This window comes from Leptosomus discolor, chromosome 3 (genome assembly GCF_034619465.1).
Source record: "Leptosomus discolor isolate bLepDis1 chromosome 3, bLepDis1.hap2, whole genome shotgun sequence".
NCBI lineage: Eukaryota > Metazoa > Chordata > Aves > Leptosomiformes > Leptosomidae > Leptosomus > Leptosomus discolor.
This window is the reverse complement of record NC_141393.1, coordinates 70,201,838-70,344,496: the sequence shown is the minus strand read 5'-3', so window position 1 is coordinate 70,344,496 and position 142,659 is coordinate 70,201,838. Positions and strand designations below refer to the sequence as shown.

General features: G+C 42.2%; 5 protein-coding genes across 7 annotated transcripts in view; 3 read left to right on the top strand and 2 right to left on the bottom strand.

Moving 5' to 3' along the window:
* The window catches only part of NTMT2 (N-terminal Xaa-Pro-Lys N-methyltransferase 2), a 17,181-nt gene extending 7,307 nt beyond the window's left edge, over positions 1–9,874 (bottom strand). The window contains exons 1-2 of the mRNA XM_009951482.2: positions 9,600–9,874; positions 1,925–2,100 (exon numbers count right to left, since the gene is read on the bottom strand). Of these exons, the coding sequence (XP_009949784.1) occupies positions 1,925–2,100; positions 9,600–9,843 (420 nt within the window). The 5' untranslated portion in view covers positions 9,844–9,874. The remainder of the gene's footprint in view (positions 1–1,924; positions 2,101–9,599) is intronic.
* Positions 9,875–26,271: 16,397 nt separating this feature from the next.
* Positions 26,272–96,490, top strand: KIFAP3 (kinesin associated protein 3). Of its 2 annotated transcripts, none has more exons than XM_086462480.1 (20): positions 26,272–26,303; positions 31,343–31,474; positions 32,111–32,265; positions 33,472–33,527; positions 34,032–34,173; positions 35,715–35,814; positions 36,568–36,692; positions 37,168–37,266; positions 37,977–38,155; positions 40,465–40,627; positions 54,428–54,528; positions 58,975–59,083; positions 60,000–60,112; positions 61,067–61,232; positions 61,409–61,534; positions 61,930–62,028; positions 63,242–63,327; positions 72,249–72,438; positions 76,780–76,879; positions 96,087–96,490. In XM_086462480.1, exons 1-20 carry the CDS (start codon positions 26,272–26,274, stop codon positions 96,193–96,195), a joined length of 2,382 nt encoding a protein of 793 aa, XP_086318606.1. In that variant the 3' UTR covers positions 96,196–96,490. The 2 variants fall into 2 exon arrangements, with proteins under 2 accessions (XP_086318606.1, XP_086318605.1); XM_086462479.1 differs by having other exon boundaries at positions 36,568–36,707; positions 37,171–37,266.
* A 9,770-nt stretch (positions 96,491–106,260) lies between these two features.
* SCYL3 (SCY1 like pseudokinase 3) lies at positions 106,261–120,316 on the top strand. 2 transcript variants are annotated; one of them, XM_009952044.2, is made up of 13 exons: positions 106,261–106,530; positions 107,048–107,233; positions 107,886–107,999; positions 108,979–109,035; positions 109,790–109,892; positions 110,471–110,582; positions 111,209–111,286; positions 113,377–113,516; positions 114,256–114,443; positions 114,982–115,153; positions 116,979–117,122; positions 117,731–118,467; positions 119,872–120,316. In XM_009952044.2, exons 1-13 carry the CDS (start codon positions 106,366–106,368, stop codon positions 119,932–119,934), a joined length of 2,259 nt encoding a protein of 752 aa, XP_009950346.2. In that variant the 5' UTR covers positions 106,261–106,365; the 3' UTR covers positions 119,935–120,316. The 2 variants fall into 2 exon arrangements, with proteins under 2 accessions (XP_009950346.2, XP_009950347.2); XM_009952045.2 differs by lacking the exon at positions 116,979–117,122 and having other exon boundaries at positions 114,982–115,162.
* Positions 120,317–121,018: 702 nt separating this feature from the next.
* Positions 121,019–139,423, bottom strand: FIRRM (FIGNL1 interacting regulator of recombination and mitosis). Its single transcript, XM_009952046.2, has 24 exons — positions 139,325–139,423; positions 138,731–138,770; positions 137,915–138,003; positions 136,590–136,694; positions 135,981–136,121; positions 134,835–134,997; positions 134,371–134,455; positions 133,669–133,807; positions 133,095–133,175; positions 131,973–132,037; positions 129,963–130,111; positions 129,255–129,363; positions 128,541–128,727; positions 127,434–127,516; positions 127,040–127,091; positions 126,618–126,707; positions 125,742–125,927; positions 124,951–125,073; positions 123,949–124,044; positions 123,400–123,513; positions 122,837–122,941; positions 122,438–122,518; positions 121,609–121,722; positions 121,019–121,315 (listed from the first exon to the last, which is right to left on the bottom strand). Exons 1-24 carry the CDS (start codon positions 139,421–139,423, stop codon positions 121,130–121,132), a joined length of 2,682 nt encoding a protein of 893 aa, XP_009950348.2. The 3' UTR covers positions 121,019–121,129.
* Positions 139,424–139,591: 168 nt separating this feature from the next.
* Positions 139,592–141,288, top strand: METTL18 (methyltransferase 18, RPL3 N3(tau)-histidine). Its single transcript, XM_086463117.1, has 2 exons — positions 139,592–139,615; positions 139,966–141,288. The coding sequence occupies exon 2, from the start codon at positions 140,173–140,175 to the stop codon at positions 141,229–141,231; it is 1,059 nt and encodes a 352-aa protein (XP_086319243.1). The 5' UTR covers positions 139,592–139,615; positions 139,966–140,172; the 3' UTR covers positions 141,232–141,288.
* Positions 141,289–142,659: the final 1,371 nt, after the last annotated feature.

The following is a 142,659-nucleotide window of genomic DNA, read 5'->3' as shown; positions in this document are numbered from 1 at the left end:
GTCACTACTAGAGAAAGCCAGTAAATATCTGTATCTGCTTGAGTAGGATTCAAATTGCAGCAGTAAGAAAGGAAAATAAACCATAACTAACATAACCAATTGGCTGTATCTCAACAGAGGACAGGCTTTAACAAACTAAATCAGAATTAGCAAAATGTGCAGATTCCTTTCTGTTTTTTTTTTTTTTTTCTTGTTTGATCTTGGCCATTCAGAGTATCCTTTCTATCTCCAGCTAATAATAGGAGTAGGAACTCTGCTCTGGAGTATTTTGTATCTGTCATCACACCTGATGCATTGGGTATGATTTCTCTTCGGCATGTGAAACTGCTACGGGCGATACTTCTTTCCTTTTTGGGTCTTGGAGTTGAGAAAGGGTAACTGTGTGACATAAGCCTGCCGTTCAGGAAACCGAATCTATATCATGTCTAGGAAGTGTGAAATCTCTCCCTGAGTACACGCTTATGCACCACTTGAATTCCACAAATGTCCTTAAAACAAGACTTCAGTAAAATTTAAGGACTATGCCTTGAGCTGGCTCTAGGCTTATAAGTTGCATTTCATTTTTTCTGAAAATGCCATTTTACCATCAGGTTCAGCTGCCTTGCTGAACTTCCTTTGTATTTTCTTATTTTGCATTTGTAGAAAGCCTGATACAGCAAGGCTTTGAAATGTCGTGAAGCTTTTTGCATTAGCATTAACACAAATGACTGTTAATAAAGAAATGTAGCTGTTCACTTATGTTTTGCTGTCTCACTGCTCCAAAAGCCTCCCTGTATCAGGTACAGCAAACTTTGCCATCAGTAGCCCTTCACTGCTATACAGGATTTCTATCTGTGTTGAGCCACACTCATTTTCCATCCCAATCCATTTAAACTGTGCCCTTTTTTATACACATCTGATTAACCAATTGAGCTTTTTTTTCCACGGTAGATCTTAAAACTTAAGATTCAAAAAAGGGCATCTTGCTTCCCCAAATTTGCGCATTTGAACAGAAAACAAAAGATCCGTGGTATCATTACAAAGAATTAGTCATTCTCTGATCAGGAGAACTTAAGGCATTTGTTTTCCTGTAGCTTCGTGGATTCTTTAGCATCTACGACTGTTGTTGAGCTAATTTAGTGGGCTTTTCCGCTGGGAAGAGGGAAGGGCAGTCAGAAAACCATCAGGCCACACTATTAAAGATTTGCACATTCCCAAAGACACATTTAGGCATCAAAAGGATTTTCAGAAACCTAAGTGCCAAAGTAATATTGCTATTGTAGGTGCTTTTAAAATCCCACTTGGCATCTCTTTGCATCTCAGGTCAAAGCAGACCTTTGAAGATGTTTACAGGCCTTTAGAACTCTGCCTGCAAAGGTCCTCAGTGACACTGGAATGTTTAAGAAAAAAGTATTTTTCCTAATGGGTAGCTTATTCTATATACTCCTAATGTTGGCAGGAGGGAGGGAGGGGTAGGGCTGGTTTTGTTGCAACATTCTCAGAAGTATCTATAAATAAACAGAAACTCAGCATTTAGTCTTAGCTACTTTCTCAAATGGACCGCAAGAATTTGCACAGACAAATCTACCACTGAAGGCAGCAAGGATTTTATCATGAGAGGTCCCAGTCCTGCACTGAGAATTAATCTCCCACACAAACACAGCTATAAGAACTCCTTGCAGAAATCCTCTTTGCAGCTTTAAAGCATAAGGAAAGGATGCAAACCAGGTAAGTAATGACATAAGGCCGGGCGAAATGTGTATTCATGATGATGCATGATCTGGCAGAATACCTTACTAGACCCAATGACAGTCAGTTATGACTTGTGACTGCATATCAAATATGACATATGGTGCCATTCAAAATATAAGTGATGGGGCACAGTGCATGTCATCTATGACACATCACCACTGTTTCTTGCAGAAGATGGGATTAAATGACTCACCCCAACAAACTTTCTGAGAAACTCCCTGGAGGATTCAATGTCTGTATTGGAGAGCTCAATGTAGTCTCCCATCATGCCCTCTTCTGTGGCTGGCACCTCCCGGTAGAAGTGTTTGGCCCTGGCGTAGAACTGCATCTCCCCATTGATAACTTGACTTGTCAAAGCGTAAAGTTTCACTGCAAGCAGATAAATCACTATTTTATTGTTAATGACAGTTATTTCTGAGTCTGTTTATTGCTCTGGAGGCATGATGGCGAAGATCTATAAACTTAAGTTGAGCCTTCAAAACACCAAAATCACTCTGTTTCTAAAGCAAATGTGGAAGGAAAGGTGTTGGATTTAATCCTGCAAGACTTTGAAGGGATACTGCCCCACTGGGGTAAATTCAGTGCCTCCCAGGCTCAGACATTGTTTTTGTCATCACACTGTGTTTTCATGTCTGTGAAAAATCATTATTTTAAAGTGAACATGCAGGCCAAAGAGAGCAAGGGGTTTGATTTGCTCCTAGAAAAGCTGTGGGCAGCATTTATTGCTATGCAGGGTAATCATTTCTGCTACCTGCTATCACAACCCTGACTGTTCTGCAGATTTCCATATACGCTTTCTAGCCATTGACAGCTGCACGGAGAGAGCACCAAGAAGAGAGTGGATGAATGAGGCACTTGCTCTGGTTTATTTTTAGTGATACTGTACAGTCTGTGGCACTGCAAGTAAGCTGAACCAAAGAGCAGATGGTAGTCTCAGGCCTAAATGAGTACACAGGCGGGGAGATGATTTAGAAGAGACAGTCCTAAATTTTCATCTGTCACAGATCAAGGAGCAAGATCATCAGTGGGTGATACACTGGAAAGTTCCTGTGTGCCAGAGGCTTAGCTGTTTCTTTTCATTGCTTGGCTATTTTGCTGGTAATATACAGCAATCATAAGTTTAAAGCTGTTTTATTAAAACCTGTGAGCTTTGCTGGGTAAAGGGCTATTTTCTCCTATTTTTTAAAAAACTGAGGTCTGTCCTTCACATCCTGGGTTTTTCTATACTCAGTGTGCAACTGCATATCAAAAGCAGTTATGTTTTGCAGCTCAAAAGTTTGGACTGAGGCAGGCCATAGACAGTTTGCTTGGAAACCAGCACCTCTGACTGTCTCATGTGCACATACAAGTGTCCCAGCATTTTCCCGTGTGTATGATAGATCTTCCCACAAAAACACAACTACAAGCCTGTCTGTGAAAGCTAAGCAATAAGAAGGGATGGAGTCACACTGGAATAAGTCTTTGTGAGCATTACCTTGCAGTGCGAGACCAGCTCTGCTGCAGATTCCCAGCGTGCTCAAGGAACTGGAAATGCTCCAGCAGCAAACACCTTTTAGGTTAGTAACAACAGAAAGGGAGAGCTCCCTGACGGCTGCATACACACAAGGACCAGGGAGAAGGGCTTTGTCACTGCATCTTTAATCTTCCATGGGAGCACTGCCCATTGCTGCTGGGAAGGGTCTGAACAGGCCATGCCTTGCTGACACTGGCTGGGGAACAGAAATTATGCCCTCCACGCAGAGGATGAGAGCTAGGCCAGAGGCCTTGAATATAAGCCTGGAATGTATTTATTGAGGGCAAGTAAGCTCAGCAGGGAATGATAAGTGTGTGCCTGACCATCCTCAGCAGGAGAATGACATTTTGGAGGCAAATGAGGGGGGGACAAAGGAAGTAGGATGGGGAATAATTACCACCAAGGACCACTCAGAGCAGAATAGTGCTATTGGGTTACACATAAGCAGCATGCCCAGCATATCCTTCATCCAACAAAAGCAGCATTACCAGCCCCTCTTGTCATCACCTGCTTAAGTCAACTGCCGAACGGATACTATTAAAGCTTTAATCCATTACACATTTATGTTATGCCTGAGAAATTTATACCACAAGAAGCACTGAGCCCAGCAAGGGTCAAACCTGGGAGTTTTACACACTCCACTGATTATATTCACATACTCAGAAGAAACCATTTAGCTGAAGAAATTAATATGAAGGGGGCAGCAGCCAACCCCCAGCACAACTTGGCCAGGGTGGCTCCCAGAGCCCTGGAAAAAGCCTCCATTGGTGGCCGTGATTCTTCCAGTAAACAGTCTCCATCTTCCCCCAGGAGTGGCACCATCTTGTTTTCTCTATGCCACTTTTTTCTCCATTTCAGATGCTAGCCTGTCTGGTGAACAGAACTGAATCCTTGCATGTTGGCTTTGCAAGATCTTCCATAGAAGAGTCCAGTGACGATTTCTAGGGTTTGTTTAATGGACCTATCAAGGGACAGTGATTTATCCCGTTTAGCTAGATTGAAGTGAAAGGCATTTACAGGCCGTCTGCTCACTAGGACAGGGTGTTGCAGGCAGCTGGCAGCACGAACAACAAATATTCAGAGTCCTTCTACTCAAAACATGAGCCTGACACGAGGCAACACATGGGGAGGATATGCTGTTCAGGATATCAGATCTGTATTGTGTGGTCTCAAATTTCTCACTCGGAACCACTATCAGGCTTGCAGAATGCCTGCTGGGACTTGCATGCATACACCAGCTGACTGTGGCTCCTCCTGGGCCAGCTGGGGCCCCAGCACCCTGCCTTACGTGCTGGCATCTGAAACCAGCTCTGGGCTTAGTGTCCATGGGGTCTTCTCTATGCATCAAACTTTGCAAAGATCTTTGAAATCTCCCACCTGAGGGCATGCAAGGACACAGGCTAAAGTAAAGGGTGTCACTGTAGCCAAAGTCTTCTCCTGCAGACCCACAGTGAAATCTCCCACCTGAGGGCATGCAAGGACACAGGCTAAAGTAAAGGGTGTCACTGTAGCCAAAGTCTTCTCCTGCAGACCCACAGTCTCACTCATGCAGTGTGTGACCTATAGAGACGATTTCCACCTCTTGCTTCCTCAGTGTTACTCCTCCCTCTCACGAATTTGCAACACTGCCAACTCTCCCAAGGCACAACCCAATTTTCCAGACACAGCCAATCAACCTCACCTCTGATCTGCCTCGCAGCTGTTTCTGGCATGCAGGCTCCAGCAGCAGGACCAGAGGGAGAGAGAGGTTTGCCAGCTTGCAGGAATCTACCCCAAGAGAAGTGTGAGGAGGCTCACGTCCTTGGTGGCAGTTAGTGTTGCAGCTCGGCTCCAGTGCACCTACCCCTCATGACAGGACCTGTCTAGCCAGAGGCATCTCCCTTTCCATGACCCATGTGGGACTATCTCGTGCATCAGGAAATGAAATATGTGTAAGGTCTGTTACAGATACACAGCCTGATTTCAATGAACTTTGTAAAGTAGGGCATAGGCAGGATAGGATGATGTAGGCTGCAAGTCTCAGACATTGGCAGGGGGCGGGGGCGCGGAGGCAGCTGTCTTTCATGCACAAGGTTTTCAGTGTTAAGGCAGGTAACTTGCAAGGTTTACTGTTAGAAACGTGTTTCTAGTAAAGTAAGAAATAACTTTTTTCATGGCACACTTGGTCTCTCAGCTGAATCTGCTGGCAAGTCTCCCAAGTGGAGATGGTAAAACAAAGCCACTGCAAAAGTAAGCTGAGAACAGGAACTGGCTCCCTAGAGGTCATTCCACAGTCATGAGACATTAATAATTTTCAGTCACTGCAAACACAGTCTGGATGCAGAGTGGTAATCTACAGTTGAATGCCAACCCCTGGACTAGACAGAGAATATCTACTTCAAGGTCTTTTGCCCTGTGCAGTCCAAAATATTATCTTTAGTATTTTCTTATGGATCAGTTCAAAATTTTGTTTCCCAGTGCATCTGATCTAAATCTCTAGAGAAATGGACCACTTAATACATAAGACCGGGTGCAATCCAAACCTGCAGTAGACTTACAGTTCTTGGTTGCAGGGTTTACTCAGCTAAATTTCCCTGGCAGAAGTAAATGTTGCAAGTAATTTTTTTGAAGTTTTTATTTGTGAACATTATTTTGTGGCTCCAACAGCTTTCTGCAAGATATTGAACTAATTCCAGTTTGGCTGAGTATTCCCTTTTAAATGTAACATCTGCTTTGTGCATCAGTTGAAAAAAAGTTATCTCAGTGTAGGGTAGAATTCACCTCTCTACTGTGGTCCAAGAACTGTTTAAATTCTGTTTTATAGAGGATGAACATCAGCCCACCCCCAAAGCAGATTTTACTTACAGACCCATGCCTCACACATGGGCCTATCTGTCTCTATGGACTGATCATCTAAGTTTTCCACTGCCGATCTCACCCTACCGGCACTGAGTCCCATAGCCCATGTAAACACATGCATAATTTCCAGCATCTGAGTAGCTCCACTAAAGTCCACTGGGCTTAAGGGCATTCACACACGTTAAAGTACATTGTTGGATCAGGGCCTAAAGTTACTTATGTCTTTTATTTATAAATGATAACCTGGTCTGTAAAAGTGACATGTTTCTCTTAACAGGCTGTGATACCAGATATGCTCAGCTCGTAAGTAAACATGCCTAAAAGTGCTCCACGACTGAACCTAGCAATGGAGTGGGAGTAGCATGGAGTTTGCATAGCTTGAAGCAAGTTTTTTACCTTGCTGACCCCGGGCAGCACTGCAAGTTTCAATGTGAGGCTTGATTTCAGTCTTATTATTGATGTTTAGGGTTAAGCACACGCTTAACTACCATGCTAGTCACAGTCTTAGTGTTGCTTTAGTCGTTTAATAATGTTTACACAGAGATATTTGGAGCTAGTCTTGAAGCTTGAGAAGTCAGTTCATTTCTGCTCTGTTCCACTCTGAAAATGTCATTCTGCAGAGATGTTCAGACCCACCACATTCTGTCCTCTCCATCACAGAAAGCACTGGATCATGGGATAATCCAAGATGGAAAAGACATAAGGACGTCTCTAGTCCAAACTTCTGCTCAAAGCAGAGACAGACATGAGGCCAGAGGAGGTTCTTCAGGACTTTATTCAGCTAGGTCTTGAAAGCCTTTAGCGATGCAGAATGGTATGACCTCCCTGGACAACCTGTTCCAATGCCTGACTGTCCTCACAGTGAAAGAGTTTTTCCTTATAGACAATCTGAACTTCTTTTGTTTCCATTTACAGCCACTGTCTCTTGTCCTCCTGCCTCACACCATGGTCCAGAGCCCAGGTCCATCTTCCTCATGATCTTCTAGGTACTGGCAGGCTGATATTTGGTCTCCCTGAAGCTGTCTCTTTTGGCTGAACATGCCCCATTCCTTTAGTCTCTCTTCACAGGGCATGTGCTCCAGTTGCCCCACCACCCTGGAGGTCATCCAACTCCGTCATTTCCTGCATTGGGAGTTCAAGAATCCACACATATGGTCTAACGACTGCTGCATAAAAAGGGATAATCACTTCCCTCGATGAACTAGCTATGCTCTTGTTAATACAGCCCAGGATACTGTTGGCTGCCTTTGCTGCCAAGGCACACTGCTGGTTCACACTCAGTTGCTGTCTACCAAAACCCTATCAGCAGGACTGCTCCCTGGCCAGCCACTGCCCAGCCTGTGGTGTTGTTGCCAAAGGTTCTTCCTTTCCAGGTACAAGATTTGTCATTTGCCTTTAAATTTCAGTGAATTTGAATTTCAGTAAGTTCCCACTGTCTCGTTCCTCCAGCCTGTTCAGATGCCTCTCGATGGCAGTCCTGACCTAGAACTTGAGGACAAGCCCTGCCAATTGGCCACAATCTGCAAAAGTGATGAGCAAGCAGTCCTTCACCTCCTCCAGGTTATTGATAGAGATATTAAACAGAATAGGTCCCAGGACAGACCCCTGCAGCACTCCACTGACCTCAAGGTTTGACCACAACTTTCTGAGCTCAATCACCCAACCACTTTTTACCCATCTGATTGTCCACCATCCAAAGCATGACAACCTAGCTTGCTGTGAAGTTTCTTGTATGTGTATTCACAGTGCATGAGCTACCCCGCAATACCTGTCCTTATGCACACTTTTACTTTATGACAAGAACCATGCAGTAGCAGACATACCGCATGTTCACACGAAGGCTGGACTCACAGTACCTTTTCCATAGAGACTCACTAATTTGGAGAGGCTGGAAATAAGCTCTTTAGTGAAGTTTTAATGATTCAGGTCATGAAAAGCCTGGGAGAGGAGATGTTTAGTCTGATAGGAACATTTTACAAAGCTTGTTGGCTGGCAATGGAAATTCAGATAAAATTCAGATAAGAAATAAAATATAGTTTTACAAGAGTGAAGCAATTAGGCCTCGAAACAGCTTAATGATGGACTGATGGATTTTCAGTCATTTGCAGCCCTTAAACCAATGTATTTTTGTCTTCATAAATACATACTGTGACCCAGTCATAAGTTACAAGCATGATGCAGGAATTTTTACATGAAATTCTAAGCTAGATGTTCATAATGGTACCTTCTAGCCTAAAAATGGTCTATTAGTACTTACACTAACAGTTAACACTGTAGGAAATCCTGCTTAGTTTCTAATACATTGCGTTTATTTTCAAAACAAATGAAAGAATAATATTTTCATAGACTTCTTGAGATTCCATTGACCTATAATTGACTTTCCTTCCTTTCCATCTTTCCTTCCTTTCCATCGCTCACAGCTACCTACCACTAGGGAAAAGAGTATTTATCTTCCATGTTTCATTTTAAATAGCTGAAGATATTTCTGCATTTGAAAAGACGCATCAAAATACTAAGATAACACAGAAATGCTTTTTCTCTTTACAGGACTCATGAATCCTAACATCTTGAGCAGAGTTCTCACTGGGGTCTGTATAGTTTCACACAATCAGGTAAGATAATCCACTTGCTTAAAGGGATCATTCAACAAGGAAGGACGCCTCAAGAATTCACTATGAAGAGTAGTATCACAGGTTGCACAGATGTATCCTTTCCATCTTAAATTCCTACAGTTCTAACATTGAGTGAAGGCTGAATAATTGTGCTTAAAAAGCTAACGTAATACAAGCTCCAACCAAGCCTACTTTTTAGCTATATTGTCCTGGGGAAATTTTGTTTCTATGCAGGGTCAAATTTTCAGAAGAAATTAACATTCATTTTCTGCATTTAAAAAAATGTCTCGGCATCTTGTAACAGAGGCTTTCACTGAAATCTGGCTATAAACAAACATTTTGGAAGCATTTTCCTCCCAGGTAATAAACAGTACGTTAGAGAGCCTGCTGCAGAGATCAGGATTACAAAGACTCTTGAAAAAAATTTGAAAAATCATTATCTTTCAAGCACTTATCCAAAACAATAGAAATGACAAGGCTAAGGACACACTGAATAACAACAAAACAGGTATCAGACAACAGAAAGTAAGGCCTGTCAGCTTTGCTAGTTTTGCATTTGTCCTTCCAAGTTCCAAATATGTCAATGCATGTTTTAATTAAATGTTAACATAAAAAAAAAAGGAACCATCAGCCAGAAACCAAACTTTATTTCACTCTTTCCCTTGCCCTGCTCTAACAATCTGTGGAGTATTTAGAAAAAACAACAGGGTTCTGAATTAGAGGGAGCTGAGAGAGAGAGAGTACTGAATGATTTAGCTAGCACAGTAATCTCTCTAGCTGGGATTCTCAAAACTAGTACTTATTGTCATTAATGTGTTCGTACTCTGCCATCTAACCTGGTATGTCTTTCTGGAGTACAGTCTCACATACACACACACAGACGCTCCTGCCCACCAGCTACTCACCCAGGGGAAGCTTTTCCAGCAGATAAAGGTAACTCTGAAAGAAGTCATTTCGGATCGCCTTATGCAAGTCGAAGGACATACTGTGCCGACAGAGTTCTTCGTCTGTCTTGTGCCAGCGCGACTTAAAGGCCAAATGTGCTGCTTTATACGCCATGATGAAGATGTTTTCTGCAAGGGTGGACAGTTGCTGTGGCTCGTGCTCTCTGGAGGACCTGTCCTTCTGAAGAGGCAGAGACAGCGTCATTTAAATTGTGGCAATGTGCTGTCATTCTATATCAGAGTGTGTGTCTAGAGCAGTGCAGTGGGCGGAGGCAGGCGAGAGAGGAGTGAGAAGTGCTGGCTGTTGGCACTGGCTCAGAGTAATCTCTGGAGTGTTGCCCTCTGAAATGAGCAGGTGCTGGAAAGTGATAAAAAACTCAACCAGGAAATTGCTTAGCCAGGGTAAAAGTATATCTACTCCAAAAATGAGTGGCTTTAATTAAATTACACTTTTTCTAATCTATTCAGCCGTCACTTCAAAGGAACTCAGATATTATCCAGGATCTCCCATCTCACTCTTTTATATCTCACAGGGTGATTTTGTTTCTCTGTCTCTCCCTCGCTATTTGTTTTTCAGTCCGGGGCACCCAAGAGGAAGGCCAGAAGACAGAACATGGACATGCTTTTATATTACTTATCAAAAGTATTTAGAGGCAAAGCCATCCATAGGTATTACTGCCTTTCTTGTTTCCCCAGCTACCATCCTGTACTACTCATTCTCACCTAACTGCATTGGCACACTGCACCCCTAGCTGTTCCAATCTACACGAACGTGCAAAGATGTTGGTGAACAGATCAGTAAATAAATCTTATTCAGAAAAATATACTTATTTTTCTTTCAAGGTGGACCAGTTCCCCAATCCAGCCCACATCTGACACAAGGGAATTTGTCATATCCAGGTGCTGGAACATCTACTTGGGGTGGCAGTGTGGAGGAGGTAGCCATACAGCCACAATACACAGTGGCCTTAACAACAATGCAGATGTCCCCACTGTGTCCTGTCAGACAGGTGTGCTGGAGGGGGTTCCACGACAGCCAAAGGTAATCTAAGTACTGGAAGATATGTTTCTATGCTTCCACCCCTCCCTGCTCATGCATTCCCATTGTTGGAGTCTCTGCTGAGCCATTTCATCTTGCTACATCAGCTGGCTTTTTCTGTCTGGTCAGCACTGTGAACCAGCTCAATGCAGAGCTTACAATTGCCAGAGAAGTACAAGAAGGGAAGCAGAAATGTGCAGCTGAGGATGGGTGGAAACAGTGGGATCATGGCAGGGGTTAGATCAGCTCTAGTGCCACTGCACCAAAGTCTAAGTCCTCCCTTTAACAGAGGGTGATGTTCTTCATGCAGGCTTAGAAATTTCAGCCATCCCTTGAAATAACTCAGTCTCAAATTTCTTCCTGGTTTTGTATCCATCAGAGAAACACCAGGCTCTCTCCAACTAATTTTGAAATAACTGGGCTCAGACACAATCCTGCTGTATGTCTTGGTTTTCTCACAAATCTGGCCCTTTCTCTTTGCTTATCAATTTTCAGACACTAGCTAGTTAGTGTGCCAGGAATGGATGCATCAAGAAAGCATGTTAATGCTTTGGGAAGATGTTGCACAAGCTCACTTTGTCACCTACAAAAGACACCCCTAGGAACTCAGAGCCCACCTGTTTCACATTTGACACCACGCTTCCCATTGGTCATGGCTGTAGTTTTGGCAATGCCCATTGTGTAGCTAAGTGACCCCTCTGCTTAGAGACAGCAGTGACTCCAAGCATGAAACCTAAGCCCTGATGTGTCCTAGTGGAGTCAAATGCTGACAGCACTGTGGAGGGTGCTGGGACCGCAGCCCCAGGGCTCCCCATAGCTTTGACACTCATGAGGTCCACAGGTGCCTGGGCTTTTATATTTGTTTTTATATATGTGAAGTGCAAAGTCAGAAAAGGGCACTGTTTCTCTGGCCCTCTGTGCACAAGTGGGGCTTAACTCTCTCTTTGGAGCCACATATTTGGGTTCCCTGGTGCCTACCAAGTACCCCAACAACTGTGACTCCAGGCAAGCTCTCTTGATTTACACCCTCTGAGAATCTGGCCAATTATGACAGTCAATACATACACATGGCTAACAGGGCATATGTCAGAGTCACTCCCTATCATTTTAATGCCTTGCTAGTGATCTTCTCATAACATACTCCAAGCCCACTTCCTTTAGGAAAAAAAGATATGTGCAATCATGTTGTGTATGTCTCTGTCTACGGCTTTTACTACCCCATCACCAAACATCTAAACCCATCTGTTTCAAACAACTCCCAGAACTACTTCAAAGCTTGCATCAAAACGGTAGATGGGGTAGAGAGACAGGTCTCATCCTGGTGTCACTCAGCAAAGTGAGTTTTGCTCTTCTGAAACACCTTAAAAATCATAAGGAAGGATGGGCACGGGTACATCTGCACATCTCTTTCCAAGGTACCAGCTCAACCATCCAACACAAATGTATCAGAAAAAACAGTTCACAGGATAAGTTTTTCAGGCTGAAGGTTGTTTATAACTTTTTGATAAATTACTGGTGGATTAGATTCACAGTAGTCCTGCCCCACACAAAGAGCAAAGATCTACAGAAGGCTGCATAAACACTAATTCTATTTACTCTGTTTTCATGTGATCATGACTAAGTCCCTGTTCCAAATAGCTCTATAATCTAAAAGTTACTGTGAACACATACTCAGTCCTCAGTTACTAGTGTAGCTAAGTAGGCAAATCACAACAGCATCAAGCCTTTTAAAGCACTTTCAAAGTACATCCTATTGTTAGGCAGAAACATAGATTTGTTTCCAAAAGTTCCTGAAAAAGGCCACAGAAATAGCGCTTGATTTCAAAGAGTGGTTGCTATATTCTCTGCCTATTTGTCAACAGCAGCATCTTAATGTCTTCTGCTAAGAACAACTCACAACTGCTTCATGCTGCCTTCTAACCCCATATTCTGAACAGGAGTAGTATCGGTCTACCTAGAAGCTGCAAACAATTCAAGCACTGTTATATACCCTACATCTCCATTAACAAGTGTGGGGCTTGAGTATGGGCACGTTGGCACCCATACTACTTGAAAGATTGCTGCTGAAATGTGAGTAAACCCACTTCTTAACTTTAGTTTCCTTTCCCAAACAGCCATTTGACTCTTTCTGAAGTTGAAGCCAGCTAGCCAGCTTTTTTATTGGTAGCAGGGACACTGTGGAATCTGGACCTCTGGATAAACTGAAGCCTTCCACTAAAATAACAGTAGACACAGCCATAATGCATGACAGTCATTGCCTCAAACAGCTTCTGGTTTAAAGTAAGAATGTGTTTGTATTTATATGGGTAAATAGTTCCTCCATGTGTCTTCTTCCTCCCTGTGAGATCAGGCAGCTCGAGGACATCAGGTTTATCACAGATTAAAATGAAGGATCAGCTAGAGTGGCTTCTTGTTAAAATACCTGTAGCTGATCTCTGCTTGAGGGTATCAGGTTTACAATAAGGTATCAGATGGCTTATGATGAGTCACTGCAAGATCCAAGGCAGATCTGTTTGTTGGAGCATCAGGGTATTTAAAGAAAACTTGGACTCTTTTATTAGTAGGTAACTACCTGTCTCTGCTGATCTGAGCTGTACACGCCACTTCTGAAACACATCAGCTGCACAGAAGAGAAAAACATGTGCACTAGCTCCACATATCATGCAGCCCACAAAGGATCAATTTTGCCTTTAAATTACTGAGTTCTGCTTACAAAACACCTGGTATGCAATCTGATTTCCACACGGACAAACCATCAGGATTGCTGTAAGATGTCTCTTTATCTTAAAAAGGCCTCTACATTAATTCTTCTTGCTCACGCTCCCACCTGGCATATGCTGTCAGGAATAGATGTGGTTAAAACAAGTAATTTTTGTTTTATCTTTGACAACAAGTTTTTAAAAGTTCCTGAAAACCACAGAATCATGTTGATAGGAGAGGTACAAGCAGAGAGCACACGTACAGTTGAGGGCAGTGAGGAACAGCTGCAGGTTGGATGGCAGGTGGTAACCTTTACAACTGACTGCTGCAGCCAGAGAAGCAACTGCCTGTATTGTTCTGACTGCAGCTTCGGTGGCTTATTCAGAGCCACAGTGTACGCCAGTGTCTGGGTGTCAAGCTGGGAAACAGTAACGGGACAATGGATGCACTAATTGTCTGACTTGTTGAAGTCCAGTACTCTTAGTCACAATCCTCACCCACCTAAACTCTGCTCATGGGTCCAATTAGACTCAGCAGTCTTCAGAAGTATTACTGTGAAAATAATTTGGGTTTGAGTTGGGTGCAGAATTGAGAAAAAATAGTGTTTTGGGTTGATGAGAAACCGAAATATTTCTCTTTTCTCATCCGAAAAAAAGTTTCTGTCAGGCCAAACAAAATGTTTTGGTTTGTTTGCGGGGCTATTTCCCTTCTTCCACTTCTTTATTTGTTTATTTGCAATTAAATTTAGGTAAATTTGGTTTCAGTGTATCATTTATAAGTGCAAACAATAATGATGTTGTTGTCACCAGCGGACTAGTCAGTCTTGCAAAATCACCCTGTGGCAAAAGGACCCACAGAAATGCAGAGTCAAAACAGGTCCCTGGGCAAAGATCCAACCTTGGGACAGGACTTCTGATCTCTCATGAGAAACTCTTGCTTTGAACCACATTTCCAAAGCAGAGTTCACTGCCTGTAGGTCAGGATGACTCACGCCCTTCAGGGCATATCCTGCACAATTCCCGTGCGCTTTCATGGGTGCAGTCACAGCAGCAATCTGTTATCATTTATACAATTGGAATTTAGCAATCTGGAATTCCATCTAAAGCAACAAAACACAGCATGTGCGCCCTATGGGTAAATACATTATAATTCATGTAAATGAAATTGGCCAGAGCTTTATCCCTATGGAGGGAGTACACAGTTCTTTCCCTCTAATACTTCTAGCTCTGGAGCCAACACTAAATTACATTTTTAAGGGAGTGAGTGAAGCCACTCTTAGGTAGGAGTGGGAGCCTGTCTCATCGTGTCTCAAGTACTTCGACAGTCACAGCGGGACCCTGATTTGGAGATCCATAAACAGTATGCTAACGTAAATAGTGATATTTGGGGAGGACTCCTGCATGCTTTAGCCGTGAGGATTTTATTTGGTTCTGGTTAGGGACTCTCAGCAGTGCAGGGGCTGAAGGGAAGGAAGGGCAGGGTTCCTGATGAAACTGCAGCAGGGGCTGCTCTGTTGTTCTTGATAAGAAGCATGACAGCTGTGCCCACAACATCTGGTTTTCATTGAACCCTAGTGAGAGTTCCTTGCTGAGTCTCTTCCACCCCATATGTGGTGGTTTAATTGATGGAGCCTGAGAAGGTTTTAGGTCCAGCGTGGAATGCTGCCTTTCACTGTGATATGTGACTCCAGATACAGTAAGGGCTGGGCTCCTTAGAGTTATCTTTTAAAAGCATTTCTTCTCAATATTGAATTTTGCATACATTGCCCTCTGTTGGCTCAAGTGCATGATAAAGCTCCTTTTCCAGGTGAATGCTAACAAAAACCTCCTTCTGGCTGAGTGGCAGGGTTTGTGGGTTTTGGAAAACGCAGGATCGAGTTAGCTGCAGCCTTGTGCATGTGTGTGCGTGCAGCTCATATCCCCCCATGGCTTGGTGCTTAAGAATGCAGGCAGAGCTCTTTAACCAAGGAGGAAGGGGGTCTGGAGACTGGCTGTCTCAGCCATTGTGGTCTGCACATAAGAAGAGTTTTAAGGAGTGACTGGAGGGGATAGTGGTTTGGTGAGCCAGGATAAAGAGGATGTTGCACACTCAGGAAACAGCACAAAAAGCAATACAGAAAAGCCTGTGGGAGAACTGGGCAAGCGGGAGATAAGTTAAGTCTTAATGTCTTTCAGCTCTGGCACACAACTGCCAGAAATGCTTTGGTAAAAAGTCTCTCAAGGCTTTATTAACAATTCCAAAGCAAAAGAAAGATGGCAACCCACACCATCAAAGCTCCTTCTGCACACAAGACTGCCAGAAAAACATGCCTTTCCACTTCCTCTCAGCTGGATCCTTCCTACCTAAGGCATATGACTGACCCATCTGCTCAGACCAAAAAGCATCTTGGCCAGTTATCTTGTGTCTGACAGCAAACGGCAGCAATGCCTAGAGAAACAGTCTAACCCCATCAGCTAGGAAATGTGCTTTGGCTGGTTCTTAGCACTTACATGCTGCTTGCACAGAGCTAGATCAGGTATTTTCCTGAACACTTAGACGGCCCAGGCACAAAGGCCCCATCCTGGGCATACCAGGCCACACACCCATGATGCAACATGACAGTGGTGATGCCAGGAGGAGACAGCCTTTCTCTGGAGTGTGACCATCATAACAAAACAGAAGCTCCAACCTGAGGAAGTAGAGAGTGCAATGGATAGCAATGGGTGTGCAGAAAGAAATGATGTGGGCAGACCATGTGTTGGAGAGATCATTTAACCTTCCGCAATATGACTCGCTTATTAGAGAGGCTGAGATGCAAAGATCTGGGCTTTCAGATCTGGGGCTCCATGGACCCCTCCCTGCTGTTGGTTAGGATGGCAAACATCAGACTGGCATTTCCCTGATTTACAGCAGCACATTTTACAGCAGTGGTGGAGAACATCCCTTGCCTGCCTGTTAGGGCAGTTAAAATTAGACTGGAAAATGTGTTGTTCTGTGAGCCACAGAGCGACATGACACTCAGCTTCTTTTAGATTTGTGTCCTACTGCTTCTACCTGAAATAAGCCCCATACCTCCTCTTACTTGCCATCTATCGTGAAAGATCCACTCTGGACAAGAACCTGCCTGTGCTGCAGCCAGTCTGGAGCTGCTCCAGGACAGCATGGCCAGCCCATTCATCTGTGCTGTCTGCCTGGCTGGCTAGTGTGCACAGAGTGACTGACCCCTCGCTGCTGCCAAAGAGCTGAACTCTGCTTAACTCTCCCTCAGTGCAGTCCCTATCATGGGTCTTTCTCATCCACCTGGCAGCCAGAGCACACAAACCTCTAGAAACTTAATTAACTTCCAAACTCTGTGCACATCTTTCAATGGTGATTGCACTTGGCCAACATGTCACGAAGTTACTAGGAAGAAGAGACCTTATGAATGCATGAATAGGTAAGGCAAGATAAAACTAATTTCCTGAGGAAGCCAAAGGAAAACAAGCTGAAAGGAAAAAAGAAAATTTGACTGTAGGGAACAAATCTGACAAGTGACCTTGAAAGGCCTCTTCCACCTTTAGCTCCTGAGAAGGAATGGACTGGCAGAAGCCGTGTGTGTGCGTGTGTGCACACCAGGAAAATGAGGGGTCAGGACCTGTAAGCAGAATTTTTAGTGGATCGGTAAAAGTATCATATGTATACTACTCCGTGCATTTCAGATATAGCGTATCTGTTATGTTGCTGGCTTGCATAGCCTTCATCTTTAACTTGTCTCGGAGTTGTGTGAGTTTCACAGTACCAGGAACTATGCAGTTAAGTCCTGTGCATGCCTTGGAACGCTAAACTCAGTTTCTGGAAAACTAAGTGATAAGTATCAAGGGGCAAGAAAACTAGATTAAGCCCAACTCCTGGACAGCATAAACACACAGGAACATGGATTGCAGAGACTATAAACACACCTCTTCTTGTGAAATACTGCTCTTACACAGAGGAATGACTCAAAATTTGCAGAAAACACCTCTGTTCAGAACTGAAAGTAGAAACGTAAATGATGAAGACTGGAAACTATTTGCTTTGCATGAACACTTGCTATCTGAACTCTCGGACTAGAACCATTCAAAAGCCAAATGTATGTGTGTTGTCCTTTGGAACCAAAAAATAATCAAGACATGAAAATTTTGAGATGGTTAAATGTTTCCTCCAGAGGCTGAGGATTAGAAGTCTGGGCAAGTAGCAGAAGAGGAAAAAAAAAAAGTAAAATAAAAGAAGAAACTCTTAAGTGACCTGACAAGGGAAACCTAAATCTTATTTTTAAGGGGTTAGGTTGTACTAAAGCTTGAAAAATTAAATCCACAGCTGTCTCCAGAGGACTATATCTCACTAAGAAAGCTTCAAGTAAGTTTATCATGTATCCAACACCTAGACATTGGACCACAGGGACCACTAGGATAATATTTCCTCTGGATTAGCAAGAAAGCTAGCAAGTGACATTTGTATAAGACTAACTTTAAGTTTAAGGGGGTTTCTTATTATAAAATGATAAATGAAGAATGAGCATACTGGGAAGGAAAGTTCTTGCAGTTTGTAAATCTAACACATCCCCACTATTTCTTGAAAAATGCACTGTTATCTACTAAATTAGTTTTATTGGGTGACACCAGTAATTTGATGGTTTTACGTCTATCATCCTCCCAGTGAGGATCAATGTGTTCTTTATAAGCAATATTTTTAATCTCATAATCCCCTTTATGAGGAATGCTTTTAATTTCAGAGACCACGAGCACTGGCATCGAGACAATATAATATATATGAAAAAAAATCAAGAACGAGACTATAGGAAATGCAGGATGGATCTGGCACAATTACAGTGTTTTCCTCCTTCTGTGATTCCTCACTACTAGCCAATAAAGCCCAGGATATGTTGGAATGCTGTTAATTAACTCACCTGGCTTTGCCTTGCCACGACAACTGATATGCCCCTGGGTTCCAGGGAAATCTTACGAATCATATGAGATGCAATACTTAGCTGGAGCTGGGTGAACTAAGGACAACTTTAATATGTTAACTTTGAAATCTGAAATCCAACAGCGAATTGAGTTTCACACAGAAGGCGCAAAATAAAAAGTCAAGCCATCTATACAAACACCAATGTTGGAATTTTGTAGGATAAAGCACTTTTTATTTATGCATTTTGAACTTTCTGTGTCTGTCTAAAATACACTGGTGTGAGGAACAGACCGCAGGTCCCCACAGCAAAATGCCTACAGTCTATGGATGGGTTAGAGTAACCTAGCATTATTCCATTCTGCCCACAAAGCACACCAGTGACAATTGTGTTTTCCAGTTCTATGGACAATCCTGAGTTACATACCTATGTGCTACTTGGTGCCTGTACAGATGCATATGTAGGAGGTATAATGAAGAAAAAGTATACATAGCAAAATTAAATGGGGAAAGTGAAATGAGGAGAATTACCTAAACCGCTTACAGATGGTAACTAAATTAGTTGAAAGCTGAAGGATTGTTTTTTCAACACACAGCTCAACAGCATTGTAAAACTTCCATTATTGTAACCCAGAAGCTCATGAGAAACAGTAATTACCAGAGCTGAACTCCTGGGTTCTCATATTTTCTTACCCAGACCAGCCCCCAATCCTTCTCTCCCCCAGTGCTTTCCAGACTCCTGGAAAGTACGGCTGGCAGGGTGAAGAAATATTCTTCACCCCATGTTTCCTTCCACCTCTCAGGTCTCCTGTTGCCCCCCATACACCTTGTTTTGAACACCATCATCTTCTTCTTCTGACACAGTCTCTTCTAGGCACCCCATACACTCTCCTGCCATTCCTTCACTGTGTTTCACAGACAGCAAACCCTCTGGCTGTTTCTGTGCTGAGCCAGCTAGGACAGCACCTGGAACACACACTGCTCCACAGCTCGGGCTGCCTGCAAGTCACATCCATGCTTGTCAGAGGCATTTTGAAAAGCTCCTCAGGAAGCTTTTCTTGCTTCCTCTGTGATATCCTTCCACCCAGAACTGATGGCCTAGGTGGAGTATGAGGTGGGGTCTAGGCAGCAAGCAAATGCAGTGTTAAGGTTCTCCTAACCGTGAGGGAAATGCAGCCACAGCCCCCATGATGAGCCTTCACTTGCTGCATCCTGCTTGTCATCGGCTCCTAGCCGACTGTCACAGAAGTTACATTTTCTTTTACAACTGTCTCTGTTGTGTACATTCTTCCAGCTTCCACTCCAGCCATGTTGCCACAGATAGTCCTGGGAAGACCAAGTAGGGTGAAGGGGCAAGTCCACTAAATCAAACAGAAGTGCAGCATCTGCTTGGGTTCCTAATGAGTCTAAAACTGACTCATCATCCCCCCTAGACAGTGGACTGTTTCCTCTACTGTTATCAACCATGATGTAAATAAAACAAATTACCCTAAGAACAGAACCCGTGAAAGAATTTGCTGTACACTCATCATCCACATTTTCTTTCTTTGACTTAAAACCAGGAGGAACTTCCATGACCATCTAGTATAACACACACCAAAGACAACCATCCACCATCCCTGCATCAAGACCAGCCTTACCACTATCAAGCAGAAAGATTACTTCATCCCCATAAGCAATATGAAGTTCATCCTTCTTACCTATCTGGCACTGAGAAGACTTCATCTGAACTACTGTACCCAAGTTTGGGCATGGCTCTTCAAGAAAAATGTGGGCTGACTGAGTAGCTTTGACACAAAAAAGGAACAGTTTTCTTGCAATAACAGCAATTCAGAATAGATTCTCCAGGAAGACTATAACGCACATCACTGAAGATATGAGTGACAGGAATAATATGGGTACAAATTATTTGGCTTAGGGCAGGGGGATAGACTGAAAGAGACTTGCTTCAGCACAGTTTGCTATGAACCTATGAGTCTGTCTAAGCTGAAGCATTTGTTTCACAAAGGCATCTAAGACTAGTAATAATGGGGAAGCATCCAGTCATAAAACCTAAAGTAAGTTATTCCACTGGTTAAGTGCTGCCCGACTAAAATTTTATGCTTGATTTCAGATCTGAATTCATCTAGCTTAAAGGCTTCTCCTTGTGCTTCCACTCTGCTATGCTTCTCATGTGCTTTGGTTAAAATTAAGTGGAAACAAATATACAAATGCTGCTATCTGCAAAAGGAGCAGGATTTGCCCTGACATCAAAAACAAGGCTAGTGTTGTCCAGGATAGTTCAAAAACTTAATGATCCTTACTCTCCCTTTGCCTTTTTTGACAAAACCTGAAAAAAAAAGGCAATTATTTTTGAGCAAAGTAGAATGAATTTGATGATCACACGCAGAATCCTTTTCTTTTGCAGGGGAGGGATGAGGAAGAGGGGGAATTCCTGATTTATGATCAAATATAGACTTGTTCAAGTGTAAAGGAGACCCCTTCTTGAAAACACTTAAGCTGACGCTTAACTTTATTACTGTGGCAAAATTAAGCATGTGCTTGAGTGGTTGCAGAGTCAGAACCATAAAATGTCATAGCCTTTATAGCTATGAGTCTGCTTTCTGCCTGCTGCATCTAATAAACATTAAGAGGTGAAATTCTGTCCCCATAAGGGTCAATGGTAAAACTCTCATTGACTTCAGCAGAACCAGGATTTTGCACAAGAAATCTCCATCATTGTCACTGGGGCCCTCAAGATGGTATTAGCAGAGAGAAGCCATTGCTCACTCTTTTATGGACCCCTTTATATTTAATCTTTCTATGTTTTCCTTAGTCCAATTAAAATTGACCCAAATTGAAAGCACATCATTGGCTCTTTGGATAGTGATACTGCATTTCAGGTTGGTTGTCAGAAAATAAGCAGAAATTAAATACATAAATTTTAGTGCAGCACACATACTGAAAACACAGAACACACTGACGTGTAGATGTGGCACTCAGGGACATGATTTAGCGGGGGACTTGGCAGTGCTAGGTTAACGGTTGGACTCAATGATCTTAAAGGACTTTTCCAACCTAAATGGTTCAATGATTCTATGAAAATACACAACATGCTGTTCGGTGTTCCTCACAGCAGAATTGTCTGTTAAAGGGTTTGTCTCTGAAGAACAAAAGAGGTAACGTAGCACCACTGCAGTAGATTTTGTATCTTCCAACACTTTAGATCAGCCTTGCTTAGTACAAGAGTAAACTGGCATTTTTTCCATAAGCAGCAACCCTCAAGTCTCAAGTCAGGCACTGAAAGCCTATGTAGGTGGTTGCTTTGCCACATCACCAGCTGCAGCTGAGCTTGGGTACTGTATTCTTGCCTTGCAGGCTTGTGCAGGTTTGCACATGCAGAGATTATAACACTCCAGCTGCTGAGAAGCACTGAGGCACAAGATGGCAGAGGTCAGTTTACCACCAGCTGGATACACTCACTCAGCCAAGTGAACGAGCATACAAGGCCATCAAATGAGATCACTTTCATGGAAGTCAGCAATTCTGACTTGGATAAGCCAAAGGAGAAAATAGTATACCCTTTGCTCTACAATGTCTAGTTAAAATAAAGCTCTGCTTCTCTATGAAGAGGTCTGCTTCTTTTCACATCTTCAAATTTTTCTTTCTACATCTGAAACAATGAAAACCTACAGCTATTTTTCTTCAGTGGTTTAAACAAACCGCAAATTGATGCATTTACTTAGGTCAGTGTTGAATCAGATGTATTATAAAATACAAATCGAGCCCTCCATAGAGACTCCTGTTTTCATTTTTGTGAAGTCTCATGTTCAAGGGTAACAAGAGCACCCAGTATTTACCAGTATGATCATGTGTCATTTTGAAAACACCCTTGTCTTGAGCAGATGTCCCTGTCACTGCTGATCAAAAAGGCATTAAAGAATCACCTTGATCTGTATCCCAAGATTAATTTCATCCAGAAGAGTTAAGCCAGACTTTCCCTTTGCATATCAGATTTTGCTTTGCCTCATCTCACTTCTTTCTTTCAATATAAACTTTTAAGCCCAGGGTTTATTACATCCATTCCTCAATCACTTACTATGTGACAGCACCTCAGAACAACATCATCACCGTCCCCCACTGAGCAGCATAGTCTAATCACTTAAAATGTTTCTCTGAAAGTTATCCTTTCAGATTGCTGTACTTTAGCTAATAAAAGGCCTTAAGGAGTTTTACACATAGTTCATTTTTACAAGGTCTACAAAATATCCCACATGCACTATTTTTCCCTTGAAATCCACCCACATTCTTTTCACCTGAGAGCAAGATGCAATCTTCAATGGAGAGATTACAAATCTCAGGGATGCTTTGGTTTCTTAATTCCACAAGACAGAAATTAGTCTATTACGTTTTAACAATTCCATTTGCTATAGCAAAGCAATGTTGATTCTTTTGTTTGATTTTTTTTTCACATGGATGTAAAAAAAATCTGTGTAGGATTCAATAAAACTTTGAAAAAACAGACCTGAAGGCATTTTCAATGTACAGTCTCATGGTTATATACCAAACACCCATATAAAGCTCAATGAAGACAACGGAAACATCTTTTTTTGGCTTCAAAATCAGGCTTAGCATCAGTACTTTTCAGACATAATGAATTTGTTTTATACTAAGAGAACAAATATAAAGAAGAAATAAAACTAAGTTACCATGGGACAGTATGGCAGGTGTTGCTCTGATGTCACAGAGTATATTCTATCTGGTTAGGAACATCTGGCCACATCTTGAGGTAAAAAAAAGAGAAAGAACCTCATTTTTTTGCATAAAAGTGTGCTTCTGCAATGACATTAAAATGGGTTTTAACTTTTTTAATGCAAACAAGGAACAAAAATCTTGTTTCTTCATCTACAAAAATACTGTTGTCCATGTCTTCTTCTATGCGTAATCTACCATATATTGAGAACACTCCAGTTCTGTCCTTCCTCTTGTTCTGTTTACTCACCTGCTTCACTCCTCTTTCACTTAACTTCTCTTCATTCAACTTCCTCCACCGTTCTCTTCCTATTCTGCTTTTCTCTGCAACTCCCATGCTCTTTTTCACCCTTTGTATTACATCACTTAAAAAATGCTTTCTTCTACCTGACTCTAGAACAGTATTTCTTACAACTGCTCTAAGGAAAAAACCCAAAACCTAAACCCACCCAAAACAAAACAAAATGAGAAACCCAGAAATACTGCACATTCCAGCTTCTCTTCGCAACGCGATCACCCTTCTGCCTTAAATACCACTCTTCCCTTCTCCTTGTGTACGCTTCTAAAATGCAGGTGAGAGGAATCTTCAGGGTCCTGTGGTAATGCCATAAACCTCATCACACTATAACGAAAGGGATATAAGAAACTGTGCAAAGCAACATCAACAACTCAGGGAAAGGCCGTAGAACCAGACCTAGGGTGGCATTTGTTTTACAATTTAACTTAAAAAGAATTGACCATGCAATGCAAGGTTTTTAGTGTTTGTGCCACATGGTTTTCTGAACGCCACATCAACTGGTTGTCACGGACAGACAAAATTGTCTGATCTTGGTGCTGCTTTGGCTCAGTCATTACAAAGTTGAGGTATTTTCAGTTGGACTCTGTCAGGCTGAGACACGCCCTCCTGTCCTTTCAGGCCATGACAAACAGCCAATTCTAGCCCAAACATGGTGGCGTGTTTAACTGCAATAAATGTTCCTTTTCTCATATTTTTCAGGTCTTACATTCTTTTGTTTCATTCTCATCTTGTAATCTTTGACCTTCTATTTCATAGGCGTTTACAACTATTTCCCATTTGTAGTCATATGTGACCAGATTAAAAAATTATATTCCCAGTGAAATAGATGGAGATTGTCAGGTAGTTAGTACTCAGGAAATATCAGACTATTTATTTATACAACTTCAGAGTTTAGCGTTTGACTCACACTTATCTGAAGAGCTGCTGAAATCACTGAAGAACTGTTGCTCTGATCAGGTAGTCATACATACATTTTTCTTTATAACAGTCATTAATAGAAAATATTACTGTGATAAAAATAGAATAAGGATAGTAACAAAAGTGTTATGTTCTAGCAATGTTTTGTAAATTCATTGCTCTGAGGTAGCACTTCATATTTCACAGGGTACTTTCTTTTTCCATTTTTTGTTAAAACAAAGGCAGGGCACAGTATGGGTACTGCAAAATACTTTTTGCCACTCTGTTACAGATTATGAAAATATAAACATTGTTAGTGTTCAATAGGATCTGTAGACATTAAGTAGTTATTCTTAATATTTTGCCACAATAAAACCAGGAGCTTATGTTCCTGACTACTGTTTATTTCTGTATCACCCCTATGACGCTGGGTAGACAGCCATTTCAGTTGTATGCAATGGGGCTGTAGTGCAGCAAAGAGCACTCCAGAAAACAGCAAATGCATGGATCTGCCCTGCATCTTACATGCCCCTGCTGTTAGTTGCTCCAGAGTGGTATTGCCCTTTTATTCTGAAACCCAAACAACAATCCACACTCTTCAAATAACTCTTGAAACAAATAATCTCTGTAAATCCCACACAATAGTTTTGTTGAATTTTACAAAAACAAGCAGAAATGAAAATCCTGTTTTGAGTAAGTACAGGGAGAGTTCAAAAAGCCAACAAGACACTGCTGCCTGTAGTTCCATGTGTTAGCTGTTTACTTTCAGATGAACAGCAGGACCCTTAGGCAGCTGGGTATGGGCCTGGTTTCCCTCTATCACGGATATTAGAACAAATAGCATGAAGGAATCTCCATTCGGAACTGGATGCTGCTCTGATACAAACTCTAGTTCAGCTACAGCCCATTAAGATGGTTTCTGATACCTCTTGGCTATGATGTCATTGGTTGTTCTTTAAGAGTGGCTGGAAAACAAGATAAAGTGAGAGGATTCAGGTGCTGGCTGTATGATGTAACGTATGCCAAGACAATTTTGGATTTACGGCCACCTGGCTGAGGCTGAACCTACAGCAAGTATCACCTCCATGTCTCCTGAGCATCAGCAGGTAAGCAACAATGCTGCTGACCCAAGAGGAAGACTGTATTTCAAAACCCCTTGCTGACCAAGGCTGCCTCATGGCTGGGCTCAGCTAAGAGGTGGTGCTGAGGAACAGTGACAGCTCCGATGGCCATAATGGGGCAGGACATGACAACAGCCCCTCTTCAATCCTGCCCTAAATACTGCAACGAGGAACATAGTCCCTTTATTCCTGCTACTTGCAGCTTCCTGAAGTACCACGTATGAAACAGGGGGACCTCTCTGTAAGGGCAGGACTGTTTCTTGACTGCCTCGGGGCTCAAGGCCCTGTGCCCATGCCCTACCTGGACCCCCGCTTCCCTCAGCACCATTAACTTTGCCGAAGGACCAGCCTCCTACTGGCCCTCCTGCAAAGGAGCGGGCAAGCCCTGAGGCAGCAGGGGGCTTGGTAACAGCCCTACTGGGGTGCTAAGGCCTCCGGGGCAGTCCCGCCCATCGCGGGGGGTCAGCTATACCGCCGGTCTCCGAGGGCCCTAGGCCCGGGGAGCTTATCTAGCACGGCGGGCAGCGGCTGTTGCCCAGTCATTGCACCCAGAGGGGGCAGAGGGGCACGGCACGGCAGCTCCGCGGGTGCCAGCAGGGTTCGTGTCGCGGCCTCGGAGTACGGCGGGGACCGGGCAGGGAGGCCGCCTCACGCCTCTGGCCGGGCCCGGCGGGACAGCGCCTCCCCCACGCCTGCAGGGGGCGCCGCGCCCGCCCCGCCCCGCCGCGCCGCGCGCGGCCGGCACACGGCGCAGGCGGGTCCGCGGGTAGGAGTGGGTGGTGCTCAGTGCGCATGCGCGCTGGCCGCCGCAGGCCGTGGCGGCGGCGGCAGCGCGTGCGCGCTCGGAGCCGGCGGGGCGGGGCGGGGCTGGCGCTCACCCTGGTAACAGCACCGCTGCGGGGCCGCGCCCTGCCCAGGCCTCACCCACCCCCCCTCCCCGCCGCCATGCAGGGCGAGGACGCCCGGTACCTCAAGAGGTAACCGGGGAGGCTGTCCGGGGTGTGGGGGGAAGGCGACTGTTGTGAGGCCGGGGCGGTTGTGGTGGGGGCTGGGCGCGGGGCTGCGGGACTGAGGCGCGGCAGGTTGTCCTGAGGGGCGGCGTGACGCCGGGTGGGGCGCTGTGGGGTGTGCGACGTTGTGGGGTGGGAGACAGGTGTTGGAGGCTGTTGCGGTGGGGGGGTGAGAGGTTATGGGTTGGGGAAGTCCAGGGGAACTGAGGCGTTTTACCTGTGGCTGAGTGGGACGTTGTGGGGTTGAGGGGGGCAAGCAAGGGTTGTGAGGAGGTGATGGGGTGTGGGGCTGAGGTGTTGCAGGTGGTGGTGGGGGCTGGCGTGGGTCCGGATGGATGGGCAGTTACGGGTGGGAAGATGAGAACGGGGAGTGTTCTGAGAGCGGAGGTCATGAGGTGGGTGGAGGGGTTGGGATTGAGGAGTGACTGGTTTGGAAAATGGCTGGAAGTTGTGGTGCAGGAGGGAAGATGGGTCAGAAGCTTTGGGCTGGGTGGTTTGGGAATGGAAGATAGATCTGTTTGGGGCAGGCTGTGGGGTGGTTGCCTAGTCTGGTGGGCAGGAAACTTGGACGGGGACTGGGAGGCTGGGTTAGGGTTGAGTGAGCATTGCAAAGTGGGTTTAGGGTAGGCTGAGAGATGAGTTGGGTGACATGCTGGTGGTAACTGGCTGGGGGAAGGTGTTTGGAGGGATGCACTGTTTTGGGGATGGCTGTGGTGACACTTTATGGTGTACATTTGGGATGAGGCACTGAGGTGGTAGTAAGGTGCTATTAGGAGATGAGTGGGGATAGTTGTGTGGGTATTAGAGGTTGGAACGGGGTGGGTGGTTTTCTTGGGGAAAAGGCAGGCTGGAGACCAGGGAAGGGACATTAGTCAATAAGGGCAGGTTCAGGGCACAGCTGGGAGAGGTGAATGGATTTGGAAGAGATGATAGAGCATGGCATGGCAGATTGGGGAGGGGGCAGGTAGTGAGGTGGAATCAGTGGAATGGTTTGGGGGTTGAGACGGACCTGAGGGATAACCATGGTGTGTAAAGTGGGTGATCAGGGTTTGATGTTAAAGATGTGATGAATGAATGGTGCCTTGATCTGTTTATTTGGCACTGAGACCATTCAGCCTAGAGATAGGGTCTGAATAGGCAACTATTTGATCTCCATCAGTTGTTTCAGAAAAAAAGTGCTGGCGATCCCAAAAGATGTCAGGCCATCTAGGCCTCTGTTAAGATAATGTATGAGCAGTGTCACTTTCTCCTACCATGTAGGTGATTTTATCCGTCACATGAATCCTGTGGAGTTCCTGGTCTGTCTTTTTAATTTTTAACTTCCTTTCCAGTTACTAGCATTTGCAGAACTTGCTGTTCAGACTGTCTGGGATTTGCCTTTTATTTTTTTCTTCTCCTCATATGCCACTTATTAAAACTCATAATTAGAAACAGTTGGGAAAAAATATCTCTTGATAATCTTTGGACATTAGTTCTGTCATATAAAAGTGATAACAGGTAAAAATCAAGTGGCCACCTGTAATTAAATAAAGAGCTGTTAACATTAGAGCAGTGCTTGTTTTTAGCCTTTTATGTTCTGTTTGTGCCACCTTACATGATTTTGGAGCAATCTTCTTTATTTTGTAGTCATCCCTGCAACAAGCGTAGTTTTCTCATTTTAGGGAGCACAAACCAAAAAATATCCGCTGTGCTGTTTAACATGACTAGGTTTGTGTCTGGTACTCCTCTGTTCCCTTTTTCCCCTTTGTCATCCTCCATGAGCAGTCCTCCTCCCACCAAGTCTGACTTGCTAGGATTTGTTATTGGGGTTTCAGCCTTATCCACGTGCACAATTTGTGCCACTTGTAATTAGGATAGTTTAGTTTTGCTTTTTCCCCCTGAAGGAATTAGTTAATAAAGGGTATTCACACACCAGCTTATGTGTGCTCAGCTAGCACAGCTTTTGTCTGTAGAAAGGGCTTTCCTCTTTTAAACAGGATTCTTGTTGACAAAGCAGGCAGTGAAGTGAAAGGACAGGCTGATGTGTGGGAGAGCTCCCCAGTGCATTGCTGCTTATACCAGTTATAAGAATGTCTGTATTTTTAAATGTTTTATGAAGTGTCTAGATGCTTATGAACTCAGGATGGATAAAACATCAGTGAAGTAGATGTTTGTTGATTTGGGGGGCATTTTTTCTCTAAATAAAGGGGGGTTTTGTGATGTTGGCAATCTGTGGTGGTTTACAAATGGAAAACAACTTTAGTGGCTGGGTAGTGCATTTTAGTGTAGGTCTCAAGCAGTTCATAAGGTAAGATTTTTCAGAGAGGGAGCTTGAATGTGAATTGATTTGTGACTGTTAGCTAGGACACAGCTCAAGTAGTGAGAATGGTTGTCAGTGTGAGAGGGCAGAAAATTTCTGCAGCTATAAGTTCTTCAGCTTACTCATCTGTCCCTCTTAAGGAAAAAATTAAATATGGGAAATGCTAAAACTGTTCAAGCAGCCTTAGGCTGAGGATTTGCTGGTCACTAAGCTCATCAGTGGTTTACTACTGCCAAAAGGAGGAGGTTTTACTCCTTCCTCTTTATCCATGCTCATAGATAGGAAGTGTTACTCCCTTTCTGTAGAGCACTTTAATTCCATAACACATTGAAAAACTCCCTCTGCTCAAAACATGAAGAATTTTCTGTTGGATTGCTGGAAGTGGCTGTGAAAGGTTTTGGTGAGCCCTCATGCTGAACCAAGGTGACTGCCAGCAGCAGGGAAAACATGTGAAGATCTAATCCTTCTGGCAATGATGAGTTGTTAGTCCAGCTTAGTTCTTGAAAAACTATACCAAACTCCTTCAGACCCACTTCTCTCTACCCATCTTTTTCTTTGTATCTTTAAATTTTACCAAGCTGCCACTTAACAGAGGTGTGACTCTCAGAAGGAGTGTTTGAGATCTCCTGGTAGGTCTAAATATGGGGGTGTTGTATTTGGGGATGAGAAGTGAGAGCTGGTTTCTTTTGAAATAGATTTGCCATAAGCTTTTTGCCCTGTAAGGCTGGACCTTGTGAGAATAGAGAACAGACTGTAATGAAGCATCTGCTTCAAAGTACTGTTAAAGGAAAAAAACACAAGTCTTTTCAAAAAGTCTTCAGTGATGAACAGAGTTCTGCTATAGTCTTGTCAAGGAAGATGTTGCTTTTTAGCAGTGAGCTATGCTTGTTTGCCCGGTAGCTTTATGTCCTTGTAAGGCTGGTAGTTGAACCAAACTCCTCATTTCCCACAGCAGACCTTTCTGTGGTTTGTGAGGTTTTTTGGGCAGCTGTAAGTCAAGAAAAAAATATGTTGCAGTTGTATTCTGCAGAAGGGAAAGGAGCCAACCATAGTAGCTGGGTAGATGGAGGCACACATTTCAAGCCTTTTCTGAACAGCGTGATTACACTGAAGGCTGCATCCGGCTTTGCTAAAATTTCCAGCTCTGTGAGGCCGAAGTAGTTTTTCTGGTCTAATTGACCCAAAGCCATAGGTAGCTGCCATCTCATGTATGCTGAAACAACTACTGGTGAAGTCACCTGTAAATCTGTTTATTGACATGATTTAAAAAAAACCCCAACACCCAAACAAAACCCCAAAACAAACCAACCCACCCACACACCAAAACCCAAACCCACATTAGGGAGCTGTTTTTAATCTACAGTGTTTTAGCAGCCTGGTTTATGGCATGACTGTACATACTCTATTGGCATTACCAAGGGGAAAAGGGGCAAGTGTCAGCTTTACCACCAAAGACAGAGATGTGTAACTGTATTCTCTGGATGTGGTTTTGTTGTCACTTGGAGACAGAAATGAGGTGTATCTTTGTGGCCTTTTTTCCAAAAATATCTGCAGCTGTAGTAAAGCAGGTAGACGTACTTGATTCATACCTGTTGATGGCAGTTGTTGACCTGGTAATCCTCTGAGCCTGGCAACAGGTGAAGAACAGTCACAAAGAGCTTTGTGCTTCAGGAGAGAATAAATAATATGAAATTCAAATTATTTTTAATTTGTTCTTGGTAGGTTTTTAACTGTTAAGATTTAGCCAAGAGAGTCTTTGAGGAAAAAATTTCCATTTGTAAATGACCACACTAGATAGATGCCATTAGCAGAAGATTTCTCAGTCACAGAGTCGCAGAACGTTAGGGGTTGGAAGGGACCTCAAAAGATCATCTAGTGCAACCCTCCTGACAGAGCAGAACCACCCAGAGCAGGTCACACAGGAATGCATCCAGGTGGGTTTTGAATGTCTCCAGAGAAGGAGACTCCATAGCCTGTCTGGGCAGCCTGTTCCAGGGCTCTATCACCCTCACAGTGAAAACGTTTTTCCTCATGTTAATGTGCAACCTCCTATGCTCCAGCTTGCATCCGTTGCCCCGTGTCCTATCACTGGACACCACTGAGACTGCATCTGGCATATTGTGTCTGGTTCTGGGCCCCTCAGTTCAAGAGGGACAGGGAACTGCTTGAAAGAGCCCAGCACAGAGCCCCAAAGATGATTAAGGGGGTGGAACATCTCCTTTACGATGAAAGGCTGAGGGAGCTGGGTCTCTTTAGCTTGGGGAAGAGGAGACTGAGGGGTGACCTCATCAATGTTTATAAATATGTAAAGGAGGGTCAGGAGGATGGAGCCGTGCTAACTTACTAGGGAATCAACTGGGAAATTCACCTTTTCTGTGAAATGCATTTATTTCCTGATTGTAGTTCGTTAAGAGAGCTGAGAGAAATCAAAGATTTATCCTGTTTCTTCCTTACTTGACTTCTGTGGCTAAGGCTTGACCAATGGCTTGGGTGTAGAGGTAATAATCAAGAATATGCCACCAGCACTAAGCTTTGGTACAGCTGTGTGAAACGAAATATGGCGTGAAAGGAGGGCAGTGCTTGGGTTTAGGGTCTGAACAGAACCAGAGACAGGTTGTTGTTTACTGATCTATGTTCTGGTATGTTTTCTGAGATTTTAATTTAGTCAGTAATTACGTGTTTTGTTTGTTTTTTTTCTTCATGGCAGGAAGGTAAAAGGAGGCAACATAGATGTGCATCCATCTGAGAAAGCCCTCATTGTCCACTATGAAGTGGAAGCAACAATTCTGGGAGAGTTGGGAGACCCCATGCTGGGGGAGCGCAAGGAATGTCAGAAAATGTAAGGCCATAGCAAGTTCTGATTACTTTTTCTGTTTTTCGAAGTCATAAATTTGATAAAGCATCCACAGCCCATAAGAAATAAGATGTTCTGATCTTTAGGAAACTTAGTGCTTCCTTTTTGATCCATCCTATTGTTAATGCCCACAGAGGTTTCTTTTTGTTGCTTGTGCACCTGGCTGCAGGTCTGCCAGAGCTGTGGGAGACCCCTGACGCTGCACCTGCAGGCACTGCAAAAGAACCTTCCTGTGTAGTCGTCACCTATACCTGTTTCTCATTTTGGATTTTTTTGTGTATTCGGTACTCATATGTGGTCCTGTGAACTTTTTTTGGGGGTATTGCAAGTAAAATTACTGGCTGCTGTGTCTAAGACAGGGATCTGTTCATACAGCTGCATTTAGCGTTGCTGCCTGTTGGCTGATGGACAGTTACACTCTGTCAAATCTGTTTGTCAGTCACTTGCCGTTTGGAGTTGTAGAGAGCCACTGCTTTGATGCTGCCTCTGTAAGCCATGGCAGAGGCATTGGGGGTATCAGGATCATTTCTACTTCAATAAATTTATGACTGTCTAAACGTATATCAAAGGACCGAAGATACAAAAATTTAAAAACTGAAAAGAGACCTAACTGTGTTGCAGCATTCGGCTAAAGAGTCTTAATGCAAATACAGACATCGCTTCCCTGGCTCGAAAGGTGGTTGAAGAATGCAAGCTCATTCACCCCTCCAAACTTGCAGAAGTAGAACAGCTGTTGTACTACCTGCAGAATCGCAGAGATGCCTCAGCAGGAAAAGGTAAATAATACAGGAACAGAGTAGCTTGGGACTGGGGTGCTTCAGCATTGAACAACTGCTGTGCGAGGTCTTTCTAACTGGGGTCTGAACTTGCTTGAGGTACAAGTTCTTTGGAGATAATGAGAGTGGGGAAGATGTATGGTTATATTGCACTTGGAAAAAATCAAAAACTTGGAGTGAGACTGGGGGGAATTATCTTTTTAACAACCAAAGTTTGGGTTTTTTTGGTTAGTTAAACTTAGTATTGATGCTTCTTACTGGCTGCCTTTTGCTTTAACAGGACTTGAGAGGTACAGATTCTGCTATTTGATGCAGCCTCTTCACGTGCGTCTGCACTTGCAGTGACATTAAAAGACTGTATGAGGATCTTCCTAGAAAGATCTCTGTCGTCACCTATTGCAAGGGTAGATGGTGTTCCTAGGCTGAATTTGTGTTGTTTACAAAGCTGGATTGAGGAGTTTCAAAGCCTGACAAGATTTGGTACAGTGTGGCAGGCAGCTTGGGATAATTGGTCTTGTCTTATGCTCCTAGTGAACAAGTTACTGAGAACAGTAATTCTCTGCTCTGATGCCAAGGCATTTTGGTAGTCCTGTTTATGTCTTAAGTTCATCTTAAACTTTCTGCTCAGGAGACAATTTCATATTTAACATCTGATCCTGCATTACCTTGTGGTTAACAATTTTTCTTGCAGTCATGAAATGGTAAGCTTTGTTTTCAAGTTGGATTCTTACCTTAATGGGATGAGTTTAAAACAAAGATTAATGTTATTTATGTGCTTTGATTGTAACTGCTTTGCGTGTTTTACCCTCTTTTATTCTGTATATATGTATCTTGGTGTATCACAGGGCGGCTTTGCCACAGTGTACAAGCAGACTCAAAGCTGCTAAGGTATCTCACTGTGGAAGCGAGTTTTGTCACTTTAGGCTTGCACTAAGATTTATTACCCTCTGTCTCCCCAGCTGACTGAGCTGTAAGTGGTCATTTAGTCTGAGGAGTCAAAAGGCATCTGAAGGTTTATTTTGCTCCCTGTGGGCGGTTCAGCTTCAGAAACCTGACATATCTTAGCTGTGTTAGTCTGACAGGTCAGCTGGACACAAAAGGACTTTGATCTTGATTTAACCAGAATGCTTACTATGAGAACACTGGGTGTGTTTTTTGTCTGTGAATGTGCATAACTTAACTGCAACCATGTCTTTTTCTTTATAGAAAAGAAAGAGAAATCCAATAAGCCAAAAGATCCACCCCCATTTGAAGGAATGGAGGTAAATATTGGTGTTAGAAGAGAAATGCAAAACCCATTTACTTCTTAAGCAAGCAGTTATAAAGGGAGGAGGGGAGAGGAAATACTGAATTCTGGGGGTTTTTTTGCTTCTTGTTTTTTTTAAACAAAGAACTTGGTTTGGAAATCTTGCACAATGGAATAAAAAATCATCTCCATAAAGGGTAAAATATTTGACTTGCATACTTCCCCCTCCAACTATAGCACACAGCAGGACAGCAAGTGAGGTCTGGAACATCGGACAGGACACTGGGAGTCATGTCTGATCATCCTTTGTTTTTTGTAATTACATCTTCTTAGATTTCCTGGTGTTCGTTGGCAGTGATTCTGGATGCGTTGATTTTTTTTTTCCTTGTATTTTATTTTGTCCTAAGATCTTAACTGAAAGCTGTGTGCTCTTTTGTCTTGTGATTGAGTAGCGTTGGGAATGATTGTGTTGAATTGACATCTCTCTGTCTGTGAAACTCTTGCTTGTGACTGCTTTCAGATTGATGAAGTTGCCAATATCAATGACATGGATGAGTACATTGAGTTACTGTATGAGGACATTCCTGACAAGGTGCGTGGCTCTGCCCTCATCCTGCAGCTGGCTAGGAATCCTGACAATTTGGAAGAACTGCTTATCAATGGTAATTTTAAAACCCAATGGTAACTTATCTTAATGTGCTGTTTATTTGTGGTGCTTTCTTCTCAAGGGAATAGTTCACCTTTAATTTGGGATTTTCCCTTGTTTGACAGACTTTACTTCTCAGTACATAATAAGTACACAATAAGCTGGCTGTCAAAGCCCAGTTGGATCTCTCTATAAATGGATGCTTCTTAGACTGTTCTTAGGGCCAGAAATCTTGCTGGACTCGGTAGGCTTCAGCTGTTTTTTCCTCATCCTAGTTATTTTGGTGCTAAATTAACTTCAGTTGGCATTCCTGCTGGAGACAAGAGAACGTAGAGCTGTATCTTGAAGATCAGGAAACTTGCATTGAAAATGGGATTTGCAGGCTGACATAAGTACGGGTGCCCAGTTTCCAGGGGAATTAATAAATTGAATGTGGATACATCACCAGTTTCACTAGCACACCATACGCTTATGGATCCATTTTAAAATCTTATCAGAATGCATGATATGACATTCACATTGCTGTCATTTTGTGTCTGCATACATGTGCTGTGCCATCTGCGTTTTGAGAGCTACATCAGTGTGGAATAGTGCGTGTTTATAAATATGGGTGCATACATGTACATACAGTCTCATTTCTCATTGCCCCCTCTGTGCTGTGCCGGGGGGAAAGGACTTTGTACTCTGTAAAGGTGTCAGACAAACAAAAGATGAGGGCAGTCCACACCAGACCTCCAAAATGATGGCAGGTTCATGTCTTGTTAATAATTTTTTTTCCTTGCCCCCTTTCTCTCTTACTGACCCCTTATACCACCACATTCCTTGAGTAAATGATGACTTCAGTATGTACTCTACCCATCCTGCAATGTCAGCAAGCAAGATATTGTAAGAATTGGAAAGGGAGGGGAATGGTAAGCCATCAAAATAATGGCTTGTCCCCGTGAGTTGTTGGAAATATTCTACTGCTTTAATTGCCAGTTGCTGCTTTTCTCATTCTGATATGAAACATGGTGTACGTGAAGAGGGACTAGATAGGGGAGAGTGAATGGAAAAGATAAGTGATTCAGAGAGGAAAAGTGAGCTGAAGTATGACAAGAAGAAATATAAACTGAATTATTAAATAATGCAAAGTAGCTGCGGGGGCAGGGGAAGTAAAGTGGATGAAAAATGATAGTTGTCAAGGCAGAATTTAAAGGTGATTTGGAATTGAACATGGTGATGTTCTAGGTAGGGGCCAGAGTGTAATATGGAATATACAGCTGGTAGAGGGCACAAGATCTTAAGGTTAGTGGTAGTTTTAAGATGACCTTAGTGTTTGGTTGCAGTTTCCTTGCATGTCGCCTCTTAGGGTTTGTGACTGGGTGACCACCCAGGGTATTCTCTATTTTCAGTACCATCTCCAAACAGAACTTGTGCAGAGTGTTACATCTTAAAGTGAGGTACCATTAGAAAACTCATAGATGTAGAATAAGGTGCATTCAAAGTCTGGGTTTCTCTCACAAGACAGGAGGAGGGAGTCAAAATGCTGATGCTCATCTAAATCTTGTTTCACTTTAGAAACTGCCCTGGGCGCACTGGCTCGAGTGCTGAGGGAAGACTGGAAACAAAGTGTGGAACTTGCTACCAATATAATTTATATTTTCTTCTGCTTTTCAAGGTAAGTGCAGAGTCCCTGTGTAGTAGGGACATAAGGAACTTCTCTCTCCTTAGTGGCTCTTCATTTGTTTTCTGCACCGCACTACAAAACCTTACTGAAACAGGAAAAAAAATTTGCTGAGACAGAGACATACTCGTTACAAAGACAAAATCGAGGCACAAAAAGAACCCCCACGGTGAAGCAGTGTGTGGTAGAGCTGGGAAGATTCTGACCCATAGCTTATAGGCTGAGCTGCTGCCTTTTATTTCCATCAGCATTCCTACAGGGAAGAAACAGTATTCAAAACTAGAGTGAGTGTTTGCTCTTATTTAGATGTGCCAATGTTTCAGCATACCCTGCCTAGAAATAATTCCAGTGGAATTTGCATTGCAACTTGATTTTAGACCTCAGTTATATTTCTGTTGAGTAGAGGGTCTTCTGAAGCACTTGTAATATGAAAAGTGGGGCTGCTTGGAAAACATTTTCCTTTACGCACGAGAATTGGAAAGTGTTTTTATTTTGACTTGGAACAACACACTGTTGCTTGTCCTTCTCCAAGTTTGGAAAAAATATTTACGTTTTCAGGAATTGTTTTTGTTTTGAAATAATTTTCTAATAGAGGAGTGTTATAATGGGCCACAGGGTAAGGGTAAATACCTTTTTTAATACATCACGTGGTACAGTGATGGGACATTGCTACTCTAGATGTCAAGACAGATTTGGGGTTGTTTGCATTTATTTTTTTCCCTCACAGGTGTTTTTTCTTAAATTTAGTTTTTCTCAATTTCATGGAATAATCACACACTACAAAATTGGAGCTCTGTGTATGAATATCATAGACCATGAACTGAAGAGACATGAGCTTTGGCAGGAAGAACTTGCTAAAAAGAAGAAAGCTGATATCCTTTTGATATGCTGAGGGGCAGCTTGATGGCTTCTGACTTGTGTTGATAGCTGTTGTTGAGTTATACAAGATGAGCATAGAGCAACTTCTGTGAAAGCAGTAGAGTTTACTAGAAAGTGCAAGATATAATTGCAGATATGAAAAAGACCAAGAGTGAGAAGTTTGGGCTGCTGAAGAGATTAAGCTGAAGTTACTAAAACAATACAAGAAAAAAAAAATCATTTTATTAGCAGTATGTTCTAGGAACGTTTTTGCTGACTATTAGGATGTAATACATGCAGGACTAGGAGGACAGAAAAAAAGTAATGCTGTAGATTACAGGTGTAGCAAGCTGTTGCTGAGGTAGTATCTTTACACTGGCTATTCCATAGATCTCTTGCTTTTTACTGGTGATTCGATAACACCTTTGAGGACAATAGTCATCTAGACTGTATAACTTTTATCTGAACTCTTTAACTTCTGTAATTTACTTGATGAAGATCCTGAAAATCAAACCCTGAAAAAGGATTATGAGAAAACTTACAAGAAATATCAAGGGCTGGTTGTCAAGCAGGAACAGCTACTCAGAGGTACCAAATCCAAATAGCAAATTGTTTCCTTGTTGGTCAATGTGGGTAGAGGGTTTTGTTGGGTGCTTGTTATGACCAGGATGCCTTAAACCTACTGAATGCGTGGATGAATATGGAAGAGCGTTGACATAGAACAAGGAGAAGATGTGTACTTAAGCATATTGTTTGGCAATATGCTAACAATTTTTAAAGCGATCTGTCAGTCTTGGAGGAAAGATGACAAAACTGATCCATTTAACTTTTCTTTGCTCATGATGTTGGTTTGGGAGGAGTTGGGTATTTTGGTTTTGTACGTTTAATTTGAGGGGTTTTAACTTAGCCGAACTTAGCCTATATCTGATTCAAGTTGAACAGCTTTCACTCTATCTGAGTTTTTGTACTAAAATACTCTTAATGTTAGAATGAAATGATCTGAGTGGCAAAGTTTTCCTGGGAAGGGCTTTTTAATGGTTCCCGTTGGAATGAAAGAAAAAAAAAATCTTCTAATGATCATAATTATATTTTTTTTCAAAACCACTGTTATAATTAATCTTCTTAATGCTTTCTAAACAGGAATAAAAAGCATTCATGGTTAGTTTCCTTCAAAATGCATTGGGAAGGGAGCAGAATGCTTCTGAATGTCTTGTCTTAAGCCTTTAATGTTTATATAGAGACTTATTTAGTTCTGTTGTCTTTGATCTGTTGGTGTGATTTGTATTGGACTTCGTTAGTTGCACTTTACCTGCTGCTAAATCTTGCTGAGGATACTCGCACTGAGCTGAAGATGAGAAACAAGAACATTGTCCATATGTTAGTGAAAGCACTGGACCGTGATAATTTTGAGCTACTTATCCTGGTTGTATCTTTCTTGAAGAAACTCAGCATTTTCATGGAGAACAAAAATGATATGGTAAGGCTCATAGCACTCTGCTGCAATATTGGAAAGGTATGGATTCTGAAAACTTTGTGTGCTTGGAGGGAAGAGGTAGACATCTCTGTTCCCGCCCTAAATATCCTAAATGAATAAAAGAAAATAAGTACAACATCCAGCCGTAACATATGGCAAAAATTTTTGAAGAACTGTCATCCCAAACAGTGAAGCTACCTTGAAATAGATACATGAAATTCCACATTTTGACGTCAGCACCCCAAAGTCTTGTCATAACCCCGCTTCTGGACATGACCTTGATCCTTCCCCCAAACTAGGCTCTTTTGACAACATATTATTGTCTGTGCCATATATTGTCAGAAAGAGAGGTAGTTATCCTTTTGCAGTTTGCTAGACTAGTTTACTTATTTCCTAGGTCAGATGGGTTTTCACAGGCACTTCACAACTGCTCCTTCGTGCTGCGAGTAGCTCCTAAGAGCTGGAGGCAATGCTATTCTTCATAAGCTTTTTTTAGGTGAAGTCTCAAACTTCTGAAATTGTAGCGCTTTTTTTTTTTTTTCTGACTTTAAGCTCTATCCAAATATCTCCTTTACTGATTTCCCAGTGGCTTTTAGTAGATACATGCCTTCACTTCTGTGCCTTTATGCCAGTTTGTTAAAGGAAAATGATAAATTTTCCTTATCCCAGAGTTAATCTGAGATTAATGTTACACTTAGATTGTGAGATGCAAAGATCTCTGTAAATGCTATAGAAAATTAATTGCATCTTTATTGCTGGAACTGTCATTTGCATGCGTATGCACAGAACACCACAGAGAAGAGTTATCTCCCGTATTTATATACGGGTATCCTATTTCTTAACAAAAGTTAGACACCAAGCATGCGTTTTGGGGGGAAATGTAGCCTGTTTATTAGGTGATTGGTCATTGATTTAATTTATACTTGTGTAGTGCCCTGAAGGACTTTATTAGGAAAATAAGGATTAGCTCTCCAGCCCACTGATTTGCTGGCGCACTTTTGACATTCCATGTGATTTAGTGGAAAGAAAAATGAAACAAAATTCTTGAATTTATTTTATTGCAGTGTGTTTTAATGGTTTCAAAAAGGTTTGTATGCTTCAGGTCAGCTGTTTGAGCATTTCGTACTGATAATAAAGATGATGCTTTTTTCTCCACAGTATTATTAAGGAAAGCTACCAATGAAGGATAAGGTGTTCTAGTATTTGTATCAGGCAATAACAGAAAAATGTTGAAGGCAAAATGAACCAAGATTAGTTGTGCAATGCCTGATTCCAAGTAAAACTGAATAATCCATGTATATTTATAGCACATTCTTTCCTTTAGTATTCAAGTGCTGTATTAAATTCAAAGCAATGAAGTAGGAGTTCTTGCTATCTGATTGTTTTTGATCAAAGGTATCCACTCTGTTGTTTGATTATTGCACTATGCTGTGTGGGGAGAGCCATAGGTTTTTTTCTTAGTATTCATTCTGTGGGTATTTATAACTGAAATGCTAGTTACACACATGCAAAAGTTTGAAGAATGAAAAGTAATTTTATGTGACTCCTAGCCAAAGGAGGTTCTGAGAAGCAAAAAATGAATACACTTAAAAGATTATGTCAAATAAAAGCAGAGAAGTGTTGCTTAAAAGATGATAAAAACTTTCTGAAGTCTTGCCAGTCAATGCTCAGATGTCTTTTTCTGGCTGGTAAAGTGAACATGATCTCAGGAACTGATACCACTTCTCAGTCCCTGGATTCTACTTTTTAATTTGAAAGTGATACATGTTTCAAGATGAGTTTCATGCATTTATTAAATTAACGTACAGAACGGCATGCCTCATCTGAGAGCACATGCAAAATTCTGTCTAGGGGTTCATTTGAAATTCATAATGAAAGGTCTCAAATTCTTTTTGGATGCCAATTTTCTGTCTTTCTTGGTTGGGTATCTCTGACTCTTATGTCAGTTGCTCCAGGATTGCTTGTGTTTAAGTTTAAATTAGTTCCCCCCCAATCTAGTCTTGCAAGTGATGTCTTGACCACATTCTTGCAGTATTCCAACTGTGAGGAATATTTCCAAGACATCTGAACTGTTCGGTTCAAAAGATTTTTGTATCAACATTGCCCAGTAACCCAATCTAGAAGACTTCAACCGCGTTAAGAGAAGCTGCTTCAAATGAAAATGCATTGACATTCACTATTATGGGTACAAACTGGATATGTGGTTTGCCTACATGTGCATGTGAATATGTAACACAGTGAAAGGTTTTTTTACCTTGAAGACAAAGCTAATTTTGGATGGATGATGGATTTTTTTTTTTCTTGGTGTACAGGTTGAAATGGATATTGTTGAAAAACTTGTGAAAATGGTACCCTGTGAACATGAAGACCTGCTGAACATCACTCTTCGACTCTTACTAAATCTCTCCTTTGACACAGGCCTGAGAAATAAAATGGTACAAGTTGGTCTGCTTCCCAAACTCACTGCACTTCTAGGTATGTTTTATTTTGTTCTAACATAGACATTTCAGCAGGGACAGTGAAGCTGTTCTTTGAACTTCCTCACTACTCCCAACGTTTTGTTACTCGAATCATCTTTTCAGATACAGGTTTGAATGGAAGTTTAAAATAGTATGTTTCCCAGTAGATTTATTCCTAAGTTCTTTTAAACTGTTGGATGAATCTTCTGGTCTTTAAAAATTACTTTGATAGCTACCTGAAAACTATGTTAGCTGAGCATGGGTGATGCTTGTAATTTTGGGGGAGCACCTAGGAAAAATAGCTGGCAGCTTCATGGAGCTTAGCTGATAGAGATACCAGGTACCTTTTTTTTTTTTTTTTTTTCCTTTTTCTTTAAATGAAGCTTGATATACTTGACTCTTGTGACCCTAATGGTCCAGATAGAGAGATCAGAAATTTCCCAACTTTGATGCTAGGCAGTACTGATTTTTTGGCTTTCAGCTTGACAGTCTGTAACTTCTGTTAAGATCATGTGAGTACTTCAGATACAAGCGAAACTTCCTGTCGTCCATAGGGGAAAGCCATGGAGACAATAAGGAAAAAGCAGAGGATTGTCCAGTTTGATCATTGTTGGTTTCAGTTCTCCGGAGGGAGTTTTTATTGCTCCTTGTATGTTCTTTGGATGATACAATCTGGAAGCTGCTCTGGTAGATATACTAAATGTTTAGCAGGATTTGGCCATAAGAATTGCTGAGTGGAAGTTGAGGATCTTGTATTGTGGAGCCCTAAATGTGTGAAACACTGGTGCAAGCCATTGTTGAAGCTTTCTGAAGTCTGTTGGGTTTGGGATGTACTAAATCCAGTGCAGCCGGTGTACCCAAATGGGATTGGAACAAGTGGAATGCAATGGTGAATCTATGAACTTTCTCCCCTAGTTTTGTGTAGTTTCTTAGGATTGTTTGCCTTCTTGATTTTGCATTCAACTTCAACATAGCCTTATTGCTGTTTAGTATACAAGTTAATACCATGAAAACTTCCGCTGCTTTGGAAGCCTTAATCCTGTTGGTGATTAGTTTAACAGCTAACTGATATATTCTGAAATGCCTCAGATCTTTTTATGCTTTCTGCCCCACAGCTATGTTTGCACATAATATCCTCCTCTGGGCTTAACTAGGAGGAAGAAGGAAAAAAATGGCATTTGGAATCCCTCTTCTTCATAATATTTTTTCTCAAGACAATGTTATTTGGCATTAAACTAAACTGAGAAGTGGAAGTTGGTCAGGAAGTCCATTTTCTCTCGTTTGAGAGAGGATCTGGCTAGCTAGTCCAGTTCAGCTTGGATTGTAAGCTTTTTGGAGCAGGAACTTGTCTCTTTCTTTCCTCTGTACAGCAGCTGGCACTATGGTGCCTAAGGCTAGGGCTTCCAGGTGCTTGTCCCCAAAGCAATGGCATGACACATCACTGAGAAGTCCCTGCTCCCAGAAATTCCCCATTTAATATTAGTCAGACTAAACTCATCAGTTAAATATCTGCTTTCTGGTTTCTGATTCTAATGTGGAGTGGAGAATTTCTTTTTAAATGTCATTCTCTTGGATTTTTAAGTAAGCCCCTGCATGGAAGGCTATTTAGCTCAGAACTGGCTGTTAAAATTGCAATCTGTTCCTGAAGTGGCTGGCAGGGTAATCTACAGCTAGTTCTACTAGTACTTCCAAAAGCTTCGCTGTCTGGCTCCACAGGTGGTTCTTTCCTTGACTTGGAAGTGTTCAGGTTTTTTGGGGTTTTGTTGTTTGGTTGGTTTTGGGTTTGGTTTTTTTTTTTTCCACATAGAGGCGTGTGCTGCTTGCCCTAGGTCCTCCCTGTGGAATTGCTTGATACTTATTTTGCAGTGTGCTGGTTAGAAAATGTAAGTAGAAAAATGTCTGTTACTTGTTTCTTAAGCCAGCTCTGTGATTCGTGAGACTCTTCTTGATACAGAGATTCAAATAATTCTCAAATACATCACTTTGTGTATTCTGTCTCAGGGAAGCCTGCAACCTTAATAATAAAATAATCACGTGCCAGATGCTGCTTTTATACAGGTTACTTGGGTATTAAACACACATTATTCAAGTCAGTACCCTTCGGCTTACATTTGCAGGTCATCTTAAAGTGCTAACACACCTCAACAGCTGTTGACAAGTTACCGTACAGCTTCTAATGCCAAGAGGTCAAGTTTGTTGACTCAGCCTACTGAAATTTAACATTTGTGCATGCTGTGCTTTTGAATCTTTAGCACTGCCTTTTGAGATGAGTATAAATTAAGTCTAGTAGGTGTTTAAAGGGAGAGTTGAGGTTGTGAAGAATTAAAGGACAGCATTTGTCAGGCAGCGTTCAGGGCTGAGCACTGAGGTGGCTGCAGTCTGCAGTTCTGGCGGATGTGCCACTTGCCAAGTGGCTTGGGAGCAGGAAGGCTGTCAATGTAGGTGGAGGCTGGAAGTGGAGAGGATGGACTTTCTTCAACTGAGTTATCAGGAATGGACTAAGTGTGGCATGGATATATTGGAGAAGGACCATCTTCTTTCTCTCCCTCTCACTCCAGAGTGTTGAGGCTGTTGTTGAAAGCATGGACATGAGGCATTCTGCTTAGTCTTGGTTTCATTTTAATTAGACTTTTCTTTTTAATAGTTGCCAGTGCCCGCTTCCCCACGTAGCTTTGCCAGTCAACACCACTTGCTAGTTTTCGCGGCTTCTCTTCACAAGGCTGAAGTATTGTATATGACAAGACTCCTCTTGCTCCCTTCAGGCACCCAAGTTAATCAACTCCAGCTGATCTTTGTTATGCTCTGAATCTCAAAGAACTGGGTGCAGTTGAGGGAAATTTGGCTTCAGACTTGAGATCAGAAGCTGGAGCAGAGCTGTGGAGGCCTATGAGATACAGCCTGCTGTACTCAGGTTATTCCATACACAAGCTGCTTGAAGAGGTATGAAAAGACATTTGTAGATTTGTGTAAATTCAATTCTTAAAGAAAACCTTATAATTGTTGAGTCGCCAAGGCCTTGCAGAGAATGTTTTTTGTACTGGTGGCTTTGCTTCAATACTTACAAATTATATTTACAGAGTGATCTTTCTTTTTTATACATTTTCTGTGTGAATGCTTTATGTGCCAGTATATGTGAATTATGGCTTCAGGGGATTAAGGTGAGAATTCATGTGAATTCACCAAGTGGTCTAAACTAGATGTTTGCCTGAAATGTGGAAAACAGATTCAGTGCCTTCTAATCATCACCTTGGAAGGACAGATCAAAGCAGCATGCTATAGACTGTTCTGTGGAGGTTTGCTTCACTCTTATAATGCTCCCATTTTGCTTTGCATGGCATAATTCAAGTGAAGCGGAGTAGAGGAGTGACTTGCTCCCAATACAGTAGAGTTTGGTGTTTAGTGTATTTGCTTGTGGAATGTATTCTCTCTGAAAGGGGGAAATGTAGAACTGAACTTTTAAGAAAACGGATTCACATCCTTCCTTTATTCCTGGGAATGTTCTTCCACTGTTGGATAAAAGGGAAATGTTACCCTTTTTCATAATTCTTCCCCTGGATGTGTGATTGGTTTCTAAAGTAAATGCCCTGGCAGCAAACAGAAGAAAACATTGTCTACAAGGAAGAATAAAAACCCCCTCACTTCTTGTTTGGACCAAATCCACATTGTTTTTCAGTTAACTGGCCAAAACAAATACAAAATTTTTAGTACAGCTCTCTTAAATATAGGCACAGCTTGTGATTCACATTCTTCTAATAAGGGTGCTGTTTTGTGCTGTGTCTGAGTGGTTTCTTAGCCTTTGTGAAGTGAAACAAATAGTTCTTCATTTTCCATGAGAACAGCAGGCAGTTTATACAGCAGAACCAGCTGAGTGCTGCTGTATGTGTTATGGCAGGCTGCAAACTCTTTTTGGTGGACCCGTGTTCAGAAGGAGCTCCTGCCAGTATGTGCGGGTGTGGCAAGCAGTACTGGGTTTTCTGTGTCCACCCATGGGTTAGTTACTCCTCTCAAAAGGATGTAAATGGTACGGAACTGTGTTGCTGCTCAAAGGATAAAAGGAGTAGGTCTGTCTGCAGGTGGGGACAAACATTTTTTTCTGTGATGTGTGTGTTCACCCCTTTAAGCTGCTGGACAGTTCTCAGGTGTACTGAATGCGTGTTGTCTGAAATGCCATTTTCTTTTCACTCACTTCCTAGTGCAAGCCATGCTTAAAGAATAAAACCCCATTATGCTTGGAAGTCAGACTAAAGTATCATCTTGGTTGCTTGAAATTACTAGCTGCTTTTAAAAATCGAGGACTGATTGAACACAGGTATTGGCGAGCTGAAAAGTGGGTGGGTCACAGTACCAGTTGCAAATCAGGCCCAAATGGGACGTGGAGTGCAGAAGGGTTGTGCATATGGCTGTGAAAGCATTACACAGTGCCAAGGTGTTCACCCTGAAAAAGATTCTAGGTGGTGATGAGCATCTTGAATTCTGTTTTCCAGTACAGATTACAGTGACTGAAAGAAAATTGGCTTTGTGGATTTGTGTTCAGCCAAGTAGATGAGCATTTGTTATAGAACACTCTGAAATACAGTGTGATCAGTCCCAAGCAGCGATAGTATAGTTTTGCCAGTCACAGTATGTGTCGAGCCTCTGTGCCTTATTAATGTGAGCCTCCTGGCTTGATGTTCTTAATTTCTCAGTGTTCCAAGACTTAGCATCAGCACACTGAGAAGTAGTAGCCACGTGGTCTTACCGCAGAAGTCTAAGGGCCATGCAAGAGTTTGCAAACTCCCAAGTAGGTCAAACTTTTCTATTATGAGTTCTTTATTTAAGCTAGCGATAGCCAGAGCAGAGGGTAACTTTGACAGTCCGATTTAGTCGTCACTGAAGAGTGTGTCTTCACTAGGTTCATCAATAGCATTTTTGAGAATTTTATTATCGAAAATATTTTTCTGGGAACTGCTGAAATTCCTCTGATACTTTTCCATTCTTTACAAGTTAAGTTTAATGAGCAAAGAATTGCCAAACAGTTGCATGTTTGGTTTCTTAACAATCAAGTCTTGATATGGTGTGCAGCCAAGCTGGATTATATGTTGGCTGCTGTTTAAAAACCCAAGAAGTACTTTGCTCTCTAATTAACGGAGTGCTGTGGGTTTTTAATGTTCTATTCCTTTTATGAAAGTTTCTTTTAAGAAGGCTTAAAGTAGATGTGTTCTCTTTATGAGTTCACTTGGCCTTTTTGTAATGAACTTATTATGGAGCTTCACACATCTGTTGAAAAATGGAGCTTCTTATAGGCTACTGCAGTGTTTTTTCTGACTTTAATAGGCCTCGTTTATCCTATAAAGAAACATACATTTTCTTACCTGATCAAGTGAGCAAACAATAGGGGTCAGATGTGGCAAAGACCCTAACAAAAAGCACATGTCCAGCCATCAGGGTGAGGTAAAGTCATATCGGGATTGCTTGAAGTTATTAATGGCAGTAAAATTTATGCTTCCTCCTGTTTTCCCAATTAAATTGAGGAACCTTTTTTTTTCCTAAGGTGGCTCTGCAGCAGCTGGTTCCAATACTTATTGTGTGAATATTGCCTGGGGTGTCTCCATTCCTTTATAGTGTAGGCTGGCTGAAGCACATTAAGTAACAGTTCAACTACAGGGACCAGTCTGTTGGAAAGCAGTAATTATTGAGGGATTTATTTTAATGGTAGTTTTTTTTGTGGTGAGTATGGCCAAGCCTTAAAAAAACCAACCAAAACCCCACAACAACAACCAAACCAAAGAAACCTACCAAAAGAAACACAAAACAAAACTAAATCCTTATTAGAGATGCAAATAAACCTAGCATGTCTAACTGACTTGAGTGTTGGGTGCACAATGTGTCTTAGAACCCAGCACTCATTTAGATACCTGAACTATGGGTTAGACAGCAAACTTTGGTGTTAAAGAAAAAATGACTTCTGATGTTGAGAAATACAGAACTCGGAGAGACATCAGTACTGCTAATACTGTGTTTGAAGCAGATATAGAATCCTGACTAACTTTAAGGTAAAAGCCTTCACCATATGCCTGCTTTGTGCTACTGGTAAATTGTAGTGAATTATCAGGAAAGAATAACTGAAATTTGTAACATTTTTATATAAGCTTACAAGGTTTTGAAGTATGTTGTCTGAGGTTTTTCCGACTCCTTTAACACTGTCCAGAGTTGGAAACAGTGCCATTTTGTAGCTATCACAGGTGGATCCTTGCTAATCTGAACTTTCAGCCTTTAGCTATTTGGGTGAGTGAAAGCTCGTTGCTGTGGTGTGCTGCTCACAAGGGCACACATGTATTTAGCTGTGTTATTAGCTTTTTAAATGAAGAGGATAACTTTGGTGTAGCACAGGAAACACACTTCATGAGTGTTGACTGAAAATAGAAATACTTATGGCAGCGGCAAGGACAGGAGTGGAAAGATAGAAGCAGTCTAGAGATAGCAGCAGTCTAAAGATGAGGGAGCTGAGTTGTTGGAAATTCACTAAACTGATGAATGGGAAGGATCCCTTGAGCCAGTGTTTGTACTGTACAGTGTTTCTACAATGTGTGACTGTGTAATTAATTGAATTATTTTAATTGTTTCTCTGCATATTGCAAGAGCAAATTATTACTTAACAGTAAAAAGTAAATCTAGTCTTCTATGTGAACGGTTTGACATCTGAAAGCTTTACAGGGCATAACTTGGAAGTCTAAAGCATGATAGAACAGAAACAAGTTTCTTGGAAAATCTCCATAAAGAAGGGGCAGGGCACTTCTGCTAGTCTTCCTAATCTGTGGTAAAATCTTCATAAAGCCTGCATAAGGGCCAAGGTAGAAGAGAGAGGAGCACCTTTTCCAGAGCCCTTGTGAAGCCTGCAGGCAGAGGGATGGTCTCAAAGGTTCACGTGGAACAATTTTGGATATGTAGTAGTCCCGTAGATCCCAAATCTTTTGCAAGTTTATATGTAAGGGGGAAAGTTACAATCCTCTTTCCCTTTTGGAAATGTGGAAACGTCTTAACTCACCAGTTTCTGCTGTTTATCTAAGAGTTTCTCAGATGATCTTCTCCAGTACAGGAGACCAACTGCAGATTGGTTGCTGATGTGAGAATTCCTTTGTCAGTTGATAGCAGTATTTTCAGACCCTTATTGCTGATGGGGGAAGAGATATGCTAACATGAAAATTTATTGCACTATAGTGACTGTAGTGCTGATATATCTCTATACAGTCAATTTCTTTGGTCTCGTATACAGATGCTTTGCATGATGGATTGTAATTTTACATATTTGAGTAGTCTCATTTTATAAAGCAAAACTTTCTTTGTGAGGCTGGAAAAGCTATCAGATCTGTGAGAAAAGTGTAGATCATCAGCAAATGACCTTTTAAATAACAAAACTGTAATGTTTTCACAGTAAGAAGAATACAATTGTTTTTCTTTCTTCCAAGTCTGCCAGTAAGAGTATGCTAGTGCCTTGCACAGGAACAGTATCTCTTGAATGACACAGAGCCCAGTATTTTATTCCACTTTTGGGGCTTTTTTTTGGTAGATTTGAACCTCAGCTTTGTACTTCAGCGACTTTGAAACACGGGTAAAATGAGTTTTCATTTCCATGTAGTGAATCATCCCTTTCTCAAAGTGAAAAGTAGCATCCTGCATTGTTTTTTCTATCTCCTTCAAAATTTTGGAATACAGCTGCACCTTTCATTCAGAACTGAGGCTGCTCTGCTGTGGAGCTGTGCACCTGCAGAGCCAGGAGCATGGAAAACCTCCACCTATTTTCATTCCCACTTAATTCCAAACAAGAAGACTGGAAGGGTGTTTTTAGAGTGGAGAAGTCTGAATATTTTCTAGTACTTGTAGTTGGAGCCGTTGATGTAATGAAATACAGTGCAGATATGGCAAAAATTGTGCATGTCCTATAAATTTCCATTTAATTGTATAGCATTTAATCAATGTAGCTTGGTGGAGACTTCTAAAGAAACAGCTTTGTGTGGAGTTTTTTCCACATACTTTGGAAGTGGGTGCTTTCTTAGTTTGACTCAAACTAAGAACCACCTCTTCTAATTTCTAGTTTCTTGTAATAATGGTAATTAATGCTTTTTCGCTCTTGCTTTCTTCCTTGGTCACAGCCTGACCCAAAACGTATTTCTTTTGTGGAGAAAAAGAGAAATAGCTTTAGCTTCTTCCTTCAGGCATAATCCTGTTGCCTCCTCTTTTCGATCTAATCTGAAATTCTAATTGATTTATCTCTGCTTTGTGCAGTATATGGGATATTACAACCAATCAGCTTCCAGTTTCCGTGTGAATTCACATGGGTTCAAGTATGATTGGTTGTCGGACATACTAAATAACAGATTTTTTTTTTTCTGTAGTAAGGTCAAGCCTCAAAAAAGGACGTATCTAAATTTAGCAGTATGTTGTCTACCCAGTGGCTATGCTTTGTGTTTTTTGAGTAGCAATACTGCAGTGAGGTGTTTACTGTATATTTTTCAGTCTGTCTTGCATAGAGTTCCAGGCAAAGAAATTGAGCCTGGGGCTCCAGATGTGCAGCTTCATTTTTGTCTATAGCTGTAAAATTAAATGACTCAACCCAAACCCAAATTAACCATTTATTAGTCCTTTGGCTTAGAATTCATCATTATAATTCCTTCTTTGTTTCCTAGAAAAATAAAAAATTGTACCTGTGTTTCAGATGTGGCATGTACTTAGTTCTTTGGGGGAAGGAGGAAAAACCAACCAACCAAAATAGAAAAAACACCACCTCAGAAAAAAAACCACCCCAACCATGGCAAAATCAGGGGTTTAAGTTGGGCTTGTGGTATGAAGCCAGTTTCAAATAACATAAAGGTGGCACAAGAGAGGTTATTAGTATGTGGTTAATATCATAATGTATTATTTACAATGCCTAGTCTCCTTGAGTATGAGCAGATTTGAAAAGTCTTTCAGGTTCTCATGATAAAATGAACAGATATATCCAATACAATTTATGTTTATGTGTGTAAATCAAACCAATGTGTGTCTAAACCACATATGGGGTAACTTAGTCCAACTCTTTCAGAGCTTGTTGCAAGGATTAGTATGGGATAGAGGTAAGCAGAGATACCTTTCCATCACTTTTTTTTTCCCCGAGATCACTACTAGTTATGATACATAATCAGATAGTTCTGATTTCGGTGTTTTCTGACAGCAGTGTGAGACAGTGTCTAGATCTGATATTCAGTTTGTGCATTCTTATCCATCTAGATTTCTTATTTGCCTAATTCTGCAGCAGATGTGACTTGAGAGTATCTGAGTTTGAAACTGAAATGAAGATTCACTCTGCCCTTTTAATAGGTATTTACCTTTGTTTGTGTTCTGGCTTTGATTTAGTGTAGTTAATGTTTTGCACATGAGTTGCATAGGGTATATTTCATATCTGATATAGAGACATTGATGACTTCATTAGAAATGATGGCTACTTGAATTACTGATAATGTTACATTTGAATAATTTAGTCCATAACATATAGTCTCGTTTTTACTTTAGCATCTAAAAGCTGAATGCTGCTGCAACTCAGATTAGCATTTCAGTTTTATGGCTTGAGGGTTTCTCTTTTGTTATCATGGAGCTAATGGGGGATTTTTTTCATTTTAAGCTTACAGACTCAACTGAAATGTAGGACCTGGTCTTGTGATCAAGAAATTGTTTTTTTTTTTTTTTTTTTTTAGCTTCTGCTACTAGTACCATTTAGATCTTTAACCTTAGTGAGAACTAGACGTGGAATTCAGGCATTGGTCCACAGAACTGGCACATGGCTTCTTATTAATGTTCAAAGGCTAAAAATCTGAAGCCATTTTGAACTCAGAACCCATCATGTATTTATTTCCCTCTCTAATTTGCAGAAAACTAGTTGTGAAAACAGCCCGAGGGACCTGATATTTTTCCATCCCAGCTGCTCCAGCTGAACTACAGCTGCAAAAAAAATCTAAGCATTGTTTCTATAAACTGTTGAGTGTATTTTATAACACAATAATTCCCACAAAATCAGTAACTGCAGTTAATGACCGGTTTGTTAAGGCATTAACTGCACTCAGCTGGGAATGACCAATTTCTCTGGAATGGCTGTATAAGAACTAAGGATAATTCAGTAACACTTTCAAATAATTATTTGGTTAATTAATGGTAAATTCTTGTGGAAATCCTATCAAAGTACTCGTGACCCCCACATTTAATATCCAATGAGTTCATTATGATTCATGTTTTACTGCCATAAATACCAGCAGAATCCATAATGACTAGGCCATTATTTTCCAGGGCTGCCCTTACTGCTTTAGGCCATTTGGCTATTCCACCTTCAGTCATAAAAAGCTTGGTGCTCAAAACTACCAGCATTTGTAGGCCACAACTTTCTGGCACTCCACCAAAACTTTGGTGATTTTTATGAACGCGTTTGGCAGAGATCTGGGGTGTTTTTTCTTTCTCTTGCTTTTTCGAGTTAGGGGAATAATTGATGTCTACTGTACCAAGTCATAAGGAAGTTGTCCTTGTAGTGTCTGCTTTTTCATGTGTGGCCTTCAGTAGTGGTCAAAAATAGCAGAAAAGGTATCACTTCCATGCTTTGGAAAGCTGTTCTCTAGCCAGGTTCTGGGCAGGATTTGAAATTTTTACAGTGAAGTGTCTAAACAGTGATTGACTTAGGGCTTTATTCATTTGCTTTCAAATGAGTAAAAATAATAAAAAAGTAAGCTTGGTACTGGCATACTCAAGTAATAGTCAGTAGCTGCCAGTTTATATTTTTGGGAGTGAAGTCCCTATGTAAAAGGATGGCAGTTGGCTTGGTGGATTTTTCAGGCTGTTGCTTCTTATCCTTTTATACGGTCTTCAGCCTGCAAGATGATGCTTAGTGTTTAAAATGCTGTAACTGTTTAATCTGTTCTCTTCCTAATCTTCAACAAACTAGTTATGCACGGTTTCCAGCCAGCTTTCTAATAGGCTGTATGTTTTGTAATTGAGCACGAGATTAACAATTGCATTAAATCACGCTGCCTGTGCTAACCACCCCCTCTTGACTTTCCTGAAGCGTTTGGTTCTTTGGATCGTGAGTTGCCGCTGTTTTGCATGAGAACTGAAAAAAGTCAGGATGTTCTGCTTTTTCTCCACCAAAGTGCTTACATAGGGAAAGTGGGACAGTGGAACTTCCAGGCATCAGCCTGAATTTTGTTCCTTTCTGGGAAATTAAAATCAAATGAAATTTAAAATTCATACACCATTAAATACTTAAAACTGGTTTATTTAAACACTGTTCTCTTTTAGCTTTAGTTCTGTAATTTATTTTCATCTTCAAGTTAGTAGAATTTAGGGGTTTTTTTCTATTTACTCACAATTGAAAAATACTTCCTTGCTGATTCTATGCAGTAAGTGCCTGTGACTTAAATGCTCTAAACCCTTCTCTGTTCCCCATGTTGACAGTATGACAGAAGAATTCAGGGAAAATGGGTCTGTTAACTGCGTGGCAAGAAGAAGTTTAAATTCAATTCTTCTTTTTGAAACTATAGCTGTGTGTCATGAAACCTGCCTTATGGAACTTACTTTGGGATTTAAGTGCCAGTCATTAAAAGACAACTTCTAAAGAGTTCGTTCAGATAAAATAAATTGATTTGAACTCTAGATATTCTTCACACTTAGGCTGAGTATCTAGGTCTTTTAAATTATTTTTGGTAGTTTAGAAACTGAGGCAGTGCTGTTATTCAGCACTGATACCCAAGGTGTTGTTCAGGCATCAGAAACATTATTGTGACAGGCTGGACCTTTGAATAAAGGGGAGAGAAAATTATGCAAAGAGTTTCTTCTCAAAAACCAGGTGGCCTTTGTTGCTATAGTAGACTATTTTATTTGAAAATAAACTACGAATATTGCATATACCAGGAAACTGCTACTGCTACCAAATGTAAGACCATCTCAGCACAAATGAAGCTTGCAAAAATAAGGAGGAAAAAACCCCATCATGACAGAAGTTAAACAGATATAAAGTAGCATCCATCATTCTTGTTGACTGCCTGCCAGTTCCTGTCTGCTGGAGGTTTGGTCCAGCTTCACTCTAGTTTGTTTTTCATGTTGCTGTTCTAGGGAGCCTGCTTTCTGCCCTTTATACTGGCTTACCTTTTACTTCTCATAGTGTTTCCTGCATTATCCAGCAAAGTGTATTTGTAATTTGAGTCTTAAATAAAGGCATGGAAAAAAGTGTTAAGAGCAGTGTAAACAGCTCTTTTCCTAGCCCCATGAAATTTGAAAGCGTAATTTACTCTTTAAATTTTTATATTTGCTTAGGAAAAGCCTTTAGCTGTATGTATGGGACATTTTTTTCATGTAATTGTTGGATTTACAATGTCACTACAAGTGAATAGGTAGGTAAGATGACCAGTCACAAGAGAAGCACAAAAGATAATAAACACTTCATTCTGTTTGCTTAAAACAGAGTGTGTATGCTTTAGCAACTGTATTACTGTCTGTGCATTTATTTTAATAATAGCTAGAGTAGCTTTCAGATTTGAGCATTATCCTTTCTCCAGCTGTTAAGTGTGTGGAAGGTTGTGATACAAGTCATGTTTATTCAGACAGGTAAGAATCCCTAAGGATCTGAAAAGTCAGCTATTTTTTTAGGTTTGGCATGGGAAAGAGTACTTGCCTGTCACATGGCAACTGCCAGAAGGGTTTCTTGGGTCTTTTTTGGTAATTCAGTTTTGAAAAAAAGGCACGAATGTGCATTCTAAGGATAAAGGTGGCATATCCTTGCTGCCTAAAGGAAATTCCAGCTACCAATGATGTATGCAGAAGAAAAATTTAACTGTGTTGGTTGCTGTTGAGGTCTTGTTGCTTTGCCAAAGTGTAAACCAGATATGTTCTAACTTAGATTAAATAGAAGTGGGAGGTAGGATATTTCTGATCAGTTGTATAAGAACTGTGAATAAACTAAGTTGGTGACGTTATTTCATCCTGGTCTAGCTAATATAAACGTTCAGATGAATGGTTTATCCCATATATAGCCAGTGTCCTGCTAATGTAGAGCTAGAGGAGAGCTCAAGAGAATGCTCAGTCCAGATTTCAGCAGTGAGTCAGGATCAAATTTGTCTATGTTGTTCTGAAACATTTGTACGTTTGTCTAAGTTGGTTTTATAGAGCCTTTCAGTTAAGGTCCACAGCCTACATGTTAACTGCTCCTGTTTTTCTTGAGAATCTCTTTCTTTGTTAAGTATTAATGTGAAAATACGCTAGTGTCGTCTTTGAAATGTATGAAACAAAAGGCTCCCACAGGATGATAATATATAATATAATTTTGTTTAGGATAATAAAACAATTGGTATGTGACTTACTTGAAAGGCACTGGACGCCTTCTCCAACACTTTTTAGTGGTAGTTCTTGTTTTTCTCTCTGGTATTGGCACATTCTTTATCTTTGAGACAAGCTTGTTGTTTCAAAGTGAAACTTTGGCGTTACATTAGATATTTAATTTCCTAGCTGGAGTGATGAAGGCTTTCTCTGGATGGCCTATCATTACTAAGTGTTCCTTTCACAAAATATTCCTTGCAAAGTGAGGTTAAGGAAGTGTTTTGAGGTGCTGGGGAGAGGGAGAGTAATTAGCATGCCATTGTTCCCTCTTTGCACAAATACATGGTACATTTGGATAGGCCAAGCAAGACCCTTTCATTAATGTTGCATTTCGGATTTAAATTTTCTCTGTTACCTAGGATTTTTGTGCTTTTCGTTTTCCCCTTTTAGGTATTTACAATACTTCAAATAGCAGGCTTCTGTTAATATGGATTTTTTTTTTTCCTCCTAGCAAATGAAAACTACAAACAAGTAGCAATGTGTATTCTGTATCACATAAGCATGGATGATCGCTTTAAATCAATGTTTGCGTACACAGGCTGTATCCCACAGGTATGTGCTTTTACGTGTAATGAGGTGGTAAGATGCATCTTTCCTTGTGCACGTCTTTTACTCCCTCATAGCAGAGCTCGGGCTGACACCCACAGGTGAAAGTGGGAACAACCGCGGTGCTGCTGAGTCGGTAGTGAAACACCTACTCATCAGGCAGTCTGACAGTTCTCACTGTCTTCTAATGGTTCCCAGAAAAAGGATAGGTGACGTATTCTCTATCAGTGCTGCTAACACTTGAGCTGCATTAAGGAGTTCGTAAAAATACCGGTGACCTGATGAATTTCTACAGAAGTTTGTGAGTGCTTGGAGGAGATTAAAACCTGTGCACAGCAGGTCTTTAGGGAACCTTGTGGAAAGTATTTCCTTTATAGATTTAGAAGGCATTCTTTTCTGATCCCATTGGGTATCAAAATGTCAACGTTTCCAGTATTTACAGGATATGAACTGGAAACCAGCCAAGCAGTGTTACTGTTGCATGACAATTCCTTTTCCAACAGCAAGCGTGTGCAACAGGGGAGACTTGAAGACTACAGAAGGCTCTTCACCAGTCTTTCAGGCTGCAGTTTGTTGCATGACACTTTGTCTCCAATCGTAGTCTCTGATCCAAGCACAGACACAGTATCATGGGGTTTTGAATTTTGTGTGTTGTTTTGGTTATTATTGGTTTCTTTTTTTTTTTTTAACAAGTACCAAGTCTTCTCTTACTGATCTTTTTCTCGGTCTTAATGTGGCTAGAGCTGAGAGAGCCTGCATTACAAGAGTATAAAAGCTCTCCAGTAGCATTTTCAGAATTGCACCATAATATCTTCTTTTCTGCCAAATCTGTTTTTGACATCAAATACATCCAGAGTGGGAAGTTGCCATGGAAAGTTTTCAGAACGTTTCTGGTCATTATCTCATGACAAAAATTGTGATATTTTTTTCAAATACAGGAGAATTTCGGAGAATAGAGGGGAGAACTGGTGGGAATAACTAGTATACATTACAAAATGGTCTTGTAAACATCCTGCTGGCTGCCTTTTCTGCCACAAGAAGCAACTATATGTTAATAAGGCATTTGCATGATATAAGGACCTACTTTGTTCTGAGCGCTCGCTGGCCAAACAGGAATTAATGCACTGTGTTTCAGGGCTCGCTTATGATGTTCTTTCAGGGAATCTTGGCATGGCTCTTAGATCCCCAGTGCCAAATGTAAAGAGCTCTGGAAACTTCAGTGATACCGTACTCTGAGCTTTGATGAACATCGTTGTTCTGATGGGCAGTGACTGCTCAAACTAGTGCTTACAGAGCTGTATCCAAAGACTAGTGGAGCAGGAAACCAGTCTGCTGCCTTCATTGGACTTTGGCTAAAACTGCAAAACTCAAATGTTACCTATGGCTATTGATGCTTCAGTGTCAGTGTAATTATTCACAGCTCACAGCTGCCGACTGTTCAAACAGGACAAGCTGGACAACCAGAGCTTGAATTTTATTAATGAATGGTCAAAATTAGGACAGTTTTTAAGGAAGACAGAGGTAGCAGAAAACGTGGAGAAGTGGATAAGGCATCAAGAGGAGAAAACAATGATTTTAAAAGGACTCCCTGCCATCTGATTCTACCCTGGAAAACCAAGTTCTCTGTTAGATAGTAGTATGTGCCCTTCTGTGAGTTTGTTTCCTTTTGAGGAATGGTGTGCATCTGAACTGGAAAATACTCAATAATGAATGCCTAGCTGTTGTAGAAAGTGATTGGAAAATCAATCCCCTGTTGTCATTTTGAACAGGCGAAGTGCTTGACAGGGGCTTGCGCGTGCTGTCCCAGGTAAACATCCTTGTGGATTGCAGGAGTTAGTGGGTGCTATTCTAGTAACAGTTAAAAGTGAGTATTAACAGTTCATTCTTGTTTAGACCTCAGCAATGCGTGTTTTGTTTAAATAGGTGCAAATGCCATCCAGATGCTTATAAAAGCCTTTATTGGTAATAACCTGGCCAATCAAAGGGCATGGTTAGGCAGTGATGTCATGGTGATATTTAATATTTTACCACAGAGCGGTGTGCAAGGCTCTCCGCAGCTACCCACATGTTTTCCACCACGGTTGTCCTGTTTGGCCCCTCTTTGATCTATAAGCTTCTTTTCAGCTTAATGCTGGTAAACGTCCTCTCTTGACAGCACCCTTTGCTCCTGTCCGCCATTATCTGCTGAAGTTCAGAAACCAGAGCATCACTTCAAACAGCAGAGTTAGGGAGTAGCCGGTCAGGAGAGATTCCTGAGGCATGCAGTTCTGGCATAATCATTCAAAGATGTTTGAGCCGGGCTTGGGGAGGGGGTTGGACAGAGGTGTATGTGAACAGAGAGCTGTGGGGGTTGGCCTCTGGTCACTGGTAAATAAGTGAAGGCAGGTGCCAGAGAGTCTAGACACAGTGATTTCAGTCCTGGTCTGTGGTATCTGATACTCAATATGGGACTTGTCTGATTGAACACTACTGCCTCTTCATTGCACATGCTGCAGTCTTTTTACTGCCTTCCTGTTAAATCAGTAAAAGATGACAATGGACATAGTAAAAGCAGAACAAATTTAATTTTAATATTTCCTATTTGGCAGCAATTACTCTTCCTTTTGAAGTGGCACAAGAAGCAATCAAATTAAATGAAGACATAATGGGAAACATGGCGCTTGTACGAAACTATTATTTTAAAATTTGAACGGCTTTAATTGAAACTGGATATATTTTTTCTTTTTATAGAGAAGTAGTTCAGTAATTAAGAGTGTAATCCCATCTTGTTAAACATCTAATTTCCACAGATTTTGTATTGTGTAAGTAATGAGAATGTTTCCTTTCAAATTATTTGAGGGGTTTTAAAAATCTGTTTTTAAAGGTTTTGTAACAGAAGAGTTGCAGGGGGTGATTTTTGAATGCTCATGTTCTACTTGTTAAGTGGCAACTTTCTTCTCTGGTTAATTCGATCTTATGTGACTGTCAGGCTTAGGGATTTAATAAACTAGGGATTTTATAAGTTCTTAAAACAACCTCTGGAAATCTGATACTACCATTTTAAGAAAGAGAGGAAGAAATCAATGATAGCTTTTTAAATCAGTGCGTGAAAGTCCCAGAAAAAGAGATGAATAACTATGTTGTAACATAATTTTTTTTAAAAAAAAATTTGGGTCTATTTGGCATGACAGCCTGCTGTCTGATAATAGATAAACATACAGAATTGCTATAGTAAAATACTTTGGAGTGAAATTCTTGCAATCCTTTTTTTTTTTCCGCCCTCTCTAAATGGATTGTTCAGCTGCTTTTTCTAGTTTTTAGTGCATTACAAACTGTCTTTCCACCAGGGGGCAAGCACACAAATATGTAAAGCTTAGTTGCTTTCTTTTCTCCCCACCCCTTTTTGACACAAACTGAGCTACATTTTTTGTACCTTATGTCCTGCTTATCTTTAGGTTGGGTTGTTTCTGTTTCCAGTAATCTCTGTCTTGTCATCATGCTGCTTTGCATTGTAATCTTGACGTGTCTTATGAACTGAGCGGGTTGTAGGAGCAAACAGGGTGATGTCCTGCAGCCCTGCGGTGAGGAAGCCATGCAACTTGTCTGCCATGGTTGGAAACAGAAAAAGAAACACATGTATTTGAGCCGTGTCGGTATATTCAATATGCCATTTCAAAAATTGTTCACAGTGAACAAAATGAGACTAGATAGGTAGCCTGTGATGTAATGGCCAATAGAGGTGCCAGGTGTATAAAATGGTGGCAATCCGTAGTTTTTTTGCCGAAGGAATCATCTGGGAACTCACTGACTGTTACTAAACAGTTGGAACAGGATTATAGGTGATTGTCTACTTATGTTAACCCAGGTTGTTTGGTCCCGTTACCACAATGCTAGGACTGCTACTGAGAAGTATTTGGTATATGACATTGTTCAGCTCTAGCCATGGAAGCTGCAAAAGGAAAGCACATTGCTGCAGATACAGTTAATTTACCTATCAGCCTTTGAGTAACCTCAAAGCAAAATAGTAATAGAATTGTTCTGCAGTTAAGTATCTGTTAAGAGTCATAATTTTATTAAACACCCAGCCATTAATCTGACTTTCTGTGGAACTAAGTTGTGAGGGTTTTTTCTCCTATATTAAATCTACCTAAACTTTCAAAACAAATTTATCTATTCACAACTTTAAAAAAAAAAAGAGGTAAAAAAAAATAAAATTCAGTGGTAGCAATGAAATGTAACTAACCCAAGTTAATTTAAGGTGATGAGTGACTGCCATTTTTGGCACTTTATAGGCATTGTTATCCCCAAATAATGGAACTATACATCTTATGACCGTGACAACTTTACTGTTCCTGTAGAAATGCTGAATATTATTTTTTTTAAAAAAAAAGCTACTGTAGTTGACATCATAACATTGCTTTTCTCATGCTTTGGAAAGATTAATGACTTAAGTGTGCTTATGTCTCTTGGCAGTTAATGAAGATGCTTTTTGAATGTCCTGATGAGCGAGTTGACCTGGAACTTGTTTCTTTCTGTATTAACCTTGCTGCTAACAAAAGAAATGTACAACTTATCTGTGAAGGTAAGTGTACTGAAATTTTACTGTTTTCTTGGAGATGGCACCACTTTATATGTGTTTTTTCGTGTGTGTGTTGTCCTGGTTTTGGCTGAGGCAGAGTTAATTTTCTTACTAGTAACTGGTACAGTGCTGTGTTTTGGATTTAGGATGAGAATAATGTTGGTAACACACGGGTGTTTCAGTTGTTGCTAAGTAGCGCTTATCCTCAGGCAAGGATTTTTCAGTTTCCCATGCTTTGCCAGAGAGGAGGTGCACAAGAAGCCAGGAGGGAGCACGGGTAGGACAGCTGACCCAAACTAGCCAAAGGGATATTCCATATCATAGGAACCACACCCAGTATATAAACTGGGGGGAGCTGGCTGGGAGGGGTGGGGGAGCATCGGCAGTGAGTGGCTGAGCATCAGTCAGTGGGTGGTGTGTAGTTGCATTGTGCATCAGTTGTCTGTCTTTGGGTTTCATTTCTCTCTCTTCTTGCTATCTTCCTTTTAATTGCTATTATTATTATATTTTATTTTGTTTCAATTATTAAACTGTTAAACTCTGTTGTTAACCCTGCTGGGGTTAAACCACAACAGTTCCTTTTGGCACCCAACGTGGAGCACGAAGGATTGAGATCTAATCAGTGTGTTAAAAGAAATTTGTTATAAGTATTTATTGTATTGGTTTCTATTAAACCATGACATATACTCACATATATGAATTATGTCTATTTGAGTTACTTCTAAATTTATATATGTAAATGTATTTTTAAAAAATAAAATGCACCTGTTTGGCTAATGATTGCAAGCAAATGGCCATATCCTCTCCGAAATTGGTCTTGATGGCAGGAGTGACACTGAGTAGCCACACATGTCTGCAGTACTTTCCTCTTAATTTTTTTTTTTTTTTGAAGATTTCCTAAGTGTTTGTTTCTTTTCAGGAAATGGTTTGAAAATGCTAATGAAGCGGGCTTTGAAATTTAAGGACCCGTTGTTAATGAAGATGATCAGGAATATTTCACAACATGATGGGCCAACTAAAAGCCTGTTTATTGTAAGTACTGTCTATTGCCTAATGTGATCTCTGATTCTTCCTACTGGAAAAGACTGGCTTTGGAGAGCTGCTGTGTTTTGTCTATACAGGATGTCCAGTTAAAGTTTTCTTGACTGTCATGGGTTGATTTGTGTTTTGTTTTATAAGGCTATCTCTGTTGGTAGATCAGGGTTTGGATCCCTCACTACAGGGAAAATGGATCTTAAGCTGTATCCAGTAAGTCCCTGTTCCAAAACAAACACACAAAACCAAGCAAACAAACAAAAAAAAAACCCCTCAACTGCTGTGGTACACATCATAACAATTAACAGTTCTCCTAAATCTCTGCTGTTAGAGCTAGAGGGCAAAATAAAATGTGGGTTTTTTCACTGTGCCAAGTGTTTTGTATAAGTGGATATTTTAAAATTTTGAATATTTAATGTTCAGTTAACAATGTAAAACTGCCATTTCAAAAGAACGGGGGAAAACACAACACCCTAATTGTGGAAATTTTAAACGTACTGTTAAAATGAGGATTGAATATCAAATTATCTTAAAGCAGTATGGAATTAATAAGTGGAGCCTGTGATTCCCCTGTCATGTCCCCAGAAAATCTTGTAGTTATTTCTTAAAATCTAAAGTGGACTCCATTACTGTCACTAATGCAATACAATGTTCGCTATCTTTCCCTTATTTTCTTACAGCTTTCTTAAACAGTGTGTGGTAGCTACTTGTGTTTTTGTTTTGGAACACTTGAACAAATGATCCACATCTCTTGAAAGTGAAAAGATGAAGAATGCTGAAGTGTTTTCTTGGATTATTCTTCAACTGAAATTGAAACTGCCTTATTAGCCTTCATTTCAGGAGAAAAATCTCCTTAGCATTCTTTTGAGAACTAGTTTTGATTTGAGAGTTGCGAGTTCTTCAGAACCTCAGGTTATTCACCTGTAATGTTTGTTGCTGTATTTTCTTTAGGATTATGTTGGTGATTTAGCAGCTCAAATATCAAATGATGAAGAAGAGGAATTTGTGATTGAATGCCTGGGAACACTTGCAAATTTGACCTTACCAGATCTGGACTGGGAACTTGTACTGAAAGAGTACAAACTGGTTCCATACCTCAAGGATAAACTAAAACCAGGTCTGTCGAAAGTTTGGTTAGACTTTCAAAGTAGAGTCTCTCAAAGAATACTTATGGCTCATTTACCTTTATAATTTGTGATTGTTTGGGGAGACATAACACTGAAGAACAGAATCATATCTACAGAAGCTTAAGAATTTCTGTGAGGTAATACTTTCTGCCTTGTGACTTACCAGGTTCTGCAGAAGATGACCTCGTTTTAGAAGTGGTGATAATGATTGGAACGGTTTCTATGGATGACTCTTGTGCTGCTCTGCTGGCTAAATCTGGAATCATCCCTGCGCTCATTGAACTTCTAAATGGTATATTGCTGTGGTTGACTTTAGGTCTTGTTTTTTAGGGAAGTTTAGTTGACGTAGCTGTGCTGTAACTGAATGCACCGTTCATTTTCTCCTGCAAGGCAGGGGTAGGCGTTTTCTGTATAAAAGGGGGAGGCATTATTCCGATATTGATAGAGAGATACTGACTAGTGGTCTAATAGATTTGATTTTTCCCATACCTCCACAAATCTTCTTGCAATTTGTGGTCTTTCTACTTGACTGAAGCAGGGAAGGAAACACTTATTTTGTGTCGTCAGGAGATGAAATCTCACCATACCACTGAACTGTCTATCTGACATGTAAAAGCTGCACTTTCTCTAAGCTTCAAGAGCTTCTAGTTGTGAGATCTGAAATTGTGGATTTATTTTTCCTTTCAGCTCAGCAGGAAGATGATGAGTTTGTCTGCCAGATCATCTATGTATTTTATCAGATGGTCTTCCACCAAGCCACCAGAGATGTCATTATCAAGGAAACTCGTATCTTTTTAAAGATGAAACATCTAAAATTGCAGCACTTAATTTGCTATCACTGATGTTTGGTCTATATTTCTCTTGCATAAACCTCCTGATCTCAGAGGTTTCCTTGTAAATGGTTTGTTTCGCCTGAAGAAAAAAATCCAAGCAGCCTAGGCATGTAGAGGGCCTGCAAGATTAATGGTAAAGATTAAAAGTTAGTTTGCTTTGAAACAGGGGGGAGGGTGGGTAGAAGGGGGATCAGTGGGCCAGATGACCCATTAGTTCCTGTCCAGTCTGAGTTACTGTATGAATTTGTTTTGCAAATCATAGCAAAAATGATAGTCCAGAGAGCATAGACAAACTTCTTGCACTGCACCATTTTGCATGTATGTTTCATAGTCCAAAGTCGTGTATTAAAATGCTTTAATGGCGTTCTTTCTTATATCAGTCTAGACAACATAAATAATACCTGCTCTGAATTTTTCATCCACCTAATTATTCTTTGAATTTTATGTTTGGCAGAAGTCTCTCATAATCTTCTCACTGTGGGAGATTCTGATTTCTCTTTCTGGCTTTCCTCTTTTTTCCCTTGTTTTGCCTGTTTGTTGATGACTGAATCTGTTCTTCAGTTTCCTCATGTCATGGATCTGTTCAATTTTTTTGTATGGTACTTATAACTCTTATTCAGTCTTTACTACTTACTCTTTTAATCACTGCTGATGTTGAGCTCTTTCAGATAATCCAAAAACTGTGGAAAGAGGCACTAGCTGTCTTTGTGGGCCTTAACTGAATGTTAAATCATATCAAAACATAAAAAATAGGTTGAATTGAAGCCCTTGTAGGGATAGCAGACTAGTGATTACTTTAGTAACAATACAAGGACTACTTCTAATGTCCTTTTTCCTTTAAGCTCTGTGGAATATCTGAGAAGCCATTTGGGATGTTGTTCTTTGTCTCCTGTTTGGACACCTGGGTGTATGGATTTCCTGTAACAGATCAGGATGTATTTTCTTTGTAAAGAGCATGTAATTTTTCTTCAGCAGTTTTGAAGAATATTTAGGTGTCTTAAAAATGTGATTTAAAAAAAAAAAATGGTTGGGGGAACGCTGCTGAACCTCATATCTGATAGAAAATTCCTGACTATGATTCTTAATGAAATTTGCAGTTGGAAGAACCCAGGGCTGTCGGGGAGGGAAAAAAAAAAAAACTTTTATCCTTGACAGTTTCTTTCCAGAGGCTCCAGCATATCTTATAGACCTGATGCATGATAAAAATGCTGAGATTCGCAAAGTTTGTGACAACACTCTGGATATTATAGCGGTAGGTCTGATTCTTTTTTATCATCTGTCCTTGGTGAGCCTTCTTATGTGAGATATTGCTACTTAGTTATTTTAGAATTAACTTGCAAATTGAGATTATTTTTCATGTGCAACTTTCTGATCACATAGGTAAAAGATAAATTTTCATGGGATAATGGCAGTCATTAATCTGGGTTATGTACCAAACTTCCTAAAAGTGCGTATATACTTTGAAAATTTGTATGAGTTAGTTTTACACTATGGACACTTTTAAAGAGTGCTTTTGTGCTTAAATAGTCACATTACATTTCATTATTTCTTAGTTCTCCAAACAAATGGCTCTTGTTAACCAGCAGCTTTTATTCAGCTTTTCTGTATCACCTAATGGCAATGTTTGTTTCAAAAAGAAAATGCGGGTGGCAGTCCTGAAGCTGGTGGTTTTCTTCTGGGGGAGCAGTCAGTGTAATGTTGAACTTTTTAATACTGTCTTCAACTCTTGGATAGATTTCCTTTAGCTACTTAGTTTGTCAGCTATCCATTGATCATAATAAATTTTTGGGACAGTTGTTTTGTATTAAACTACTAACTTGGAAAAAGGAGGAATGCTAAATTATGAAGTGCTATTGCTTTATCAGGTCTTATAGCATGTCTAGCATGTATAATGTGCTTCTGGGGATCTTTGACTCAAGAAACATTAATATTTTCTAGGGTGTTCTTCATTGAAGTAAAGACATTGTGACACTGATTCCACTTAAAAGTGGCATTTCATTGTTAAAGTATCTCCTGGTCTGTTTAATTGAATTGAATTCTGTTGAAGAAATTTCAGCATTTTGTGGTGTCTGAGGATTGTACAGACTACATCCTTTTGGATGTAGAGTAGCCATCGTGAAATTAAATCTTATAGCCAGAGAGAACTTAACTATGAGTCGAGAGTAGCGTCTTTGGCTACCTTAGTGCTTTTCCTATCATCTACTTGGTTTCTTCTTTCATTGAATTATGCATATTGCAGCTTGTTCTCTGAAAGTTTAATATAGTGTAAGACCTAACTTACACTGCACAATGCTGTAGTCTATTTTGTCTTTTTCCGTTATACTCATTAGTAATGCCTTCTAATGTAATATTAATCTAAAACCAGAAGTAAAATGACATAACATTTTCTGTGCTGGAATTCTTTTTATCAGCTTTATGGAGGTATGGAATGAAAATTGTGCTCCACCAGTTAGTGGCAGAGTTGCCATTGACATTCATTAAGGGCAAGATTTCAATGAAGATGAATTTGCACTTACTACTTACTTATGATGGGTATTATGTTCGGCTTACCAAGATCAGTTATTTCAAGGGACATTTCCAATGGAAATAGGAGAAAGACTTTGTCTTCTGGATGAGGCTGGACACTCTGAGTGCTTCCAGTGTTTATTTTATCTTGGGGCCAGTGCAATTTCCAAGTGTCTCAAGTGTTGATTTGCTCATATGGGGGAGCTTTGCAATGTGTACGTGGTTGTATGTGTACAATGATACTACAGGTGTACAATGATACTACAGAGTAATATCTAGTTACTGAAAAATTGTTAGTAATATTAAAGCAACATTTATTTTATAGGATCTAGAAGAATTAAGACATAGCTTCGTATTCAATATTAACATCTGAGCAAAATGTACTTGGCTTTCTTTTTTCATTCCTAAGAGGAGGTAATGTTTATGCTAGCCACGAGTAAATGACGAATGCTATGATAATGGATGGGAAAGGCTTCTCAACTTGCAAGAAGCACTGGACAGGACTTCTAGGGCCTTGAGGAAGAATAAAGGGAGGAAATTACGTGGTACTGCTGTTACTGGGGGTAGGGGAGCAGATGCCAAGCACATACTGAGAGTAATTTGCCTGGTGGTAAATTATTTTCTTTCTTTTGGTGGTGGAGCAGTGCCACACTTAGAATGGTGTTCACTGGTAAGTAGAAGAATTCCCTTTCTGAGAAGGCCTTTTTAGCTTTATTATCTGTTATAAACCATAGCGGACACCATGCCCCTGTGGCAAACAGGAAGCACAACATGCCCTCTTTTCTGGAAGACAGAGAACCACAAATTGATTGCTTTCTTGGCAATGTTGTAAGCTGGTTGCACTTTTGTCTCACATTACCGAAAACCACAGGCAAAGAAGGCAACGCGTTCTATATGCTGATGGGAGAAAATACAAAACAGTTATCAGAACCTCAGATCTTACGGTTGGACTTGATGATCTCAGAGGCCTATTCCAACCTAATGATTCTATGACTCTGTGGTTCTATCTTCATAGGTGTTTTGCCATTCGGTTCAGAGGATATGATAAAGCAGCCTGTAAACACTGAGGTGTTTGGTTGTGTGGCAGTTTTACACAACCAGTGCCTTCTGAGATGTCTGAACAGACATAGTCTCTAAGATTGGTGAAATTTCTTATCCGTGCTAAATCCACAACAAGAAAAAATGAAGTTTTCAGTCTTGTTCCATACATGCTGACAGGATTAGTTCCTCTGATGATGGAAATCAGAAACTAAATGTTGGAGAATAGAGATTTGAAAGTAATTTCTTCTCAGGGAGACAAATGCTTCTTTCACTCATCAATAAGCTCCATATAGTGTGATTGAAATAACACTGAAGAAAATCAGATGCCTTATAAGCCTTAGGGGAGATATGCTTTCTGTAGTAAAGTAATTGTCACAGAAATTATGGAAATGTTACACTAGTGATGATTTGTTTAATATAGCTTGGCTGGACTCTGCCATTGATGAACTGAAACAGATGTGCTGCTTTAGCATAGTATGTACTGGGGAGTCTCAGCTTTGCACTGGTAGATACAGGAGATCCCTTTTGTCAGAAAGAAAGTCTGTGTTGATAATTTAGGAATGCTTCAGTCTTGCGTGATGTACCAAGTCTTGACACCAAGCAGGTAGTTTAGTGTACTTGTACACCTAAAGTGGGACAGGTCTTATGGCTCAGCTGAAAGCGTGGAATCAACAGCTAGTGTAGGAGTCTCAAGCAAATGTTGTTCCCTTTTCCTTTGCCTCAGAAGCCTGGACACCTGCAACTCAAACCTTGTGGAAAGAAATGGCAGCTTACTGGAGATGGTTTTACTCTGTTCACCTCAGACAATATTATCAAGAGCTGAGGGCGTCATTAATCTCTCGGGTTTCTTACTCATTTTCTGCTCCTAGCTCAGTCTTATTGCAGTTAAATGATTTTCCTCATTTATTCAAAGGATATTTAATTAAACATAACCAGATCCTTGGACTGGGTAGTCCGAGCCTTCCCCTTCCCCTGTGTCCCCCTATTTTCATATTCAGTGTTTTTACAGCTTTGAAGCCAGGCCTGCTGTACCATCTTGTTTCTGTTATGATCAAGAGTGGATCATTATGCTTCCTGCAGAAGTAAACATCATCTAGATAACTACAGCATTGCCTGTGTGATTTAGGAAGGGCCTCATGCCTAAGGTGCTTTTCCAGCTCTTGTTCTTTGCCCCAAGTGTTTGTAATGGATGCCAAATAATGTTTGCCTCATATGGAAAGCTGTGTTAATGAATGGCTTGCATCTTTCCACGGTAACAAAGTGCCCTGACACAAATCCTCCATGTTGTGAATGCTGGAATTTCACATGAGAAGCAGGAATGTGCTGTGAACCCTCAGTGCTCTGGGGTTTGGGGCCAGCTGTGCAAGATGTTGGCCAGCTCTCTTAGAGTCAAGGAAGAGCAGACCACGGGGATTTGGTGTGGGCTTTATTTGAATAGGCAGTGTGCTCTGAAAATAGATAACCTTTGACTCCAGCTTGGTGTCTCCTTTCCATGAAGAGTGCTGTAGTCACTCCAGGAAAAAAGGTTCTCCCTTCACTTGTCCAGACTCGCCCTTTCTGTGGTGTCTCTTGTTCCCTTGTTACCCTCTAACAATCATGAATACAGAGAGGTGGGCAAGAGAGCAGCTTGGGTGTGGGCCTGCACGCTGAACTGTTGACATGTGTTTTCACTGATCAACTTCTGCATTGTTAAATTTGTGATCAGTCTGCTTTGGTGCTGGTAGCTTTTTGTGGCAAAGACCATGCACCCAGCAGGAAAGGGTCTACCTGGACTAGAAGAATATCTGCACTGCAGGCAGCATTAGATAGGGCAGGCATTTCCCGATTGCTTAAATCTATTTTGGACAGATTTTCTTCTAGCATCCGTGTTTGCTCTTCAGAGTTAGAAGACTAGGAAGATAAGCCAAACCACTGAGCTCTGTTACTTTCATAACAGCTTGCCAATAAGACAGCTTACATTTCTCCAAAGGAAAAAAAAAAGTTTCCCTCTGCAGCTATTGACAATATAGGAGCCTTGTGGAGGGTGTGCATTTTATGTAGGCACCTAAACTTAGGGGGCGTGAATGTGTACTCTTTTCTCTGCCTTGCCATTGGTTTCATATCACAGGTTTCTGTTAGCTTCCCATCAGAATATATTTAGTGATGAAACTGGTTGCAAAGAACTCACTCTGTGGTGCACAGGTGTAAGTGGTAGAAGGATTTTTTTGGCCTGTGAATGAATTGCCCTCCGGTGGTGCTTACCCTAAGGTAGGTGTCATAGACACCTGCAGAAAGTGATCCGTAACATCTGTTTCTGTCCTTGACTTATAGAGGCACATAGTCCAAATGACATGCCTCACTTTTGGATGGCTAGACAAGATAAATCTTTTCTGAATAAATGGTTAATTTAAGCTTTCATGTAAACTGTGTGTTTTAGGGATGGCTAAATAATGAAGAATGTAACATATCACCAAGTACAGCCTTGAACATAATGAGCATTCTGCTTACTGTATAGCAGTTTTGGTTTAGTATGAGGAATCGCATCAAATGAACCCTATTACAGACCCAATTAAAGGGCAACCACATTAAAGTGAAAAGGAAAATCTGTTTTTCATCAGCTGTGAGAGAACACAAAGCAGATCTGTGTAGCTCTATGTTATCCTATAGTGTGTTAATCAGATACAAGGTGTGACGGAAGCCAGTGACAAAGGGGACCCCTGATAGGGAACAGACACGCTCTGATAATAGGCCAGTTAACGCTTCATAATATTTCAATGGTTCAGTAGTAAACAAAGTTGGAAGTGGAACTTCAAAAAGGATGGCACATTCCTCGCAGAGTCGAATCATACATCTTCTATGACACTTTTGGATTTATGGAAACCGAATGTTAAAAACAGTGATGTCAAGGAGCTCCAAAGAGAATAAAATCAGCCTTCAGGATTTCTCCTTTTATGTTTCTGAACATGAAGTATTTGAGGGGGGACAGAGGGGTGGAGAATAGGCACATTCTGTCCACCTTCTCGTTGCCCCGCTCGCCCTTTTTCTAGTAGCCTAACATTTAAAAGGACTGGAGGGCACAAAGCTATGTTTGTGTCTCCTTGATGTTTAGTTTTCTGGTTTCATTTTTTCAGGAATTCCTTAGTAAAGAAGGTGTGCTTCATGTGTTTAGAAACCAAAACTCTGCCAAAACAAAACAAAAAAAAACCCCACAAAATAAAAAAAGGAGTTTTTAATAGTTCAAAATACAATTACTGGAAGACTTGCTGTGTTTTAGGGAATTGTTTTGCTCTAAACTTCTTTAATTTGGTTTCTTTGTGCCTTTTGGCTGTAGTCCTGCATTTACAGCTTTTCTTCCATTCTGATGTTATTCCATGGATCATTTACCCCATGGTGTTTCTGTACATTTCTGTGGAAAATCTACAGATACATTCCTGATCCAGCAGTACTTAAATGAACCTTTTGTGCTGAGGTTATGTAAATTGTTCTAGATTATTGCAAATCATCCTTTTCTAGGATTGCTGCCAGAATGAAACTCTTGACAAAACTGGTCATTGATCCGATTCTGGTTCGGTCACTTCGTCGTTGTTGTTGCTTATTCATGGTGAAATGCAAGGTACAAATGTAACAAAGCAGCCAAATGGCTTGAACTGGTAGCTTGTGATTTTTAAGTGGTTTATAGATATGCTCAATCTTGCAGCTGCTAATTTGCCATTCAGTTGCTAATCCTGTTTCCCAGAATTTAGGTGGGTGACTGAGGTAAAATACCTGGGAGTTTTCAGCCTCTTAATATAGGATGAGAAGTGTGGAATACATAGGAATATTCTGTTGTCATTGTCTAAAGAAAAAATCAATTGGGATCTAAGAAAAGTTAACTGATTGTTTTTTAGAAGAATATAAGTAATTCATGTCTATTTGTGACAGACATTCAGCATGTTCAGACAGTGGTGTGGAATGGAACAGCGATGTTGGGCAAGTGGGATTCATTTGGGGTTGTAACTTTGGGAAGATTGAAGTGTTTTCAAAGTGCATTTATGGTAAATGTGAATTAGGTAATTTAGCTGCCAGCCTTCCTGCTTTTGAGAACTTTTAAAGGTAAACAAGGTAGTGTAAGGGCTTCAGCTTTCCCACAGATTAGTCTAATTTGCTGTTTGTTAAATTTGTTTATTTTCCCCCGCTTCTTTGCAATCATGATTTCTGGGAATAGTTTTCTTAAGACTGCAGTATGATTTCTGGCAGTTACAAGGTGTTTCTCTGAAGCTTCTAAGTAATTCACAACTGCTGAAGGCTGACAGAATAGATAGCCCACAGTTTAGCTCTGGCAGATGCACCAAAGGAGATATTTCCAAGATGCTGGTCAGATGTCATCATTGAAAGTCATGCCCTTTCATTTTTGTTGTGAGTCATTTTATAAATCTCAGCGATGAGCTTGCTTTTTCCAGGGAAACTCTTGTTTTGCACTGTTATTTCTAGCCTTTCCTTTTAATGGAGGGGGCAAGTTGGGTAAAAGATCAAGAGGCAGAAACAGCATGAGATGTTCTCTTTCCAAACAGTATGAGGCATAGGTGTGTGTGTGTGGTGTTTTGGGAGTTTTGTTTTTAATTTCTCCCTCCCTAAGGTTGCTGCATTACTGTATGGCAGACAGAAACCTGGAATTTTGCTTGAGGCCACTAGGCACTGAGTTTGAGGCACTGTAGATTCCACAGGTGATACAAGCTCTGTGTATGGAAGTTATGCAGGAGACCAGGTTTTGAACAGGACCGCTTGTGTGCCAGGATGGTGCAGAGGGGAATTAGAAAGGTCTAGTAACTAATGTTGATCAGAGGTGGAATTGGAGAAATTTAGAATAATGCCACAGACTGATCAGAGCTCCAAATCTGCAGGTACTTGCATGGATGTCCCATTGAAAGTTTATGTTCTGTTTTAAGCCAAGAGAAACAAACTTGCCATTTCTCCAAGTAAAACAAAGATTAAAACCCCACTGCCATAGAATAAGGGTTTGTGGTTGCACAATGCGACATGATTCCGCATGAAATCTTGGATGCTGTAGATACTCGTTAGTGATGTCAGAGAAGCCTCTGCCAGAATAATAGGGCCAGCTGGGTTTTGTGTTATCAACCAGTCAGAAGCGTGGAAAAGGCAAGAGGGCAGAGAGTGTGTTACCCATGTCGGGTTAATAGCAGTGAAGACAAGGTAAGTTGCATATTAAGTCAGTTTTAAAACTCAAGTTCAGGTATAGGGGTTTCAGAAGTTTAACCTTGGCTACTAAGCCAGCTTGTTCTGTCTTCACTGCTATTGTTTGACCTCCAGTTATAAACAGATTGACTTCTGCGTGTCTAGCTGGAGCGGTTTAAGAAATTACAACTTCTGCAGCCAAGGCATGGTTGCCAATTGTATGAACACCCTTCATCCTCTTCAGGGCTAAGTAAAACAGATCTCAAAACCCTTAAACTACTCCAGCTAGATCTCCAAGGAAAGTGTGCCTAGATCATATGTTAACCAACGTAAGAGTTAAGAAGCTATTTTTAATTTTTCTCTCCTACATGGTTAGATGACAGTGAAGTGGGACCTATTTCATGAGGATGTTTCTCCCACAAGTAGAAACACTTTGATTATGAACATTATTCTTACTCACAATTATTTGATTAAAAAAGTATTAACCACGGTGTGTTATTTGTGAGTCTTCCCAAAAATCATCTGCAGATTTTGTATGCTGATGAGTTTCCTGTAGTTAACTGTGCCTTGTCTTTCCAGAAACTTGAGTGTTATCCATAGGTCTGTGTTCCCTCAGTGGTAATCAACAGGCCACGTAGTCTGCTCTGTTTAGAAGAGCCACCTAAAGAGCTTATTGCAGTGACCATAGGCAATGTGACTTCCTTCTGATGCTCCTTTATATTGAATATCACATCACTGGAGTGCAATTAGGCTGCAATCCAGATTGAAATTTCATGCCTGCATTTTGTTTCCGTAGTGGCTGCAACCTATATGCCGTTTTCCTCAGATTTCTGGAGAAGTTCCTCTCAGATTTTAGTTTTGTATCTTGGATTCCCATATCATCTTTATTACAAATGTTGTTTACCATTTTTGTGGATATTCAATATTAAATGTAGAAAGCCATTATCAAATTTGACAAGTTGAAAATTAAAACCTGTCTTATTAGAGCTCATGAAACAAAATAAAGATTTATTGGTTTTATCACAACCTTTTTTTTGTCGTATTTTCTGGTAACTAGTTGTCCTAGTGAATGCTCATCTGATGAAGGCGTACAGGGTATTTGGCCAGTGTTAGTAATAAATTACTGAAATCCCCCTGAAAATTGGCAGTAATTGGCTCTTCTTGATAAACCAAATGAGGAGAATGAGGTGATGGTACTTCCCTGCTCAAAGCAGGAATTTTTTCTGGATGGTGTAAAGTTACAAACCATGAAGGGAAGATTGTACTGCTGTGTGTACAAGAACAGAATAACGCCTAGCACTTGCAAAATCATTCCCGTTTGCTCAAAGAACTCTGCAAACTGAACAGAGGATATAAGTCACTGAGTCCTGAAACTTAACATCTTTCGCTGACATTAAATTCCTCTGCCATTTCCTGTTAAACTAAACAGCTTCATCTATAGCTCATGCTAAAATATTGTGTGGTGATTTTTAACAGGAATATGATGAGGAATGGGCTAAAAAAATCCAGAGCGAGAAATTTCGATGGCACAACTCTCAGTGGCTGGAGATGGTGGAGAGCCGGCAGATGGATGACAGCGAGCAGTATCTGTATGGTGATGATCGTATTGAGCCCTACATCCATGAAGGGGATATTCTGGAAAGACCTGACCTCTACTACAATGCAGGTAAGGCAGCATATATTAGTATTCAGGACTGGGATTGCTACCTCTGTTTTTGGAATGGACCTTTGGAGTGGTCAAGCCCCAGCTTGACCTGGGGCTGTAGAGAGAATCGAACCAGTGGGACAACTACCCTTTTGTGTCAGTGGGAGCAGCGCTGACGCGTGCTAGCCAGGGATGGGCTTGTCCTTGTCAGAACCTGGTCAATTGAGTACTGTATATCCATGATCATATGAAGTGTTATGGGTCTTCAGAAATATGAGTAGACCCATTTCAGAGCTAATGGCCCATAATGACTGGTTTGAATAAAAGTGTCCCAGGGTTGTTCTTCATACCTATTTCATGTGTCCATAGCTTGTTTGCTTTGCAAACACAAACCTTTTCTCATCGCTGTTAAATTCACAGCTATGGGATTTGGTGCTTAATTTCGTTCTGCCTTGTGTGTTAGTTCTGTAATGAAATTTTTATTGCAGATCTTGATGAAAGGCTTAAGTTGAGCCACATCAAACTTGTAGGTTCCTTAGCAGAGGCAATCATTCCAGGACTTTCAGCTAATCTCTATGACTTTTGCTGTCATGTATAGAGGGAAGCATGTGAATCTCTTCTGTAGATACTTTTTTTAGTTCCTCATGGAAAAAGTTTTATTTGTTGACATTTTGAAGAAATTAGTTAAAAAATCCCAAAATGATTCTTAAGAAAAGTTCATGTTCTTATTTGAGATTGACCCTAATACATTTTCTAAAGAAAAAAGACATTTCTCGTAATTTTGCTTAATCCTATTAGTAGTGAAAAGTGGCACTGTTCTGAGGGAAGTCGAGTGGAATCTGCTCTGTCTCTCTCCATCCATAAAGATTTTGTAGTTACTAAGAAATTAGAAGTTGCCATACTGGGTTAAGACACTGATGTATCTAGTCCAATATTGCCAGCTGCTTCAGAGGAAGGTTCAAAAGCCTGCAGCAGACAATCGTGAGATAATTTGCCCACTGATAAATGTCTTTGTAACTTTACATAACTATGAGTTGGCTTATGCTCTCAAATGTGGTTTTATATCCTTTTCAGTCTCCTGGATGACTGCGTGTGGTTGGATATTATTTTTTTAATTGCTGGGTTTGAGTCTGTGTTTTTTTATTTTCCATGTAAGAGTCCAGTCCTTTGCTATGAAGCATGAGTCACAAAACTCTATGACTCTGGGTGAATTTGCAGGAATAGTAATAAGAAAAACAAAACCACTAAACCCCATAAGCTTTACTCGTAGTTGCTGTGAGGAAATAATTGTGCAAGATCTCAGTAGCATTTAAAAAATTATTCTCGAAGGATATTGGAACATAAGGATTCTTTTTCTTCTATTTTTGATTATGTATTCAGCCATAGCAATTGCCTTTTTAGTGGTATGGTTTCCCTTTTTGAGTCCTGTAGCTTTGTCTTGCTCTACTAGATGCACAAGGTTAGCAACGTGAGCCACGTGTTGTACAGTACCAGGGTCTTTTATGACATCAAGTCTCTTTCAGGCTTCCCAAGTTAAAGATGTGCCAGCATGCCTGTTACAGTCTCTCCTTTACAGGTCTTAATAATAAACCTTTGCTTATTTCATCGGGCCATTTCTTTTCCCAATAGTATGAGCTGGAGATGTAGTGGCACCAGTAACACTGAATTTCCTGGCTTTTAATCACTTATGTTACAGGCTTAATGTTATTTGAACAAAGATTTTTTTTGTGTTGGAATTGATATTTGACCAGGAAGGAGAGGCAGATTTCCAATGATATGTTCTGCAGATGTTTCAAAAGTGCTTTTGTTTTTAAAGGTACAAGAGTAGGTGATTATGTTCAAAATACAGATTTACTTCTCGGGTTCCTTCCAACAAGTGCCAGAATGGTGTGCTTCTGAAGTCTGCTGGATTTATACTTTTGAGATGTGGCCAGAGGGGACATAATATTCCTTTGAAAAGGCTATGGATCGTTGTACCAATTGGAGTAGACATTTGGGTTTCTGAAGGACAGAGCATTACTTAGTCAAAAAATAACAAAAATACAAATCTTTGTGCAGTCAGAAATTAAATGCTTGTATTTCAGTTTGATAATTTTAGAAACGACCTGCACTGATGGCTGACACTCAATACAAGTCCGCCCCAGCCATAATAGTTCTTGAGTTCAGTGATGGCGAGTTCCTTACTGCAATGATATACCAACATCTCTCTTGCGTAGTAATTTAAACCTACATGAAAAAGTTGGTAGGATCTCTGAAGTTGCCTTCATGAGTTTGGTGTCTCTCTTGCTGTGAAAGTACATAACCCTAATTTACATTGAAATGTACGTAGCAACAGATGTCCTTTAACTATGTAATCATATTATAGGCAGTTGATGCTATCCATGTGCTTTCATTTTCCTATAAATTCATACGAGCCATAACTCTGAGTGTTATGGTTTGAATGTTAGCACTCTTGATTGAAGACAGTTTAAGTAGTGGTAGCTCTAGCCTCAGAGTTAAAATGTAGTGCTTGCTTTATTAATATAAAGATAGATGTTATTTTTAAGTCTCTCTGCTTTCGAATAAGTTTTAACCAAACCTGACTGTTTAAAAGACATAGTTGCTTAAATCGACTGGTTTTGATCTGAAGTGCTGCAGGTATAAAAGTGCTAATGTTCCCCCTCATTTCTTTTCTGTGAAAAATACAGAATAGGTGATGAGATAGGAATACTTGGCACAGGTGTTAATAATAGGCAGTAGACCTTTCCTTCCTCTTCTTTGGTCATTTTACATCCATATGATATCACAGAGCACTCGTGTCTCGCTGATTATGCTGAAAGACAGTAATATCAATCTGTGCCAGATTACTTGCTTGTCAAGTAATACTCTTTCACATGCTGTATACACATGTATACAATTAGAATATAGCCATGTACAGCTATCTTATGCTGCTCAAATGTAGTCTGATCATGGCTAGCATTTTTCATTTACAGTCTGTTTCGTTGTGTTGAGTCACTTTCCCACGAGGTATTATCTTCTAAATGAACCTCTATCGCACCTCATCAAACGTCTGTTAGAAATCTAGATGTGTCAATTCTGTTCCTTTTATCATTTGTCACTATATTATCTTCAAAAAACATCAGGTAAATTCATAAAGCACAGGGAGATTTGTTTGGATGCCTGAGTCACCATCTCTAAGCTCTTCTGTCTGTAAGTAACTTTCCACTGCTTCCTGCACAGGCAGTTTTAGTAGTTTTGAAACCACAGAGGTTAAGCTAAGTGGCCTGTGACTCCCTGGATCTTATCTCTTTTTCTTTAAAGTGGAATGGCATTTGTAACTTCCTAGTCATTAGGAATCTCTCTCTCTCCCCTCTGTTAAACTATTAAAGTATCAGTCTGGATGTACCTGTTTCTGCCCTGTTTTTCTGGGGATGCTTTCTGCACTACAGGTCTGGGGTTGTTTTCACACGGTAATGGAGACAAACTAATGCAGGGACTGTTTAAATGGAATAACTTGTTTTATCTGATTAGAGCCTAATACTAATTACCAAGTAAGAACTGTGCCCTTACTAGTAACAAGAAATGTGTTTTGTGAATGGGGACTGGAAAGAGTTAAGCTGGGCTCTCATTCAGCTGGGGTCAGTTCACTGACTTGACTTCAAAGCCACGCTGGATTTACACTGATGTAACAGAGGGAAAACGTTAGCCCCCGATTTTCTTCTCTACCCTATAAAGCAAGCAGAGACTGTGAAGCCTTTATGGCTTTACAAATGTCCGCATCATCATATGCCAGTGTTTTAATATAAAGGAAGCAAAAGAAAACTGTAATCTATGTTTTGGAGAGGATATCGTGTAAAAAGACGGCCTTTTTAGGAAATAACTAGAAGACATTAAAATATGGGGGAGATGAAAGAAATAGATTTGAAGTTGCTTTCATGTTTTTCTTAACCAGTTTTAAGAGATACGGTGATGAAGGGTAGAGTTTGAGCAATTAAGACCTTTGCTGCTTTTCTACTTTTATGCTGCTGGCCCAGATTAATGGTTTGACCCTTCTCATTACTTTTTCTCTGAGCTCACTTTCATGATGGGGCAGACAAGTTGGGTCTTGACAGAACCTTTACAGGCCTGAGGAAGAAGGAGTAAGAGACTATTTCTCAGGTACAGCTTTTTTTCAGGGAAGTAGGCTGAGCTACTTAGAGTCCCAGTAGGGGTTTTCTTTGTAATTGAAGTTGCTGTTTTTCAGTGTTATTGTTGCTTGACATTCCCCTCAGAAATACTGCAAGTTGCTAATGAATTCCTGAGAGACCAGCACAGGTTGTGTTATCCACTTGTTCTGAAGTCGTGCTCCTTCATACAGTCACTGTGTCTTTCTTGGTTTTATAGATGGCCTGATAGCCCCCGAGGGAGCAGTGAGTCCAGATTTCTTCAGTGATTACCATCTTCAGAATGGAGACCTCGTTGGGCAGCACCCCTTCCCTAGCAGGTAAACTGCTGTTTGTAAAGAACGCAATTAAACCAACAATGACTATTCAAGTTTCTTTTTTTATGGGGCTTCATTTGTGGTGTTCAACTGGTTTTGCCCTCATAGCAGTGGGAATGGTTTACACTGAAAAAGCAGTTCTAGTCTGTCTTCTGAATTACGTGTTTCTTTTAACATATTAACATACATGTTGTAATACATCGTAGCTTTCCAAAAGCTGTAGAAAAAAAAGTAAAGCTAGAACCTACATGTTATGACAATTACTCAAATACTATTCAGATATTGTTGGAAAATATCTAGAGAGGCTTGAGATGTTGGTTATGTAGAAGCATTTTTTGTTTCAAATATTCTTAAGTTGTTAAAAATAAGTTTCTCAGCTGCCAAAACCATTTCCATGGGTTTGGGTTTTTTTGGTTGGGTTTCTCTGTGCCCCTCCCCCCCCAACCTAAGTCTTCCCAAGGTATTCTCAGTTATATTACTCATGGCAACTTACTTCAGAAATTTGCTAGATGAGCAAAAGTTGTCGGCTTGACTTTTGGGAGATGTTTCTCTGAATTCCCCCTCTGGTAAATGATCTCTCCTCTGAATGTTAGCAAGCTGTTCCAGTTTGAATTTCTAAGTAGACATCTCCCATGAGTTCAAAATAGAAAAGATTCATTTTAAAGAATGAAATCTTCATAGATCCTGTAGCGTTTAGGAAATGCCTTTTATAGAGCATGAATTATGTGCACTCATTAGCAGGAAATATTCCAAACACTTTACAGTCAAGGTACAGAATTCCCTTTAACAGGATGCTATCTGGAGATGCCCAGCCCTGTGGCTGAAGTTGTTTCTTTCCAAAGGAAGAACATTATTTTCATCACTTGCAACTTTAGTCACCATTTGTAAAACGCGAGTAGTTCACAGTATGTACAAAAAGGTTTTTCTCCCTTAATTTGGCTTCTCCTAATTGTTAAAGGGCAGTGGATGGTTACACTTGTTTGTTTGTTTGTTCTGCCTGTGATGCACCAGAAAGCTGAGCATTCAGCAAGGGTGAAATGGTGGTGACATTTTTAAGAATAAATTAAAATAACTGAAATGCTCAGATCAGGAAAAAAAGTAGAACTTAAGAAATGGATCCTCTTGGAAAAAGGAAGTGTTTATACTCAGTAAGGATCAAATTCAGACTACTGTGTAAGCCTTGGCATGGAGCCTATGTTTGGGAAGGGGATCCTGGCGCTGGTCGTTTCCAAATGCACAACCTTCATTTCAGAGCATGCAGGTGATAGAGAAACTGAGGGACGTGTGAGCTATATGCTACTCTTGGGGTCTTACTATATGACTTACCATTTTCAACTTTAAAATAGAGACACAACCCAGGAGGTAACAGATTTCTGTATTAACCAGAACATTATATGGGTATGTGTCCCAACAGTCTCCATGCCCCTGTGGAGGTGGGGGGAAAGGTGTGTAGGGTGAAGCTTGCAGACTCCTTTGTTTCCAATAAACTTAGATATAGCTCCAGTCAAGATGATCTTGTTTTGCCAGAAAGCTTTCAGCTGAGGGAAAAAAAAAATAATCTTGAGTGTCCTTGGCTAAAAGTTAAAGTAGACATCAACTTGAATTTGATATCAAACTCAAACTTCAGTTCTTATCAGGGAGCTATGTTAGTAAGCTGCTTTTTAGTCTGATTGTATTTCAACTAAAATGAGTAGCAAAATACATCCAGTGTATCCCTAGTTAACTTAAGTATTTGTAGAACTTTCTTGTAATGTCTCGAGGCATTTTGGAGGCTCACCTCAAGAAAGAAAACAGAGGAAAACTGCAGTTTAGCTAACGACAAGCTTGGTAATTGCCCATTGATGATAGCCTCTGAAAATATTCAGATTTCTCATTAGAATTCTGTTTTCTAGGAAGATTTTTTTTGATACATATGCTCCATGGATTTATCTGCAGTCCAGACACACAGTCTAATTGGAAACAGTGTGGACTGCTGCAAATGTTCTGTTCTATTTGTAACAGAGCGGCACTGAATTGTTTGATAGAATAGATACTGGCAGTCGAATGGCGAATCCTAGTTTTCAGATGTGTGTCATTATCGTTTTGAACTTCTTGGCGCCAGAAGCCAGGATTTCCTGATGCTTAGAGCTAATGTAAAATGCATTAGTGCTCCAAGGCATGAGCCATGGAATTGCCAGTCCCAGGAGTTTGGAGAGTCAGACTCTCCCTTTTCCCAAATTCGAATTGGTGTTGGAAGGTAAAACCATACGTGCTAGAGAGCCTAATTAAAAATAATAGCAGCAAGTCAATGCTCTTTTTATGTGTTATATAGTGTACATTTCATCCATACCAAAACATAATTCTAGGGTATTTTTATGCTTACAGTTTAAAGCTAACAAGAACCTTATGTCAAGGATTTATTTTTAACCAGTTCCAGCTTTTAATAAATCAAGATTTTTGTTATAAAAATGGTTCATTTTTCTATTATTAATATTTGAATATGTTTTCAGAAACTTTTTTTAAAGAAAGCTGAGTTGTTATTCGCATAGACAACTAGCAAGTCAGTTACTAGTAACATTTTCTGTGAGTTCAAAGAGAGATGGCCTAATAATGAGTAGATACACATTTTTGGTCTTTTCATTTGTTATACTTTTTTACTTGTATACATTTATTTGTTCTGCCTGTGTCTTCTGGTCTTGGTCTTTTATACTACACTTAAATTCTGTGCTAGAAACAGTTGTTTGCTAAGCAATGGGGTGATTTCTGAAGGAGTCCTTTCTGTCATTTAAGACCACTCTGTGAAATTTGAGGTAGGTGACAACTTCTCGCTACTCAACTTTGAATAATCTAATCCTTTCTTCTCCCTTCTACATTCCTATAAGGAAGACTTATGATACGTTACCTCTTTAATTTCTCTGAGGTTATTTCCTGCCCTTGCAGTGTGCTCAAGTCCTGATCCTGACTAGATGAGGACTTCCCCTTGCCTCCAGGAGGAGAGCCTGACTACTCAGTCAGAAGGACTTACCTTTTTTAGTGCCTGCATGTCCCTGAGAAGCTGAGCTAGTGTTGAACTAGTGCTGGTGCCCCCAGTGCGCTACCAGGGCTTAAGTGTGTTCTGATCACCAACCTCATTTTTTGGACCAAACCACAACAAAACTCAAGTCACCTTGAAGATTCTTCCCTGTAAGCAATATTTAATAATACCTGTGCAAGGGAGCTCAGCCCACACCAGCTGCCATGTGTTAGATTGTTATAGCAGTTACACTGCACTGAGCAGATAGTGAAAACCACGTGCTTCCTTGGTTGCAGGATGCTAGTTCTAGCAGAGCTCCGGGGCAGCCTCTGCCATTGTAGTTCCACCGTGTTACATTCAGGAAAATTCAGGGGAACTGGAGCAGCAGCTGTGTCCAGATGTGTAATCGATGAAGTGGTTGACTTTCCTGTAACCCAGCAGGGATATCACAACCGTCTCCTGTGGAGAACCTGTCCCAGGAGACACTGGACCTACATACCGAGACCTGCTGCACAGTCTTAGGCAGGTAGGGAAGTCCTTTTTTGAAGTCAGGAGTAAAACAGAAGTTTAAAGAAGTTAAGGGATTCATAGGCACCTGCGCTCACTGCGTTAGCACATAGGGAGTGTTTTCCCCTCACAGTTTAAGAGGGAAACATGAAGTAATGGTATTAGCAGTAAGAACATCTTTATATCTGGTGAATTAGGTGGAGTATCTTAGGGGGTGTATTTTTCAAAGATGTTGCCTTCCTTTCACAGGGTTTCTTGACTTCCCTTTGAAACCTAGGGTACTGACAACTGTCAAGAGTTGAGAATGCTGCCTTGCATGGTCAGTTCCTGCATCATGAAGTACAGAACAACTTTGAAAGGAATTGTCACAAGTATCTAGCCCTAAATTCAGTTTGGGGATTTCCTTGCATGCTTGATACTCTGGACATATCCTGAAGCAAGCAGGGATAATTGTTGTTTCTGGTACTTGTCAGCATAAACGAGAAGCAGCACATAAGTGAAGACCTGGAAGGTTGCTGTTTTTCTAATACTGCCATCCTCACTTTAGGGATCCAAGGCATTGTTAGAAATAGAAATGCTTTGTTTCTGGTGATCCAGCTTGTGTGTTTTGCAGCTTTAGTTTACAGCTCTTAGTTCTGAACTATATTCTTAGTGGAGTTGTGCTGTTATGTATGATGTCTATAAATAGAACTATTTCAGAATATAATGTACACAGAAGTGGTGATAAAACACATAAACAGCATCTCTTGTTTTCCTCAAAGGTTTGGAGCAGGATGCAAACAGATTGTAAGGTATGTTTTCCATTCAGCAGAAAATACATGGCTGAGGAGGTTGTTTTGACAGCTTGTATCCAGGTTTTTTTCATTGGCTAGGAAAAGACTTTTGTGATTAGATTACCAGCGTTGAATCATCTTACTGTCTTTCAGAAGCAGATGGGCATTAGGCATAGATTTGAAATTTTCATCTGTTATTAAAATCTGTATTCAAGGCTCCTGGTTCTGATAACTCTTAATATAGAGTGAAAGTTTTATGATTGTAGCAAACAAAAAATCCCTCACCTTTGGCTAATGTGATGACAGCTTAGTGTCTGAGCTGCAAGGGATAAAGACCAGCTGAAAGATATCTTCAAGAATCTATGGTCATTTATCAAATTTTAATCGCCTTCTAGAGACTAATTACTTTCTTAAGACATAAACATAATAGTGATGGCTAAATATCGTGTAATAGGGATCCACAGTATTTTTTTTACCCTTTGGGGAAGAGACCACTTTTTAACCTTTCCCAGCTATAAGTAGATAATGGTACAAATTTTTAAGTGCAAAAGCCGATTTTTTTTGTTAATGTCTTCATCAGAGTTCCCAAATCCTCTGTGTCTGTAGCTTTAAAAAGATTAATAGTGAGGATTGCTGGAGCTAGCCAAAACTTTTTTTGTTCCTGAGGAAGTTTTCCCCAGTACAGAATCCTTTAACCTCGTTATAAAATGTAGCAGAGCTGCCGTTGCACAATCTTTGTTTTCACTAAGACGAGGCGTTTCTCTGTGTGCTGTCCGCAGCGTGTGCGCTCCCATCTCCTCTCAACAGAGATCTGATTGAAGCTTCTTCCCAGGAAGCAGTGAGGTTTGGCACGTCAAACAAAATCAGTTTTATGGGGTGACTGTCTGTCTCTGTCCTTGGTGGAACATCTTTCCTCTTGCCATGGTTTTACAGCCTAAAACTGTAGCTGTGCTTCTTCTTTTTGCCGTGGCAGGTCATTGTGCTGCTTTGTGAGCAAAGTATATGGAGCCAGGACCTTGCAGGCTGCTCTGCACTAACTTCAGTTAAGCCGTGTCTGTTGCTGGCAGGTGTAGGCATGCATTACCAAGCTGTTGTGTCTTGTGTGGATGGAAACTGTGGTGATGTGGGCTTCAGGAACGTGGCTGTAGGTCCTGGTGGGAGCACAGGAAAGACTGTTACTGTGACTTAGCTTATCTCTAGCTAAGCTGCCCACGTGTAATGACTGCATGTGCTGAAAGTCCACGTGGAATGGCAAGAATAGTCATATCCACAGGCTGTTTTGCTTGTGTACCCTGATGAAAATCAGATGTGATTTTCATGGGGGAAAGGCCTAGGTCTGTGGCCTTCCATTCATGTTGGCTCCTGCAGTGTGGTGTGAATTCCCAGTCGTGAATCACAGCTGAATAGCGCCTGTTCAGGTCAGGTACAGGAACTGCAGCAGGTGCTGGCAAATGCTCACTTTGTGAATGTTTGTCAAAATGTTTTTAAGTGGTTGTACCTATAACTTATATCCTACATCAACATTTATAGCTATCTGCCATATAGATTCTCATCTTCAGTTAGATTTGCTGAAAGCAGTCACGTGTTGTTCTTAATTATTGAAGCTAGGATTTAATCTCTTCCTTGCTTTGATGTCTAAACTGTACAGGTTGTGTTGCTGATTATAAAGAACCTTCTTCCTAAGGAGAGGACTGAAGGAGTTGGTGACCCTGCTATGGAGTATTTCTCATCCACGTTGTATTCTCAGTAGTGTGAAAAGTTTGAACGTTCCCTTCCCAGCCTTTCAGCAGCTAAATGCCATCTTGCAGGCTACCTCTGAAGGCGAAAATCTAATATGTTAGTAGGCAGTAAAAGTGAGCTGCCTCAGGCAACCCTTTGCAGCAATCAGTGGCAGAAGAAACTTCGTTTTATGGCTCTTGAGAAGATTAGCTTAGATAAAAAACCATGTTCTTAGGGGGGGTCTGTGCTACAGGAGAATTAAAAGTATCCACATCTCTTTCCTCATCACTTGATTAGAGGCAGTAATGCTTTCCTGTCTTAGAGGTGGACATACAGTGAGTATAATGTCTTTTAATTAATGGAAAAAAAAGCTAATAGACTGATTCTACTTTCAAACATTTTACCATAGTGATATTTCTCACACTTCTGTGCATTACTTTTTCTTTTCCACACTTAAACTTTATTTTAAAAACAAACCAAACAAACAAACAAAAAACCCAAACAAAACAAAAAACCTTTTTTGCCCTTGCAATGTGTTCAGCAGTGTTGTACTCAGCTTCTACCATTTGGACATTATTTAATTTGCATTTCCCAAGAGAATTGAATTAGGTTTTATTGGTAAATTGGGCCTATAACCTTGTAGGCAGGTTTTATTAGTTTATCACACATCAGTATTAGCAAATTGTAAATCCCACTGAAACGCATTTGAAAAGGCCTTAAAGAGAAGCCCAGAACCCATGAAGTTTCTGGCGACAAATAAGGGGCACTTTTTTGTTTGGAGTTTTTGGTTTGGTTTTGTTTTTTTTTTTTTAATCCCACAAAAATGTTGTTAGTCATAGCAGAGTCGTATCTTTTTTATCATACTCTGTTGTCCTAAGTGCCAACATCTTTAGTTTTAAAGAAGTTGAACTGGATGTGGTCAGGAGGATTTCACTAAATTTCTGATGTGGCTCCACATAACAGAGATAAAGCACACGTCTCATTTGGACAAAGCAGCATTGATCGACTGTTCATGTGAAACAGGCAGGTAAGTTTCTGTTTGTTCATCAGTGCCTGTTCAGGTGGTACATACGCTTGTCATTAAGATCTTGCATCTAAAAGATAGTAATAAGGAAGCAGGAACTGCTGCCTTTTGGAGGGTTTTGATCACAGTCTGGGTCAAGCTTGTTGAAAGACTTCACTTGATTTCTTCGGATCCTGGATCATGGCCTAAATCAAAATTCACTGTATAGTTGTTTTCCTTCAGTACTTCAATGTGGGAGTGGTGCTTCCAGAACAAGAGTGTTTCATTGCTAAGAGCTTTTAAATGTGAGCTTGAATTTCTTTGTGTCTAGTGTATACTAGTTTGTTTCTTCACCAGTACTAAACTAGAGTTACCTCTTTCCTTTCCCTGTTGTTTTAGGTAGTGGTTATATTCCCTGCTAGCTATCATTTTATTAATTTTTTCATACTCTCTTCTCAAAGCCATGTTTATAGAAACTAAATATTGCAACCTGATCATGTTGTGATCCAGTTTAGTTGTCACTAATATGTATTTGACCAAATTATGTTGCTGTTATGCGGACAGTTATTGTAGCATTTTTGAAGACCTGTAGTCTGATTATTCAAGGGGAAGGAGCTTTTTCTCTATGACCAATGTTCGTCAATGAAATTTTCCCAGGGTTTGGAGATCCGTGCAGACTGCACCACTAAAGCGTTAGGGCCCAGCACTGCCTGTAATTTGGGAATATCCAGATGAGGACAGTGTTCTTTATATCCAATATTCTGTATACAGCAACTTTTTTTTTTTATGGGCTTGAGTGCTTGTTTATTATTATCCTGTTCTTAGACTGTGTCAGGAGAAGATTCCAAGCAGCTCTCCTCGTACGCCCCACCATGCAGACAATGCCCACAGTGCAACGTGCAGTCCTTGCCCCAAAGAGCTGACAGCCAAGATGGGCTGGGAGCTGAAGGCAGGGAGAAAAGTTCCTCATCCAACGTCAGGTGCCAGAGCCTGGAGCAGAGCAGTGCTCTCCTGACTGCTCTCTCAGTGCCCCAGTGACCGGACCACCCCACCCCTCCAAGGTGTGTGGTCCGTAATCGTGAAGGATCGTGTTGCACTTGTTTCATTTACTGTAAGAGCTGTTGAATTGCTCTGAACAATTACACTAGTATGCTAAGAGATGAAATAGCTTGCCTGGGAATATTTTAAAGGTGCCATTTTTTTTCAGCAAGTTGCAGATGCCGTTTGGGAAGAGAGTTGGCATTGAGGTTTTAATGCACTTCAGCTCTTCTGGAATATAGGATACTTGGGCCTCTTTTGCTTGCAGTCACTTCTTTACATTTTTTTTGGTTGCTTTTTATTTTATTGTATTCCACCTGCAGTTGGCTTCACTTAACCAACGTGGTTTAGGTGGCTGTTAAGCATTTTAAAAGAATGCCAAAACACTGTAGCAGTTAGCTCAAGTCCTTTGGAATATCTTACCAAAAAATCCTCCAAACCTGGGTCTGACTCTTCTGAAATGTAACATTAATTAATTCCCACGTTCTGTCTGCTGCTCTTAGTCCCTCCAGATGTGCTACTAGGAATAGACTGGCTCCCTGGTTACAAGCCATCTGGGCTCTGTAAACTGATTTGCACTTATATTAAACAATAAGCGAACAGAATGCGGAAGAGTTATTAAAGCAAATGTACATTGCTTATAAATCTCCAAGTAAAATATTAAAACGTAGTAAATGGGAATGGAATGTGCAAATGAAGACCTGCTTGGTTTTAATGAGTTTAGCTGTGACCTTCTCGATTTCAACCAAAAGAAAAGAATTTTATTTTTCTCTTTAAAAAAAAAAAAAAGAAAAAGAAACTATAAAACTGCTTACAGAAGTATCTGAGACAAAAACAAGGAAATATAATGTTCTAAACTTGACTGGTCCAAACCACTCAAGCTGCTGTGACAGCTCATAAAACTGAGAGTAGTTTTTAACTGGACTCTGTTTTACATTGCCAGAGTGAATTTTCCTTGCAGGAAGTAGCCAGAAGGTTTATTTAGTTTCCAGACTGCTGCTTTGATCTTTCCATTCTGTCACTTCTCAGGTTACATAGCCCTTTTTCACTGCAGTAAATCTGCAACAGTTAATGAGAATAAAATTTCCTCCTTCTCACTGATCGCATGCTGTTAAATGCCAAACCACAGCCAGCAGCATATTTGCAGAATTCAGCTGCACTGTACAAAAACAGCACAATCAGTTTAATCTTGTTGGTTTTGTAATTCATTTTATTGAGCTTTCCTTTTTCAAGTGACCTATTTTATCAAGACAAGTGGTTGCAAGGCCAGACCTGGAAGAAAGATTTAAAACTGTAATAAAGTGAAGGGTGTTTTGTATGCTGTGTATAAGCATGCTCACAGGATTCAAAATTAAACCTACAATGAGTAGTTTTAAAAAGGCCCGTATATCAGTGGGATATATCTTAAGATTATTTTCTGAACTGAACATGTGCTGCCAATGAGTTTGTAGTATAAAAATTAATGTAACATATCAAATTAATTTCTTTGCGTAGTTAAAATTGTTTTGATTCTAAAAATTGACTTTCTGAAACTGTGTTTATCAGCTTCAGCCATTCAAGTATGATGACTGAACCACCCTTTTTTCTTCCCTCTGGAAAACTAGAAGATTTTTTTTTAACTGTGAGATTTAAAAAAATAATAAACAAGTTAGAGTTTATTTGCCTTCTGGGATTTTAGTTTTTTAAGTTTTATTTTTTTCCGAGAGACTCTGCCCAACATTTGGCCTGGAAACATTTTATTTTTTGTTCATTTAGTTAAAGTTGAAATTTTTGCATAATAATGCTACTCCAAGGTATAGATCTCCAAGAAAATTTTCCACATCTGTATTCCTATCTGGCTTGTCCCTAATATCTCCAGTGTTAGCCCTAACAAAGAAGGCAGTAAGAGACTTTGAGATTTACTTCCTCCTTGGTTTATACTAAAATGATCACTGATTTGGGATACATTTTGACAAGTTTCACTAGAGCCCTGTGTTCATATATAAAAGCGGTTGAAATCTGGACAATCATCTACGGTGGTAAAAAATAGTTAAAGTTTATTCATCAGCAATAATGCTCCAATTGCATTTGCTGTGTGTGCTCTAGTGAACACTGCAAATCCCCTAGTAATGTTAACTTTCAGAAAAGACTTTGAAAGCTTTTATTGCCTGCAGCTGTAAGTCAAAGCAGAACAGATTTTTTGACTCTCCCTCCCTCCTTCCCTCCAGTATCTGGATTATCATCCACATTGCGTTGCCTGGTTCTTAGCGCTGAGCCCTGGAGGCAGCATGACTATTGGCCAGTAACCTGTTGGTACGGCTTTTCTGGGTATTTGTGCACAAAGGGGAACTTTTTCCCCCATTTATATTGAAGCACAGAGCTGAGTGGCAGTGCTTGGACTTGAGGAGCTGGTATTATAAATATTTAAAGCAGTAATTCTCCAGCTAGGAGCCCTTCAATGCAGGGCACTGAAAACTTGCATTTCTGCTTCAACTGCTTATCTCAGAGTACGTTTTCACAGCAACCCTGCTCTATAGCCTAGCACAGGAAGCAAGAAACACTTTCTGTCTGGAAATGGGCAGGCCTAGTGGAAGACATGGACTAGATCCTGAGCTGATGTAGTCAGTGATACCAGTCACCTCTATGAAGCTGCCACTTCAGGATCTTATTCTGCTCAGACTGTTGCCTGGAGCTTCTGTACCAAACATAACACTGCCATTGCTGGACCTCAGTAAGAGAGATGCTTGAAACCTTCCCAAGCCAGACATATTACTAGTTTAAGATTAAGGCAATGTGCTCTTCAGGTTATGGAGTTGACAGAAATACTTTGGACTGTGCAAGGAGAGAGGGGGAGGAAAGGGCATCTTGCTTTTTATTGCCTTCTCCTCAGGGCTTTTTTATTTGTTTTAGTTCTTAAAAATTAATTAAGAAATGGATGTATCTAATCAGTGGGTTTGGCCAGTTGTTGAGCCAACAGCACAGGAGATATTTCTGTCAGCCTTATATGGAAAGTCAGAACTCTTGGTTTCCATTCCAGCTATGACTGTGCACTTGACCTTTTAACAAATCCTGTAGAGAATAGCTGAGAAACTCCCCGTTGACATGGAGGAGCTGTGAGCATGGGTGAGGGTGAAGTTATCCCAATGCCCTTCAAAGAAATGAGACTGCTATATGAAACAGCTTGAGTTCCCGAGTTGCTATTTTGCCCCCTGGCTGTATTCTGGATTGGTTGCTTTTCTAGCAGATAAGAAATACTCTTTTTTTCCTCTTTGGGGGGTGTTACAGAATACGCAAAAGTCTTTTCTATCTACATCAGTCGAATTTGAGTCTTCTCAAATTTGTGACTTGCCGTCTTTAATGTCTGGGCTGTTTTTTCTTTCAATACTCCAATGGGAAACTGAGGTCATGGAGAAAAGGAGCAACTTGTCCGGGATCACACAGCAGGTAACTGACAGAGAAGAAACTGAGCCCAAGTCCCAGGCTGCTTTCACAGAGCTGGGATGGCAAGCTCTACAGCTTTCAAGCAAGGCTCTTACTGAATTTGGCTAAGCAAGGTCATTTGTTTTTCGTTCAGTGCTTTCTTACTGTTCAGTTGGGAAATACTTTTTTTTTTTTAAATGCTGCCTCCCCACCAGTGAATTTTGGCATGCTCATTGCTTGGTGCATAGCTGGAGCCTGACACAGAGGACGCAGTGCTCATTTCTCCACAATTGTGAGATTTGCATTTGTTTATAATTAAATTGCAGAAACAGCAGTATTGTGCTGAGATACAACTGGGCACCAAGTCCAGAAGCAACTGGAAACTTTAAGTCATTCAGTGCTCTGAAGAAGGCTGGATCACATGGAAGGAGAGACATGATCATGTCAATAAAAGCTGTATCATGATGCACAAGGGAGCTAAAGTATTATTGCACAGGTTCATTCTGACAGATTCTACCTTTTGAGCAGATACAGTATTACTATTTAAGGAACATTAATATTCAAAGCTAATATAGAGATGGACTTCGTATTTGTTGCAGTGTGCAGTCGCAGTCCCTGTCACAAAACTCTCCTCCCACTTGAGCTTGAGGGATAGAAAGCATGGGAAAAAAGCTTCCCAGATAGGGGAGAGAGAAAGTTTGGGCCATGAGAGGCAGAATTTAAGAGACTTGTGGTTTATAGTTTAACGTCATTACCAGTAGTGGGAGAATCTACAGTTACAGGACATTATATAAAGAAACATTGTTTTTCTAAGGCTTCTCAGTTGTATGCTGTTGCTCCATAACCCATGGTTTGTGCTCTTTCTCTGAAGATTTATGGTCAGTGAAGCAAAACCAGAGGTAGCTGGCATGTAGAAGTAGGATCATCTTCTCAATTGCTAGACTCTAAGCAAGGGAAAAAGCAACCAGCCGTATGCCACTTCCTGATGCCCTCCACTCTTCCGTCATGTGCAAGGAAAATGGTATCCCATCCAGTGTTTAACCGACAGTGGGTATCTCTGGGTTTCACAGGCTTTGAGCATGGTGGTTAGCTGGCACCTGCAAAGGACTAGCTAAATATTTCTGACCTGAAGATAACTTTAGAGGCTGGAGGTCTGTGTTTGTTCTATGGAATTCAAAACCAATTCCCACCTCTGGGCCTTGGGTGCACATCGTGCCTGAATCCTCCCTGTACAATGGGCCAGGGCCCAGATGCCCCCAGCTCCCCCTGCCTGCCTGTACCCTGGTCTCTGCACAGAGGAAACCTGTGGAGGGGGAAGGAGCTGCAGCATTTGCTAACGGGTCTCCTAATTGGGCTACCAGGACTGCAGCCCCCACTGCAGCCCATACATGGTTATACTGTCCTGCACTGCAATTGTTGGCTCTGACCTACAGTCCAGCACCTGCCATCAACATTTAAAAAAACAAACAAACAAAAACCCAACAAAAAAAAAAACCAAAACAACAAACCAACCCACGGAGAGGAGAGAAAAAAATACAGACTTTGCTGTTGGCAAACTCCTGTGTCTCTGTTGGCAAGTATTACAAACAATAAGCTGCATCTTGGTTGTACAGGTTATAATGCTGTGCTTGTCTCGAGATTAGAGACTGGTGCACCACTTCTATGGCTTGGGTACCTCCTGAGGGGAAAAATACAGCCTTCAGCATTCATCTGAACATAACTTGTTTTGTCTGTTGTACACGGGAACTTTATACAGCATTATAGATTACAGGGGTTTATGGCATGAGAGTTTATAAGGCGATATAGGATGGTAACTGTACCACATGTCATCAGCTGTACCGTATGTTTTCACGGGTGTGCTGTACAAAATTCTGAATCCCTGCCTGGCGTGAGGTGGGGGATGTTTTGAGAGTGAAGACGGTGGTTTTTAGAAATAATAATGTAAGGTGTATAAAGGGAGAAGGTACAGAGGAAACAGCGGGGTTGCAATGAACTGCACTGATGTCCGGCTTCTGAAGGATGCTCAGAAACCTCCGTGTTCAAACCCCATTCTCTGATGCTCAGGAGGATTTTTGCAAAGCTGCAGGTGTGATCAGAGGCAGCAAGAAGAGGTGCCATGTGTGTAAACAGGGGCTGCATTTTTATGCCTGCAAATAAACACTCCTAGCAGCTCATGTGAGCACAGGAAGAACTTTGGGTGCGATTCCTTCATTAGGATTTGGTAGGATTGCTGATCAGTTGGAGCTGTAAGTGGTGTTTGCTTGGTCTTACCAAGCACTAAACCAGTGAACTATAAATCTATAGATATTTTATTTAATAAAATAGATTTTATTTTTAATACAATTATAAAAATTATCCCCAGGAAGTAGCTGAGAGCCTCTCAGACATGAGGCTGGTATAAGTCTTGTTGGTGCAGAGTAAGGAGGGAGGATTTAGAACAGGTTTAGGATGAAAAGAAATGTAGCCAAAATCGTGGCTCTGGTGGCAGCACTGTATGTGTTTAGCTTGGATTTCATTTTCAGTGGGCAGTGGTTTCAGGCTGCTTTCATTTTGGGTTACCAACCATGAAACTGATAGACAAAAAAAGATGAAATTTGGGACTTGAAGTGTAAGCTCCTAAACTGATGTTTCACCATCTAAGGTGAAGACCTTTCCTGGGCCAGCCTTCGCCTGCACAGGCAGTCACAATGTTTTACAGCACAGTCTAGTGCGATTCTTGCCGTACTGCTTCATGCCTCTCTTGTGAGCGTGCAGGCCTGTTTCCCAAGCAGTGTTTCTTTCTGGGATCACTCTGAGATCCATGCATCCTACTGGGAGATTACAAGTTGGCCTTCGAGGTGTTAGTTTTGACAAAGAATTTCCCCAGTGACCCAGGACTTGCCTTTCTGAGGCCCTGCTTATGCTGGAGGAATTAGTCCCCGGTTTAGAGCAACTTGTCATCACCAGCACTAGTAACAGTGTGAACGCTAGTGTGGAGAGGCTCAGGTGTCTGTCGCTCCAGGAGAGCTTACAGAGAGCAGCCTTGCTCCATGGTCAGTCTGCACCCAGGTGCTAATTACCCTGGTTCAGACTAAGCTCAAGAGCCTCTTCCTGTACTGTGCACTCACGAGCAGCAAAGATACCTGAACAGGAACCCCAGCAGAGGGTTGCTGGCAGTGTGCTCCCTGCCGGAGCCTGCCAAGTCTTCCAGACATATCACAAAGCCTATCTAGTCTCTGAGGCGCAAGAGGGAGTTAAGGAAAGTGAGTATTTTGTGGACACAGTGGGATGCTGGCTGGCATCTCCTGCTGTGAGGGGGCGCTCGGTCGGTCTTTACGTTTTAAATTGCGTCAGGGCACCTAGGATCCTAGATGGGCTTATTGATGTGGACGTTAGGACTCGGAGTAAGTATCAATAAGCAGAGCTGTTAAGAAATCTCTCCTCACTCATGCACATCAGGAACGTTTTCCTCTTCGGCATGTGTTCTTCAGTTCCCCAGCAGTACAAGCAAATTGGAAAGTTCAGCTGTCATTTGGGGAAGGTCATAGATCACACTAGCAGCCTGAGTAATCCAAGAGGTTTTAAGTATCATAGCATTTAGTTTAAAGTGAAATTTGCTCTGACAGGGGCTGGCAGACCAATAGGAAAAAGAAATATTTGTGCTTGGAGAAGTGCATGTGTAGAGACCGTGAGTATAACTGATGGCTGGAAGTGATTTCAGTCTAAAAAAAACAAATCATTAAGAGAGTGCATAGGGGTAAAATACACAGTTCATATTTTAAAGGGTCTCAAAATGAACCAGCAACTGAGGTTAGCAGTACATAGTAATTAACTGTGCTGTTCACTGTTTAACTCCATCAGCTCCAGCCGTGGTGGTAAACTTTGCACAAGCAAACAGTTGTGCCTTGGCAGTGTGGTTAGCGAGCACCAGTGTCTCTGTGTGCACCCGTGCAATTTTGTGAGACAAAACTGCCTTAATTAATGGCACAAGTAATTTACCTGGGGAGTTGTGGTGTTGTGTGAGCTGTACCCGTTGTACAACCACAGGGAGATTGCATGTGCTTCTGCTAGGTACCTAGTGGAACAGGGCCGACTAACAGGAGGAAAAAAATACCAGGATCAGTGTTGTTGCCTCGATGGCATAATTGTGTCTCTAACTTTGGGAAAACAGGCTGATGCTTGCTCTGCTGAGCACTGAGTTTCCCTGTAGAAGCTGTATAAATAAGGCCAACAACATGTTTTTCCAAGGAGCAAGTTTTGAAGTCGAGTGCTTGTATAAATCTAAGAACACATGGCACAAATCATGAGCTCAGGCCAACCGTTACCCAACAAGTGTTTACAGCCGAAAAGCTACCATCTTTCCTGGCTCTACCCCTCTGCTGTTCTTGGCAGAAGTGGCGAGGATTCATCAGGACCCCTGTCTCCACCTCTGTAGTTTAGGCTTGCAGCGTCGTTGCCCTCAGCGTGCCAGCCTCACGAGTAAGCCAGGCTTCAGTCTGCAGATGGGTGTTTGCTATTTTGGTGCCCTACCCCTCGGTTACCTCCGGGGTTCAATAGCCTTCTCTTCAACTAAGAGGACAAGCTCCTTGGTGCAGGCTGCCAGCACAAACAATCAAACAGGCAAAGCTGGTATATTTCAAGAGCACTAACATGTAAAAATGAAGCCAACTTTTTTTTGAAGCATGGACAAGCCTTCATTTACTTAAGAGAAATATTTAGATAGGAGAGAGTGGTGATTTGATCAAGGTGTTTTAATGTGATTTTTCTGTTCCTTTTTTTTTTTTTTTAACTGTCCAAAGCAGTTATCAGCTGATCCATCTCTTCCCGTTTTCTTCAGGACACTAACATATGTCTAAACCATTTGGAAATAACTGATACTCCTCGAAGTTTAAACTCTAGGGATCTTTACCTAATTACTTACACATTTATAAAAAAATAAAAATAAAAAAATATTTGCTGAGAATGTGATTGAAACCATATTTTCCCTGTTCTCGTTATCAATTTAAATACATTTAAAAGTTCTTTGAATGAGGATTACCACAGTGGAAGTAGCTGGACCAGCTCTGCCTGCAGGGATAGAGACCCATTGCCACCTCGTGGCTCAGCGTCGTTATTACGCCTCCCCCTCCCAAAACCCGATGGCGCTTTAGTGCGGTAGTGTAGAACGGAGTGACCAAAAGAAGATCTGGAAACTCTGCAGCATCAAGAGAAGCCACGTTCACATTTAAGAAGCAAGTCCTGCTTCGGGGCAGGTGCCTCGGGCTGCTGTTCGCTGCGTCCCCCTCTGCCGCAGTGAGCCGGGGGCGGCTGCTGTCCCCTCCCCTGGAGGCCAAGGCGCGGCCCCCGCAAGCGCGGCTGGCAGCCAGCCGCCGACAGCACCACAGCCTGCTCGCTCACCTGCCCGGTCTTTCCGGAATGAAGTTGTCAGTAGTTAGCAGAAATGCCAAGAGCCCCTATTCACAGACTCACAGAAGGTTAGGAGGTGGAATAAACAACTTACCCACAACTAATGTTGTCATTGCAGAAAAAAAAAACATTAAAAAATAAAACCAGAAAAGCATTTTCTGTTAAAAGATCTTTTTGTTATAAATCAACTGAAAGTACTTTAAGGGTCTTTGGAAGAAAACAATGAAATTCCTGAGTTTAAAGGTAGCTTTAAAGGGTCCTGCTCTGCGGCGTTATGTGTGTGGTATCAGTGGCAACTGGGAACTTGTAGTAGCACAACAAACTGGACTCTGCACTTCCAAATCCCACTACGCCTTCTTTTAGTACGTGATTAACTCCTAGTACTAACAGTACTGAAAGAACTCTTTCAAAAAAAGAATCGGTATTGTTTTACAGTAGTTATTCAACTTGTTTGTTTTCTGAACCGCTAAGCAGATTGGTCAGCTTCATGCTAGGTCCTCGCTGGCTGGTTTGGAAGAGCTTTGTGGCCTGTACTCAGAAAGCTATACTGAAGGGCAGCCTGTCTGACTGATCCCTTTGCACACTGCAGATCAGTAACGGGGCAGGAGCAGGGACTGTCCTTTGATGAAGGTGAGTGCAGGGTTCGGTGTTTCTGGAGACGAGAGTCAGATACAGAGTAACAGGATTTCTCTTGATCCCTTCTTTCAGAAGTCTTTTAGAGGTTCAAGCCTGCTAATGAGAAAGCTGTTGTTTGCCAGGTACAAAGGAGGGACCTGGAGAAGGTGCTTCAGAGGACACCAGCTCATTTCGTAGTGGGCTTGGAAAAGAGTAACTGGACTTTGGATAACGGGAAGGAGTGGGTGGCCAGAGGAATGTATGGAGCCAGAGGCATGTGCTCACATAGCTTTGCACCACCGCAGGGTACACACACCGCTGCTGCTTTGCTTCCCTTTGCTGTGCTGAAGGGACTGATCAGCCTTAAGGTCAGAGTGGTGGCTCTGTGTACGAGTTGTGAGACAGGGGCATTGCCAATTCAAACACAGATAGGCAGACGTGGAAATAGTAAAGCACTTTCAGGGCGCTGCATTTCTCAAGATACATTCAGGTGAAACAGAATGATTTTCTCTGCAGTTTGGCTTGTTGACTGTGTCCCCATCCCTCAGAGGACAAATCTTGGCCTCAGACCTTCCACCTTCACTTGATTATCAGCATATCCCACGAGTGAACTGAGAAAGCAGGCACCAAGGATCCTTTTCTAGGCGTGCACGAGGCACAATCCGAGGAAAGTGTCTTTGCAAGGACAGTGATGGACGTGGTCCCTCACCACTTCAGCTGAGCCCTTTCAGTCCAACCGATTCAGCAGTGCCAGCTTTTTGCTGAGCCAGGGCCTGGGGCCCACCCATTGTACATCTTCTGGATGGGTCATTCTTTCCCAGCCTTGACTGTTGCATAACCCATGTTCCATATGTATAATTGGCAGTAATGAGGTTCAGCTTTTCCCCACTCCAAAAGCACTTTGGTTCTTTGTGTTTTGACAGTCTTCAGAGGGGAAGTTCAACTCCTTTCAATGCATCTTTAGTCAGACAATAAATCAGAATCCTTTTCCATTTGTCCTTCTACTGAAGTGGAAGTTAAGAAGTGACATAACTATGAACAGGCAGTAATCCAGTATCCTAGGCAATGTTCATTTTTCCTCTACCTCCTGCATGAGAGTTATTGTTGAGCATGAAATATGTGCCACTTTTCCCTACACAGTTCTTGTGCTTTAGTATCGAATTCACTTTTTAGGTGTAAAAGATGCTGTTCTGTATGAAAACTGAATTATTCTGTCTCATTAGTACATAGCCTTTCCAGTAGATGATGAACTCTTTCAGCCATTTGGCTGTCAATCTTGTATCCCACCAGAAACACTGTCCTTTGAACGATGTTGCTGTGCCAGATAGTCTCACTTTCTCATTTCTAGCTGGTCTTTTCCCTGGGGCTTCAGAAATGTACTGAAGGAAGGAAATTAGATTGTTCAAATGTGCTGTGTAGGGCAGGGTTACCAGGGGGCTTTGCAAGAAGCATGCTTGAAGTCTTTCCTGAAAGACATGTTAACTTTAATGTACAGAGAGAGAAACTGAGTCACTGATTTGCTAGTAAATCCATGAAAGGATAGAAGTCTTCTGTCTCTTCTGGGATTTCCCTTTGACCTGAAAGCTTTTCCTCAACAGGTGTTGTGTTGTTTTCTCTGCAGCATTTCTTTTCCCTCCAAGGGAATAGGAGACAGAGCAGTGCGGGCTAGAAGGTGGCTTGCAAAATTATCTCTGAGGCAGGAAGAGTTGGAGACGCCAGCGCTAGTGTGCCTCCCCTACGTACAAAACCCTGCAGTTTCTTTCTGCTCTTCTTTTGTAGCGTCGGAGCTGATGGATTTGGTCAATCACCAGGCGTTCCTGGCCGCCCAGCCACTGCGTATGGGTACCGCCCGGACGAACCTTACTACTACAGCTATGGAGCACGATAGAACAGCCCACTCTGCAGTCCAGGATGCTGCCACCTGCCCTGGAGAAACCAGCGTGTGCGTGGCCAGCAGTAGATCTGTCCCTTGGTAATGCATGATTGTACCACGATGGGTCCATCCTTATGTATCCTTTGGCGTGCGTAGCTCCAGAGAAACCTAGCCTTTCTGGGTCCAGTGTTTTAGCGACAGTGTTTACTTTTTGGTTGCTCTTTGTTCTCATTTTTGTACAGTATTTGCTCTGTGACTTGAAAACAAGAATTGGAAAGCTACTGGACTGGAAAGTGTCACATTATGTATATTAAGCTACTAATTTAATTTTATTAAATATAAAAACCCGTGTGGTCAGCAGTGGTGAACGTGTTGCTAACCAATGTTTCATTTGTTTTACAAGGCATTTAAGAAGAATGCTTCATGTGAAGTGTGTTTAACATGGACTGTTTCCCTCTAACACTTAAGTAACAGGAACACTGTTAAGCCCCAGCATCTCCTGGCTCTGCCCTGACACATAGTTACTGAAGTCCAGTCCTGGGTCTGAAGACTTTAATAATGGAAAGATGGCACAGATTCACTCCCCTGGAGCTTCAAACATTTACAATCTAGTTTAAATGCTTGAAAATACTTAAAATTAGAAACTACAACATAATACCTTTACCATAGTGTTTAAAGAGAGTTCTGTGGGCTGAGAGAAGACTGCCACATCCTGAGGACTAGCAAGAGAAAACAACACTGTAACTTGGTTCAGAACCCAGATGCAGAGCCTTTTCCCCCCTTCCCCATCCTGAAATACAAATGCGTCCTGTCCTGCCTGCCCATAGGGTTTGAGTTGGATCTAAGCACAGATCCCTGACGGAGCAACAGAGACAGGCCAAGACACCTTCACGCTGGCCTTGCGATGCAGTGGCTGCATTAAGCCACGCTGTGAAACATGCTACGTGCACAGAGAGTTTCGGCTAAAGCTGTTCTGAAGTTGTGTACCCCGACCCGTAACAGACAGAAGAAAGCGTATGGAAATGCCCTCTCTGCCACAGCCATCAAGACAGCAGTTCAGATTTTCACTTTTTAAAAGAAAAGCTACCTCCACCTCCTTTTTTTTTTTTAACATCTTGATTTGTAGATTTCCTCTCTCTCCTCCCTCCTGGCTTAAACAGAAAATAGACTTGCATCAGGGTCTGATACTACTAAAACAGTAGCCAGTAATCGTGCTAGGAAGTTGATCTTCAAAGGCACGGGGTTGTTTAGGAAGTTGACAGACTATTAATCTTACACTTTAAAATATCTTTGATCGAGATTGTTTTGAAAGCTTGTTTTATCTTTCAGAAGTGTGCAGGTACTTTTTATACACACTGTTACTCACTATGTTTCATACTGCATGACTGGAAATGATTCTAAAATTAGCCATGGTATTTCTTACCAGTTTTCAGCCTCCTCCCTGTGCTGGCTTCATGTTCATGGCTTCACTTACTGGCAGTAGGTGGAAGAACAGCATTGCCAAGATTAACTAGTATTTTTTAAAATCATTTTCTATACAATTTGTAACTAATCCTTAGGCAGTTTCTTAGAAAAGGTAAGATCTTACTAGAAACACTGCAGCAAACTTGAATTAAAGTAATGGGTTTCCAGCGTCATACCTTTCTAGATTCTTTCCATTGGTCTGAGCCCACGCTTTATCTGCCCAGCGGTTGTACCGCATTTAGTCAAAAACTTTCAGATATTTTATAGTTATAGCTGTGAGAGAAATTACCCAAACTGCATGTTCAGACACAGGCTTTTCTTTTGAAACTGGCACTCGCACATCAGGCTTTTCCAGAAAATTAGTGTGAAGTTATTTAAAGCAGTTGCCTTTCTCATGGAATGTGTTTTGGGAAAAAAAAAATGAAGTTGAGTCCTTGGAGTATATGCAAACTATCAATGAAACTGAAGGAGCCTTTAATTAGAAGCTTCAGGTTAACGAGGAACTACAGTTGAGCTTCAGCAAACGGGTGGGTGTCTGTAATTGTAATACAGTTGTGACCACGCTGAGAATAAATGGCAGTGGAAAAATCTCTGGCTGCATTTTTGGTATTCAATGTTAGGAGTTTATGAGAAAAGAATAAAAGATCAAGTATTTGTAGCTTTGCCTGGCAGCAGCTAAGAGAAGAACATCATTTATCTGCAAGCAGAGCTTGGTAAAAATTACTCAGCACTTAGTAGCCTGAGGACAGAGCCTGCTAGCCCAGATGAAAACCAGCTGTGCCACTATACTCTATAAGGCAGGAGAGAGGCTGATTTTCCCTTTAATTACAGTTCCTGAGCCAGAAAGGGGAAAAAAGATATGAGCACATAGACTTTTCAATCTATATCACATTTCCTGTGGGTGTCAGAGGGAGACTGGAGAGTCTGACCTGTAGGGTATATTCTTAATTATCTGTATTTATGGATTCAGTCCCCAAGTACTGTATCCTGCATAAAATGGGGCAAGTAGGGATCTGCTTTCTTTTAGCAACTTCTGCAACTTTTGTCCTTTCCTCCTTTTCCGAGTTTCTCTCCCTGACTTTGTATAGCTGTTCTTTTCTTTCCCTACAGCAGCAATCACTAACCATCCCAGGAGTATCCTCTTTTTCCCAGTCTGCTGCTAATTAATTAATGAGTTTGGTTAGGCAGGTATTTTAGATATAATTAGGTTGTAAAGTTAATAGCACAATGAAATAAGCATAGGCTGAGAAGTTCATACGTCTGTTAGCGATTATTCAGGCTTTCTGCAGATGTACAGTATAATTTCAGTGAGCGATCTATTTAATGCAGCGGCCTAAGATCCTGTTTTAAATTATTTGTACCACACCAGTACTTTGGAGCTTACTAGGGCAACAGAGAGTGGGGAAAAGCAAAGGTAAACAAATATCCTTGGCCTAGAGAGTTTATGAAGGACCTGATTCACAGTGTTTTAAATACCGGTGTGTGCATGGAGCTGTCTGGGAACAGTTTAACATGTGCGTTTCATTCTGAAAGAAGACTGGCATGAGTTTGTTTAATTTAATCCACTCTGGATTAAATGAAACAGGAACAAGATGTATCTTCTTCTGGAATAACCAGGACAAGCTCTGTTTAGATACAAGAGATTGCAAGCCCCTCTGGCAGATTCTTTAATGGAATTCCTGTAACACGCCGCTGGTGAGCCCAGCTGTCCGCTCTTCATGGGGGAAGGCTGAGAATAGCTACAACCTTCATTCCTTCCATGGCTATCCTCAAGAAGTGTAAAATACAGTAAAGCTGACTTACTGGTGCAATTTATGCTGCAGCTGTCAGCCCTTAAAGTTCTTGTGATCTGCTCATTTTTTCTTTATGAGGTTAAGGAGAGAGCTCTGAGGCAACAAGAGAGGTGCTGGAGCCGCCTGCCTGCGCGGGCGGTGGAAGACAGCGCTGCATTGCACGTAGGGCACAGGCAGAAGGTGACGTTTGCAACCAGTCAGTCTAGAAACCCACCTGGATGAGACCATGGGCTATTCTGGAGTTGGCATGTCGGGGTCCCTGCCCCCTAAAAAGAGAAACCCACTTCTGTTTATTAAGAAATTGAGTACTTGAGAAATCTCCTTAGCAGCCAAAAGCTATACGTAGTTGTAATGCAGTTGTAAGCGACACGACTATGTGGCAGGAGGACATCATTGGAAGAGACATTGGCTCAGTTCAGGCTGGTGCTGGGAGCACCACCCCAGCCCTGTTTCCTCCCTCTGCCTTTCGCCAAGGCCCTGTGGCCTGCAAGGGGGAAAGCTGGGGAACATTTCTACAGTACAGAGAGCAACTGCACCAGTCTGCGGGACAATGCTCCCCAGGCGCCCTTGTGGACCTTACAGGCTCTATTCTGTGGTTGTGCTTTTTGCTCCGTTCCCTTCTACAGTTACTACCGGTCTGTCTCGCTGCTATGCCGATCTTTTCATGCCAAATAGACTTAAATACCCACTTACAACCCTAATGAGGCACTTGGTAGGAGCTCTGTAATCCTGCTAGTTGCCCGTCTACTCTTTCTTCTTCTGCCCTTGAAAGAGAAGGGAGGGGATTCCACACGTACCTCATTAGGTCCTGAGTTATTCTCTGGAGGAGCCTACGTTGGCTGTTCCTAGACAGGCAAATTGCAAAGTTTGCAGGACAGAAGCCCAGCTCGTGTGTTTGTACAGCACCTCGCACAGCAGGGACCTGAGCTGGGTGTGCGCCTCAGCACCGCCCCTGTTGGCGTGGAACAGTGGACTCGCATGGGAAGCGCAGATAAAGGCAAGGAGTGCTGCTCCACAGGGGCACCATAAATGATGCAGAGCAGCCAAAGTTTGCTTTTTTTCTCCTGAGAGCCACATGAATTACACCACAGCCTGAAGCTGGAGGCAAGTGCTGCGAGTAGAAATCAGTTGTTGCTTATTAAGAATTTTTTGTGTTTACTTGCAGTCGTTCAGGTCTTCTGCTCTTCTGCCTTTCCCCTGCCACACACACACACAGAGGACGCACAAATCCACGCTTAGGCCCTTGAATAAACTGCAGAGAGGAATGTCCACGGTTCCCCTTATTTTGCACGTTGGGGTCAGGGTCTTTTGGTATGACTGTCCAATTTGGGCCAAAGACTTTGGATCTTTCCTACCTTTGAAGGAGGGAGGTGGCATAGCTAAACTTCACTTTAGTTTCTGTTCCTGTATGTATTCCGTCACCCCATAACATGTGACATACTTTGCCTCACAATGTATGACCCATTCTACTTTCCTGCACCCTCCTCCTCCCATCATCTTCCTGCTTTATTTAAAAAGACCCAGATCATCCAGCTGCCAGAGGAGCGGACTCCTAGCACCCTGCCCCTTTGTTAACCCCGCCATGCCAGCTTGTGGACCTCCCAGTGCGCAGTCATAGAAGAAAGCCTTCCTCTTTGCTTGCCTCAACAGATCGTGAAGCTCAACCGAACCAGTTCTGGGTATGGATCTGAGGATATCCCTTTTTCTGACCAGATACCTGTGGCTTCCTTGTGGTGAATGGACTCTAGCACAAATGAGCCACTGGCCAGCAGACCTGTGTCTATGGGAGTACCTGCACTGTCCGTGCTCTGGGCATGGACTGGAAAGCTTTGCTAGAAAGAAGGACGTATTGCTAAAGAACACATTCTACGAAGTTCATGCCAGCACAAAATTTAATGCAGGCTAAACTGTTGGAGTTTAGTTACTAAAGAAAGCCAAGGAGTTAGCACAGCTTAGACCACCTTTGTTAAACACACTGCCATTGCCATTAAATCTTTGTCTAGACAAGGCCACAGGTATGGGGTGTGCTGCTGGGCCCGGCTCACTCTAAGCGTTAGGTTCAAAATGACTGAACAAACCACATCCTAATGCCCTGGCGCTGCATGAAACTGGAATAACATTGGCGATATGAAAATAGTGTGTGAAAAGCCCAGACCTCCCACTGCACTATAGTAATTCCTTTCAACATTTGTTCTGCTGTCCAAAATATTCACGTGAAATCTCTCCCCGGAGTCACTTTACTCTGCAGCATAGAGAGCAATTAGTTTTAATGGCATTAAATAGATCTCCTTATGATGCACAAGTTACACCACCAAAGCGAGCGCGCGGGGCTCGGGGCGGCGGCGCGGGGAGGTGTGTGAGACAGACCACCTGCCTCGCGCGCCCCGTTCTCACCCCGTCGCCCGCCCTTGATTTAGGCTGGTGGGGAAGCTATCGCTCGATTGCCTGCGGCAGTGGTGGGGGCTGAGCGGGAAAGCTGGGGAAGGAAATTAGCTCGCTAAATGCAGCCGGGGGCAGGGGGCCGCTGTGCATCGAAGGAGGGACACACCGATTCCCCAAGCGCCCGGGACCCATCAATCATAGGCAGCCCAGCTCGTTTCCACACAGCCAGGGAGGTTCAGGCGGAGGGTCCGTCCTGCCCACCGCGCCTGAGGGGCCAAGGAGCAGAAAATGGAGGATGGGGCTGGCGGGAGGGACAGCGCGGCCGCTGCGGTGGGGCCTGGGGCGCCGGTGGGGCCTGGGGCGCAGGGCGGGCAGGAGCCCCGGGGCTGACCCGAGCACAGGCTGCACACAGGGCCGGGCTGCGGTTCGCGCCGCTGTTCGGTTGCCGCCACGACGCCTGAGGGACCGGGGGGCGCAGGGCTTGGGGTGCGGGCAGATACGGACCCAGAGCGGGCTCGCTGCCGCTCGGAACGGCCGCGGGAAGGGGAAGGCGGCCTGAACGGAGACTCGCCCACAACCAAAATGGCCGCCGCCGCTTCGCGGGCCGCGCCCTCGCGCAAGATGACCGCCCTGTGTCCCGCTTCGCCGCGACCCGCCCGCCGCCAGGGGGCGCGCAAGGCAGGTGGCGGCGCTCCGCCCGCCAGCCCGTCTCGACGGTGCAGCCGCTGCCGGAAGCCGCGCTGTGAGGGGGGCAGCGGCCGGCGGGGCCGAGGCGGCGCAGCGCCCCCCGGGCCGGCGGGGAGCAGGTGGGGAGGGGGCGGCCGCAGAGGGTGGCAGCTGCGGGAGGCGGCTGGGGGGCGGGTAGCGCGGGGTGACGGGGGCTAATGGCGGAGGCCGGTGGTGGAAGGTGGCAGGGGCTAATGGCGGAGGCCGTTAATGGGGGGCTGGCGGGAGGCGGTGAAGGGGGGTGACCGGGGCTCCGCTCCTCCGCCCGCCTCAGGGCGTTGGTGGTCCCGGGGACCCGGTGGCCCCGGCTCCCCTGGCGCACGGGCAGTGTCCTGCCTGTCCCCGGCCTGGCGCTGCCTGCGGGACGTGGTATCGCGCCTGGGCCGGGGCTGCCGGGCAGGGGCAGGGGCGCTCTGCCCACCGCCTGGGCCGGGTCGGGTGCCTGGGCTGTGGTCGGTGCCTCAGGCCTCGCTCAGGACAGGTCCTGCCCGCCTGGCACAGAAAATGGTGACGCTGCCCTCCCTCCGTGCGGGTGTTTGTAACTCGGTTATGCGGTGGGGGCAAAAGCTCGCTTTTCGGGAAAAAAAAAAAAGCACGCACCGCGTTGGTGATCGTAGCTGTTTTGAGTCCGCTGTAGGCAGCGGCGTTGGTCCCGGTAGCCGGTGTTACGCTGGTGTTTCTCGGGGAGCCCTCCGCGTTAAAACGCGTGCTCCTTCCCCTCGCCTGGTGCCCGGGCTTGAACTGTCCGTTGGAAGGTGCAATAAAATCCCGCTTCCTGGCCCAGAGAGGCCATTGCCTGTTCGTCGCACACCTGCCCGCGGTCGTGGTGCTGCTTGTGCAAGGCGCCCGATGGACTTGTGCGGTTGCCGTGCTGGGCGGCCTCTGCCTTTGGTTGCAGAGCTCCTGTCGCCTCTGACAGCGGCTTCCAGGAGGCTCTGCTGGCATGGGAGGTGGTACACAGGGCGAGGGGAAACCAGGAACTGCCTCGCTCTTAGCTGTGGGGTGACAGGCCTTAGCGTGTGGGTTTCAGGTGGATACCTCGTGTGGGGGGTGTAATCACGCCACAAAGAAGCTAAATTGAAATTCTTACTCTAACACCATTTGTGGTAGCAAACCCGAATTGTTCTTAACTACCAGTCCCTCTGGCTTTCCCTGCTGGGCTCCTCTCCACCTCAAGGTGCACTGTGTGCTACATCTAATGTTAATGTTTACAATTTATTGGAAATAAGATATTAAAGGGTTCTAATGTGGGTAATGCACTTAACCCACAAAGTGTATGTGGTCCTTACGCAGTGTAGTTGTGTGGCTGACAGTGTATTTTAGCATCAGAAGAATTCTTCCATGGGTTTTAGCCACACCTAGATGTACATCTTTGCAAATGCTTTTGCCTGCTGGCGTGTTAGTAGCCACCATGTTTTGGAGTGCTGTGAAAAAGAAATGAAAGCAAGCGGCAGTTTTGCGAAGCTGACGTGTCCCTGAGAAATGTGGCTCGTGGTTCCACAGGCTGCTGCTGCTGCTTGGTTGTTGGAAGCTGCTCGCTTGAAGGTGCTCGGTGTTTGATACCGAGGGTCGCTCCTGAGAGGCCGTTATCTGGAGCGGGGGAGGCTTGTTTGGAGCTGGTTGTCGTTCAGTGGCACTCGAGTAGATCGACGTTACTTGAATGACTCTGATGTTACAACATTTCTGAACTATGGGCGTCTCTGAAGCTAAATTGATAACTGGTGAATATGTCCGTATGTATTTGGAGAAATGCAAAGCGCTAGGTCAGCTCAGGTGCTTTCAGCTGTCCTATGCAAAATCGGTCTGAGAAGTAATTAGAGCAGAGCTAGGGAACAAAGCAGAGCTGAGAGGAGCAGAGAATGCAGATAAATGCACCCAGCTGTGCCCAGGAGGAGCAGACAGTGCCTGCACTCGGGTGTGGGAGGTTAACGAGGGGAGAGCCAGAGCAGAGCTCCCAGGGAGCCCTTCATCTTGGGGCAGCATGAATCCTCTTGTGCCAGGGGGTTCACAAGAAAGTCTGTTTCAGGGTGCTGCGTCGTGGTTCCTTTTCACCTGTTAGCCTCTCTGTGTAGTGCTGGGAAGCTGCAGTTTAGACCTCTATAGCTTTCTCTTTATTTCTTAAAGATCACGTTAAAGCAATCGGCACTGAAAAGGTGTGGATCCATCCTTGACTCTAGCGGGGAGAGAATGATTGGAAGTTGTGTGTTCTGTAGTTACTTCACTGTTAGATCTTAGGTGGATCAGGACACAAGCTCGTTAAAAAACCCCCACAGTCTCAGACTGTAGTGGTGGTTGTACACTCTGGAGGTTTAAGGTCTCTTCACATCAAACAGTTAAGAGCGGCAATGTGTTCTGGTTCCCAAATCTAATGTGAACCCCTCCCAGCAAGAAGCACATCTAGAGTTGTAGCTACCTGTTTGTTACAGAACAGTCAGCCAGCAAGGGCGATTACATGATGTGTGAGCAGGGGTTTATGTGAGTATTAAAAAGACAGCATTCTGTTCCTTCCCAGTGCTCTTGTTGACTAGTGGGTTGTGCAACCGGCATATTTACGTTTGATAAAAGCACCAGATCATAACATCTTTGAATGTAGGGCACTTGGGAGAAAGGAAGGGCAATCACTTAACTGATTCTTAACTGAAGGCAGTGAAAAGAAGCCAGGAAATGGTAACAGACCGTCTCTCTCTCCAAAAGGCCCCCAGTGCTGCTGACCCCAGAGCTCTGGGGAGGGCATGCCCTAGAGATCCAGGAGAGGGCCAGAGCAGCAGCTTCACTGGAACAGCTCTGGGAGCTGAGAGACTCCTACATTGTTGCCCTCCGGACCCTCAGGTCACAGCTGGAAACAACCACCATAAAGCAATTCTTCAGTTGCAAAAATTATTTGGGGGTGGGCAATTTTTTTCCACACTTTTCCTGAAAACTTCACTTTTTCTGTCATTACCAGAGATTGTTTGTCAACTTCTGTATACAGACCAGCATTCAGGGTCTCGCCTGTTGCCTGGGATCACAAGCCTGATTACAGAGCATGTGCTCGGTCAGTGTTTTCTGAAAGAGCCTCTGCAATCAGTGTGTTTGTTTTACCAGTTTTGTTTGCGAGGAAGCAGCACAAAAATCCGTGTCAGCCTCTTCCTGACAGAGGCTGTGGGAGGAAGGAAGGGTTGGCAGGCAGATGGAGTGTTTGTCAGATAGAGAGAAGGTAACTGGGGGGGGGAAACATGCTGCTGGAGGAGGTTACCTGACTGTAGCTTCACTGAAATCCTCTGTGGCTTGGAGAATTGAGGGATGGCTGCTTTTAAGAAGGCCAGGGGCTCCTTGTGCCCTAAGGTGGTGGCCATCGCAGTTCCTGACTGTGCTTAATCTGAATTAAACCTCTGGCGTGGGTGTCTGCATGACTGGGGTATTGGTGGATCATGGTTTGGCGGGTTCTCAGTTTGGTAGCCAGGCCAAGGACTAGTTGTGGACGCTGTACTCTGTTCATCTGTGTGTCAGAGCTGGTGATGTCTGGTGGTGATGCTGGCACAGGTGCCAGCACAGTCCTAGCTCTACAGCTAGAGAGCTGCTTGCCTTTTGATCTGATTTGTGGACATTTGTCAACCCTTTACAAAATAAATGATGGGGATTTTATTCTTGTCCTTAAACTGAAGGAGAGGATATTGGCAGGAGGAAGTTCTTCATGGCTGTTTCATGCTTTGCAGAAAATGCTCTGAAAGCGAACCGGACAGTGCCTGCTGGGACTAAATCTGCCCGAAAAAATCTTCCTTTACCCAAGGCCTGTTTGTTGTCAGGAAGGAACCTCTACAACGGCTGAACTCTGCAAGTGATGGGCTCGGAGAACAGCGCTTTAAAGAGCTATGCCCTAGAAGAGCCGCCGTTCATACTGCCAACGGGACACACAATTTATCCAGCCGTGCTACAAGATGGCAAACTTGCTTCGGTCTTTGTGTACAAGCGAGAGAATGAAGATAAGGTTAATAAAGCTGCCAAGGTACTGTAGAGACTGTGCCTGGGACAGGCTTGTCAGAGCTGTCCCTCTTTTTCCTTGGAGGGGTGGGAATCAGTTAATGAGGGTCAAACCTTGGGGAGTTTGGGGAAGGGGAAAAGGTCAAAGTTGACCCTGGCTGCAAACCACTGCCGTGCAGGGGGAAAAGGAGGTGGGCGGCTGCAAAGCTCATTGTGCGCTGCATGATGGAGCAGTGGTGGGAAGTGGCGTTCAGGTAGCAATATCTGCCTTTGCAGACTACTGGTCTTGGCCTGCAGATCTGAGTCAGAGTCTTAGGTGGACCCTACCCAAAATACTGTGTTTATTCTGTGTAAGACTTTATGTGGATGTATATAAAGGGTTCTGGAATGGGTGGGTGGGTGAGTGTGCTGAGTGCGTGGTGAGGAGCAGGGCTGGGCTCTCTAAATGCAAGCAGAAGGTCTGGCTAAAAGTACGAGCCTCAGCTCTGCAGCTGAAAGAGGTGCTTTGGATGAGGTTTAACAGATGTCTTTGTTTCTGGAAGCACCTGAAAACCTTGCGCCACCCTTGCCTTCTGCGCTTCCTCTCTTGTACCGTGGAAGCAAATGGGATCCACCTGGTTACAGAACGGGTGAAGCCTTTGGAGATGGTCCTGGAGACGCTGTCTTCTGCAGAAATCTGTGCAGGGATCTACGACGTGTTGCTGGCACTCATCTTCCTCCATGACAGGGTAGGTACACCAACAGCAGTGTCAGACTTTGGTGGGAGCCAGATGAAATGTGACAGGAGAGCATTGTACCTGGGCTTGTCTGGGTCACTGTCTCGTTCCTGATTCCACACAAAAAGGCAGACACATACCCCGCAGTTCTTTGAGGCTGAAACTGCTAAAATCATTGTCTGCTTTGTAGGAGGAAGGGTAATTGAAAGAAGGGAGCAGTTCTCAATTCATGAGCTGGTATCTGCTTGCAGTGCTTCTTACTTTAGGGAAATGGGATTGCTCGGCCTTGGCATTTATTTACAGCTGTTGCCACGTGTCAGAGATCAGTATCACGGCTCCCTTGTTTTGGCACTGTACGTTTGTCCAGGACTGCAGTTAAATCCCAGCTCAGACTATAGTTTTTGGGCTTTGTGTTCATAGTTGGAGCCTTCTCTGGATTTACAGTTGCATTGCAAGGCTTGGGACAGTTAGAGCTTTGTCTGCTCTAAAGCCCCAGCCCTTCTGCCTGGTACCTGCTAGTCACCTACAAAATCTCGAAGGACCATTAGAATTGTGTGCTTTTTTGGCAGCTTTTCCTCAGCTCCTCACAGCACCTGATTAGTGCTGATTAAGATTTTACGTCTTCATCTGTCCCCAACTCTGTTATCCTTTTTTTATGTTTTAGGGAAACCTAACGCATAACAATGTCTGTTTATCATCTGTGTTCGTAAGTGAGGATGGGCACTGGAAGCTGGGAGGAATGGAAACAGTCTGTAACTTCAATGAAGCCACCCCAGAGGTAGGAGCCAAGGAGAGCGCACCTTCTGATACCTGGGAGAGGGCTCCTGACCATCTATGGATATGAAGGCCCAAGTCCTTCCGGTTATCGGAATTTACTATTAAGTGTGTTGGCTCACTTCCCGATCTGATCTGAATCTTTCCTCTAAGGACACCATAACTGTAGACTACAATGACTACACAAACAGAAACTAAGTCCCCATTAGCTAAAAAAGCAGCTGCTTTTCTAAGGGATACTGCTGGCTGCAGGGTAGGTTAAGACTGGGGAGAGTGAGAAAACTTTGCTGCTCTGGACTGATTTAAAACTAAACTAAAAAAAAAAAAAAAAGCTTTAGTATGAAGCAGGAAAATCCAGGTTGAAATGAATCAATAAGAAAAATAATTTAAACGACACCTTAGGTTTTGCTGCTGGCATCTTCATTGCTTGTTACTGGTCTTAGCAGAAAAATTCCTGGTTTGATTTCTGCTGCATGCTGTGCAGAGTCATTGCTGCAGCCTGGCACTGTGCTGTAAATGTGTAATTGCCTTTTCTCCCAGAGGATCTGCAAATCCTTCATGAACTGTATTGACTGTCCCTGGTGTGTAATGCCTTCCAGCAGGGATCAGGCAGACACACAACTGGTGTGCACAATGGTGCACAACAATGCAAAAACCGCAGCAGTAAAACCCGACTGCTAAAGCTTAGGAAATCCTTTTGCCGTGCAAATGGGTCGTGCAGGATGATAGGACTGAGGACTAAAGGGATGAGTCGGCTGTGATGCCCTGAAGTTGCTTTCTATCAGCTTGGTGCTTCCTGCCTGGTCCGTTTGCGCTTCCCCTCCAGGCAGAGCCCAGCGCAGCCTGCCCTGGGTGCCAGCTGAAGGGGCAGGGGCAGACCTCCTGCCACACGCTCGGCCCTGGCCCGCGGGGAGAGCCTGCTGCCGCTGCTTGGCACAGATAAGCGATCGAGGCAGCTCATGTCTCCCCTCTTCTCCTTCCAGTTCCTCTGTCATGTCAAGTCAGTACGAGACCGGTCATGCATCCCTTGCGAGGAGATGGTGAGTAACATCACTTGCTGGAGGAACTTCTTGCTGGCAACAAATAAAAGTGCGATGTTCAGGAAATAGTTTTCATTCACAGGTTTTATTTCCTTGTGCTTGAATGGAAGTGGCTCTTGGATAGTATCTGAGGTTTACTCTCTCCCTTTTTCCCTCTTCTGTCCTCTCTCTGTTTTGGGAATGGTATTGGGCACTGGGAAGTGAGATTCTGAATGAGGAGTGATGGGACAGCAGTTCTCATAATATTTTTCAAACACTTTGTGTGCAGCTTTAATGCTTCTAAATCACCAAAGCTTTGCAAAAATGACAGAGTAGTTGCTGAGGTTGCCCAGATCACTGTGGTCACATGGTTGTGTACCTCTCACAACAGCCTTTTTTTTAAAACTTTTTTTTACTTGTTAGTCACCTCCTATCCATTAAGCATCCTATGGGTTGCTTATGCTAAAGGAACGCTCTTTCTCTCCCTAATTAATCACCTGTTTCCATAGAAATGCTGAAAGCTGTTGACCTTTAATTGCTGGATGCATTCATCGGGGAATCGTTTCATCACAATGTAGGTGCTCCTTTGGGTTATAAATTCCCCAGTGGAGGTGTTTTTGGCATCATATTCTTCTTGTAGGGTACATAGTAGAACTTTGGTGCTATAAAAAGAATTGTAGAGTTTATATAGTGGGGGGCAGGAATAGAGACTCATGGAAACTATCAGGTATTTCATAAACTCCTGCTTTGCTGATCTTTTTGGTTTTATTTTCAGTCTGCAGATTTCAAAATTCTGCCCAACAGCTATGGGCATGCAAGGGATGCCTACGCGTTTGGAGCAATGGTTGAAAATCTCCTGACAGTCCTAAATGATCAGGGTGAGGACTGACATGTGTTTATTTTGGTGTTGACAGATCTCTGTAGCCCCCTCACGTGCGTCAAGCCATTTGCCTTTTGTTGTAGCTGGCAGATGTGCTGCAGGTTCAGTGGCCACTGTTGTCCTTTGTGTTTGCTAAGTTAAGACACAGACTTCGACTTCTCCTGTATTCCCCTTTTCATGCATTTGAATGTGGTCAGATGTGGCTGGAGGTCACAGCCCGTGTGACACAAGCACTCCCAAATCTGCTTTGCAGCCGTCAGAGGTTCGCGTGGTCCTGCCCCACCAGCCGCTCCATCAAGGATGTTGTGTGCCGCAGCTGAGCAGGGGCTGCTTCCTTCTAGCAGAGAGGGAGCAGGAAGCTTCTTGGGAGGACAGTAGCTCTCCTTGGTGCCCCAATAGCCAAGCAGCTTATGAAGAGAAATGGAAATGCTATTTTCCCTTCCTTTAAGGACAGATATGAGCGATTTTGCTATCAAATAGAACTAAAAATAAGTTTTTTAGGAGGGTAGAGGACTCCTGAACGTAGATTGTTCAGTGTCGAGAGGGAAATCTAACCATAGGTGCTCTGGATTTCAGTTTCAGCAGATATTCTCTCCAGCTTTCAGCAAACCTTGCACTGTACACTGTTGAATCCAGATCCAAAGTGTCGTCCACCACTGTCCAGCTTATTGTCTCATGAATTCTTCAGGTAAGGAAAGGAATAGCCTGCCTGTTTTGGCACATCTTGATACTGCGTATTTCTGTGTTGCAAATGTGTTAATTTTGTGAAGGTGTGTTACTTATCAGAGGGGAAGTGCAGGGAAGTACCTCTTACAGGGATCTTTGACAGAGAGACTCCTCAAATTAAGAAATCATTATCAGCCTTCCAAATGAGGTGCTGAGGTAGCAGTGGTGACAGAAGTGTGTCCCTTAGTCACACGCAGTCTCTTGGATCTCCCCAAGCTTGTGGGAGGCGGTGGGAAATGCTCTAGAAAATAAAATCATTAGCAATATCGCTGAAGCAAAACAGGCTCCGAGATAATCCATGGAGAGCTGTGTCTGCTGTCACCTGAGTGCTTCTCTGGGTGGTGGCACTAGTGTAGGGTGGCACTTTGTTTTCCTCATTGCCCTGGTGAGGTGGTCAGAGGTGGCTGATGCTGTGTTGCCCAGGTCTCCCTGTGAATTGCTGGCGTTCTTTGTCAGTTTGCATTTGACTTGTATCCCTCTGTCTCGTTGTCTCTGCTAAGTGAAGGACGGGGATTTGCAGTCTCTTACTTGTGAGTGGTTTAAGCATCAATAAGGATCACACTTGACAGCCAATGTTTTTGTGCTTAGGAATGATTTTCTGGAAGTTGTGAATTTTCTGAAGACCTTAACACTGAAGTCTGAGGAGGAAAAAACTGAATTTTTCAAGTAAGTGAAGGAACTGTAATCTGGAAGCTTCTTACTTCAGAAATACTTCTGCTGAATGGGATCCTGGGGGGACCTGGGAAGGCTAGTGGCCAGAGAGGTAGTTCCTCAGGTGTCAGATTTTGATGGCTGTGGCAGAACGTTGTTTGCTCTGTGATACTTTCGGTACTCCAGCCAAAGTAATGGTCACATCAAAGAGAAAACTCTTCGCTCCCTCCTTTCCCAATTTCTTGTGAATGGTTTGGTGTTTGGGAGGTACCTGCTGGGCTCTGCATCGTTCTGATACTCGCCGGCCTCTGGAGTGACACTGTGCAGAGCTGTAGGGACAGCAGCGTTTTGACCTGCTGCAGACCCATTGCTGTCGGTGGAGGATTTGTGAGAAACGAGACTGTAGTGACACGCATCGCTTCAGGGGCGCTTGTCTGAATCCCGTCTGCTGGCTGGCAGCTGGGCCGAACTCCTGCAGGGCCAGGAACAGCAGCTTTCCCAGGAGTACAGGGAGATGAAAAGGAAAGAGCTTTTCCACTGTCCGTGTTCTAATTGAGTTAATGCACTTTGTGGGGCATAATGCTGGCATTATTGGCAGAAGTTAAATTATTCAGGTTCTCTTCCACCCGCTTTAGCAGCACTGGCCCGTCTCCCACTGCACCACGACTAAGCAGGAATCCTTTGAACAGTGGATTCATGTGCTGTAGCATTGCAGTAGAGGAGAGCGTGTGGCCCAACAGCTCGTGTGCTCAAGCTCTGGTGAACAGCTCCTCACTGGAGCTGTCCTGGGGTCCTGTTGCTTTACACAAGGCTGTCTGCTTGCCCAGTTTCAAAATACTCTAAAATATCAGAAAGCTGCTTTTAATGTGCTGGAAAAAAAGAATCTTTTCCTTGCCTCATTCTTAGAAGTAACTTTATTTTAGATGCGACTTTGCAAAAAAGGGAAATGTAGCACCAGGCACCTCTTGAGGCTGAAAATGTCTTCTGTTCAGGCAGATCTTGTAGACTGCTAATGAGAGAGTTTTCAGTAAGACATGTTGGGTGAATTAATCCTTGGTGCCAGCCCTGTCTGGGTAAAGCTGTTGTCTGTAATGGATGTCTCGGCTGCAGTAGTGCAGTGTCTGCAGGAAATCCTATTGTCGTGGTCCTCAAGAAGTTTTCTGTAAAGGGAAGCTTCCATGTAATCATGGCACTATCTGGGCCTGCAAAAGGGAGAAGCTGAATTTTTGTTTCTTTTTCCATATAAAAGAGCCCGGGTGTCCTTACAGAGCTCTTTTCATGCCTGTTTTGTACTGCTGTGGTCACCGTCAGTTGTAACCCTAGTTTGATTTCACTATTTGAGACTAAGTGGTGGAAATAAGAGGGGAAAGGGGGTCTTAGCAGGAGCATTCAGAATGGTTCCCACTATCTCTGTAACAGTAGTGTTTACTGAGGGAGTGAATGAATACTGTGCTTAAGGATATGCCAGAGTTGCCCCTTTATGAGGCAGAGGGGCTTTCACAGCACGTGTGCACTATTGCTCTCAAGTCTCCTCCAAGCCTAGAGAAAAGCAGTAACTGTTTTAAAGATGAAAATCCTACAAGAAGGAGCAGTCGCACAGAATCAAACTCTGTGACTTAACTAAATAAGTAAACCCAACCCGTACTCTGTTGGCCAACTCTTAAAATGTATTAGATGGAAGTGGTTTCAGAATGAGATTCCCTTTCTGCAAGGGAAACTTCCCTTGTGTGGTGGGTAGAACAGCCTTTCCTCAAGCAGTAGGAAAATTCTTGTGATGCACCAGGTGGTGGGGCGAGAGGATCACTCTCTTTGCAGTTTTGATGCTGGAGCACTTCATGGGAGATACCAGCTCTGAGGCAGTTTGATGCCACAGCAGTGGGCAGCTTCTCAGAGGAGAAAGCCTTCATGTGCTGGCCATGGGTGCGGCAGTGCTTCTGGATGTGCTCAGGACAGCCTGCCGTCTGGGCGTGGCTCCTGGTTTGTGTTACCTTTGCCTGAAAGCCTCAGGCGGCAGAGGCAAAAGGAAGGGAACGTGATATTAAGGGAAACAGTCATAAATGCACGGAAGGCTGCCTTGATACTAATTCCTGTCTCCTGGAACGCAGATTCCTGCTGGACAGGGTGGCCGGTTTGTCAGAGGAGCTGATAGCGTCACGGCTGGTGCCTCTTCTACTCAATCAGCTTGTGTTTGCAGAACCTGTAGCTGTCAAGAGTTTTCTTCCTCATCTGCTGGGTCCAAAGAAAGGTGACCTTTAAATACTTTCTCTCTTCACAATTACTACTGACAAGTTTGGAATTAATTCAGAGCAGTCCATTGATTCCATTGAATCAAGGGAATAGTGGTGTTTATTTAACCAGAACAACTGCTGTAACATACAGAACTAGAAAGGACAGTTACGTGTGCTTCCCTCTTTGCAGTGCTTCCACTGCTTTGCTGATGCTGGGAGGAGAATTAGGAATTGCCTGGGCTCTTTCCCAGGTTTATGTGTCACACCACCCTCCCACCCCAGGCTTTCCCAGTGGCTCACGGCATATCCTTCTTCCCACTTTTCCCCTACCCTGCCTGCCCTTTTTTCTTCTGCTGCTGCACTCATTCTCCCATGAAGGGTACTCAGGCTTTTCTCCTTTCCTCTGTAAGAGGTGTTCAGTATGTCTTGCTGGATCCCTAGCAATCTCTGTCCCTGCTGTTTGCCTCTGCTCTCCTAAAGTTTGTCCCAAATACTGGTGTTTCAGCCAAGCAATACCTGTCTTGTGACTGTTTGACCTTCAGTGTTCGGAGCCATTGCCATCAAGCAATGGAAACTGGCACTGCTGCCGCTCCTCCCTCCCATCTCCGACGTCCCAAGCAAGCTGTGTTGGCAGCTGACAAAGAATCGGACCTGGCAGTGGGGTGACACTGTAGATCACAGAACCACTGTGATGGTTTCTCGGTGAGCAGCCTCTTGTTGAAGCAGCCTTTTCCCATCTTCACCTCTCTTCCCTAGAGCAAACTGGAGAAAGCCAGACCAGCTGCCTCCTGTCGCCAGGCGTGTTCCAGACGCACGTCATTCCTGTGCTGCTGAAGCTATTTGAGGTTCACGAGGAGCACGTTCGAATGGTGTTGCTGTCTCACATTCATGCCTACGCAGAACTGTTCTCTCAGGAGGAGCTGAAAAACATCATACTGCCACAGGTTAAGGGCAGCAAAACACCACGCGGTGTATCCTAGACCGAGAGATTTGCAGTGCTCGGGGTGGTTCTCAGCTGAAAGTTAGGAGCTCATAGTGCTGGCCACAAGCAGTTTGCAACCTCCTTTCTGTGCCAGCCCTAACCCTTACACCCCACCCTGGTCTGCAGTACTGGTTCTGTTCAATGCGGTGCCCTCTGTCACACGCACCACTTGTGCTGATACCCGTTGGCCCTGGCTGGCAGCCCCACAACAAGAGACTGCGTTTCTGTTCCGTACTGCAGCTGTCAAGGATGGAAGAGTGATTGGTCTAAGCCTTGACGTTAGGGTCCAGCGCTCCCCCGGCGCTAGGCTCAGCCACGCTCTTCAGCTTGTAACACGAAGTGGAAGGCTGATTTTATGCTACAGCATAACGTCCAGTATCCGCTGAGAGCTGTGGGAGATCATAGAAATAAAATGTGCTACAAATAGAACATTTAAAGGGGAAAGAAGTGAAAAAGCAGAATTTTCTGTTCTTGGTAACGTTGTTATGTTCTTGATGTAGGTATTGCTGGGCCTTCGAGACACCAGTGACTCTATTGTTGCGATAACCTTGCACAGCTTAGCAGTTCTCGTCTCCCTGCTTGGACCTGAAGTAGTTGTAGGTGGAGAAAGAACGAAGATTTTCAAAAGCTCTGCACCAAGTTTCATGAAAACTGCTGATCTCTCCCCAGAAGGTAAATGTTGTGGTCACAGTGCTCTTGGGATTCTTGCCTATTGTCCAAGAAACATAGGTAGAATTTCTTGGATGATTAATCTGTTGCTGTTGACAAGTTAATTGAAAAAAAGCTAATTTGCAACTAAACTTAAATTCTAAATTAGGTGCTGCTTGCAGATACAGAGTTGATATCAGAAGAGTTATATAAAAGTATTTTAAATGTAGGAAATACATGGAAAAAATTTAAATCTCTTTCATTTAGGAATTTCTGTAAATAGAGGAGATTGAGTGTGTGTGTGCGCACGCGCGCATGCTTGTCTTTGGTGGAAAAAATATTCTGCCCTTCTAAAGGACTTGGGTACTTATCCAGATAGTTGTTTAATATTACTTCTGTCCTTCATGTTTGTAAAAATAGTGAATCTCATCCTCTTCCCCCGATTTCTATTCATAGATTGGAAAAGGAATACGAATTTCCCTATTTTCTCAGCTCTCAGGAGGCTTTTCAGCTAATCCAAGTGAAGACAGTAGTTCCTGCACCTGCTAGATAACTTGGAATCAGGGAAAGCTTTTCTGGACATTGAAACTAAAAATGCTTGTAACTGGAGGGAAGAATCAGCTTTTGTTCTACTTTAGACATATAGAGACCAAATGAAATGCATGATAGAGATCAACTTAAGTACAAAAGTTTTCTTCCTGACTGTGTATGTACTGACAGCTACCACCAATTATTAAAATCTGTGGATGGCTTATTGCATCATTTTTCTTTACATTATTTTAGTAGACTACAGTAAATAAACCCCTTCGGATTGCATGGTAAAACCAGGTTTATTTTGCAGAATATATGTAAAATTAGACCTGATTTAACTATAGCCTAACAACAATGAAACCCAACCTTTGTCCTCCACAGTGAGTGATGACCTGCAAAAAACAGTACTTGGAGGCCGAACACGTGAGGTTTAACAAGCTGTTTGCTTAAGCCCCTGCCTTTTGCCGAGGGCACTTTGGGTGCTGTGTGGTGATGGCAGTCCTTGCCGGTGCCGCAGGCTGTGCTGGTTAGCCCTAGCCAAGGCTGCCCCAGGCAGGCACAGCTGGCTGGGAGCACTGGTGAGGCCAGTGGAAGCAGGTGCAGCACTGGCCCAAGCTGGGGTGGTGGCAATGGGGCCTGACACAGCTGAGGCTGGTGCTGCTGAATCATCACCCCAGTCCCAAAAATGCACTGGAACCACTTGGTGCTCGCCAAGCTGCCGTCACTGGCGCAGGGAAACAAACCTGCCGTGTGCAGCTTCAAAGCGTGGCCTTTGCCGCCTCCCACCCCACCTCGGGTGTGGGACGGGGGAGCTGCAGTGTGGCCTTCAGGGGGGAGCCTCTTGCTGCTGTGAGCCGCTCTGCTCGTGCCCAGGCATCAATGAGGGTTTGTGCAGCCGCGCAGGTTTGCTTTGAGTTGTTGTGACAATCAGCGCTGCGCTTTCGTACGAGGCAGGTAACAGGGGATTTGTGATGCTGAGCAGTACAGAAGGTGGGGGTTTGGATCCAGCCAGGTGGCAGACAGCATTTTTTAGGCATCAGTTCTGATCATAAGCAGTTTGTTCATTGTGTATTTCTTGAAAGAACGTATCAGCAAAAACTGGCCATTTACAGTTGCCCAAACTTTGTACTGGCAAGAGCTGCAGCTGGCAGGAACAGAGGAGTATTGTGTTATACATAGATCAAGAGGTGCAGCTGTTGCATTGCTTTGCCAACCTTCGTTCGGTATCGCTTGTCAGTGGTGTAAGTAAGAACGTTCCACTGCTGCGGGCAGTTTTGACTGACAACACACCTCTGTGTCCTTTCTTTTATCCCTGCAGACTCTCCCAGTCATATCATAAGCAATCAGAGAAATCAAACCTCTCAGCCCTTGAAGAACAATTCTAGTGTGTTCCGCATCTCTGGAAATGTACCTGTCAAGAAGCTTTCTGTGCAACAAGACAATCCACTGGCTTTAAAGACAGGTAAAACTTAGCCCTAGTGCTTCCTTTTTTTGGAAAGCAGGTGTTCTGCAAATGGAGGGTTGCTTGAAAAGATGTTAACTTTCCCCCTGTGCTGATCTGAAAGATTCAGTGAACCAAGGATGGTAACAGTGAAGGAAGGAGAGTGACCCTTGGCTCCCTAGGGAAGTTATTTGGGAATCTGATACACCCAGACTGCTGGCTGGCCAGGCTTGAATTCCTGTTTCCTTACAACTGCTTCCTTCTGCTGTGCTTTCCCACCCGTCCTGCAGCTCAGCAGATGCACTGTCTTTATAGGTCAGGTCAGTCTCTGGCCTCAGAAGCTGACTGAGTTTACTTTCATGGCCTTTTTTCAGTCACCTGTTGCTTATCAGCAGTCAGCTTTTATTGCCCTGGGGTTTTGAGATGAATACCCCTCCTTTGCCAGCAGGAAGGTGGCCGTGCTCTCTAATGTGAGAGGAGCTTAGCACTGAACCATCCTGCCTTCCCATTGGCATTACTGGTTGATGTCCCTGCCAGGTGCTGCCTGTGCTGTCAAGGAGTTTTAGGCACAACTCTGTATCTACACTTGCTCTTGTGAAATGAGTATGTCACACCTTTGTCTTCCACAGGTGAGCAAGACACTCGGTCCCCCTCAAATGGAATTCCTGGAAGCATTAACACACTCGGGAGCAGCAGGAGCTCTTTGACTACCCCTGAAAAGCCAGCAGAGGAGTGGCCAGACTGGAGTGAGCCAGAGGAGACAGACACTGAGAAAACTGTGAACATTCAAATTCAGCCCCGAGAGCCACGGGGCAGCGTGGGACCTTATTTTGCTGAACATGATGTAGATGAGAAGCCTTGGGATGATTTTGAGCCCAGCAGCCCTAGTCCTGAACTGTCCTCAGGAAACTGCCTCACTGTGACACAAGCTGACGCAGCTGAAAGGTCGAGGCCTCTGCCAGGTACCCATCAACTGAGCAAAGAACTCAAAAGCCTCAGACTGAGTCCCCTGCCCAAGTCCTGCCCTGGGAACAGCTGGAGCAATGACAAGTGGGACCACCAGGAACAACTGGGCGAAACTGTGCTGCCAAAACCAACCTTTCAGGAAAGGTTAAAGTCTTCATCAGAGTCTGGCCTAGGAGAAGAATTCACAATCAAAGTGAAGAGGAAACCCATGCAAGACCCTGAGCTGGACTGGTTTGCTGACATGATCCCAGACATTAAACCTTCTTCAGCTATCTTGATTTTACCTGAAGCGAGGACAGAAGCAGTTGTTCCCAGTCACTCTGGTGTAGTATCCAGCAGAGAAGGTGCCTCGCAGAATGTGCTGTTTTCATCCAAATTTGCAGCAGCTGATGTTACTGAGGTAAGAGGCTATAGGCAATGGGGCTTAAGTGACTGCACCCTTGAGAGGATCCTAAAGCACATACGTAGCACAACACGCTGCTGTAGCACCAGCTGGCTTCTTAATCAGATGGTGGATAACCTGAGGAAGTATCGGCAGCATATGGCTGTACAGTTGAGTCTTTACCTGTGAATACAAGATGCTGAGCTCTGAATGATGCATCTTACCAGGCAGCAGGTAATTCAGTGGGCCGTCACTACAGCACCAAGAGAGCTGTGTTAGGAAACAGTGAGGGATTGGACTCAACTTGTACACTATTAAAGGCACTGACTAAGGTGTTTTAAGTCCAGTTTTCAGTTTGTGCTGCTGTATCCTGGATGCAAGGACCCTACACAATGTTAGGGAGAGTCTTGGTTTGTCAGACAGGTAAAACAAGGCTGGATCCTGTCTGTTGAACAGGCATGGCCCCGTGCACAAAGAGAGGGGGGCTTTCAAGCACAGAGGATGCTCAGGGCTCAGTGCTGCTCCTGGCTCTTCTAGGAAAACCTAATAGCATCGTAAATAAAGGACCAGGAAACCAGAACCTCTGGATTACAGCGTAAAGATTTTTGGGTACTTTGTTTTCCTGAAAGAATAGCCAAGATATTTCTCCATTTCAGAGAAGGAGGGAGCTATAAAACTGCCTTTTTCAGCAAGCAGGTAAATCCTCTAGCCCCATCACAGAGATGCTGGAGACTGCTTCGCTTTCCTGGGAGGGCAGTAGCACTCCCACCTGAACACGTAGCACCGCTAGGGAATAGGTGTTGATTTCAAGCTGTTTTGCAAATTCAGCCTCAAGAGAGCTACCACAGGGGTAGCAGGCACCGTGGGGAGAGGAGCCTTGGATGTAAACTGAAGTTGTTTACAACATTTGAAAATGGCACACTGTCATGTGACGGAAGCACAGTTGTCATGACACCAGCCCCATTTTGGGGGGAGTCACTGTAGTGCAGTCAGTGCTGCGGAGCAGTAGAAAAGCTGTCAGTGGACAGGGGAGATCAAAGTCACCGTGTTAGAATACAGCAGGACAACAGCTGTTCCCTGGGGGAAAGAAATCATCTAGTTTATAGTATCCTGTTCTTAATGAAAAGTGGTTTTGGTACAAACAGTTCTTGCTTTAATTTTAGTAAAAAAAAAGTAAGATTCACCCTGTTAGTTTGCTCTTTTCTTTAAGGTGTTTCCTTTTGTAGTTAAAAGTTCCATACAGCAGAAAGCTACAAATCCTGGCACTTCATTTTAGGTCTTATGAGGGGCTTTCAGCATTCTGGATGAATGTTTTCCTTTGCCATTGCAAGCCACACAGGCTCCTGCCTGGCTCCTGTGGCTGTGCTAAGTACACAAGTACAGTACACATGCCTTAATGCTGATACTTTTACGTGATTCTAGGCTGAAGCTGCAGGCTGGGGTGAAGAAGAGGAGTTGAACTGGGAAGATAATACTAACTGGTAATGGGACTGAAAGAGACAAAGGCAATTAATAGTGTCTTGGATTCTGTAAGAGAAGTTGCTGCTCCCCCAATCCAATGGATAAGTACCTCAGTGCTGCTTTTGCCAGAAGGCAGGCACTTGCTGCAGCAGCCAGCAAGATCCCATGGGGCCCGATCTCTTGCAATGGATGCTCCTTTCCAGTCTGTGCCAAAAACCGCAGGGGTGAGGCCTGCACTCAAGCAATATGCCCAGCTCTGTGTGTGCCACCGCTACCGGAAAGAGGAACGGCGTGATGGGTGTGTTGGTGCTGACCTGCTACTGGAGGCCAGGAGTGGTGTAAGCGATTGTTCCAGAACTCATCCCTGCTCTGAAAAACTGATGACAATAAATGAAAGTCACACTGAGCTCCTTGGTTAATGTGCCTTCTTTTTTTTGGTTTTTGTTTTTTTGTGTTTTTTTTTTGTTTTTTGTTTTTTGTTTTTTTACAGAAAAGCAAAGCCCTTAGAAATGGTTCCTTTTTACTTTTTAGCTAACAGATGATTTTAAGATGAATGTACAGTTTATTTAACTTATTTATTTCTGTTTATATAGCGTATCAGTGGGTGGCACAAGAGGTGCTAGGAACTGTGCAGAGAAGGACCACTGAACACAAACTGCTTAAGCACCACATTCTTTCTATTAACTGTGACCATTAAAGATTGTTTTTAAAAGACGACCCTAGCGTGGAGTGGAACCGGCAGCAGAGGTATGTTCAGAGAACAGTATAGAGCCTGACATTGTTTTCTTGAGTGTATTTTACAATTAAGATAAAACCACCTACTGCCTGATCACCTGTATGTGACAGGAACAAAGGTAACTTATTTTTACAGCAGATTCAAACATCTCAAAATGTTTGAATCACAATCTCATGAAATGTTTATCACCATACAGTAGCTTAGAAGAGCAAGCTATACATCAGCAACATACAAAACGACAGCTCAGATGCACAATAGTGTCCATTAAAATATAACAGTCCTTCCAGCCAGTTATTAAGAAAGACCGGCAAACATCTCGCCCCTCAGTTCATTTTGGCACGTTAACAGAGACCCAGCAGCAGTGTCACACATCAATTGCCCTGTGTCAGTTTTTTCTTTTCCAGCAGTCACGGGACAAAGGCATCTCTTCCCTCAGAACAGGGAGCTGAGCTGTTGTATTGTCTCTAAAGTCTGTTGAGCACCTTACCGTGCACTGTTTCTGAGGATGGCTATAGCCGTGTGTAGAGCCTCCAGTTTCACTGCAAGCCAAGCTGGGGGTGACCCTTTCTGGAGCAGCAGCCTCACAGCCTCCACTGCCTCCTCGATTGTGCCTACTGCTGACTTATACTGCTCCTCAGAGGGTGGGTGACATGCTCTTTTTGCCAGAGGCTGCAGATTTAAATAAACATGAGACATTATTTATAATACTCTACATAAGTGATCGGTCTTCATCCAAATGCAAGAAAACCCTTAGATGGAGAAGAGCTGCAAGAGACTCCCCCTTGCCTTGGGAGAGTTCCAGCCAGCTGGCAGGCAGCACACAGCATTCAGGTGTAGTATCAAGGGCCAGGAGAGTACGTGGCCTTTTTTCTTAGGACATGGAGGGCAGCAAGACGATACTGAACCTCTTCAGATACTTCACAGAACTGACAGAAATCGACAGTTTAAAGGAGCACACGTACCTCTCCTGTTGACTCCAGTTCTCCATCCATTTTCATGATCTGTGCACTGCAGGTAATCCTTTCTTGCTTCATCCGTTCTGTTCGTGCTTCTGTTGTCTCTTCTACTTGCCTCGTCTAGGGAGAAAGCCACAGGAGAGGTAACAAAACCAAGGCTGCACTACCAGCCTTCACAGGCTCAGTTTATACACCAGAGCAAAGGGGAGGGAGGGAGAGATCTTAACATGTGGTTCAAACTGAATCTAATTTCTCACACAGTCTTCTGAGCAGGAGATTGAAGTTATATACGACTTCGGTGTAGCATTTCTGGCAGCTATCAGTTCTTTTGCTGATTATGTCCTTGGCAAAAACTGCTCATCCAGACAGCCCTGCCTTAGGTTACAGCATGATACCACCCCCCTTTCCCATTGTCTGTGTTCCACACGAATAGCCTTCTGCTCTTAAGAGAATTTTTTCCCAACACGCAAAAAGGACTAAGATGTTTCATAGACGTTCATTTAGCTTTCAGAAACTGATCACCGAGAAACAGGGAAGGAAATATCACAAACAGAATTACAAGACGACAGACAGTTGATTTTTTTTTTGTTCAAGGAGGGAAAAGCAAAGTATTTACAACAAAGTTGGGGAGCACTGGAAGAGCAGCATGCATAGTAATGGCAGTTGTTAATTCTGGTGGTTAAAGCAAGTAGAAAAGTACAACTAGATCTCAGGTAACAGAAGAAACTTACTTATTTAATCATCATGCAGGTGTAGCCATAGGCCATGTACTGCTTAGTTGATGGGGTACACACCCATTATAAGAAAGCAGTAAATGGTTCAGCAGCATACATACCTTAGCCAGAAAGCTAACAACTTTGTTCTTAGTTTCTTCAGAATTGAGGCACAGAGGAACAACATCTTCATGGCTTGTTTCCTGTCAAAAATGTTGAGTAACAGTTATTCAGTACACTCATATTAACAGAGGAATAGACAAAGTCAAAAATGTTTCTATGACAGCCCCTTCCCTGTTGCAACCAATCAAAACAACCAACGCTCCATCTTCCTTCACTTCCAGCTCCTCAAATCACTTACCACTGCATCAGCCCTTATTACTTTTGATGTGCAATAGTGTCTGTAATCCCAAGATTCAAATTGATCAGGGAAGAGCAGCAAACATCTAAGACAGAAGAATCTCTGTATGATAGAAGTTAACAGCGCCAAATACACATGTCTAGAGCTCTGCTCTGCTCACCTCTGCGAAATGCGTGAATGCTTCCAGCGCATGCTGATGGATCAGCCAGGTCGGATCAGCTAGCAGAGAAGCAAACAAACATGACAACTGGGGTACAACTTGCCTCTGAAAGAAGAACAAATATGTATCAGTTCCAAAGAATCTGTTGTGCGTATCTTACCATCACAAATTATTATTTAAAAAAAAATAATTAATAATCGCTCTCCAGTCAAGAGGGAGGTTTGTGAAACGCGAGAGTGCTGCTGCCCTGTCTGACAAAAAACCCCACAACACCGTAAGGGGGGTGACACATTCTGTACTTCCTGGAGGTTCAGAGGTCAGTCTTTCCTAACCACTGCAAAGCAACAAGCAAATTAATAAACGAAGCATCTTACACAAACTCAGCGTGCCTCAATGAAAAATAAAACTGCCACAGACCATTAATAACTCTCCAAGATGATTATGTCCTGGTACTCCTGTATGTATTTAGTGAACTTGATCCTTTAACATTATATTTAAGTAAATAATGTCTCTTTTCATCAAGAGACTGAAGGTTATTTCACTAAGGCCACAATTATATTTACCTGTGCTTCTTGTGGTATAAACACCTTTCCCATAGAAGAGAGAAAATCCACCATCGCTAGACGAACATGATCTGGGGGGTGCAACTGGAAAAGGGAAGACTGCAGTGCAAATACCTGCAGAAAACAAACCCCAGCGAAGCTCCATCAAACAGATTGAAGGTGAAAACTGCTGTGTCTCATCTTGAAATCCTGAGGATGCTGATTTTAGAAAACTGGACTGAAAACAAAAGGAGGTATGCTACAGCTTGAATAAAACTGGCTAGGATAAAGCTGCAGTGTGCATCTTCAAAAGAAATGAGCATGCTCTATAGCATATCCATATCTTTCAGTTATCTTACAGAGTAATGGGGTTCTCAAAAGCAGTGTTAACCAAAGTGCCATATACTTGGTTTAAAGAGAAGGAAAATAATCAAGGAAGTAACAAAATTAGGAAGCTCCATGTGTTAAGAGAAGGCCAGACAATGAAATAACTCATATGAGATTTCAGTAAATCACAAAGAACTGGTTTTCATGAAGTAAATTATTCATAAGAAGGTTTTGTTTCTTTACCTGAGTAATCAGTTGAGTATCTAATGCTTGGATGAAAAATTCCAAAAGATGAAGTAATAAACACAGTGTCTGCTGGAGACACGGCTCATCGGAGACCTTCAACAGATCACGAGATATTAGTAACATTGCATTTTAGCTTATGGAATAACTATTGAAGAAAGAATTTAAAGTTACAGTGGTGTTCCAAAATTCTTAGCCTAACTTCACCACATAAACCAACACAACCTAAGCAGCATAATAGTTGCATCATTATTTCTAGGTAGTCATATTTTACAAGACCCTTTGATTTTTATTAAGGATATTTCTTATCCCTCATCTCCCTCCTCCAGTCACTAATATAAGCAGCTAAAGGTTATCCGAACTATTTCTTCTCATTTATCAGCTGCCAAATGTCTTCACAGACTGGCCGAGGTTGGAAGAGACCTCTGAACAGGCACATTGTTGGCTCTTCTTCACCCCCTCTCTCAAAGTTTCTTTTTTTGATCTGGAGCATGAACAGTAACAATCTTTTTTTCTTTCCTGCGACTGCAGACATGAGCAGGTACATAGTTGCCAGGGAATTGCCTTACCCCCTTCTCAAATACGGGAGGAAGGTTACTGGCTCTGCGGGTTTTCATGTGCTAAGCTATGTACTAAGAAAATCACCATGAGCTTTGTTCACATTCTAATGAACATTGAAAATAGGCCAAATTTGTAACGGGTATGAATCAGAATGAGGTATTTCAGACTTGTCGTTAAGCAAGTCTGAATCTGACACTGAGTAACAGATGGAGTAGCAAGGAGCCATATATGTAACATTGGGGGAAATTCAAACTCCGCTCCCCAGAGCGCACGCCTGCCTAATACATGAACCAGCTGACAGCAGACGGGCAGCACAGTTACTCTGTGCTTTACACAAATGGTCCAATCCAAGGAAAACAACTTAGAAACAAACACATGATGAAACAGCACCAGCCTCTCAAAGACATCATGTTTTCACCACTGGAGCAGGAAATCTCTTACCTGCTTAGCCTGGAGAAAAGTCCAGAACTGACCAAGCACTCCCAAGACAGATGCCTGAAATTCTGCCTCCAGAGTGTCACCAGCAAAGTTGCAGGCAGCCAGCAGGACCGAAAGGGCAGTATTCTAGCAGGGAAAAAAATGTATAAGACAGACCAAAAAAGACTGCATGTAAAACCAACCAAAACTCCAGGCTCATATTAAAACATCTAAAATGATACGAGATGGCAAGAAGCCCAGTGTGCTGTGTCAGCTGTACAGTACAGCTAATCCACCAGGCCCCCGGCCAACAAAGCTTCCAAAGCCAGGAAGCCATCCGTTACTTCTGGGAGGTTCACACGGTGCCGCAGTCATTAGCTGCGTTGGCAGGCGAAAGCTGGCAGCCAACGCTTCATGTGGAAGTCTGCTTTCTCACACTCCTTCGCCAAGGAGACCAGTGAGCATCTTCCAGATTTGATGCCACATCAGAACAGCTAGGACTTTAAAACTTAAAGGTAATTGTATGACATAGTATAAATAAGAAATCCTAAAGGAAAATATGCCTGCTCACCCAGAGAGCAAACAACATCTAGAATAACTAGTAAAGCACAAGGCTTCCACTGTCACCCTCAGACCAGAGGGTCCTAAGGTGCTATGTGCTAGAAGAACATGTTAAAAAGAGTTCTTGTTCATGCGTATGCCAATTAGGCATGGAAAAAAGCTGTGCGACACACAGAAAAATAGAATTGAGGCGACAGCAACAATCCTTGTAGTTTGGAAGTCCAGAGTTCACAAAAAGAACCAGATCTCCTTACCACAGGTCGGAGCTCTCCCAAAGCACGCCTGCTCTTCAGCCACCGCCTGCACTGCGCGAGCCCTGCCACACAGAGCTGACACGCCACTCGTTTCCTAAGATCAGGATTCAGGGCCTTGAGGGATACGTGCTGCCACACAGACAAGTTCTCCACCTCTTCCGGAAGAAACTTATGAGCAAACTCTACCTGCAAACAGAAGTTAATAGGAACTAAACAGACCAGACGACAATTTGATAATCTGCCAGAAAGCTGAGAAACAAAAATGCAGTACTGGGTTGCTTTAGAAATATTACATGAGAAAAGTTGTGTATTACATTCTGTTTACATAAAATCCAACTTTTTATATAAAAACCTTCTAGAACTGCCACCTCCCTTGTCACACAGAACATCAGAATGATCGAGCAGCTTATTCTTTCAGCTGCTCAAAACAATGGCCGTAGTGAGTAGAAGAATGAGCTTTAGCCTCTCCAAGGTACTCAGAGGCAGTGACAGGAAAGGATACTCATCTTTACATCTGAAGACATGAGAACACTCATGGACAGCAGGTGCAGATGCAACAACAGGACATACAGTTTCAGCAAATCTGGGAGAGATACGCTGTTTTCATACGTAGCCAAAAAGAGGACTTCATTGCTGCCCAATAAGACCGCTCTTCGACACTCTTTGGAAAGTGTATGTGCCTTTCTTGTTTTAAAGAGCACATCTACACAAATTGGGATCCACTATGGCAAAGTAATAACAAATACAACACCAAGTGCAACAAGCGAACACTCCACATCTTGTCATTTCTGAAGAACTGGAAGTGGATATTTTAAACACAGGCCACTGATTCAAGTGTCTTCTATTAAAGACAGAAGCTGCTGGTGCTACACTTGCCTGATGATCTGGAGCCATCAAGAACAGCATACGTCTCAGCAGAACACCCAAGGCAGAGACCTGGTAACAGTCACTGGGCCAAGACTTTATCTGAATTAGGATAAAAGGTTAATGATCTAATTAAATTAAGGAAAAAAATCACCACTCAGCACATTAATTCTATACAGAATGTTCCGAGAGTTGCTATGTGGGATCACAGCAGTAACACTCTAAATGAAACAATGCAGGACATGCTAGAAATATTAGGCATACTGTTTTATATTTTCACAGTACTGCTCTTGCAACCCAATTTGAAGAATTAAAACAATCTCCATTTGGATTTAGATAAAAATGAAATTCCTGGGTTTGGTCATTCAGAACCTGTGCTGGTAGAACTAGGACTAAAACTCGTGCCGAACTGCAAACATCACTACGGTTCTTACCAAGTGGGCAATCACAGAGACGTGGTGAGCGCACAGTTCAGCTGTTCCATACCTGGAATGTGAGAGACGGAAGCTTGTGAGTCTGTACTTCCTACCCTTTTACAGACTAAATACTGTAAATCTTGTCCGAGAGATGACCGTTTCCTCTAACATATTTAAACTTGATATGCACAGACACAACTTACTTGAGAGAACCATTCCCAAAAGCAATTATTAAATAATAGAAAAGGTATGTTCCCCTTACTTGCATGAATGTAAAAATGGCTAAGCCATTTCTGCTCCTAATTTTCAAAATATGCTCTATCTCTGAAAAGAATCCATTTCTGGGACAATTTTGTCTTAAAATCTCTCTCAAGGAATTACGTACAACAACGGAACTAACTGGACATCTTACCGGGCAAGGAAGCACCACGAGTCCATTGCTAGCAGAGATGTGATCATACTAGAACCCAGCACGGCATCCAGCAGAGCATACTCCTAAGGAGAAAATATATAAGTAAATTCATGCAGAAACAGATTGCAGGCCTACTATAACTTTTATTCCACTAATTAGCATAAAACGTAGTAAGATTTCCAGCTTATCCAATTTAAAATGTTTTAACAACTCGTTTTCATACTCTATGTTCAGCTACACCATCAAGCAATCAGCTGCTCCTTCAGTTTTGCACACTTTGGACGTACATGTACATTCACTTCCCTTGAGGATTCTTCACTTTTCAAAACATTTCATCATGCACATCCCTTCTTCACAAGGCAACTTTTATTAATTTATTTAAAAAAAAAAAACCAACAATGTATTTCCAATTTTCTTGACAGCTGTCTTGCCAGCTTACTGAAAACCAGATAAAACCTTTTCCTCTTTTAGGAACACAAATATTATCTGAAAGAGGAATGTAACATTCAGAAAAAAAACACCCACATAAATTAGGGCTATAAAGTTAAGAGCTGTCGTAAAAATTAAAGGTTTATCTTTATGTAGAGGTTCTTTTGTCTACATGCAGTAAAAAGTGAAAAACTTTTAAAACATTATATAACATTAATCAAAGCCCAGAATACTCCTCCGAAGTAGAAAAAGTTGCTTATTACTATTTTACGGTATGTTCTTAACTGGAGTCACAACAATATAATCTACTCTAAATATTAAATGCCATTTTATGACTTCACAGTATAGATTAACAAACCCAGGTAAATTTATTACAAATTGAATGCTGCATAATAGAAAGCACTAAACTTTCGTAACAACTTGACACCCCACCCCCCGCCCCCAAAAGAACCAAAATTCCTAATACCACTGAGGTTCTCAAGAACTTTCACTTTCCCACAAGTGACATTTGCTGTGTAACTGAACTCAGTCACATAACTGTCACGGCTGCTTTCTACAGAACCACTTCATACCTCAGCATCGCTTTAGAGCTAGACCATTACAAAGAACCCATTCTTTTTCAAACAGTACCTATGCATCACAACAGCTGAAGAGATGATAAGCAAAACCCAATCTTACCAGCTGAGGAAAGTGTAATGGGAGTGTGGAAGCAATGAAGGAGCACAGGTGGACACAGACATAGTGATAGAGGGTAATGGGAACTGCTGGCTGTCCTGTGCTGATCACCTCTGGCAAACAAACAGGGAGAGAAAGCTCTCCAGAACATTGCTGGAAACTGAAGAACAGAGCTGAAAACAAAGACAGGCTGCAAGGGGGAAAAAAGAAAAAAAAAAAAGGAAGGAGGAAAAAAAAGAAAGAAAAGCAGTTAGTTTACAGATATGCAAATCCTAAATCCCGCAAGCAACATCTGTACTACAGAATCTTTGCCTTTGACTGGAAGCGATGGCAATAACTTCAGTGCTTTTACACTAGATTTACATTCCTGACTACCTTCCTCTTTTACAAATTCAGGTGATTATTAGAGGGTTCAGGCATAAAAATGCAAGATTTTAACTTAGCAAAATATCAACAAATTACACATGCATCTCTCTTCTTATCCTGGAAGCACTCTAAATACTATTCTTTCCTGAAAAAACAGACATCTCTGTGTCTGTGTCCTTCACTCCTGAAGCACTGAACATCAGATTCTGTTTCTCTCAACATGAAGATGTAAATCCATATAGTCTGACAAATTTTCTACTCGGTTGAAAGGGAAACCCCAGCAGCTGAGCCCCTCTGCCTGTATAGACTGATTGCTCTGGTGAAGAACTACAACAAAACCCTTTTTCGTACCTTTTTCCGGTGTTCCAGAGAGTTTGCACTTCCTCAGGCTGAGAAGACAGCTTGTCCATTATGGTGATCAGGATGAGACACTGGGGCAGCTGCTGCTCAGGAGGGAGACCTGTAGAATTATTTTCAAATGCGATACTAGTTGCCCTGATAAATTTATTGTGTGTGTACACTGGCTTTTAAGCAAGTGACAAATTATTAACAACTGGTGAAACATAAAAGTTCCCACTAAAACTATAAACATGTCATAGAAATTGGGGAGGGGAGAGTGTTACAACAAAAAGCTGATCATTTTCCAGTTTGAAGGCATTCTACTTTTCACAGAAAATACTTAATTTAGGAAAAAAAAAAATAGCTGTCTTCCCCCACCAACAGAACAGCAGAAAAAATTTCAGCCTACTTTGAGTTTGTGACAAATGTGGACTGAAATTAAGCAAAACAGCAGAATTGATAGGATTTCTGTTAACCAAATTAATATTGGAATTATTGTGAATACTTTGGAAAAGATGCATCCAACAGCAACATGAACTACCTGCTATAAAATTCATCTGAGTTAGCACACAACTGGCTATATCATAGTGCTTACAAAAGAAGAGACAAGCAAACCAGTACAGAATATTCCTTGTGGTCCAGAAAGTCAAAACTTCAATCCTGATCCCTCAGAGATGCCTACAGAGCACTGTAGCGGCGGTAGCTGTATTTTAAACCCACCTAACTTTTCACTTAACACTTGCTCCATAAAAGGACTAAAGGGAAGAAGCTGGCTGATGAGAGGGTCCAGAGCCACAAGAAAAACCCGGGCTATTTCATCTTGATGAACTTCCAAGATGTCTGGAGCATAAAGACTGGGAGGAAATTTGCTGAGGGAGAATGAAAAAAAAAAGTTAAATAGTACCGTTTTCAGTAACATTACTTTTAAATAACTACAAAAAGGCAAATTCATTCTTTCCTTGCTATTGTGAAGTAAAAGACAGAAAAGCCTCCCCATTTTAGAATACCTATTATAGTGTTACAACTTTGCATTCAGCCTTTAAACCAAGCATAACACAGAAATGAAGGATGTGAGGGGTTGGAAGGGACCTCTGGAGATCACCTAGTCCAACCCCCCTGCCAGAGCAGGACCACATAGAGTAGATCACACAGGAACGCATCCAGGTGGGTTTTGAATGTCTCCAGAGAAGGAGACTCCATGACCCCCCTGGGCAACCTGTCCCAGTGTTCTGTCACCCTCAGAGTAAAGAAGTTCCAAACCAATATTTTACTAAACATTGAACAAAAACCTTACAAGCTAGTGGAAAATGTATGTAAAATACATAACATATATAAGAAAAAATACACTGAATCACAAAAAAAAAGTCAAGCAATGAAAGGCCAAGGAAACACCTGTATCCACAATTTGACAGTCATAAATGTGGCAGCACTAATTTAACACATGACACTAATAAAAGGGCACCGCAATTTCCTTGAAGAAAAAAAACCCTGGGCAATAAAAGAAAGAGAAGTGACATGAGAATAAAGCAAAAGAGATCATGAAATGAAAACCTTCTACTCTTGCAGCTTATGAACTGACTGTAAAAATGCTACCTTCCTACTCAAAAATCCTGCTCAGTTTTGCTGAGTGAATAAAAGTTTACAACCTTCCACTTGAGAAAGATCTACAAGGTAAGGAAAATTAGAAAAGGAAACTCGTAAAAAAACATCCACCCAATCTTGCAGTGAAACATGCAGTGAACTCATGCGTGCATCTCACCACAGAACCTGGTTTCAATTTTGAAAGCATGACTGCCATCAGCCCTCTACTATAAAGTCCACTTTCCCCTGTTCTTCCCCACTATTGCAGCGAATAGAACAAAACTTTTGAAAGAAAAACGATAAGCTGCTTGCAGACTGTTATGCTTTATGAGCCTAACATTAAAAAAAGTTTTTTGTTCGTCCTTTTGTGAGATTTTACAAGATTATAAACACAACAGTAAAGCTATGAAAAAAATTCAGGATACTCTGTTTCTGATCCTCTCTCCCTTCAGGACAAATGTTTCTGTACTTTGTCTTGAAGTGGAAACAACCTGTCAAATGTTGCTGCTCATACCTGCACTTCGTCTTGGATTTTTTTCTTTCACTAGAATTTAAGCCGGAAAAAGAAGAGTGTGTGGCTGTTTAGTTATACACGAAGCAGAAAGGAACTGGGATCACGAGGGAACGGTAATTCTGAATTGCCTTGATTTTGCATGATTTGACTAACATCACGCTACCGTTTGTTTCAAAGCGGAAGGTACACTGCTGGGTTGCTCTGTTTTAACTCTGCCCAACTGCTTCATTGCAAGGTGGCCGAAGGGCAAATCCAACCTTCAGGAATTTTGACTTTAGGAACAAGAATTTTCAAATGAACTTGCATAAAGAGACCCAGGGTCCAAGACAATCAATGTGTTATTCTACACATAACTTGTTAAGAAATGTTGACATAAGTAATTGCAACAAAGTTAGTGGTATGTCAATATTGGACACTCACAGCACTGATCAAGAATGGTGGTAAGGTAACTAGTATCCCAAGAAAATGCCCAATTTATTAAAAAATTAGTCTAGATTTCTGTACACAAAAAAAGAAAGCAACAGCTCTGGAATGAGAACTGTGTTTTTACATCTCAAAATACTTGTAGCTTTTAGAATGCAATATGGAGATGTTATTAAGATACTATCAATAATCATTATTTGTACTTCACTTACCTGTATATCTGAAGAAAGAGCTGATGTAGCTGAGAACACGAAGCGGAGAAGAAAGAAAGAAATTCCTGCAAAAGCCATTAATTTTGAATGGTACTTTTAATATGAAATACATGATTAAATACATTTTCTTTCTGCTCTGCCATATTGGTGTGTAAAGTACTACACTGCAAAAATGGGTTAAGTTCTAACAATCCACAGCACAAAGCAAGTGCAAAGCAAACAATAACTGAAGAATTTCTAAGGTTAATTACACTAAATGTACATCTATTGTAGGTAAATCTATTACATTTATAGGCTTATTTTAAAAAATTGGTAAGTACAGCTCTAATAGGCATAGAGCGCTGCAAAAATCTGAAGTGGTCCCATACATGCTGTAAGGTTGTTTTGTCCTGTCACAGTGATACTCACTTTGTGTTGTGTCCGTTGTCGTCCATCTGTCCCTGTCGTCCCCTGTCCGTCGTCCCCCCCCCCCCCGAAAATAACCCAATCCAAAACCAAAACAAAATCACCGCCTGCTTTTACCCTGTGGGACAGAACAGATGCAGAACACACAGTCTCTGCTGTTCCTAGAGAGCAAAATTGTTTCATGTACATTCTTAAAATGCGTAGATTTACAGCATGACTTCTAATAATGAGGAAAACAAAACACAGCAGCAGAGGAAAAGGGCCAGAAAGAGAGCAGGAAGTTAGTGTCAGAGCTAACAACACTACATGGGCATTTCTTCTTATTAATGCCACAGCGTTTTCAATTGCTGAAACGAGCAACAATTCTGAGAACTTGGTGACAGGTTTCACCTGCTGAACTTTTCCAGATGAAGTTACTATTGCACTGACTCAAGGCTGCCTGTAATGACTTGACATCTCCTACTAATTCCTCAGCGACATTGCTTGTAACGGCTTATTCTCCTTCTGGGCTTTTCTGCTAAATCACAGCAGTGATCTGCTTAGGCTTGAGTATATACAGGTGGAAGAACTACAAGCAGGTTACGCGTGGATATTAGTTATACCACCCATATGGTATAGTCATAAATTGTTAAGATACTATGCAGTACAAAATTATTCCGTTTGCACAGCAAAGGCTTAAATTTAATACTAAGCTAGAATTCCAGCATTAAAACCTACCTTGGTGTAGTGTACAAGGGAATTGGCAAAGAACCTGCACAGTTTGACTGTCTTCTGGAACAACCTGAGGTCAGTGCCCTCCTGTCCAAAAAAACCCCAAAAAACTAGTTCTAAAACTTAACATACAGAGTAATACAATAAAAAAGAAAGTTAGATTGCTAACAATATGCAAAACGTATTTCAAACTTGATTCTCTACAGACTCAGCAGCTATGAGGAAAACCTTTAGAAATCTTGTTATGCCTCAACATTTTTATAGCAACATTCAGAATTGAAATGTTATCTTTTGATTAACCTTGGGTTATCGTCAGTTTAGGAAATTAAAAAAAATCCCAGCAAGTATGGTGGAAACTTATTTTCAGTGCCTCACTAAAACATCCCCAATCTAAACAAAGTTACAGGCCTTGTTTTCACATGGTTTCAAAAGAACAAGGTATTCTGCCTACACATGAACTAAAAAAAAAAACAAAACCAAACCCAAACAACAAAACCCCAAACCGCTCCAAGCAATAATACAGCACCAAGAACTTATCCTCCTGAAGTTCAACAGCAGCTTTGGGGGCTTTTTAATTCACCTGTATCTCTGCCATCTTCATTTGCTCAGCCAGTTGCAAACAGGAGTGAAAAGAAAGAAGAGTGTCCTTGCACAGGCCACTGAGGATGTCACTGTGTTTCAGATGACACTGCAGCAGAGAGTGATGCTTCAGGCTTTGCCTAAAAGGTAGGAATATAATCAGATATTTAATTATCAGAAGTGATCATACAATGAGTTAGGACAAATCCAAATAACTAATTCTTCTGTTTAGGCTTTTGTACAACACTAATTGGTGCAATATCCGTGGACATGGAAACCAGAAATTTAGAAAGAACAACCCCCTTCATAGCCATGACTGAAACACAGAGGAGAGGCAAGATGAAAGCACAAGGCAGCATGACTCAAGACAAAAACACCTACAAAATTGCAGGTCAGACCTCTTAAGATTATTTATTCAGACAATGATGTTTCAAATTTTCTTCTGCATTGAATACAAAAAGTCAAGCTTCAATTACTTTTCACTCATGATTCCTAACTACCTTCACTGACAGCACCTTTAATACTACTTACCAGCCAGATTTCTACATTGAATTTCTAAATTTACTTACTAGCTAAATAGCTACAGTGAATTCTCTAATTTCAGTTTTATTTGAAACTCTGGACATAAAGCTATTGAAACAGCAGTTATTTAAAATTACAGCCTGTTATATTACAATCAAATCCAAAGAGTTCAATGACATACTTGATTATGAACTTCCACGTGTTTGCATGAAGAGCATGGTCCATATTGGAAATGACAGAGCATATCTCCAGCACAGTGTGGATTACTGAGGAGGAGGAAATAATAACAGCAACAACTCAGTTAAACCAGATTCACAAGTTCACAGCTATGGCTTCTCTCCTAGGAGAACAGCAGCAATCACAATCCCTAAGAGAACACCACCACATCGACACCGAATCAGGAAAATGGCTCAGTGCTTAGGTGCTGCCCCTTCCTACAACCTACACGACATGCCCCGTCCCACAAAGCTTCAGGAGAAAAATAGAAATATTTCAAGATTTGAAATGCTGCTTTCTGAAAGGCTGGTCGGGACAGCAGGAACTAAGCAACGCTCAGAACCCTGTTTTAAAAATTCAGACATACTTTCTACAGAAAAAAAAAAAAAGACTGAGCAAGACTAAAAAATGGGTTAGTTCCACATATACCTGACACCATATCTGTGATGTTATCTTCAGTAGAATCAGAGTTCACAGAAATCGTATCAAGTAGTTCCATCAGCTGCTTTTGAAGAGAGTAAGTTTCCTTGAACATAGCTTGTAGGAGGTCAGAAATCAAGTGCAGGTGCCCACAGTACACTGATTCACTGTCCTGTCAGAAACGGGGAAGGAGAGGTTTAAAAAAAAGTTCAGGAATCACAGCCTGATTTTTCACATACTGAAAACACTGAGGTTTGTCATACATTTCTCAGGAAAAGAACAAGGCCTAGACCTACCTACTTGAACCCAATACACAGCCAGATCTGTAGGTTCTGCTGCCAACCCATTTGCTGAATATAAAACGCAATTCACCTGCAGCCTCATCAACAGCTAATGCAGTCTGCCTGGTGCTAGGGAGTTTAGGGGGCTTTGGATTAGGCCTCAATGTATGAACCTGAACAAAACAGTACGATGCTAGCCTCGAAGGAAGTAGCATTCCAAATGTTTCCCCATACTTTCAAATTAGAAGTGTTAGATAAAGGTTATGGCACCCGAGTTCGAGTCCTGACATGGAAAATGGATGTAAACGTTCCCCTAAAAGACAAACTGAAAAGTGAAAATGAAGGCCAACCAAAAGCTATTGTGTCCTTGTGCTAACCTTGTTTCATGTCACCCCTCTAGAAGGAATTACTGTTGCATTTGAAAATCCAGGTGTGAAACTGATACACGTTACTCATCGTAACCAACAAAGATCCTAATCTCAACTTTCAATCCCCTGTGGAACTTGCACAAAAACAAGAAGCGCCACTTCGGTAACCATTTGTAGGTTGGAAAATACCGCAGGTATCAGAAGTGCACAGGCGCCACAGAGAGCCTACATTCATAAGCAAGATGTTCAGTTGACATCGATGCAAAATACAGAAATAGCACAGTCTGTGCCACTCACTACCAGGACAGATTTGCTGGGCAGACAGCTGAAAAATCAGCTTTGTGCTTGCGCACCAAGCATTCTGTAAACTATTTAACAATTAAATTTAAATTAAAAAAATAATAATTCGACCACAATATTATTTCAAAATAGGATCTTCTTAGAAAGTGAGTGTTTGCTAAAAGCTAGCCAGTGTCAGAATTTTCCTCCATCTAACACAGCCTTACCTTGCAGTGTGTAAATGTGTTCTTTATCACATAAAGAACCGAGGACGGGAGGGTGCGGATGCTCTCCAGAGGCACACACTCCTGCAGTGTGCAGATGTAGCGTACACAACCGGTCAGAGTTTCCAACAGTTGCACCATAATCTTAAAGCAAGAAAAAAAACAATCAATGTTTTTCACTCCTGCAATACTTCCAACAGCTCCTTTTCTTAGCTGAATTGCACCTAGATTTTTATGACATTTAAAGTTCACTGCTATTTGCACAGTTTGTTGAAGATGAATGAAGCCCCATAAAACAATATCATGCAATTCCAGAACTTTTCTCCAATACTACATACTCTTTGAAAGCTTTGTATGACTTTTGACTACTGTTTTCAGCTCACAAAATTTTTAAAACTCAGAATTAAGTGACCATATAAATAGGTGCCAGATTCATTCTTTCAATATGGAGAATTGCATTCCATCTGCATTAAGAACTTAAGCAGAATTTGAGATGTTAATTGAATGTCAACTGCGAAAGAAGACCAAATTACATTTTAACCACCTGGTTAGTAGCTGGCAAAAATATTCTAAAAACCTTTTAATTGTTTATGTAAACTAAATGGGACTTGCCTGTAGAAGATTCCTTACAGTACTGCATAATTCCATATTCTGGCTGGTTAATCCTTTGGCCTCACTGGATAATTCATACATCAAGTTATCAAATAACTGTAGAGTCTGTCAGAACAAAGCAAAGCTTAAAACTATTTATTTATAAACAGACACACGCAAATAGTAACACTGTTCTGTATCTGCTTGCTTCCTTGGCATTGAGTCATGGGCTACTGAGATAGCTCACAGGAGAAAATGACACTTTCTAGCATTTGAAACATAAAGCATGACATACCAAGAAGCAAAAATCGTCTTACGGTTTTCCCAAATTATAGACAGAAACTGTAGTAGCTGTTACTTTTTCTAAAATCTCTTAGTACAACAAACTTCCCAGCTAATTCACTTGAAATATATCCCTTATTCTACCATGGATTCTTTACTAAGTGAAAACCACATCATTTTAAAAGGATTTTCATTTTGTCTCAGAAAAAGTGGGTTTTTCATTGAAAATGATCATAAATATTTTTAATACATAAAAAAATAAGTGTATGACCTACAAACAACAATAATTTCTACTTTGGTTGAGGTCTTTGGACATTTGACGAGTGTTACTGCTGAGATTGCAAAGACAGTGAGATGCTTCCAGACACATGCAGGACACTACACAAACTGGTATGGTACAGTAATCCTTGTTCAGGATATTACTGTTATGAGCCATTTTTCTTGTAATCTCTAAAATTTGCTACAGGACAAAATAAGGGAAATGGAAATCAAATGGCCATTTTTACTGGCTGCTTAAAATACACAAGCTGAGGCCTGAAACTTAAATCAGTAATTGGCACTGCTTTACTTCAGTTAAAATGTAATCACTGGAGAATTTTAACACAATTACAGAACAAAAATCTCCATCATTTAATCAAAAAAAGAGAGCATATGTCAGGTCAGTACGGTCTAAAAGTTTATTCACTATATTATTCACGATAGATGAGTGTTGGGTTCTTCAGTTTATTTGTCCCAAGAGGCTACCTCATGCAAAAATTCTCCATCTTGGTCATCTTATAAAAAGCCAAATCTTCTCAACAAGAAATAAAACCCAATTCTATTACTGAATATAGAAAGCAGAACATTGTATGTTCAATCCTCTCCCCACTGTAAAGAATGGTAACAATCACAGAAACAATCCAACACAAAATTGTTAAAACTTTTAAAGGGTAAAATTTTAATTTCAAGTTTTGTATCCAAAACAGTAATTATATTGTGTGACATCAAAAAAGAATCACTGCATTCTAAACAGGTTTTAGCACTGGACCCCCTGAAAATTCCACATGTGATTGAAGCTGCCATACCTTAGGCAATACTTTTGAGAAAAAAGTTTGTTCCAAATCTGCAAGGCTGATATGGGGCAAAAACATTTCAGTCAGGATCCTCAAAACACCTGCAAAGCGAAACATTTAAATATTACCAAAACCCAGCATGTAATTACCCAAAATACGTAGGAACCTACCAGATGAAACAAAGAACTGCATCAAGCAGAAACAGATCACGTATTTGATTTTGAGAGAGGCAACATAACATTTGCCACATATGCACTATCTGAAAAAAATCAAGTAACAGTAACAGCTCCAACATGCATAAACCCATCAATAATAGCATCACACCTGACTACACTTAGGTGAAGGCTGAGCACAATTGTTTGCCCATGGAACTAGAATTTTCCACATTACAAACTGCAAAGAGTTGCACATTTAACATGCTGGTTGACACTAATATACAGTTTAACAGTGAATGTTAGCAAGACTCCGAAACAGCTACATATCGGTTTCATTTTCTTACCACTATCAGGTATTACAAAAGTTTTGCTACCTGTAAGATAACGGCCAAAAAGATGTTAAAATACAAGTTAAAAAGCACCCTTCTTTCAAATATCTAAAAATCAGAAGTAATGGGAAGAAAAAAGCAGCCTTACATGCATAGCTTTGTTAGGGGCTTTATAAAGCTTATTCAACATGCCATTCGTGTAATGTGCAAGGTCCAGCAGGATTTCTGGAGACCGTGAAAGTCACTAGTTACAGCATAAGTATTTTTAAGTAGCGCAGAATTTATAATGCAATTGCAATACAACGATCCATAGGAAGAAGATGCATTTCTTGGTCACTACTTACGAATATGCTCAGTCCAGTCTTCAGACTCTTGATACAGAGAGTGAAAACGTTAAAGAATCTCAAACTCGCTCTGCCATAGAGGTTATCTTTAAAGCATCTGCAGAAGCCACAGTGACTTCTGTCACGCTGTCCTGAGTACGCTTCACCCATCACATGAAATCAGTGGGGATGCTCCGTAACCGACGTGGGCAGAGATACCTCAGCACCTGCGCCATCAGCAGAGGTATTTCTGCAATGTATTGGGAGATTAAGTCTTGCAGGCTTTGGGGGTTAGGTTGTTGTTGTTGTTTTTTTTTCGGGGGGTGGTGTCAGGCCACGTTATCTACAGTGCTAAATGAACCACACTGTTTTCTACTGTGAATCTTTTATTTCAGTGAGAGGCTGTACTCATTTCCAGTGAAACACCCGGCACCCAGCTTCTCTGTCCTGCGCCAGCCCCTTACAAAGGTTGCACCGTTTTCCCTCCCACCAACTTATTCGCTCGAACTGTGCAAGGCTGAAGGAGGAACACCCCCGCACCCCACCCCCCCACCACTTCGGGGCAGCTCCCTACAACCACCCAGCAGCCAAACCCCCCGCTCTCGGGAAGGATATAAGAAGCCGGGGCAGGACGGCGGGCAGCTCCCGGCGGCAGAGATCCCAGTCCCAGCCTCCCAGCTCTTGCAGGAGCAGCTTAGGGTCTGCTTGGGACATGGCGCCAGCTCCCCCTCACCTCAGCGCCAGCCAGCGGCGGGAAAAAGTTCCCTCCGCTATCCCAGCAGCCTCCGCGCCCGCGGTGAAAAGGGCGGGGAGGGGCGGCTTCAGCCGCCCCGCCCCCCCTTTTCACCGCGGGCGCGCATGCGCTGAAGGAAGCGGAAGGAGCAGCAGCTCATCGTGGGAAAACCGGTGAGCGATCGCGTCCAGCAACCGGTGGAAACGGGGTGGGTAAACCGGGACCGGGTCCCCTTGCCCGGCCTGCGTGCTTCAGCCGGGGGGCGGGGGGGAAGCTGGGCCGTAACAGTCCGCGCGCGCTGGTTTTGCGCCGCTGAGTGTGAAGAAGCAGCTGCGCTAATTTCCCTGCGTGTACCTACGTGACGTGAGAGGGGCCGTCACTCGTAACGCTGTCTCTTCGTAAATTTAAATGTTTGGGACGCTTTTTCAAAAAAAATGAAATGAAGGTGCTACAATTAGACGGTTTGTTTGTGCTGATATTTGGCAGTTTAATGATAAGTAAAACTGTTTACTCTTACTTCTAGAAGTAACTCACCTGATTCATTGGCAAAACCTCTGACATTCGGCCTGTGTGTCGCTCTTCCCCATAGTGATAACTACATAAAAACATCATCTACAAAAAAAAAAACAGAAGAAAAAACCCTATCTTTGTATCAGTATTGCACTTGGATGAGTGCTTCTGACTGTAATAAATTAAGCTGATTTTTTTTTCTTTACTGTTATTTCTGAAAATGGCTTTTCGATTTAATTTTTTTATTGATGAAAGTGAGAACAATGAACCAGACACTCATAAGACGGACTTACAGCTCTGCTCTCCGAAACACAAGCAGGAATCGACAGAAAAGGACAAGCAAACTGCTGATACCATAGCAGACTCCAGCCCCAGGCCGGGTACCGATAAGCACCAAGATGAGACACCATCAAAGAAAAAGTTCTGCTTTAAAGCTGCTAAGGAGCACAACGTACCTGAAGATCTCAGCAAAGTATTAGAAAATAAAGTCATGGAAACAGTTTCTGACCTGTATTACATGAAGATGTCTCTAGTGGAGATGACATGTTTGGATGGCACTGATGAAGAAGGCATCGTGTCTAAAAGTGTTTCTTCTCACTCCGATCTCATCCCAGGAGTCTATGAGGGAGGGCTGAAAATCTGGGAATGCACCTTTGATCTCATCGACTACTTTTCCGAGGCCAAAATACGGTTTACCAACAAGACTGTATTGGATCTTGGCTGCGGGGCTGGACTGCTGGGAATAGTTGCTTTAAAGGGTAAAGCTGAAAAAGTCCATTTTCAGGACTACAACAGCACAGTGATTGACAAAATAACCTTGCCTAATGCAGTGGCCAACTGTGTAAGTGAAGGCAGTAGGACGGGCAGCGGAGATGGCAGAAAAACTAGCAAGCCTCCTTCGAAGAGGCCCAAGAGAGCAGAGTGCTTACCTGATGCGCTCACCAGATGCAGATTTTTTTCTGGGGAGTGGTCTGAAGTCAGCCAGCTCCTGTTAAGCAGCAGTAAACCCTTTGCAAAGTATGATCTAATTCTCACATCTGAGACCATCTATAATCCTGACTACTACAGTGCTTTGCATGATACACTGGTGCAGCTCCTGGATAAAAATGGCCGTGTGTATTTGGCAAGCAAAGTACATTATTTTGGGGTTGGCGGTGGTATCTACCTCTTTGAGAAATTCGTTGAAGACAGAAATGTGTTTAGGACCAGCATAGTTAAAACAATTGATAAAGGACTGCAACGATGTATTATGGAAATGGCCTTTAAAGATTCCAGTTAAAATTCAACCACTGGTCCTTCAAAAATACCTTAAAGATTAAATCTTTTAATCCTCTTATCTCTTTGCTTTTTCCTCTGTTGGGTCATTCTGATTTGACTAATTAAGGATGCTCGTTACTGAAATGTTTGACGAATTCTGATGTCTGACTAGAAGTGAAGGACTCATCTGGTTTTGCATAGAAAAATGGAGTTCTGCTTAAACCACCATCTGTTCATGCTAACTAATTGTCATTTATATGTATTTAAAAATGAAGCAAGTCACTGTCCCCGGCCCCCTCTCACGCTCTGGCAGTGCCACAGCTGTAGGTCACGGGAGAGCTGCTGAGCGCGGCCTGAAGGAGACCACGGTTTCGCAATCGCCTGCATAGCGTGTGCTCTGCTGCTTTGCCACCAGAGGGGGGTGCGATCGTGTTTATCCCTTGCGTTCCGTTCTGCAAAAATCTTTGTAACGTTTCCATATGAAAAGCACACATGACTTATGTTGAAGCCTTTGAACAAGTGTACCAGAGCACATTTACTAGTGTGCTCCGTAGATTTGCACATTCAGATTTTGACATACCACTCACTCAAGAAAATCTGAGCAAGTAATTGGGAAAAGCCATCCTGGTTTTAGAAATGAATAAAACCTTTCTAGCATTTAGAAATGAATAAAACTCAGCTGTTTTACAAGCTGAGTTGAAAGAAAGTTTTACACAAGTTCCTTAAAACAACCAACCAATGAACCTACAAGTGCAATCCAGGAGACTGGAGGATGACAGAACTGAGCTTTAGGTGACAAGCTGGAAAGGAGATAAACTGCGCTATTACAGCAGACTGGTAACTAGATTGCTGTAGTGTTTTGGGATTTTTTTTTTTACAAGATTTTCCAGAAATTAACTGCCTGTACACTGTGACCCATTTTCAAAGCTTGCCGGGGGGTACTACTGAACACTCACACCTCTTCAGGCTTTTCAGCAGTTTGGCAGGGCAGCAAGTGTTCAGAAAAGCCTGTGTACAAGTCACTCCTAGCTGAAGATAGTGATGTTGCTGAAGAAATTACCTTCCCAAAAATGCAAACAAACACAAAGAACTACAAAACCTGGTCCTGAGTGCTTGATATCACCAACAATTCACACACAAAAAAATCCATTGCATGTTTTGTCTTAAACTGGGCAAACAGCTATTACACAACGCTTAACAGGTACAGTAAAGCTACTGCTTATCACCATGCACTGCTTTACGCAGCAGTAATTCATGGGTGCCCTTGCAGAAATATAAACTTGGAGACAGTCAACCATTGCAGTAAACTGGATGCAAGGCTGCTCAATGTAGGGGAGAAAGGACAATAGTCCGAGGGGATGGAAAGAAACTTACTCTACAGCAGTGACCTAAATCACTGTAATTATCATGTAAGGTTCCCGTCATTGAAAGCTATGAAAGTCAGCTGCAA

Bases quoted from the DNA above. Each gene is read 5' to 3' on its own strand.
- KIFAP3 (XM_086462479.1), top strand. From the start codon at position 26,272: ATGCAGGGCGAGGACGCCCGGTACCTCAAGAG. The intron at 40,628-54,427 runs GTATGTTTTATT...TTTTCCTCCTAG, and splicing joins CAAACTCACTGCACTTCTAG to CAAATGAAAACTACAAACAA. The intron at 61,535-61,929 runs GTATATTGCTGT...TTTTCCTTTCAG, and splicing joins GCTCATTGAACTTCTAAATG to CTCAGCAGGAAGATGATGAG.
- SCYL3 (XM_009952044.2), top strand. From the start codon at position 106,366: ATGGGCTCGGAGAACAGCGCTTTAAAGAGCTATGCCCTAGAAGAGCCG. The intron at 106,531-107,047 runs GTACTGTAGAGA...TGTTTCTGGAAG, and splicing joins AGGTTAATAAAGCTGCCAAG to CACCTGAAAACCTTGCGCCA. The intron at 107,234-107,885 runs GTAGGTACACCA...TTTATGTTTTAG, and splicing joins TCATCTTCCTCCATGACAGG to GGAAACCTAACGCATAACAA.
- FIRRM (XM_009952046.2), bottom strand. From the start codon at position 139,423: ATGTCCCAAGCAGACCCTAAGCTGCTCCTGCAAGAGCTGGGAGGCTGG. The intron at 133,176-133,668 runs GTGAATTAAAAA...TTTTTTGGACAG, and splicing joins TGAAGATGGCAGAGATACAG to GAGGGCACTGACCTCAGGTT. The intron at 123,514-123,948 runs GTAAAGAAACAA...TGTTTTCTGCAG, and splicing joins ATACTCAACTGATTACTCAG to GTATTTGCACTGCAGTCTTC.
- METTL18 (XM_086463117.1), top strand. From the start codon at position 140,173: ATGGCTTTTCGATTTAATTTTTTTATTGATGAAAGTGAGAACAATGAA.